This window comes from Rhynchophorus ferrugineus, unplaced genomic scaffold (genome assembly GCF_030347505.1).
Source record: "Rhynchophorus ferrugineus isolate W39M unplaced genomic scaffold, kcgeb_rfMv2 rfM30, whole genome shotgun sequence".
Taxonomy (NCBI): Eukaryota; Metazoa; Arthropoda; class Insecta; order Coleoptera; family Curculionidae; genus Rhynchophorus; species Rhynchophorus ferrugineus.
Window position 1 is genome coordinate 782,383 of NW_027472609.1, and position 129,077 is coordinate 911,459.

General features: G+C 37.2%; 3 long non-coding RNA genes across 3 annotated transcripts; 1 reads left to right on the forward strand and 2 right to left on the reverse strand.

The window, feature by feature from the left end:
• The first annotated feature begins 17,152 nt into the window (after window positions 1-17,152).
• On the forward strand, window positions 17,153-45,598 carry LOC143205886 (uncharacterized). The gene is made up of 2 exons (XR_013007960.1): window positions 17,153-17,234; window positions 45,220-45,598. It is a non-coding gene; the product is annotated as an uncharacterized LOC143205886 (long non-coding RNA).
• Window positions 36,898-46,591, reverse strand: LOC143205896 (uncharacterized). The gene is made up of 3 exons (XR_013007971.1): window positions 46,545-46,591; window positions 46,401-46,449; window positions 36,898-37,014 (listed from the first exon to the last, which is right to left on the reverse strand). It is a non-coding gene; the product is annotated as an uncharacterized LOC143205896 (long non-coding RNA).
• A 905-nt stretch (window positions 46,592-47,496) lies between these two features.
• On the reverse strand, window positions 47,497-57,184 carry LOC143205897 (uncharacterized). The gene is made up of 3 exons (XR_013007972.1): window positions 57,138-57,184; window positions 56,994-57,042; window positions 47,497-47,613 (listed from the first exon to the last, which is right to left on the reverse strand). It is a non-coding gene; the product is annotated as an uncharacterized LOC143205897 (long non-coding RNA).
• Between the last annotated feature and the right edge of the window lie 71,893 nt (window positions 57,185-129,077).

Genomic DNA, 129,077 nt, shown 5'->3' on the forward strand with positions numbered 1-129,077 from the left:
TTTCGTCTTTCTTTTATCATTTCTCTAATTTCGAGGGGGTAAAGTACTTCATATTCTGATTTCTCTCTTGCAATTGGGGTAGCATCTTTTGCAGCTGACCGAATTTGTTTCGGTTATATGTTTGGTTTGTTGCTCAAGATCATCTATAGTTTTAAGTCTTACTTTTGAACTGATTTGTTCCTGCAGTATTAATCTGAATTTGTCCCAGTCAGTATATTTGTTGGTAAGATTAGGCTTTTTTGCTTTTCTTAGGATTGTCGCGCCCAGTGTTAACAATACTGGAGTGTGATCAGACGTTAGATCGCACAAGCTTTCTGTACTAATATGATTTAATGAGATGCCTTTTGTAATGTAGAAATCCAGCAGGTCTGGGACTTTATTACTGTCTGTGGGCCAGTAAGTGGGTTCGCGCCCTGAATGATAATTACAATTTGTAAGGTTAATGGCTTCGAGTAATTCGTTTCCTTTTCCAGGTGTTATTATTCGTGAACCCCAAGCTGTATGTTTAACATTAAAGTCTCCACCAATAATAAACCGTGGGCCTAATTTTGAAAAGATATCTTTAAATTGTTGTTGTGTCATTTTATGTCTCGGTGGACGATATATAGCGCCAATATTTATTTCAGCCCCGTTTTTTTCGATACTAATTATCGTAGCTTGTATTTCTTCATTTTTTATCTCTTCTTGTTCGAAATGTTGTATATTTTGTTTAATTATTAAAGCTGTTCCGCCTCGAGCTCGTTCACTGGGGTGTAGTGTCCAGTAAGCATCATAACCCCGTATTTTAATGTAGTTTTTTTTAGAAAAATGTGTTTCCGATATGAGAGCTATATCTATGTTATTTGTTTTTAAGAATAATTCTAGTTCCTGGACTCTTTGATTTAGTCCGTTTGCGTTCCAAGTTATAATTCTTAAAAAAGAATTACTCATTTTGATTTCTCTTTAGCTTGTTTTGGGTAGATTTCCCCAATCCGGATTTCTCCAATTTTTCCACCCTGTCTGCTAACTGACTGAATTTCTGTCTCATTTCGGTCTGGAATTCTTTGAGCAATTTCATCATGTCGACGATAGTTGGCTCGTTGGCCGCAGCTTTCTGCGGTTTCGTATCAATTTGTTTATCATTTGATATTTTGACGTTTATATTTTTGACCGATGGTCTTACGGTTTCATGAGTTTTTTTATTTTCAACGGTAGATGTTGTTTGAGTTTTTGAGTTTGTCAATTTGTCTTAAGCGTTGTTCTGCTGTAATTTTCTTTGGCTGGAGTTCTTTTTTTTTTTGATATACTGCACATCCTTTATAATTGGCAGGGTGACCTTTTTCATTGCACAACACGCATGTCGCTACACTATTGCGTTGTTTTCTGCACTGAGTTGTGTGATGTTTACCGGCACATTTCACATATCTTGGTTCCCTACTGCAAACATTTTTAGTGTGTCCAAGATTTTGACAGTTTGTGCATTGTGGTATATTATTATTTTTCTTCGGAGGTTCCACTTTTATCCTACAGTCTAGTAAATAATTTATGTCGTATATATTTTTATTATTTTCCTTTTGTGTCATGTCTACATAGAACAACGGAAAAGTTTTAATTTGTTTTTCGCCATTTACATTTGTTGTCTTTTTCGCTATAGGCGTGACGGTCACTACTTCGTGCCCGCAAGCCCGTAATTCCGATTTAATATCGTCCTGATCTGTTGTGGACGGTAATCCTCTAATGACTACTCTATACCACTTATCACTTTTTAACTGATAAGTGTGATATTCGAGTTTATTGAATGAATTGTTTTTCTTCATCTCAATGAGATGCTTTTTTACATTCCTATAGTCTGTTTCATTGTTAAGGGTTACGTTAATATCATTGTTAGACAAAGCTTTAAACTGCACTCGGTCAGAGGCTACTCCCTGTATTTCTGATCTAAATAAATTAAAATTGCCAACATTGCTTACCTTGATCGGAGGGGACAGAGGGATTTTGTTTTCTTGCTTCTTTTTTTTAATATTTATACCACTTTTTGCGATTGGCGATGGCGTCATCTGAGACTTCTTCCTCTTTTTATCCTTCTTGTTTGTTACTTCGGTCCAGTCAGACTGTTACCCTACCTCTAATGCTAGTTCGTCTTCATCCGTGTAGTAGTCTTCTGCATAATTAGTATGCCTTTTTGGTGTATCTTGCGTGTGACCTTGCAGTTGCAAACGGATAGCAGCCATATCCTTAGATAATTGCAACAGTTGTTGGTTCAGACGCTCATTATTCATTCTTAATTCCTTGTTTTCTTTCAATAATATATTCAAATCCATGTTGTTGTCCATGATGTTATAATTAAATGTTTTTTTCACTAACTTTCACTTTTTCCCTTTTCTGGAAAACGTAGAAGGTCTTTTGTTTGAGTCTTTTATTTCCTTCACTTTGGGTTGGCCGTTTCACCGTATCCCGTACCTGGGAGTTCTTTGAAAACGTTAACAGAAATTGACTGTAAAAAATATATAGATATATTTTTATTTGATATTTACGGAGACTCGTTTTCGGGAAAGAAAAAACACGTCTTGACTCTATGAAGGTCGGGACCGAACTGAATTTTAATATAAATTAAATGATAGACTTTGAACAAGACATCTGACTGAGCAAGTTAGGCTCGTAACCAACAGATATTGTCTAAAATATAAGACATATCGATTCATCTCCACAGACAGAAACCGCGTCGCGAATATTTTAATGAAAATGGACATAGTAACAGAAAAGGTGCTGAAAGCCAAATCCGCAGTCGTGATGCCAAATACTATATAAGTCCAGAGCATCACGAATGCGGAAGCAATGGTGGAGGAGATGATAAACAGAAAATTGGGACAAATACAGCACGAAACAGATAAGAGAATACAAAAAATAGAATCCCTATTGCAAGAGAGTATTCTCCAGCAGTCCTCGCCAGGCCAGTGATGATGGATGTAAGCACGCAGACCGACATCAGCAGAAGAATCGAGATGACTACCGTGGAGTTACAGACCGAAAGTACATCCAATACGATATGTACGTACAATGAGGTCGCGGCGACAAAAAAGAATAATGAAAATAAAACACTGTCGAAGCCACAAAAAGCCCAGTCAAAGGCATCGAAATCCACCACACCTAATCTAGAATGCCAAAATCGGAAACAGATTAATAATATATACGAAATTAAAATCAGAAAGGGAAAAGCAAGTGGCGCGGAGACATTAGCCGCCATCAGAGGCAAGCTAACCCGTAAAGAGTTAGCAGGAGATGGCCTGAAACACGTAAGAGTACACAGACATGGACTGGTATCACTGATCTGTAAAGACCAGAAACAAAAGAAAGACCTGATAGAAAAAATAAGCTCTGTACATGGTATCAAAATCGATAATAGTGAAAAACGTCCCAAATTCAGAATCACAGGGGTATCCAGGGAGATCACAGACGAACAAATAATAGAAGATCTGGCTGATCAAAATGAAGAGAATATGAACATCATTCAAGAAGAAAGAAAAAAGACTGACAACAACGAAGAACCAGAAGAAATCATCAAGGTAGTAAAGAAATATATATGCAAAAACCCAGAAAGAAACAACGTTATAATCGAAACAATTCCCAGCATATACAGAGCAGTGTTAAAAAGGGCAAAGTCTTTGTAGGGTACTTGAGACAATTCGTTGATGATTTCAACGCAATTCTACTATGCTATAAATGCAGCAGATTCGGGCACAAGCAGATACATTGTAGAAGCGCACAGTGTTGTTATATATGTGCAGAACCGCACGGGGGAAGGGACTGCAAGAGTAGCACCACGAATTGTGCGAACTGCAAAAGAGCAGGAGCACCGGAGGTAAACTCCAACAATAGAGTAAATGATAGAACCTGTCCAATATACAAGAAAAGAAAAGAAGAAGCCATCGAAGAAATGAAACAGAAATGGCTCTAAAAATCCTACAGATAAACATCGAAAAATGCATCCAGGCCAGCACGCTCATGAGAGCGAAAGCCGACAAAGAAAAATACGACATAATCTTGGTGCGAGAACCAGCAACAAGAACTAAGAAATGTCGGGACCGGACAAAGTCATAGACAAACTATTAGACTGCGATTTAGTAATCACCAACGCATACGCGCATCAGACAGGAGACAACATAAATTGCTTAGAAGAAAAAGAAGAACAATGGCAGAAATACCAGAAGAAATGGATAGTAGCTGGTGATTTTAATGCCAAGCACGCTTTATGTTTATTGTATAACAACAAAGGTTCAAATCTGATAATCTAGACCATATCATACCGACTGGAATTAGTGCAGAATGAACAAACAGCTCCCACCTTTATCAGTAGTAGGGGAAACAGCAACATTGATGAGTGACGAGAAGTGAACGTGATCAACTGGACGGTACAAAAACCTGAAGAGACACTAAGCGACCACAAATACATCCTCTTCGAAATAGAGGGTAAACCCCAGAGAAATAAGACATCGAAGAAAAAGTTTGATTATCACGGGACCAGCTGGCAAAGAGTCACTGACGGGTTGCTAGTCGCGAGCATAGAAATAAGGGCGACGATGCAAATAGACGAAATTGAAAAACAAGCGGAGCAAATGCAAGCAGCTTTCAAGAAATCTACTAAACTGTTAAAGACAACCACCATCATAATAAAACAAGACAACGAATGATGGGATGGAGAACGCCAACAGAAGAAATTGGAACTTAGAAGAAAAGCCGATTCGATCAGACGAGAAGACGGGGATAAGACCGACCTCGTGATTCCCTCACTCCCTATGGAGTAATGAAGCGAGCATTCAAGAAGCTTGTCAAAGAAAAGAAGAAGAAGCATGTAGAAGAAATAATTATAAATAGAAAACACATTCGACATTGAACCATGGCATAGAGTCTGGAAAATAATAAAGACTCTAGGAGTCAGCATGGGGAAAATAGTTGAAATAATGGAAGATGCCCAACCGGGCAATATGTATAACCTGGAGAAAGGAAAGGTAGAAAAATATCATCCAAAACAAGAGGAGGAAGAAAAAGAACAACTTGTAAGGATCATGACAAGGGTCACCAATGGAGAATGGAGCAAACAAGAAGAAGACGAAGAAGAAATACAAGAAGCTGAACTAGACTGGGTCATAATGAACTTAAAAAACAACAGGTAATCAGCAACAAAATCGAGTTCGGAATAGAGAAGGGGTGCCCACAAGGGTCGAGCATAGACCCGACTCTATGGTTGATTAATATCAACTCCTGGTTCGATAAGATAGCTGATATTGACACACAACAGACACATGTGAGAGCACAAACGTTCGCCGACGACTAAATCATCGCAATCAGCCATCGAACACCTACTGAAATTAAAGAAGAATGGAACAAATGCTGGCGCAAATGCTTAGAATGGAAAGAATATTCAAGAGCACATTGCAATATAGAAAAATCGGAAGCTATGATATATCCAAAGGAGATCCCCTTTACGATGGAAGAATTGAAGAAAAGAAGAAATGACCGCAAGAGATAAATCCCAATAGTACCCAGAAGGACCAGATTTCCGAAGGTAATTGGGAGTAATATTGGATAAAACAAAAATATACATTAACCATCTGAATGCGATTAAAGAAAAGGTCGAAACCGTCGTCGCCAAAACGGCGGGACCCATAAGCAGGAAGTACGGAATTAAGGTAAGGGACATAATTAAAAATGTATACGAGAGAGTCGTAAAGCCAGCCATATTATAAGGGTCCGAGAAATGGGGACGGTACGTAAATAAAGTACACACTCAGAGGAAGCTAAAGTCTGGAGAAAGAAAAGGTAGAAAAATATCATCCAAAACAAGAGGAGGAAGAAAAAGAACAACTTGTAAGGATCATGACAAGGGTCACCAATGGAGAATGGAGCAAACAAGAAGAAGACGAAGAAGAAATACAAGAAGCTGAACTAGACTGGGTCATAATGAACTTAAAAAACAACAGGTAATCAGCAACAAAATCGAGTTCGGAATAGAGAAGGGGTGCCCACAAGGGTCGAGCATAGGCCCGACTCTATGGTTGATTAATATCAACTCCTGGTCCGATAAGATAGCTGATATTGACACACAACAGACACATGTGAGAGCACAAACGTTCGCCGACGACTAAATCATCGCAATCAGCCATCGAACACCTACTGAAATTAAAGAAGAATGGAACAAATGCTAGCGCAAATGCTTAGAATGGAAAGAATATTCAAGAGCACATTGCAATATAGAAAAATCGGAAGCTATGATATATCCAAAGGAGATCCCCTTTACGATGGAAGAATTGAAGAAAAGAAGAAATGACCGCAAGAGATAAATCCCAATAGTACCCAGAAGGACCAGATTTCCGAAGGTAATTGGGAGTAATATTGGATAAAACAAAAATATACATTAACCATCTGAATGCGATTAAAGAAAAGGTCGAAACCGTCGCCGCCAAAACGGCGGGACCCATAAGCAGGAAGTACGGAATTAAGGTAAGGGACATAATTAAAAATGTATACGAGAGAGTCGTAAAGCCAGCCATATTATAAGGGTCCGAGAAATGGGGACGGTACGTAAATAAAGTACACACTCAGAGGAAGCTAAACGCGATTCAAAGATACGCCCCAATACTAATCACCGGCGCGTTTAAAACAGCACCGACGAGCGCGCTACAAGTAATCGCAGGAGTAGTTCCTCTACCAATAGAAGCCGAAGCAAGAGCATGAGCGGCAGAAAAATGCGGTTATACACCAGGCCCGCCAAGGCCGGAGTAAAAATACATGTGCTGGCCATGAGAAAAACTGTGGATTCGTTGGGGACCGAGCAGTACGAGATAGGAAGACACATAGCGAAGGTATGGATGGATGCTAATGTGAAGCAGGAAAAAGCAGGAGCGACGGGACGGAGGAAGAGGCATGCATCGGGCTAGAAGAAAATGGAATTAACAGAGAGTAGCTGAATTTCTAGCCGTACAAGAAGCCATAAGAATACTAGAAGAAAAACATGGCGATATGCATGCCGTCAACACTTACAAGCACTGCAAAACAGTAGGGTTTGAAAGTTTAGAGCTAAACCGAAAAGTATTGCAATTGATAACAAACCATGGAAACATGGAAGCATACATCAAGAGATTCAGACTGGAAATCACGGAGGAAGTATGCGGATGCAGCCAAGATCAAAAAGATAGTCATCATAAATGAATGCACAAACGCCGAAAGGTTGAGCGCCAGAGATCTTTATAAAATTCCGAATGATCAGATGGAAATGAGAAATGCACTCAACAAAACAAACAAGAAGAAAATTGAAATATTGAATGATTGGGCAAACAAAGTTATTAATGAAGAAGAAAATATCGCTGAAGTCCAGCAATCCCAGAACTGACAACTGATAATAACAAAAACAACAAGAAGAAATCAGTAATATAAACCCTCATTATTAATTAAACCAATAAAGCACAATACGAATAATAGCTATGTCAAGATAACTCTCTATACATATAAGAGATGCCCCTTGAGAAACATAGAGATAGGCACAGACAATTCCACAATCCCACAAATAGACATTCAAAATGATTAATATTAGGCATACTATTATTAGATGTTAGCGCTACTGCATGCAACTATTACATAGTTTTTTAAGTCAAAATAATGGTTACTATAATAAAAGCATCATTAAGTAATTAATATAATAATAATAAGCAAGAAAAAAAAGCCAAATTATAGGAACCATTAAACAATTAAAATAAGCTGACCATCCGGAACGACGAGCATGGGAGAATATGCTTCAATCATGTAAAATGGCATGGAGAAGATCGAGAGGTGCTGATGGTTTGCTTTAGTTTGAGCAATAGCACTACAGATCCGCACCTTCATCACATACACAATCATAGGAGTGTCGTTTTGTCGCCCAACCTACCTAAAAATAAAGAGAATAAGTAAATGGGGTTAAGGACTGCTCAAATTGACAAATAATATCAAAATCCATGAAGAAATACAAATTTTCTAATTTACCAAATGAGATGGCATAAATTCATATCATCTCATATCGTCAAGGTCGTATCTATCTTCGCAAAATAACCTCCTAAAAACCTTTGTATAAAACACAATCATCTAAAACAATCATTCAAAGGACAGAGACACACCTCATAAAACAAGACAAATAATACTCATCTTATGGTGTAGAAAACTAGCAAATTCATAGTATCAATAGTCCCAAAATGCTTTCCACCACTAGGACACAATCAATTCCATCAACTCTACCAAAGAATCCCTAACCTAAAACATAAAAAATCATAAATAAACTGTTGATATCCCTATGGGAGGATGATTGGCAATAAAAGTAGTTGAACAATATGAAACACATTCACGAAGTTACTGCACCGACCCACGGGGTTGTAATCTCAATAGACCTCATACCTTGCAAATCAAAACATGCAAATCAAAGTCATCTAATTAATAAATTTTCGAACAGATAAGTCTAATAAAAACAAATATAATATTCAACATACCCGAAAGTACCCAAGCAAAAGTAAAATCCTAATCTGATAGCGTTTAATCATCGAGTACAGAAGGGCTGCATGGTGCCACGGATAGCTTCGGATATATCATCTCCAAATAAATCACGGTCAGTTCTGGCAAAGAATCTGGACGCAGATAATCTAAAAAATAGAAAAAACATAAATACACTGCTGATATCCTGGTGGGAAAATAACTAGCAAGAAAATAAAATAAAACAAAGGTAGTTAAACAACATCAAAACATATTTACGGCGTCACTTCACCGTCCCACGGAGTGGTAATCTCAGTGGACTTCATGCCTTACAAAATCAAAACACAAGGGTCATCTAATTAATCAATTCCGAATAAGAAAAGGCGGATAAAGATGATATCTAAACTCACCCTGAAATAATACCAAATATTCATAAAAAAAGTACAATCCTAGTCTGGTGGTATTCAATCGTCAAGCACAAGCAAATTTCCTAGTGACACAGATGGTGTCCGACAAAATCTCCAAGTGGTGTGAGGAGGTAAAACAAACAAGTCGTAGGTCGCCAAATCACACAAGATCGGCCTAATCCATAAGAAAACCTAAAAACACAACAATAATAAAATAAAATAAACAAAACGTATAAACAGAACGAAGACATAACCTCCCATGCGAATATGTCAATCCTCCTGAATGGGAGACGAAAACAATATCCAACAACATAAATTACGGGTAATTCTAATTTAATTAATAAAAGGAAAAGATAGTAATCAAAACGGGAATATAAGAAATAATCTACAAAATCTACAAATTAATTGCGAAAATATTAACTAGAGAAAGAGAACAAGTGGCGCGCGACATCTAGCATGAACTTAAGCAATCAAAGGATAGGAATTTCAAAAGTGGAAAACCGTAAAATTGTCAACAATATCTTTAAAAAAATATTTTAAAAATTATATTATATTCTACTCTAAATTAATGAAATAAATTTAATTTTTTTTATAACATCTTTATTAGCTACGCTTAGTACAATCTTAATTGTTATTATTATTACAATTAATTTATTACTACTTTTCCTATGTGCTTGGATTAATTAGCAAGCAAGACGAGTGCGAGAAAATATATCAGTATGTATTCCTCAATTATAAAATTACAATTATTTATTAATTATTAACTTATAGCTATAGTTTACACTAATAATACACACTAAATATTCACACAAGTTCGTATGGTTTTGTTCGTTTCAATCTCTTGACATCCTGTGCGCTGTCCAGCACTTGTATTGCTTCCACGTTAGAATGATTTAGTAATCTTCTTTCGTGTTTCAAGGCGAAATCCTGCACAACTTCGCAAATCCATTTGATTTCCAGGTCATCGTGCAGTTCTTCATTGGTTACATAGCGATAGGCATTGGTAATCAATCGAAGAATCTTGTTTTGACAGCGCTGTATGACTAACTGATTTGAATTTTTAGTGCAACCCCATATTTGCACCCCATAGGTCCAAATTGGCTTTATAATTGTATTATAGATCAACCTCTTTGATTTTAGATCAAGTTGAGAGTATCTTCCGACTAACCAGTACAGTTGTTTTATTTTGGTTCTAATGTGTTTTGCTTTTTGTCTAACGTAATGCTTCCAATTTAATCTACCGTCAAGATGGATTCCAAGGTATTTTGCTGATTCTGCTTGAGGAATCGGGCATCCATTGAGTGATATAATTAAGTTTTTATTATTTCGCCTTCATGCAATTTTAACGTGGACAGATTTGGAGCTATTAAGTTGAATTTTCCAATCTTTTGTCCATTTGTAGATTTTGTTGACTGCCACTTGCACTTTTTCTATTGCCCTAGGCAGAGATATATCTTTTGCCATAATAACTGTGTCATCAGCAAAGGTTCCAAGAAGTGTTTCTTTTGTTGTTGGAATGTCAGCAGTGTAAAGCAGATACAGGAGAGGTCCTAAGACGCTACCTTGTGGAACTCCAGCCGAGATATTTTTAAATGTCGAGAACGCCATTTCGTGCGATACTCTAAATTTTCTTCCGAATAAATATGACTCCAGCAATTGACAATAGTTACGCGGTAACAATTTGCTCATCTTACAGATTAACCAAAATGCCAAACCCGATCAAAAGCTTGTGAGGCATCCAGGAATATTGCAGGGCAGTATTTCTTTTCTTCAAACGCTCTTTCAATAGCCGCAGTTACTCTGTGCACTTGATCGATAGTTGAATGGTGATGTCGAAAACCAAACTGGAAATCTGGTATTGTTACCAAGTGTTTAACACGTTTATATATCAGCTTCTCAAATAGCTTTGATATTGCAGGTAGTAGCGAAACAGGCCTGTAAGATTCGACTTGTCGACTTGCAGGTTTGTCAGGTTTTTTGAGCATAATTATTTGTGCAACTTTAAAGCATTCCGGGACATGCTTCAGCCTTAAACAGGCATTAAATATATATGTCAACATGATGATTGCTTTTCGTGGCAGTTCTTTCAATAATCCAGGTGAAATGTCATCAATACCAGGTGCCTTTTTAGGATTGAGGTTATCAATTTCAGTGGCAACTTCCAGTGGAGAAATTAGATTTAGATCTATATCGGGTTGATAAATAGGAGATGTATCCATGGTATATTATATATCATTTGGCCGAAAAATGTTAGCTAAATATTCTGCGAACAATTCAGCTTTTTCATTGTCGCGTCGAACCCATTCATTTCGATTATTTTTAATAGGCGGTACTCGAATAATTGGTCTTTTAAATCTTCGAGTTGCTTTCCATAGCGAATAATCTTTGTCTGCTTGTGGGCTTAATTCACTTAAATACTTTTGAAAGCAATTCTGTTTATATTCTTTGATCTTTTGATTTGTCTGATTACTAATTCTATTAAACGTGGTTTTGTCAGCAGCATTTCTGGTCCTGTGCCATACTCTTCTAGCTTTTCGTCTTTCTTTTATCATTTCTCTAATTTCGAGGGGGTAAAGTACTTCATATTCTGATTTCTCTCTTGCAATTGGGGTAGCATCTTTTGCAGCTGACCGAATTTGTTTCGGTTATATGTTTGGTTTGTTGCTCAAGATCATCTATAGTTTTAAGTCTTACTTTTGAACTGATTTGTTCCTGCATTATTAATCTGAATTTGTCCCAGTCAGTATATTTGTTGGTAAGATTAGGCTTTTTTGCTTTTCTTAGGATTGTCGCGCCCAGTGTTAACAATACTGGAGTGTGATCAGATGTTAGATCGCACAAGCTTTCTGTACTAATATGATTTAATGAGATGCCTTTTGTAATGTAGAAATCCAGCAGGTCTGGGACTTTATTACTGTCTGTGGGCCAGTAAGTGGGTTCGCGCCCTGAATGATAATTACAATTTGTAAGGTTAATGGCTTCGAGTAATTCGTTTCCTTTTCCAGGTGTTATTATTCGTGAACCCCAAGCTGTATGTTTAACATTAAAGTCTCCACCAATAATAAACCGTGGGCCTAATTTTGAAAAGATATCTTTATATTGTTGTTGTGTCATTTTATGTCTCGGTGGACGATATATAGCGCCAATATTTATTTCAGCCCCGTTTTTTTCGATACTAATTATCGTAGCTTGTATTTCTTCATTTTTTATCTCTTCTTGTTCGAAATGTTGTATATTTTGTTTAATTATTAAAGCTGTTCCGCCTCGAGCTCGTTCACTGGGGTGTAGTGTCCAGTAAGCATCATAACCCCGTATTTTAATTTAGTTTTTTTTAGAAAAATGTGTTTCCGATATGAGAGCTATATCTATGTTATATGTTTTTAAGAATAATTCTAGTTCCCGGACTCTTTGATTTAGTCCGTTTGCGTTCCAAGTTATAATTCTTAAAAAAGAATTACTCATTTTGATTTCTCTTCAGCTTGTTTTGGGTAGATTTCCCCAATTCGGATTTCTCCAATTTTTCCACCCTGTCTGCTAACTGACTGAATTTCTGTCTCATTTCGGTCTGGAATTCTTTGAGCAATTTCATCATGTCGACGATAGTTGGCTCGTTGGCCGCAGCGTTCTGCGGTTTCGTATCAATTTGTTTATCATTTGATATTTTGACGTTTATATTTTTGACCGATGGTCTTACGGTTTCATAGGTTTTTTTATTTTCAACGGTAGATGTTGTTTCAGAGTTTTTGACTTTGTCAATTTGTCTTAAGCGTTGTTCTGCTGTAATTTTCTTTGGCTGGAGTCCTTTTTTTTTGATATACTGCACATCCTTTATATTTGGCAGGGTGACCTTTTTCATTGCACAACACGCATGTCGCTACACTATTGCGTTGTTTTCTGTACTGAGTTGTGTGATGTTTACCGGCACATTTCACACATCTTGGTTCCCTACTGCAAAAATTTTAGTGTGTCCAAGATTTTGACAGTTTGTGCATTGTGGTATATTTTTATCCTACAGTCTAGTAAATAATTTATGTCGTATATATTTTTATTATTTTCCTTTTGTGTCATGTCTACATAGAACAACGGAAAAGTTTTAATTTGTTTTTCTACTTCGTGCCCGCAAGCCCGTAATTCCGATTTAATATCGTCCTGATCTGTTGTGGACGGTAATCCTCTAATGACTACTCTATACCACTTATCACTTTTTAACTGATAAGTGTGATATTCGAGTTTATTGAATGAATTGTTTTTCTTCATCTCAATGAGATGCTTTTTTACATTCCTATAGTCTGTTTCATTGTTAAGGGTTACGTTAATATCATTGTTAGACAAAGCTTTAAACTGCACTCGGTCAGAGACTACTCCCTTTATTTCTGATCTAAATAAATTAAAATTGCCAACATTGCTTACCTTGATCGGAGGGGTCAGAGGGATTTTGTTTTCTTGCTTCTTTTTTTTAATATTTATACCAGTTTTTGCGATTGGCGATGGCGTCATCTGAGACTTCTTCCTCTCTTTATCCTTCTTGTTTGTTACTTCGGTCCAGTCAGACTGTTCCCCTACCTCTAATGCTAGTTCGTCTTCATCCGTGTAGTAGTCTTCTGCATAATTAGTATGCCTTTTTGGTGTATCTTGCGTGTGACCTTGCAGTTGCAAACGGATAGCAGCCATATCCTTAGATAATTGCAACAGTTGATGGTTCAGACGCTCATTATTCATTCTTAATTCCTTGTTTTCTTTCAATAATATATTCAAATACATGTTGTTGTCCATGATGTTATAATTAAATGTTTTTTTCAGTAACTTTCACTTTTTCCCTTTTCTGAAAAACGTAGAACGTCTTTTGTTTGAGAGTTTGAGTCTTTTATTTCCTTCACTTTGGGTTGGCCGTTTCACCGTATCCCGTACCTGGGAGTTCTTTCAAACCGTTAACAGAAATTGAACGTAAAAAATATATAGATATATTTTTATTTGATATTTACGGAGACTCGTTTTCGGGAAAGAAAAAACACGTCTTGACTCTATGAAGGTCGGGACCGAACTGAATTTTAATATAAATTAAATGATAGACTTTGAACAAGACATCTGACTGAGCAAGTTAGGCTCGTAACCAACAGATATTGTCTAAAATATAAGACATATCGATTCATCTCCACAGACAGAAACCGGGTCGCGAATATTTTAATGAAAATGGACATAGTAACAGAAAAGCTGCTGAAAGCCAAATCCGCAGTCGTGATGCCAAATACTATATAAGTCCAGAGCATCACGAATGCGGAAGCAATGGTGGAGGAGATGATAAACAGAAAATTGGGACAAATACAGCATGAAACAGATAAGAGAATACAAAAAATAGAATCCCTATTGCAAGAGAGTATTCTCCAGCAGTCCTCGCCAGGCCAGTGATGATGGATGTAAGCACGCAGACCGACATCAGCAGAAGAATCGAGATGTCTACCGTGGAGTTACAGACCGAAAGTACATCCAATACGATCTGTACGTACAATCAGGTTGCGGCGACAAAAAAGAATAATGAAAATAAAACACTGTCGAAGCCACAAAAAGCCCAGTCAAAGGCATCGAAATCCACCAGACCTAATCTAGAATGGCAAAATCCGAAACAGATTAATAATATATACGAAATTAAAATCAGAAAGGAAAAAGCAAGTGGCGCGGAGACATTAGCCGCCATCAGAGGCAAGCTAACCCGTAAAGAGTTAGCAGGAGATGGCCTTAAACACGTAAGAGTACACAGACATGGACTGGTATCACTGATCTGTAAAGACCAGAAACAAAAGAAAGACCTGATACAAAAAATAAGCTCTGTACATGGTATCAAAATCGATAATAGTGAAAAACGTCCCAAATTCAGAATCACAGGGGTATCCAGGGAGATCACAGACGAACAAATAATAGAAGATCTGGCTGATCAAAACGAAGAGAATATGAACATCATCCAAGAAGAAAGAAAAAAGACTGACAACAACGAAAAACCAGAAGAAATCATCAAGCTAGTAAAGAAATATATACGCAAAAACCCAGAAAGAAACAATGTTATAATAGAAACAATTCCCAGCATATACAGAGCAGTGTTAAAAAGGGCAAAGTCTTTGTAGGGTGCTTGAGACAATTCGTTGATGATTTCAACGCAATTCTACTATGCTATAAATGCAGCAGATTCGGGCACAAGCAGATACATTGTAGAAGCGCACAGTGTTGTTATATATGTGCAGAACCGCACGGGGGAAGGGACTGCAAGAGTAGCACCACGAAATGTGCGAACTGCAAATGAGCTGGAGCACCGGAGGTAAACTCCAACAATAGAGTAAATCATAGAACCTGTCCAATATACAAGAAAAGAAAAGAAGAAGCCATCGAAGAAATGAAACAGAAATGGCTCTAAAAATCCTACAGATAAACATCGAAAAAGGCATCCACGCCAGCACGCTCATGAGAGCGAAAGCCGACAAAGAAAAATACGACATAATCTTGGTGCGAGAACCAGCAACAAGAACTAAGAAATGTCGGGACCGGACAAAGTCATAGTCAAACTATTAGACTACGATTTATTAATCACCAACGTATACGCGCATCAGACAGGAGACAACATAAATTGCTTAGAAGAAAAAGAAGAACAATGGCAGAAATACCAGAAGAAATGGATAGTAGCTGGTGATTTTAATGCCAAGCACACTTTATGTTTATTGTATAACAACAAAGGTTCAAATCTGATAATCTAGACCATATCATACCGACTGGAATTAGTGCAGAATGAACAAACAGCTCCCACCTTTATCAGTAGTAGGGGAAACAGCAACATTGATGAGTGACGAGAAGTGAACGTGATCAATTCGACGGTACAAGAAAGTGAAGAGACACTAAGCGACCACAAACACATCCTCTTCGAAATAGAGGGTAAACACCAGAGAAATAAGACATCGAAGAAAAAGTTTGATTATCACGGGACCAGCTGGCAAAGAGTCACTGACGGGTTGCTAGTCGCGAGCACAGAAATGAGGGCGACGATGCAAATAGACGAAATTGAAAAACAAGCGGAGCAAATGCAAACAGCTTTCAAGAAATCTACTAAACTGTTAAAAACAACCACCTTCATAATCAAACAAGACAACAAATGATGGGATGGAGAACGCCAACAGAAGAAATTGGAACTTAGAACAAAAGCCGATTCGATCAGACGAGAAGACGGGGATAAGACCGACCTCGTGATTCCCTCACTCCCTATGGAGTATGAAGCGAGCATTCAAGAAGCTTGTCAAAGAAAAGAAGAAGCATGTAGAAGAAATAATTATAAATAGAAAACACATTCGACATTGAACCATGGCATAGAGTCTGGAAAATAATAAAGACTCTAGGAGTTAGCAGGGGGAAAATAGTTGAAATAATGGAAGATGCCGAACCGGGCAATATGTATAACCTGGAGAAAGAAAAGGTAGAACAATATCATCCAAAACAAGAGGAGGAAGAAAAAGAACAACTTGTAAGGATCATGACAAGGGTCACCAATGGAGAATGGAGCAAACAAGAAGAAGACGAAGAAGAAATACAAGAAGGTGAACTAGACTGGGTCATAATGAACTTAAAAAACAACAGGTAATCAGCAACAAAATCGAGTTCGGAATGGAGAAGGGGTGCCCACAAGGGTCGAGCATAGGCCCGACTCTATGGTTGATTAATATCAACTCCTGGTTCGATAAGATAGCTGATATTGTCACACAACAGACACATGTGAGAGCACAAACGTTCGCCGACGACCAAATCATCGCAATCAGCCATCGAATACCTACTGAAATTAAAGAAGAATGGAACAAATTCTGGCGCAAATGCTTAGAATGGAAAGAATATTCAAGAGCACATTACAATATAGAAAAATCGGAAGCTATGATATATCCAAAGGAGATCCCCTTTACGATGGAAGAATTGAAGAAAAGAAGAAATGACCGCAAGAGATAAATCCCAGTAGTACCCAGGAGGACCAGATTTCCGAAGATAGGAATAACTCCTAAAGACCAAATGAGGTAATTGGGAGTAATATTGGATATGACAAAAATATACATTAACCATCTGAATGCGATTAAAGAAAAGGTCGAAACCGTCGTCGCCAAAACGGCGGTACCCATAAGCAGGAAGTACGGAAATAAGTTAAGGGACATAATGAAGAATGTATACGAGAGAGTCGTAAAGCCAGCCATATTATAAGGGTCCGAGAAATGGGGACAGTAAGTAAATAAAGTACACACTCAGAGGAAGCTAAACGCGATTCAAAGATACGCCCTAATATTAATCACCGGCGCGTTTAAAACAGCACCGACGAGCGCGCTACAAGTAATCGCAGGAGTAGTTCCTCTACCAATAGAAGCCGAAGCAAGAGCATGAGCAGCAGAAAAATGCGGTGATCCACCAGGCCCGCCAAGGCTGGAGTAAAAATACATGTGCTGGCCATGAGAAAAACCGTGGATTCGTTGGGGACCGAGCAGTACGAGATAGGAAGACACATAGCGAAGGTATGGATGGATGCTAATGTGAAGCAGGAAAAAGCAGGAGCGACGGGACGGAGGAAGAAGCATGCATCAGGCTAGAAGAAAATGGAATTAACAGAGAGTAGCTGAATTTCTAGCCGTACAAGAAGCCATAAGAATACTAGAAGAAAAACATGGCGATATGCATGCCGTCATCAAAACAGATAGCAGAGCGACTATCTGGCAGCTGGAGAACGACGAGACAAAGATCAGACCGGTAGCCGAAGTACAGAAGGTACTGCGAGAGCGAGCAGCCAGGGGTATCAAAAGGAAATATCATGGGAAAAAAGGCTTACCTCAACGGAATCAACAAAAGTCGACCAAACAGCCAAGGCTGCCACTGAGAAGAATCAAACAGACAAGAAACGAAAACAAGAAATGGACTCTACGAAAATGGCAAAGATACTGAGACCAATGCTCCAACGGCCGCAACACTTACAAGCACTGCAAAACAGTAGGGTTTGAAAGTTTAGAGCTAAACCGAAAAGCAGTGCAACTGATAACAAACCATGGAAACATGGAAGCATACATCAAGAGATTCAGACTGGAAATCACGGAAGGAGTATGCGGATGCAGCCAAGATCAAGAAGATAGTCATCATAAATGAATGCACAAACGCCGAAAGGTTGATCGCCAGAGATCTTTATAAAATTCCGAATGATCAGATGGAAATGAGAAATGCACTCAACAAAACAAACAAGAAGAAAATTGAAATATTGAATGATTGGGCAAACAAAGTTATTAATGAAGAAGAAAATATCGCTGAAGTCCAGCAATCCCAGAACTAACAACTGATAATAACAAAAACAACAAGAAGAAATCAGTAATATAAACCCTCATTATTAATTAAACCAATAAAGCACTATATGAATAATAGCTATGTCAAGATAACTCTCTATACATATAAGAGACGCCCCTTGAGAAACATAGATATAGGCACAGACAATTCCACAATCCCACAAATAGACATTCAAAATGATTAATATTAGGCATACTATTATTAGATGTTAGCGCTACTGCATGCAACTATTACATAGTTTTTTAAGTCAAAATAATGGTTGCTATAATAAAAGCATCATTAAGTAATTAATATAATAATAATAAGCAAGAAAAAAAAGCCAAATTATAGGAACCATTAAACAATTAAAATAAGCTGACCATCCGGAACGACGAGCATGGGAGAATATGCTTCAATCATGTAAAATGGCATGGAGAAGATCGAGAGGTGCTGATGGTTTGCTTTAGTGTGAGCAATAGCACTACAGGTCCGCACCTTCATCACATACACAATAATAGGAGTCTCGTTTTGTCGCCCAACCTACCTAAAAATAAAGAGAATAAGTAAATGGGGTTAAGGACTGCTCAAATAGACAAATAATATCAAAATCCATGAAGAAATACAAATTTTCTAATTTACCAAATGAGATGGCATAAATTCATATCATCTCATATCGTCAAGGTCGTATCTATCTTCGCAAAATAACCTCCTAACAACCTTTGCATAAAACACAATCATTTAAAACAATCATTCAAAGAACAGAGACACACCTCATAAAACAAGACAAATAATACTCATCTTATGGTGTAGAAAACTAGCAAATTCATAGTATTAATAGTCCCAAAATGCTTTCCACCACTATTTCAATCTCTTGACATCCTGTGCGCTGTCCAGCACTTGTATTACTTCCACGTTAGAATGATTTAGTAATCTTCTTTCGTGTTTCAAGGCGAAATCCTGCACAACTTCGCAAATCCATTTGATTTCCAGGTCATCGTGCAGTTCTTCATTGGTTACATAGCAATAGGCATTGGTAATCAATCGAAGAATCTTGTTTTGACAGCGCTGTATGACTAACTGATTTGAATTTTTAGTGCAACCCCATATTTGCACCCCATAGGTCCAAATTGGCTTTATAATTGTATTATAGATCAACCTATTTGATTTTAGATCAAGTTGAGAGTATCTTCCGACTAACCAGTATAGTTGTTTTATTTTGGTTCTAATGTGTTTTGCTTTTTGTCTAACGTGATGCTTCCAATTTAATCTACCGTCAAGATGGATTCCAAGGTATTTTGCTGATTCTGCTTGAGGAATCGGGCATCCATTAAACAATTAAAATAAGCTGACCATCCGGAACGACGAGCATGGGAGAATATGCTTCAATGTAAAATGGCATGGAGAAGATCGAGAGGTGCTGATGGTTTGCTTTAGTTTGAGCAATAGCACTACAGATCCGCACCTTCATCACATATACAATCATAGGAGTCTCGTTTTGTCGCCCAACCTACCTAAAAATAAAGAGAATAAGTAAATGGGGTTAAGGACTGCTCAAATAGACAAATAATATCAAAATCCATGAAGAAATACAAATTTTATAATTTGCATAAATAATAATAAACCTTTGCATAAAACACAATCATCTAAAACAATCATTCAAAGGACAGAGACACACCTCATAAAACAAGACAAATAATACTCATCTTATGGTGTAGAAAACTAGCAAATTCATAGTATCAATAGTCCCAAAATGCTTTCCACCACTAGGACACAATAAATTCCATCAACTCTGCCAAAGAATTCCTAACCTAAAACATAAAAAATCATAAATAAACTGTTGATATCCCTATGGGAGGATGATTGGCAATAAAAGTAGTTGAACAATATGAAACACATTCACGAAGTTACTGCACCGACCCACGGGGTTGTAACCTCATACCTTGCAAATCAAAACACATAAGTCATCTAATTAATGAATTTTCAAACAGATAAGTCTAATAAAAACAAATATAATATTCAACATACCCGAAAGTACTCAAGCAAAAGTAAAATCCTAATCTGATAGCGTTTAATCATCGAGTACAGAAGGGCTGCATGGTGCCACGGATAGCTTCGGATATATCATCTCCAAATAATTCACGGTCAATATCCTGGTGGGAAAATAACTAGCAAGAAAATAAAATAAAACAAAGGTAGTTAAACAACATCAAAACCTATTTACGGCGTCACTTCACCGTCCCACGGAGTGGTAATCTCAGTGGACTTCATGCCTTACAAAATCAAAACACAAGGGTCATCTAATTAATCAATTCCGAATAAGAAAAGGCGGATAAAGATGATATCTAAACTCACCCTGAAATAATACCAAATATTCATACAAAAGTACAATCCTAGTCTGGTGGTATTCAATCGTCAAGCACAAGCAAATTTCCTAGTGACACAGATGGTGTCCGACAAAATCTCCAAGTGGTGTGAGGGGGTAAAACAAACAAGTCGTAGGTCGCCAAATCACACAAGATCGGCCTAATCCATAAGAAAACCTAAAAACACAACAATAATAAAATAAAATAAACAAAACGTATAAACAGAACGAAGACATAACCTCCCATGCGGGTACGTCAATTCTCCTGAATGAGAGACGAAAACAATATCCAACAACATAAATTACGGGTAATTCTAATTTAATTAATAAAAGGAAAAGATAGTAATCAAAACGGGAATATAAGAAATAATCTACAAAATCTACATATTAATTGCGAAAATATTAACTAGAGAAAGAGAACAACAAGCGGCTCGCGACATCTAGCATGAACTTAAGCAATCAAAGGATAGGAATTTCAAAAGTGAAAAACCGTAAAATTGTCATCAATATCTTTAAAAAAATATTTAAAAAATTATATTTTATTCTACTATATTCTACTCTAAATTAATGAAATAAATTAAATGATAGACTTTGAACAAGACATCTGACTGAGCAAGTTAGGCTCGTAACCAACAGATATTGTCTAAAATATAAGACATATCGATTCATCTCCACAGACAGAACCCGCGTCGCGAATATTCTAATGAAATTGGACATAGTAACAGAAAAGGTGCTGAAAGCCAAATCCGCAGTCGTGATGCCAAATACTATACAAGCAATGGTGGAGGAGATGATAAACAGAAAATTGGGACAAATACAGCACGAAACAGACAAGAGAATACAAAAAATAGAATCCTTATTGCAAGAGAGTATTCTCCAGCAGTCCTCGCCAGGCCAGTGATGATGGATGTGAGCACGCAGACCGACATCAGCAGAAGAATCGAGATGACTACCGTGGAGTTACAGACCGAAAATACATCGAATACGATCTGTACGTACAATGAGGTCGCGGCGACAAAAAGAATAATGAAAATAAAACACTGCCAAACCCACAAAAAGCCCAGTCAAAGGCATCGAAATCCACCAGACCTAATCTAGAATGGCAAAATCCGAAACAGATTAATAATATATACGAAATTAAAATCAGAAAGGAAAAAGCAAGTGGCGCGGAGACATTAGCCGCCACCAGAGGCAAGCTAACCCGTAAAGAGTTAGCAGGAGATGGCCTCAAACACGTAAGAGTACACAGACATGGACTGTGGACTGGAAATAAGCTATGTACATGGTATCAAAATCGATAATAGTGAAAAACGTCCCAAATTCAGAATCACAGGGGTATCCAGGGAGATCACAGACGAACAAATAATAAAAGATCTGGCTGATCAAAACGAAGAAAATATGAACATCATCCAAGAAGAAAGAAAAAAGACTGACAACAACGAAGAACCAGAAGAAATCATCAAGGTAGTAAAGAAATATATATGCAAAAACCCAGAAAGAAACAACGTTATAATCGAAACAATTCCCAGTATATACAGAGCAGTGTTAAAAAAGGGCAAAGTCTCTGTAGGGTACTTGAGACAATTCGTTGATGATTTCAACGCAATTCTACTATGCTATAAATGCAGCAGTTTCGGGCACAAGCAGATAAATTGTAGAAGCGCACAGTGTTGTTAAATATATGCAGGACCGCACGGGGGAAGGGACTGCAAGAGTAGCACCACGAATTGTGCGAACTGCAAAAGAGCAGGAGCACCGGAGGTAAACTCAAACAATAGAGTAAATGATAGGACCTGTCCAATATACAAGAAAAGAAAAGAAGAAGCCATCGAAGAAATGAAACAGAAATGCCTCTAAAAATCCTACAGATAAACATCGAAAAAGGCATCCAGGCCAGCAAGCTCATGAGAGCGAAAGCCGACAAAGAAAAATATGACATAATCTTGGTGCGAGAACCAGCAACAAGAACTAAGAAATGTCGGGACCGGTCAAAGTCATAGTCAAACTATTAGACTACGATTTACTAATAACCAACGTATACGCGCATCCGACAGGAGACAACATAAATTGCTTAGAAGAAAAAGAAGAACAATGGCAGAAATACAAGAAGAAATGGATAGTCGCTGGTGATTTTAATGCCAAGCACACTTTATGTTTATTGTATAACAACAAAGGTTCAAATCTGATAATCTGGACCATATCATACCGACTGGAATTAGTGCAGAATGAACAAACAGCTCCCACCTTTATCAGTAGTAGGGGAAACAGCAACATTGATGAGTGACCAGAAGTGAACGTGATTAACTGGACGGTACGAAGAAACTGAAGAGACACTAAGCGACCACAAACCTTAGAAATAGAGGGTAAACCCCAGAGAAATAAGACATCGAAGAAAAAATTTGATTATCACGGCACCAGCTGGCAAAGAGTCACTGACGGGTTGCTAGTCGCGAGCACAGAAATAAGGGCGACGATGCAAATAGACGAAATTGAAAAACAAGCGGAGCAAATGCAAGCAGCTTTCAAGAAATCTACTAAACTGTTAAAAACAACCACCATCATAATAAAACAAGACAACGAATGATGGGATGGAGAACGCCAACAGAAGAAATTGGAACTTAGAAGAAAAGCCGATTCGATCAGACGAGAAGACGGGGATAAGACCGACCTCGTGAGGGAATATGGAGTAATGAAGCGAGCATTCAAGAAGCTTGTCAAAGAAAAGAAGAAGAAGCATGTAGAAGAAATAATTATAAATAGAAAACACATTCGACATTGAACCATGGCATAGAGTCTGCAAAATAATAAAGACTCTAGGAGTCAGCAGGGGGAAAATAGTTGAAATAATGGAAGATGTAGAACCGGGCAATATGTATAACCTGGAGAAAGAAAAGGTAGAAAAATATCATCCAAAACAAGAGGAGGAAGAAAAAGAACAACTTGTAAGGATCATGACAAGGGTCACCAATGGAGAATGGAGCAAACAAGAAGAAGACGAAGAAGAAATACAAGAAGCTGAACTAGACTGAGTCATAATGAACTTAAAAAACAACAAGTAATCAGCAACAAAATCGAGTTCGGAATAGAGAAGGGGTGCCCACAAGGGTCGAGCATAGGCCCGACTCTATGGTTGATTAATATCAACTCCTGGTTCGATAAGATAGCTGATATTGACACACAGCAGACACATGTGAGAGCACAAACGTTCGCCGACGACCAAATCATCGCAATCAGCCATCGAACACCTACTGAAATTAAAGAAGAATGGAACAAATGCTGGCGCAAATGCTTAGAATGGAAAGAATATTCAAGAGCACATTACAATATAGAAAAATCGGAAGCTATGATATATCCAAAGGAGATCCCCTTTACGATGGAAGAATTGAAGAAAAGAAGAAATGACCGCAAGAGATAAATCCCAGTAGTACCCAGGAGGACCAGATTTCTGAAGATAGGAATTAAATTAAACGAAGAAATCATAACTCCTAAAGACCAGATGAGGTAATTGGGAGTAATATTGGATAAGACAAAAATATACATTAACCATCTGAATGCGATTAAAGAAAAGGTCGAAACCGTCGTCGCCAAAACGGCGGGATCCATAAGCAGGAAGTACGGAAATAAGGTAAGGGACATAATTAAAAATGTATACGAGAGAGTCGTAAAGCCAGCCATATTATAAGGGTCCGAGAAATGGGGACGGTACGTAAATAAAGTACACACTCAGAGAAAGCTAAACGCGATTCAAAGATACGCCCCAATACTAATCACCGGCGCGTTTAAAACAGCACCGACGAGCGCGCTACAAGTAATCGCAGGAGTAGTTCCTCTACCAATAGAAGCCGAACCAAGAGCATGAGCGGCAGAAAAATGCGGTTATAGACAAGGCCCGCCAAGGGCGGAGTAAAAATACATGTGCTGGCCATGAAAAAAACCGTGGATTCGTTGGGGACCGAGCAGTACGAGATAGGAAGACACATAGCGAAGGTATGGATGGATGCTAATGTGAAGCAGGAAAAGGCAGGAGCGACGGGACGGAGGAAGAGGCATGCATCAGGCTAGAAGAAAATGGAATTAACAGAGAGTAGCTGAATTTCTAGCCGTACAAGAAGCCATAAGAATACTAGAAGAAAAACATGGCGATATGCATGCCGTCAACACTTACAAGCACTGCAAAACAGTAGGGTTTGAAAGTTTAGAGCTAAACCGAAAAGCAGTGCAACTGATAACAAACCATGGAAACATGGAAGCATACATCAAGAGATTCAGACTGGAAATCACGGAAGGAGTATGCGGATGCAGCCAAGATCAAGAAGATAGTCATCATAAATTAATGCACAAACGCCGAAAGGTTGAGCGCCAGAGATCTTTATAAAATTCCGAATGATCAGATGGAAATGAGAAATGCACTCAACAAAACAAACAAGAAGAAAATTGAAATATTGAATGATTGGGCAAACAAAGTTATTAATGAAGAAAATATCGCTGAAGTCCAGCAATCCCAGAACTGACAACTGATAATAACAAAAACAACAAGAAGAAATCAGTAATATAAACCCTCATTATTAATTAAACCAATAAAGCACAATACGAATAATAGCTATGTCAAGATAACTCTCTATACATATAAGAGATGCCCCTTGAGAAACATAGAGATAGGCACAGACAATTCCACAATCCCACAAATAGACATTCAAAATGATTAATATTAGGCATACTATTATTAGATGTTAGTGCTACTGCATGCAACTATTACATAGTTTTTTAAGTCAAAATAATGGTTGCTATAATAAAAGCATCATTAAGTAATTAATATAATAATAATAAGCAAGAAAAAAAAGCCAAATTATAGGAACCATTAAACAATTAAAATAAGCTGACCATCCGGAACGACGAGCATGGGAGAATATGCTTCAATCATGTAAAATGGCATGGAGAAGATCGAGAGGTGCTGATGGTTTGCTTTAGTGTGAGCAATAGCACTACAGATCCGCACCTTCATCACATACACAATCATAGTAGTCTCGTTTTGTCGCCCAACCTACCTAAAAAGTAAAGAGAATAAGTAAATGGGGTTAAGGACTGCTCAAATAGACAAATAATATCAAAATCCATGAAGAAATACAAATTTTCTAATTTACCAAATGAGATGGCATAAATTCATATCATCTCATATCGTCAAGGTCGTATCTATCTTCGCAAAATAACCTCCTAACAACCTTTGCATAAAACACAATCATCTAAAACAATCATTCAAAGGACAGAGACACACCTCATAAAACAAGACAAATAATACTCATCTTATGGTGTAGAAAACTAGCAAATTCATAGTATCAATAGTCCCAAAATGCTTTCCACCACTAGGACACAATCAATTCCATCAACTCTGCCAAAGAATTCCTAACCTAAAACATAAAAAATCATAAATAAATTGTTGATATCCCTATGGGAGGATGATTGGCAATAAAAGTAGTTGAACAATATGAAACACATTCACGAAGTTACTGCACCGACCCACGGGGTTGTAATCTCAATAGACCTCATACCTTGCAAATCAAAACACATAAGTCATCTAATTAATACATTTTCGAACAGATAAGTCTAATAAAAACAAATATAATATTCAACATACCCGAAAGTACCCAAGCAAAAGTAAAATCCTAATCTGATAGCGTTTAATCATCGAGTACAGAAGGGCTGCATGGTGCCACGGATAGCTTCGGATATATCATCTCCAAATAAATCACGGTCAATTCTGCCAAAGAATCTGGACGCAGATAACCTAAAAAATAGAAAAAACATAAATACACTGCTGATATCCTGGTGGGAAAATAACTAGCAAGAAAATAAAATAAAACAAAGGTAGTTAAACAACATCAAAACATATTGACGGCGTCACTTCACCGTCCCACGGAGTGGTAATCTCAGTGGACTTCATGCCTTACAAAATCAAAACACAAGGGTCATCTAATTAATCAATTCCGAATAAGAAAAGGCGGATAAAGATGATATCTAAACTCACCCTGAAATAATACCAAATATTCATACAAAAGTACAATCCTAGTCTGGTGGTATTCAATCGTCAAGCACAAGCAAATTTCCTAGTGACACAGATGGTGTCCGACAAAATCTCCAAGTGGTGTGAGGGGGTAAAACAAACAAGTCGTAGGTCGCCAAATCACACAAGATCGGTCTAATCCATAAGAAAACCTAAAAACACAACAATAATAAAATAAAATAAACAAAACGTATAAACAGAACGAAGACATAACCTCCCATGCGGGTACGTCAATTCTCCTGAATGAGAGACGAAAACAATATCCAACAACATAAATTACGGGTAATTCTAATTTAATTAATAAAAGGAAAAGATAGTAATCAAAACGGGAATATAAGAAATAATCTACAAAATCTACAAATTAATTGCGAAAATATTAACTAGAGAAAGAGAACAAGCGGCGCGCGACATCTAGCATGAACTTAAGCAATCAAAGGATAGGAATTTCAAAAGTGGAAAACCGTAAAATTGTAATCAATATCTTTAAAAAAATATTTTAAAAATTATATTATATTCTACTATATTCTACTCTAAATTAATGAAATAAATTAATGTTCTTTTTTATAACATCTTTATTAGATACGCTTAGTACAATCTTAATTATTATTATTATTACAATTAATTTATTACTACTTTTCCTATGTGCTTGGATTAATTAGCAAGCAAGACGAGTGCGAGAAAATACATCAGTATGTATTCATCAATTATAAAATTACAATTATTTATTAATTATTAACTTATAGCTATAGTTTACACTAATAATACACACTAAATGTTCACACAAGTTCGTATGGTTTTGTTCGTTTCAATCTCTTGACATCCTGTGCGCTGTCCAGCAGTTGTATTGCTTCCACGTTAGAATGATTTAGTAATCTTCCTTCGTGTTTCAAGGCGAAATCCTGCACAACTTCGCAAATCCATTTGATTTCCAGGTCATCGTGCAGTTCTTCATTGGTTACATAGCGATAGGCATTGGTAATCAATCGAAGAATCTTGTTTTGACAGCGCTGTATGACTAACTGATTTGAATTTTTAGTGCAACCCCATATTTGCACCCCATAGGTCCAAATTGGCTTTATAATTGTATTATAGATCAACCTCTTTGATTTTAGATCAAGTTGAGAGTATCTTCCGACTAACCAGTATAGTTGTTTTATTTTGGTTCTAATGTGTTTTGCTTTTTGTCTAACGTGATGCTTCCAATTTAATCTACCGTCAAGATGATTTCGCCTTAATGCAAAATTAACGTGGATAGATTTGGAGCTATTAAGTTGAATTTTCCAATCTTTTGTCCATTTGTAGATTTTGTTGACTGCCACTTGCACTTTTTCTATTGCCCTAGGCAGAGATATATCTTTTGCCATAATAACTGTGTCATCAGCAAAGGTTCCAAGAAGTGTTTCTTTTGTTGTTGGAATGTCAGCAGTGTAGAGCAGATACAGGAGAGGGCCTAAGACGCTACCTTGTGGAACTCCAGCCGAGATATTTTTAAATGTCGAGAACGCCATTTCGTGCGATACTCTAAATTTTCTTCCGAATAAATATGACTCCAGCAATTGACAATAGTTACGCGGTAACAATTTGCTCATCTTACAGATTAATCCCAAATGCCAAACCCGATCAAAAGCTTGTGAGACATCCAGGAATATTGCAGGGCAGTATTTCTTTTCTTCAAACGCTCTTTCAATAGACGCAGTTACTCTGTGCACTTGATCGATAGTTGAATGGTGATTTCGAAAACCAAACTGGAAATCTGGTATTGTTACCAAGTGTTTAACACGTTTATATATCAGCTTCTCAAATAGCTTTGATATAGCATGTAGTAGCGAAATAGGCCTGTAAGATTCGACTTGTTCTGCAGGTTTGTCAGGTTTTTTGAGCATAATTATTTGTGCAACTTTAAAGCATTCCGGGACATGCTTCAGCTTTAAACAGGCATTAAATATATATATCAACATGATGATTGCTTTTCGTGGCAGTTCTTTCAATAATCCAGGTGAAATGTCATCTATACCAGGTGCTTTTTAGGATTGAGGTTATCAATTTCAGTGGCAACTTCCAGTGGAGAAATTAGATTTAGATCTACATCGGGTTGATAAATAGGAGATGTATCCATGGTAGATTATATATCATTAGGCCGAAAAATGTTAGCTAAATATTCTGCGAACAATTCTGCTTTTTCATTGTCGCGTCGAACCCATTCATTTCGATCATTTTTAATAGGCGGTACTCGAATAATTGGTCTTTTAAATCTTCGAGTTGCTTTCCATAGCGAATAATCTTTGTCTGCTTGTGGGCTTAATTCACTTAAATAGTTTTGAAAGCAATTCTGTTTATATTCTTTGATCTTTTGATTTGTCTGATTACTAATTCTATTAAACGTGGTTTTGTCAGCAGCATTTCTGGTCCTGTGCCATACTCTTCTAGCTTTTCGTATTTCTTTTATCATTTCTCTAATTTCGAGGGGGTAAAGTACTTCATATTCTGATTTCTCTCTTGCAATTGGGGTAGCATCTTTTGCAGCTAACCGAATTTGTTCAGTTATATGTTTGGTTTGTTGCTCAAGATCATCTATAGTTTTAAGTCTTACTTTTAAACTGATTTGTTCCTGCAGTATTAATCTGAATTTGTCCCAGTCAGTATATTTGTTGGTAAGATTAGGCTTTTTTGCTTTTCTTAGTATTGTCGCGCCCAGTGTTAACAATACTGGAGTGTGATCAGATGTTAGATCGCACAAGCTTTCTGTACTAATTTGATTTAATGAGATGCCTTTTGTAATGTAGAAATCCAGCAGGTCTGGGACTTTATTACTGTCTGTGGGCCAGTAAGTGGGTTCGCGCCCTGAATGATAATTACAATTTGTAAGGTTAATGACTTCGAGTAATTCGTTTCCTTTTCCAGGTATTATTATTCGTGAACCCCAAGCTGTATGTTTAACATTAAAGTCTCCACCAATAATAAACCGTGGGCCTAATTTTGAAAAGATATCTTTATATTGTTGTTGTGTCATTTTATGTCTCGGTGGACAATATATAGCGCCAATATTTATTTCAGCCCCGTTTTTTTCGATACTAATTATCGTAGCTTGTATTTCTTCATTTTTTATCTCTTCTTGTTAGAAATGTTGTATATTTTGTTTAATTATTAAAGCTGTTCCGCCTCGAGCTCGTTCACTGGGGTGTAGTGTCCAGTAAGCATCATAACCCCGTATTTTAATGTAGTTTTTTTTAGAAAAATGTGTTTCCGATATGAGAGCTATATCTATTTTCCACCCTGTCTGCTAACTGACTGAATTTCTGTCTCATTTCGGTCTGGAATTCTTTGAGCAATTTCATCATGTCGACGATAGTTGGCTCGTTGGCCGCAGCAGAGTTTTTGACTTTGTCAATTTATCTTAAGCGTTGTTCTGCTGTAATTTTCTTTGGCTGGAGTTCTTTTTTTTTTGATATACTGCACATCCTTTATAATTGGCAGGGTGACCTTTTTCATTGCACAACACGCATGTCGCTACACCATTGCGTTGTTTTCTGCACTGAGTTGTGTGATGTTTACCGGCACATTTCACACATCTTGGTTCCCTACTGCAAACATTTTTAGTGTGTCCAAGATTTTGACAGTTTGTGCATTGTGGTATATTATTACTTTTCTTCGGAGGTTCCACTTTTATCCTACAGTCTAGTAAATAATTTATGTCGTATATATTTTTATTATTTTCCTTTTGTGTCATGTCTACATAGAACAACGGAAAAGTTTTAATTTGTTTTTCGCCATTTACATTTGTTGTCTTTTTCGCTATAGGCGTGACGGTCACTACTTCGTGCCCGCAAGCCCGCAATTCCGATTTAATATCGTCCTGATCTGTTGTGGACGGTAATCCTCTAATGACTACTCTATACCACTTATCACTTTTTAACTGATAAGTGTGATATTCGAGTTTATTGAATGAATTGTTTTTCTTCATCTCAATGAGATGCTTTTTTACATTCCTATAGTCTGTTTCATTGTTAAGGGTTACGTTAATATCATTGTTAGACAAAGCTTTAAACTGTACTCGGTCAGAGGCTACTCCTTTTATTTCTGATCTAAATAAATTAAAATTGCCAACATTGCTTACCTTGTTCGGAGGGGGCAGAGGGATTTTGTTTTCTTGCTTCTTTTTTTTAATATTTATACCACTTTTTGCGATTGGCGATGGCGTCATCTGAGACTTCTTCCTCTTTTTATCCTTCTTGTTTGTTACTTCGGTCCAGTCAGACTGTTCCCCTACCTCTAATACTAGTTCGTCTTCATCCGTGTAGTAGTCTTCTGCATAATTAGTATACCTTTTTGGTGTATCTTGCGTGTGACCTTGCAGTTGCAAACGGATATCAGCCATATCCTTAGATAATTGCAACAGTTGTTGGTTCAGACGCTCATTATTCATTCTTAATTCCTTGTTTTCTTTCAATAATATATTCAAATCCATGTTGTTGTCCATGATGTTATAATTAAATGTTTTTTTCACTAACTTCCACTTTTTCCCTTTTCTGGAAAACGTAGAACGTCTTTTGTTTGAGAGTTTGAGTCTTTTATTTCCTTCACGTTGGGTTGGCCGTTTCACCCTATACTGTACCTGGGAGTTCTTTGAAACCGTTAACAGAAATTGACCGTAAAGAATATATAGATATATTTTTATTTGATATTTAAGGAGACTCGTTTTCGGGAAAGAAAAAACACGTCTTGACTCTATGAAGGTCGGGACCGAACTGAATTTTAATATAAATTAAATGATAGACTTTGAACAAGACATCTGACTGAGCAAGTTAGGCTCGTAACCAACAGATATTGTCTAAAATATAAGACATATCGATTCATCTCCACAGACAGAAACCGCGTCGCGAATATTTTAATGAAAATGGACATAGTAACAGAAAAGGTGCTGAAAGCCAAATCCGCAGTCGTGATACCAAATACTATATAAGTCCAGAGCATCACGAATGCGGAAGCAATGGTGGAGGAGATGATAAACAGAAAATTGGGACAAATACAGCACGAAACAGATAAGAGAATACAAAAAATTGAATCCCTATTGCAAGAGAGTATTCTCCAGCAGTCCTTGCCAGGCCAGTGATGATGGATGTAAGCACGCAGACCGACATCAGCAGAAGAATCGAGATGACTACCGTGGAGTTACAGACCGAAAGTACATCCAATACGATATGTACGTACAATGAGGTCGCGGCGACAAAAAAGAATAATGAAAATAAAACACTGTCGAAGCCACAAAAAGCCCAGTCAAAGGCATCGAAATCCACCACACCTAATCTAGAATGGCAAAATCGGAAACAGATTAATAATATATACGAAATTAAAATCAGAAAGGGAAAAGCAAGTGGCGCGGAGACATTAGCCGCCATCAGAGGCAAGCTAACCCGTAAAGAGTTAGCAGGAGATGGCCTGAAACACGTAAGAGTACACAGACATGGACTGGTATCACTGATCTGTAAAGACCAGAAACAAAAGAAAGACCTGATAGAAAAAATAAGCTCTGTACATGGTATCAAAATCGATAATAGTGAAAAACGTCCCAAATTCAGAATCACAGGGGTATCCAGGGAGATCACAGACGAACAAATAATAGAAGATCTGGCTGATCAAAACGAAGAGAATATGAACATCATCCAAGAAGAAAGAAAAAAGACTGACAACAACGAAGAACCAGAAGAAATCATCAAGGTAGTAAAGAAATATATATGCAAAAATTCAGAAAGAAACAACGTTATAATCGAAACAATTCCCAGCATATACAGAGCAGTGTTAAAAAAGGGCAAAGTCTTTGTAGGGTACTTGAGACAATTCGTTGATGATTTCAACGCAATTCTACTATGCTATAAATGCAGCAGATTCGGGCACAAGCAGATACATTGTAGAAGCGCACAGTGTTGTTATATATGTGCAGGACCGCACGGGGGAAGGGACTGCAAGAGTAGCACCACGAATTGTGCGAACTGCAAATGAGCAGGAGCACCGGAGGTCAACTCCAACAATAGAGTAAATGATAGAACCTGTCCAATATACAAGAAAGAAAAGAAGAAGCCATCGAAGAAATGAAACAGAAATGGCTCTAAAAATCCTACAGATAAACATCGAAAAAGGCATCCAGGCCAGCACGCTCATGAGAGCGAAAGCCGACAATGAAAAATACAACATAATCTTGGTGCGAGAACCAGCAACAAGAACTAAGAAATGTCGGGACCGGACAAAGTCATAGTCAAACTATTAGACTGCGATTTACTAATCACCAACGTATACGCGCATCAGACAGGAGACAACATAAATTGCTTAGAAGAAAAAGAAGAACGATGGCAGAAATACTAGAAGAAATGGATAGTAGCTGGTGATTTTAATGCCAACGACACTATGTTTATTGTATAACAACAAAGGTTCAGATCTGATAATCTAGACCATATCATACCGACTGGAATTAGTGCAGAATGAACAAACAGCTCCCACCTTTATCAGTAGTAGGGGAAACAGCAACATTGATGAGTGACGAGAAGTGAACGTGATCAACTGGACGGTACAAAAAACTGAAGAGACACTAAGCGACCACAAACACATCCTCTTCGAAATAGAGGGTAAACCCCAGAGAAATAAGACATCGAAGAAAAAGTTTGATTATCACGGAAGCAGCTGGCAAAGAGTCACTGACGGGTTGCTAGTCGCGAGCATAGAAATAAGGGCGACGATGCAAATAGACGAAATTGAAAAACAAGCGGAGCAAATGCAAGCAGCTTTCAAGAAATCTACTAAACTGTTAAAGACAACCACCATCATAATAAAACAAGACAACGAATGATGGGATGGAGAACGCCAACAGAAGAAATTGGAACTTAGAAGAAAAGCCGATTCGATCAGACGAGAAGACGGGGATAAGACCGACCTCGTGATTCCCTCACTCCCTATGGAGTAATGAAGCGAGCATTCAAGAAGCTTGTCAAAGAAAAGAAGAAGAAGCATGTAGAAGAAATAATTATAAATAGAAAACACATTCGACATTGAACCATGGCATAGAGTCTGGAAAATAATAAAGACTCTAGGAGTCAGCAGGGGGAAAATAGTTGAAATAATGGAAGATACCGAACCGGGCAATATGTATAACCTGGAGAAAGAAAAGGTAGAAAAATATTATCCAAAACAAGAGGAGGAAGAAAAAGAACAACTTGTAAGGATCACGACAAGGGTCACCAATGGAGAATGGAGCAAACAAGAAGAAGACGAAGAAGAAATACAAGAAGCTGAACTAGACTGGGTCATAATGAACTTAAAAAACAACAGGTAATCAGCAACAAAATCGAGTTCGGAATAGAGAAGGGGTGCCCACAAGGGTCGAGCATAGGCCCGACTCTATGGTTGATTAATATCAACTCCTGGTCCGATAAGATAGCTGATATTGACACACAACAGACACATGTGAGAGCACAAACGTTCGCCGACGACCAAATCATCGCAATCAGCCATCGAACACCTACTGAAATTAAAGAAGAATGGAACAAATGCTGGCGCAAATGCTTAGAATGGAAAGAATATTCAAGAGCACATTGCAATATAGAAAAATCGGAAGCTATGATATATCCAAAGGAGATCCCCTTTACGATGGAAGAATTGAAGAAAAGAAGAAATGACCGCAAGAGATAAATCCCAATAGTACTCAGAAGGACCAGATTTCCGAAGATAGGAATTAAATTAAACGAAGAAATCATAACTCCTAAAGACCAGATGAGGTAATTGGGAGTAGTATTGGATAAAACAAAAATATACATTAACCATCTGAATGCGATTAAAGAAAAGGTCGAAACCGTCGTCGCCAAAACGGCGGGACCCATAAGCAGGAAGTACGGAATTAAGGTAAGGGACATAATTAAAAATGTATACGAGAGAGTCGTAAAGCCAGCCATATTATAAGAGTCCGAGAAATGGGGACGGTACGTAAATAAAGTACACACTCAGAGGAAGCTAAACGCGATTCAAAGATACGCCCCAATACTAATCACCGGCGCGTTTAAAACAGCACCGACGAGCGCGCTACAAGTAATCGCAGGAGTAGTTCCTCTACCAATATAAGCCGAAGCAAGAGAAAAACTGTGGATTCGTTGGGGACCGAGCAGTACGAGATAGGAAGACACATAGCGAAGGTATGGATGGATGCTAATGTGAAGCAGGAAAAAGCAGGAGCGACGGGACGGAGGAAGAGGCATGCATCGGGCTAGAAGAAAATGGAATTAACAGAGAGTAGCTGAATTTCTAGCCGTACAAGAAGCCATAAGAATACTAGAAGAAAAACATGGCGATATGCATGCCGTCAACACTTACAAGCACTGCAAAACAGTAGGGTTTGAAAGTTTAGAGCTAAACCGAAAAGTAGTGCAATTGATAACGAAAAATGGAAACATGGAAGCATACATCAAGAGATTCAGACTGGAAATCACGGAAGAAGTATGCGGATGCAGCCAAGATCAAAAAGATAGTCATCATAAATGAATACACAAACGCCGAAAGGTTGAGCGCCAGAGATCTTTATAAAATTCCGAATGATCAGATGGAAATGAGAAATGCACTCAACAAAACAAACAAGAAGAAAATTGAAATATTGAATGATTGGGCAAACAAAGTTATTAATGAAGAAGAAAATATCGCTGAAGTCCAGCAATCCCAGAACTAACAACTGATAATAACAAAAACAACAAGAAGAAATCAGTAATATAAACCCTCATTATTAATTAAACCAATAAAGCACAATACGAATAATAGCTATGTCAAGATAACTCTCTATACATATAAGAGATGCCCCTTGAGAAACATAGAGATAGGCACAGACAATTCCACAATCCAACAAATAGACATTCAAAATGATTAATATTAGGCATACTATTATTAGATGTTAGCGCTACTGCATGCAACTATTACATAGTTTTTTAAGTCAAAATAATGGTTGCTATAATAAAAGCATCATTAAGTAATTAATATAATAATAATAAGCAAGAAAAAAAAGCCAAATTATAGGAACCATTAAACAATTAAAATAAGCTGACCATCCGGAACGACGAGCATGGGAGAATATGCTTCAATCATGTAAAATGGCATGGAGAAGATCGAGAGGTGCTGATGGTTTGCTTTAGTGTGAGCAATAGCACTACAGATCCGCACCTTCATCACATACACAATCATAGTAGTCTCGTTTTGTCGCCCAACCTACCTAAAAATAAAGAGAATAAGTAAATGGGGTTAAGGACTGCTCAAATAGACAAATAATATCAAAATCCATGAAGAAATACAAATTTTCTAATTTACCAAATGAGATGGCATAAATTCATATCATCTCATATCGTCAAGGTCGTATCTATCTTCGCAAAATAACCTCCTAACAACCTTTGCATAAAACACAATCATCTAAAACAATCATTCAAAGGACAGAGACACACCTCATAAAACAAGACAAATAATACTCATCTTATGGTGTAGAAAACTAGCAAATTCATAGTATCAATAGTCCCAAAATGCTTTCCACCACTAGGACACAATCAATTCCATCAACTCTGCCAAAGAATTCCTAACCTAAAACATAAAAAATCATAAATAAATTGTTGATATCCCTATGGGAGGATGATTGGCAATAAAAGTAGTTGAACAATATGAAACACATTCACGAAGTTACTGCACCGACCCACGGGGTTGTAATCTCAATAGACCTCATACCTTGCAAATCAAAACACATAAGTCATCTAATTAATACATTTTCGAACAGATAAGTCTAATAAAAACAAATATAATATTCAACATACCCGAAAGTACCCAAGCAAAAGTAAAATCCTAATCTGATAGCGTTTAATCATCGAGTACAGAAAGGCTGCATGGTGCCACGGATAGCTTCGGATATATCATCTCCAAATAAATCACGGTCAGTTCTGGCAAAGAATCTGGACGCAGATAATCTAAAAAATAGAAAAAACATAAATACACTGCTGATATCCTGGTGGGAAAATAACTAGCAAGAAAATAAAATAAAACAAAGGTAGTTAAACAACATCAAAACATATTTACGGCGTCACTTCACCGTCCCACGGAGTGGTAATCTCAGTGGACTTCATGCCTTACAAAATCAAAACACAAGGGTCATCTAATTAATCAATTCCGAATAAGAAAAGGCGGATAAAGATGATATCTAAACTCACCCTGAAATAATACCAAATATTCATAAAAAAAGTACAATCCTAGTCTGGTGGTATTCAATCGTCAAGCACAAGCAAATTTCCTAGTGACACAGATGGTGTCCGACAAAATCTCCAAGTGGTGTGAGGAGGTAAAACAAACAAGTCGTAGGTCGCCAAATCACACAAGATCGGCCTAATCCATAAGAAAACCTAAAAACACAACAATAATAAAATAAAATAAACAAAACGTATAAACAGAACGAAGACATAACCTCCCATGCGGGTATGTCAATCCTCCTGAATGGGAGACGAAAACAATATCCAACAACATAAATTACGGGTAATTCTAATTTAATTAATAAAAGGAAAAGATAGTAATCAAAACGGGAATATAAGAAATAATCTACAAAATCTACAAATTAATTGCGAAAATATTAACTAGAGAAAGAGAACAACAAGTGGCGCGCGACATCTAGCATGAACTTAAGCAATCAAAGGATAGGAATTTCAAAAGTGGAAAACCGTAAAATTGTCAACAATATCTTTAAAAAAATATTTTAAAAATTATATTATATTCTACTCTAAATTAATGAAATAAATTTAATTTTTTTTATAACATCTTTATTAGATACGCTTAGTACAATCTTAATTGTTATTATTATTACAATTAATTTATTACTACTTTTCCTATGTGCTTGGATTAATTAGCAAGCAAGACGAGTGCGAGAAAATACATCAGTATGTATTCATCAATTATAAAATTACAATTATTTATTAATTATTAACTTATAGCTATAGTTTACACTAATAATACACACTAAATGTTCACACAAGTTCGTATGGTTTTGTTCGTTTCAATCTCTTGACATCCTGTGCGCTGTCCAGCACTTGTATTGCTTCCACGTTAGAATGATTTAGTAATCTTCTTTCGTGTTTCAAGGCGAAATCCTGCACAACTTCGCAAATCCATTTGATTTCCAGGTCATCGTGCAGTTCTTCATTGGTTACATAGCGTTAGGCATTGGTAATCAATCGAAGAATCTTGTTTTGACAGTGCTGTATGACTAACTGATTTGAATTTTTAGTGCAACCCCATAGGTCCAAATTGGCTTTATAATTGTATTATAGATCAACCTCTTTGATTTTAGATCAAGTTGAGAGTATCTTCCGACTAACCAGTACAGTTGTTTTATTTTGGTTCTAATGTGTTTTGCTTTTTGTCTAACGTAATGCTTCCAATTTAATCTACCGTCAAGATGGATTCCAAGGTATTTTGCTGATTCTGCTTGAGGAATCGGGCATCCATTGAGTGATATAATTAAGTTTTTATTATTTCGCCTTCATGCAATTTTAACGTGGACAGATTTGGAGCTATTAAGTTGAATTTTCCAATCTTTTGTCCATTTGTAGATTTTGTTGACTGCCACTTGCACTTTTTCTATTGCCCTAGGCAGAGATATATCTTTTGCCATAATAACTGTGTCATCAGCAAAGGTTCCAAGAAGTGTTTCTTTTGTTGTTGGAATGTCAGCAGTGTAAAGCAGATACAGGAGAGGTCCTAAGACGCTACCTTGTGGAACTCCAGCCGAGATATTTTTAAATGTCGAGAACGCCATTTCGTGCGATACTCTAAATTTTCTTCCGAATAAATATGACTCCAGCAATTGACAATAGTTACGCGGTAACAATTTGCTCATCTTACAGATTAACCAAAATGCCAAACCCGATCAAAAGCTTGTGAGACATCCAGGAATATTGCAGGGCAGTATTTCTTTTCTTCAAACGCTCTTTCAATAGCCGCAGTTACTCTGTGCACTTGATCGATAGTTGAATGGTGATGTCGAAAACCAAACTGGAAATCTGGTATTGTTACCAAGTGTTTAACACGTTTATATATCAGCTTCTCAAATAGCTTTGATATTGCAGGTAGTAGCGAAACAGGCCTGTAAGATTCGACTTGTCGACTTGCAGGTTTGTCAGGTTTTTTGAGCATAATTATTTGTGCAACTTTAAAGCATTCCGGGACATGCTTCAGCCTTAAACAGGCATTAAATATATATGTCAACATGATGATTGCTTTTCGTGGCAGTTCTTTCAATAATCCAGGTGAAATGTCATCAATACCAGGTGCCTTTTTAGGATTGAGGTTATCAATTTCAGTGGCAACTTCCAGTGGAGAAATTAGATTTAGATCTATATCGGGTTGATAAATAGGAGATGTATCCATGGTATATTATATATCATTTGGCCGAAAAATGTTAGCTAAATATTCTGCGAACAATTCAGCTTTTTCATTGTCGCGTCGAACCCATTCATTTCGATTATTTTTAATAGGCGGTACTCGAATAATTGGTCTTTTAAATCTTCGAGTTGCTTTCCATAGCGAATAATCTTTGTCTGCTTGTGGGCTTAATTCACTTAAATACTTTTGAAAGCAATTCTGTTTATATTCTTTGATCTTTTGATTTGTCTGATTACTAATTCTATTAAACGTGGTTTTGTCAGCAGCATTTCTGGTCCTGTGCCATACTCTTCTAGCTTTTCGTCTTTCTTTTATCATTTCTCTAATTTCGAGGGGGTAAAGTACTTCATATTCTGATTTCTCTCTTGCAATTGGGGTAGCATCTTTTGCAGCTGACCGAATTTGTTTCGGTTATATGTTTGGTTTGTTGCTCAAGATCATCTATAGTTTTAAGTCTTACTTTTGAACTGATTTGTTCCTGCAGTATTAATCTGAATTTGTCCCAGTCAGTATATTTGTTGGTAAGATTAGGCTTTTTTGCTTTTCTTAGGATTGTCGCGCCCAGTGTTAACAATACTGGAGTGTGATCAGATGTTAGATCGCACAAGCTTTCTGTACTAATTTGATTTAATGAGATGCCTTTTGTAATGTAGAAATCCAGCAGGTCTGGGACTTTATTACTGTCTGTGGGCCGGTAAGTGGGTTCGCGCCCTGAATGATAATTACAATTTGTAAGGTTAATGGCTTCGAGTAATTCGTTTCCTTTTCCAGGTGTTATTATTCGTGAACCCCAAGCTGTATGTTTAACATTAAAGTCTCCACCAATAATAAACCGTGGGCCTAATTTTGAAAAGATATCTTTATATTGTTGTTGTGTCATTTTATGTCTCGGTGGACAATATATAGCGCCAATATTTATTTCAGCCCCGTTTTTTTCGATACTAATTATCGTAGCTTGTATTTCTTCATTTTTTATCTCTTCTTGTTCGAAATGTTGTATATTTTGTTTAATTATTAAAGCTGTTCCGCCTCGAGCTCGTTCACTGGGGTGTAGTGTCCAGTAAGCATCATAACCCCGTATTTTAATGTAGTTTTTTTTAGAAAAATGTGTTTCCGATATGAGAGCTATATCTATGTTATATGTTTTTAAGAATAATTCTGGTTCCCGGACTCTTTGATTTAGTCCGTTTGCGTTCCAAGTTATAATTCTTAAAAAAGAATTACTCATTTTGATTTCTCTTTAGCTTGTTTTGGGTAGATTTCCCCAATTCGGATTTCTCCAATTTTTCCACCCTGTCTGCTAACTGACTGAATTTCTGTCTCATTTCGGTCTGGAATTCTTTGAGCAATTTCATCATGTCGACGATAGTTGGCTCGTTGGCCGCAGCGTTCTGCGGTTTCGTATCAATTTGTTTATAATTTGATATTTTGACGTTTATATTTTTGACCGATGGTCTTACGGTTACATAGGTTTTTTTATTTTCAACGGTAGATGTTGTTTCAGAGTTTTTGACTTTGTCAATTTGTCTTAAGCGTTGTTCTGCTGTAATTTTCTTTGGCTGGAGTCCTTTTTTTTTGATATACTGCACATCCTTTATAATTGGCAGGGTGACCTTTTTCATTGCACAACACGCATGTCGCTACACTATTGCGTTGTTTTCTGCACTGAGTTGTGTGATGTTTACCGGCACATTTCACACATCTTGGTTCCCTACTGCAAAAATTTTAGTGTGTCCAAGATTTTGACAGTTTGTGCATTGTGGTATATTTTTATCCTACAGTCTAGTAAATAATTTATGTCGTATATATTTTTATTATTTTCCTTTTGTGTCATGTCTACATAGAACAACGGAAAAGTTTTAATTTGTTTTTCGCCATTTACATTTGTTGTCTTTTTCTTTATAGTCTTTTTCGCTATAGGCGTGACGTGCCCGCAAACCCGTAATTCCGATTTAATATCGTCCTGATCTGTTGTGGACGGTAATCCTCTAATGACTACTTTATACCACTTATCACTTTTTAACTGATAAGTGTGATATTCGAGTTTATTGAATGAATTGTTTTTCTTCATCTCAATGAGATGCTTTTTTATATTCCTATAGTCTGTTTCATTGTTAAGGGTTACGTTAATATCATTGTTAGACAAAGCTTTAAACTGCACTCGGTCAGAGGCTACTCCCTTTATTTCTGATCTAAATAAATTAAAATTGCCAACATTGCTTACCTTGATCGGAGGGGTCAGAGGGATTTTGTTTTCTTGCTTCTTTTTTTTAATATTTATACCAGTTTTTGCGATTGGCGATGGCATCATCTGAGACTTCTTCCTCTTTTTATCCTTCTTGTTTGTTACTTCGGTCCAGTCAGACTGTTCCCCTACCTCTAATGCTAGTTCGTCTTCATCCGTGTAGTAGTCTTCTGCATAATTAGTATGCCTTTTTGGTGTATCTTGCGTGTGACCTTGCAGTTGCAAACGGATAGCAGCCATATCCTTAGATAATTGCAACAGTTGTTGGTTCAGACGCTCATTATTCATTCTTAATTCCTTGTTTTCTTTCAATAATATATTCAAATCCATGTTGTTGTCCATGATGTTATAATTAAATGTTTTTTTCACTAACTTTCACTTTTTCCCTTTTCTGGAAAACGTAGAACGTCTTTTGTTTGAGAGTTTGAGTCTTTTATTTCCTTCACGTTGGGTTGGCCGTTTCACCGTATCCCGAACCTGGGAGTTCTTTGAAACCGTTAACAGAAATTGACCGTAGAAAATATATAGATATATTTTTATTTGATATTTACGGAGACTCGTTTTCGGGAAAGAAAAAACACGTCTTGACTCTATGAAGGTCGGGACCGAACTGAATTTTAATATAAATTAAATGATAGACTTTGAACAAGACATCTGACTGAGCAAGTTAGGCTCGTAACCAACAGATATTGTCTAAAATATAAGACATATCGATTCATCTCCACAGACAGAAACCGCGTCGCGAATATTTTAATGAAAATGGACATAGTAACAGAAAAGGTGCTGAAAGCCAAATCCGCAGTCGTGATGCCAAATACTATATAAGTCCAGAGCATCACGAATGCGGAAGCAATGGTGGAGGAGATGATAAACAGAAAATTGGGACAAATACAGCACGAAACAGACAAGAGAATACAAAAAATAGAATCCCTATTGCAAGAGAGTATTCTCCAGCAGTCCTCGCCAGGCCAGTGATGATGGATGTAAGCACGCAGACCGACATCAGCAGAAGAATCGAGATGACTACCGTGGAGTTACAGACCGAAAGTACATACGATCTGTACGTACAATGAGGTCGCGGCGACAAAAAAGAATAATGAAAATAAAACACTGTCGAAGCCACAAAAAGCCCAGTCAAAGGCATCGAAATCCACCAGACCTAATCTAGAATGGCAAAATCCGAAACAGATTAATAATATATACGAAATTAAAATCAGAAAGGAAAAAGCAAGTGGCGCGGAGACATTAGCCGCCATCAGAGGCAAGCTAACCCGTAAAGAGTTAGCAGGAGATGGCCTCAAACACGTAAGAGTACACAGACATGGACTGGTATCACTGATCTGTAAAGACCAGAAACAAAAGAAAGACCTGATAGAAAAAATAAGCTCTGTACATGGTATCAAAATCGATAATAGTGAAAAACGTCCCAAATTCAGAATCCCAGGGGTATCCAGGGATATCACAGACGAACAAATAATAGAAGATCTGGCTGATCAAAACGAAGAGAATATGAACATCATCCAAGAAGAAAGAAAAAAGACTGACAACAACGAAGAACCAGAAGAAATCATCAAGGTAGTAAAGAAATATATATGCAAAAACCCAGAAAGAAACAACGTTATAATCGAAACAATTCCCAGCATATACAGAGCAGTGTTAAAAAAGGGCAAAGTCTTTGTAGGGTACTTGAGACAATTCGTTGATGATTTCAACGCAATTCTACTATGCTATAAATGCAGCAGATTCGGGCACAAGCAGATACATTGTAGAAGCGCACAGTGTTGTTTTATATGTGCAGGACCGCACGGGGGAAGGGACTGCAAGAGTAGCACCACGAATTGTGCGAACTGCAAATGAGCAGGAGCACCGGAGGTAAACTCCGACAATAGAGTAAATGATAGAACCTGTCCAATATACAAGAAAAGAAAAGAAGAAGCCATCGAAGAAATGAAACAGAAATGGCTCTAAAAATCCTACAGATAAACATCGAAAAAGGCATCCAGGCCAGCACGCTCATGAGAGCGAAAGCCGACAAAGAAAAATACGACATAATCTTGGTGCGAGAACCAGCAACAAGAACTAAGAAATGTCGGGACCGGACAAAGTCATAGTCAAACTATTAGACTGCGATTTACTAATCACCAACGTATACGCGCATCAGACAGGAGACAACATAAATTGCTTAGAAGAAAAAGAAGAACAATGGCAGAAATACCAGAAGAAATGGATATTAGCTGGTGATTTTAATGCCAAGCACACTTTATGTTTATTGTATAACAACAAAGGTTCAAATCTGATAATCTAGACCATATCATACCGACTGGAATTAGTGCAGAATGAACAAACAGCTCCCACCTTTATCAGTAGTAGTGGAAACAGCAACATTGATGAGTGACGAGAAGTGAACGTGATCAACTGGACGGTACAAGAAACTGAAGAGACACTAAGCGACCACAAACACATCCTCTTCGAAATAGAGGGTAAACCCCAGAGAAATAAGACATCGAAGAAAGAGTTTGATTATCACGGGACCAGCTGGCAAAGAGTCACTGACGGGTTGCTAGTCGCGAGCACAGAAATATGGGCGACGATGCAAATAGACGAAATTGAAAAACAAGCGGAGCAAATGCAAGCAGCTTTCAAGAAATCTACTAAACTGTTAAAAACAACCAAGACAACGAATGATGGGATGGAGAACGCCAACAGAAGAAATTGGAACTTAGAAGAAAAGCTGATTCGATCAGACGAGAAGACGGGGATAAGACCGACCTCGTGATTCCCTCACTCCCTATGGAGTAATGAAGCGAGCATTCAAGAAGCTTGTCAAAGAAAAGAAGAAGAAGCATGTAGAAGAAATAATTATAAATAGAAAACACATTCGACATTGAACCATGGCATAGAGTCTGGAAAATAAATAAAGACTCTAGGAGTCAGCAGGGGGAAAATAGTTGAAATAATGGAAGATGCCGAACCGGGCAATATGTATAACCTGGAGAAAGAAAAGGTAGAAAAATATCATCCAAAACAAGAGGAGGAAGAAAAAGAACAACTTGTAAGGATCACGACAAGGGTCACCAATGGAGAATGGAGCAAACAAGAAGAAGACGAAGAAGAAATACAAGAAGCTGAACTAGACTGGGTCATAATGAACTTAAAAAACAACAGGTAATCAGCAACAAAATCGAGTTCGGAATAGAGAAGGGGTGCCCACAAGGGTCGAGCATAGGCCCGACCCTATGGTTGATTAATATCAACTCCTGGTCCGATAAGATAGCTGATATTGACACACAACAGACACATGTGAGAGCACAAACGTTCGCCGACGACCAAATCATCGCAATCAGCCATCGAACACCTACTGAAATTAAAGAAGAATGGAACAAATGCTGGCGCAAATGCTTAGAATGGAAAGAATATTCAAGAGCACATTGCAATATAGAAAAATCGGAAGCTATGATATATCCAAAGGAGATCCCCTTTACGATGGAAGAATTGAAGAAAAGAAGAAATGACCGCAAGAGATAAATCCCAATAGTACTCAGAAGGACCAGATTTCCGAAGATAGGAATTAAATTAAACGAAGAAATCATAACTCCTAAAGACCAGATGAGGTAATTGGGAGTAATATTGGATAAAACAAAAATATACATTAACCATCTGAATGCGATTAAAGAAAAGGTCGAAACCGTCGTCGCCAAAACGGCGGGACCCATAAGCAGGAAGTACGGAATTAAGGTAAGGGACATAATTAAAAATGTATACGAGAGAGTCGTAAAGCCAGCCATATTATAAGAGTCCGAGAAATGGGGACGGTACGTAAATAAAGTACACACTCAGAGGAAGCTAAACGCGATTCAAAGATACGCCCCAATACTAATCACCGGCGCGTTTAAAACAGCACCGACGAGCGCGCTACAAGTAATCGCAGGAGTAGTTCCTCTACCAATAGAAGCCGAAGCAAGAGCATGAGCGGCAGAAAAATGCGGTTATACACCAGGCCCGCCAAGGCCGGAGTAAAAATACATGTGCTGGCCATGAGAAAAACTGTGGATTCGTTGGGGACCGAGCAGTACGAGATAGGAAGACACATAGCGAAGGTATGGATGGATGCTAATGTGAAGCAGGAAAAAGCAGGAGCGACGGGACGGAGGAAGAGGCATGCATCGGGCTAGAAGAAAATGGAATTAACAGAGAGTAGCTGAATTTCTAGCCGTACAAGAAGCCATAAGAATACTAGAAGAAAAACATGGCGATATGCATGCCGTCAACACTTACAAGCACTGCAAAACAGTAGGGTTTGAAAGTTTAGAGCTAAACCGAAAAGTAGTGCAATTGATAACAAACCATGGAAACATGGAAGCATACATCAAGAGATTCAGACTGGAAATCACGGAAGAAGTATGCGGATGCAGCCAAGATCAAAAAGATAGTCATCATAAATGAATACACAAACGCCGAAAGGTTGAGCGCCAGAGATCTTTATAAAATTCCGAATGATCAGATGGAAATGAGAAATGCACTCAACAAAACAAACAAGAAGAAAATTGAAATATTGAATGATTGGGCAAACAAAGTTATTAATGAAGAAGAAAATATCGCTGAAGTTCAGCAATCCCAGAACTGACAACTGATAATAACAAAAACAACAAGAAGAAATCAGTAATATAAACCCTCATTATTAATTAAACCAATAAAGCACAATACGAATAATAGCTATGTCAAGATAACTCTCTATACATATAAGAGATGCCCCTTGAGAAACATAGAGATAGGCACAGACAATTCCACAATCCAACAAATAGACATTCAAAATGATTAATATTAGGCATACTATTATTAGATGTTAGCGCTACTGCATGCAACTATTACATAGTTTTTTAAGTCAAAATAATGGTTGCTATAATAAAAGCATCATTAAGTAATTAATATAATAATAATAAGCAAGAAAAAAAAGCCAAATTATAGGAACCATTAAACAATTAAAATAAGCTGACCATCCGGAACGACGAGCATGGGAGAATATGCTTCAATCATGTAAAATGGCATGGAGAAGATCGAGAGGTGCTGATGGTTTGCTTTAGTGTGAGCAATAGCACTACAGATCCGCACCTTCATCACATACACAATCATAGGAGTCTCGTTTTGTCGCCCAACCTACCTAAAAATAAAGAGAATAAGTAAATGGGGTTAAGGATTGCTCAAATAGACAAATAATATCAAAATCCATGAAGAAATACAAATTTTCTAATTTACCAAATGAGATGGCATAAATTCATATCATCTCATATCGTCAAGGTCGTATCTATCTTCGCAAAATAACCTCCTAACAACCTTTGCATAAAACACAATCATTTAAAACAATCATTCAAAGGACAGAGACACACCTCATAAAACAAGACAAATAACACTCATCTTATGGTGTAGAAAACTCGCAAATTCATAGTATCAATAGTCCCAAAATGCTTTCCACCACTAGGACACAATCAATTCCATCAACTCTGCCAAAGAATTCCTAACCTAAAACATAAAAAATCATAAATAAACTGTTGATATCCCTATGGGAGGATGATTGGCAATAAAAGTAGTTGAACAATATGAAACACATTCACGAAGTTACTGCACCGACCCACGGGGTTGTAATCTCAATAGACCTCATACCTTGCAAATCAAAACACATAAGTCATCTAATTAATACATTTTCGAACAGATAAGTCTAATAAAAACAAATATAATATTCAACATACCCGAAAGTACCCAAGCAAAAGTAAAATCCTAATCTGATAGCGTTTAATCATCGAGTACAGAAGGGCTGCATGGTGCCACGGATAGCTTCGGATATATCATCTCCAAATAAATCACGGTCAGTTCTGGCAAAGAATCTGGACGCAGATAATCTAAAAAATAGAAAAAACATAAATACACTGCTGATATCCTGGTGGGAAAATAACTAGCAAGAAAATAAAATAAAACAAATGTAGTTAAACAACATCAAAACATATTTACGGCGTCACTTCACCGTCCCACGGAGTGGTAATCTCAGTGGACTTCATGCCTTACAAAATCAAAACACAAGGGTCATCTAATTAATCAATTCCGAATAAGAAAAGGCGGATAAAGATGATATCTAAACTCACCCTGAAATAATACCAAATATTCATAAAAAAGTACAATCCTAGTCTGGTGGTATTCAATCGTCAAGCACAAGCAAATTTCCTAGTGACACAGATGGTGTCCGACAAAATCTCCAAGTGGTGTGAGGAGGTAAAACAAACAAGTCGTAGGTCGCCAAATCACACAAGATCGGCCTAATCCATAAGAAAACCTAAAAACACAACAATAATAAAATAAAATAAACAAAACGTATAAACAGAACGAAGACATAACCTCCCATAAGGGTATGTGGGGTATGTCAATCCTCCTGAATGGGAGACGAAAACAATATCCAACAACATAAATTACGGGTAATTCTAATTTAATTAATAAAAGGAAAAGATAGTAATCAAAACGGGAATATAAGAAATAATCTACAAAATCTACAAATTAATTGCGAAAATATTAACTAGAGAAAGAGAACAACAAGTGGCGCGCGACATCTAGCATGAACTTAAGCAATCAAAGGATAGGAATTTCAAAAGTGGAAAACCGTAAAATTGTCAACAATATCTTTAAAAAAATATTTTAAAAATTATATTATATTCTACTCTAAATTAATGAAATAAATTTAATTTTTTTTATAACATCTTTATTAGATACGCTTAGTACAATCTTAATTGTTATTATTATTACAATTAATTTATTACTACTTTTCCTATGTGCTTGGATTAATTAGCAAGCAAGACGAGTGCGAGAAAATATATCAGTATGTATTCCTCAATTATAAAATTACAATTATTTATTAATTATTAACTTATAGCTATAGTTTACACTAATAATACACACTAAATATTCACACAAGTTCGTATGGTTTTGTTCGTTTCAATCTCTTGACATCCTGTGCGCTGTCCAGCACTTGTATTGCTTCCACGTTAGAATGATTTAGTAATCTTCTTTCGTGTTTCAAGGCGAAATCCTGCACAACTTCGCAAATCCATTTGATTTCCAGGTCATCGTGCAGTTCTTCATTGGTTACATAGCGATAGGCATTGGTAATCAATCGAAGAATCTTGTTTTGACAGCGCTGTATGACTAACTGATTTGAATTTTTAGTGCAACCCCATAGGTCCAAATTGGCTTTATAATTGTATTATAGATCAACCTCTTTGATTTTAGATCAAGTTGAGAGTATCTTCCGACTAACCAGTACAGTTGTTTTATTTTGGTTCTAATGTGTTTTGCTTTTTGTCTAACGTAATGCTTCCAATTTAATCTACCGTCAAGATGGATTCCAAGGTATTTTGCTGATTCTGCTTGAGGAATCGGGCATCCATTGAGTGATATAATTAAGTTTTTATTATTTCGCCTTCATGCAATTTTAACGTGGACAGATTTGGAGCTATTAAGTTGAATTTTCCAATCTTTTGTCCATTTGTAGATTTTGTTGACTGCCACTTGCACTTTTTCTATTGCCCTAGGCAGAGATATATCTTTTGCCATAATAACTGTGTCATCAGCAAAGGTTCCAAGAAGTGTTTCTTTTGTTGTTGGAATGTCAGCAGTGTAAAGCAGATACAGGAGAGGTCCTAAGACGCTACCTTGTGGAACTCCAGCCGAGATATTTTTAAATGTCGAGAACGCCATTTCGCGCGATACTCTAAATTTTCTTCCGAATAAATATGACTCCAGCAATTGACAATAGTTACGCGGTAACAATTTGCTCATCTTACAGATTAACCAAAATGCCAAACCCGATCAAAAGCTTGTGAGACATCCAGGAATATTGCAGGGCAGTATTTCTTTTCTTCAAACGCTCTTTCAATAGCCGCAGTTACTCTGTGCACTTGATCGATAGTTGAATGGTGATGTCGAAAACCAAACTGGAAATCTGGTATTGTTACCAAGTGTTTAACACGTTTATATATCAGCTTCTCAAATAGCTTTGATATTGCAGGTAGTAGCGAAACAGGCCTGTAAGATTCGACTTGTCGACTTGCAGGTTTGTCAGGTTTTTTGAGCATAATTATTTGTGCAACTTTAAAGCATTCCGGGACATGCTTCAGCCTTAAACAGGCATTAAATATATATGTCAACATGATGATTGCTTTTCGTGGCAGTTCTTTCAATAATCCAGGTGAAATGTCATCAATACCAGGTGCCTTTTTAGGATTGAGGTTATCAATTTCAGTGGCAACTTCCAGTGGAGAAATTAGATTTAGATCTATATCGGGTTGATAAATAGGAGATGTATCCATGGTATATTATATATCATTTGGCCGAAAAATGTTAGCTAAATATTCTGCGAACAATTCAGCTTTTTCATTGTCGCGTCGAACCCATTCATTTCGATTATTTTTAATAGGCGGTACTCGAATAATTGGTCTTTTAAATCTTCGAGTTGCTTTCCATAGCGAATAATCTTTGTCTGCTTGTGGGCTTAATTCACTTAAATACTTTTGAAAGCAATTCTGTTTATATTCTTTGATCTTTTGATTTGTCTGATTACTAATTCTATTAAACGTGGTTTTGTCAGCAGCATTTCTGGTCCTGTGCCATACTCTTCTAGCTTTTCGTCTTTCTTTTATCATTTCTCTAATTTCGAGGGGGTAAAGTACTTCATATTCTGATTTCTCTCTTGCAATTGGGGTAGCATCTTTTGCAGCTGACCGAATTTGTTTCGGTTATATGTTTGGTTTGTTGCTCAAGATCATCTATAGTTTTAAGTCTTACTTTTGAACTGATTTGTTCCTGCAGTATTAATCTGAATTTGTCCCAGTCAGTATATTTGTTGGTAAGATTAGGCTTTTTTGCTTTTCTTAGGATTGTCGCGCCCAGTGTTAACAATACTGGAGTGTGATCAGATGTTAGATCGCACAAGCTTTCTGTACTAATATGATTTAATGAGATGCCTTTTGTAATGTAGAAATCCAGCAGGTCTGGGACTTTATTACTGTCTGTGGGCCAGTAAGTGGGTTCGCGCCCTGAATGATAATTACAATTTGTAAGGTTAATGGCTTCGAGTAATTCGTTTCCTTTTCCAGGTGTTATTATTCGTGAACCCCAAGCTGTATGTTTAACATTAAAGTCTCCACCAATAATAAACCGTGGGCCTAATTTTGAAAAGATATCTTTAAATTGTTGTTGTGTCATTTTATGTCTCGGTGGACGATATATAGCGCCAATATTTATTTCAGCCCCGTTTTTTTCGATACAAATTATCGTAGCTTGTATTTCTTCATTTTTTATCTCTTCTTGTTCGAAATGTTGTATATTTTGTTTAATTATTAAAGCTGTTCCGAATCGAGCTCGTTCACTGGGGTGTAGTGTCCAGTAAGCATCATAACCCCGTATTTTAATGTAGTTTTTTTTAGAAAAATGTGTTTCCGATATGAGAGCTATATCTATGTTATATGTTTTTAAGAATAATTCTAGTTCCCGGACTCTTTGATTTAGTCCGTTTGCGTTCCAAGTTATAATTCTTAAAAAAGAATTACTCATTTTGATTTCTCTTTAGCTTGTTTTGGGTAGATTTCCCCAATTCGGATTTCTCCAATTTTTCCACCCTGTCTGCTAACTGACTGAATTTCTGTCTCATTTCGGTCTGGAATTCTTTGAGCAATTTCATCATGTCGACGATAGTTGGCTCGTTGGCCGCAGCGTTCTGCGGTTTCGTATCAATTTGTTTATCATTTGATATTTTGACGTTTATATTTTTGACCGATGGTCTTACGGTTTCATAGGTTTTTTTATTTTCAACGGTAGATGTTGTTTCAGAGTTTTTGACTTTGTCAATTTGTCTTAAGCGTTGTTCTGCTGTAATTTTCTTTGGCTGGAGTCCTTTTTTTTTGATATACTGCACATCCTTTATAATTGGCAGGGTGACCTTTTTCATTGCACAACACGCATGTCGCTACACTATTGCGTTGTTTTCTGTACTGAGTTGTGTGATGTTTACCGGCACATTTCACACATCTTGGTTCCCTACTGCAAAAATTTTAGTGTGTCCAAGATTTTGACAGTTTGTGCATTGTGGTATATTTTTATCCTACAGTCTAGTAAATAATTTATGTCGTATATATTTTTATTATTTTCCTTTTGTGTCATGTCTACATAGAACAACGGAAAAGTTTTAATTTGTTTTTCGCCATTTACATTTGTTGTCTTTTTCTTTATAGTCTTTTTCGCTATAGGCGTGACGTGCCCGCAAACCCGTAATTCCGATTTAATATCGTCCTGATCTGTTGTGGACGGTAATCCTCTAATGACTACTTTATACCACTTATCACTTTTTAACTGATAAGTGTGATATTCGAGTTTATTGAATGAATTGTTTTTCTTCATCTCAATGAGATGCTTTTTTATATTCCTATAGTCTGTTTCATTGTTAAGGGTTACGTTAATATCATTGTTAGACAAAGCTTTAAACTGCACTCGGTCAGAGGCTACTCCCTTTATTTCTGATCTAAATAAATTAAAATTGCCAACATTGCTTACCTTGATCGGAGGGGTCAGAGGGATTTTGTTTTCTTGCTTCTTTTTTTTAATATTTATACCAGTTTTTGCGATTGGCGATGGCATCATCTGAGACTTCTTCCTCTTTTTATCCTTCTTGTTTGTTACTTCGGTCCTGTCAGACTGTTCCCCTACCTCTAATGCTAGTTCGTCTTCATCCGTGTAGTAGTCTTCTGCATAATTAGTATGCCTTTTTGGTGTATCTTGCGTGTGACCTTGCAGTTGCAAACGGATAGCAGCAATATCCTTAGATAATTGCAACAGTTGTTGGTTCAGACGCTCATTATTCATTCTTAATTCCTTGTTTTCTTTCAATAATATATTCAAATCCATGTTGTTGTCCATGATGTTATAATTAAATGTTTTTTTCACTAACTTTCACTTTTTCCCTTTTCTGGAAAACGTAGAACGTCTTTTGTTTGAGAGTTTGAGTCTTTTATTTCCTTCACGTTGGGTTGGCCGTTTCACCGTATCCCGAACCTGGGAGTTCTTTGAAACCGTTAACAGAAATTGACCGTAGAAAATATATAGATATATTTTTATTTGATATTTACGGAGACTCGTTTTCGGGAAAGAAAAAACACGTCTTGACTCTATGAAGGTCGGGACCGAACTGAATTTTAATATAAATTAAATGATAGACTTTGAACAAGACATCTGACTGAGCAAGTTAGGCTCGTAACCAACAGATATTGTCTAAAATATAAGACATATCGATTCATCTCCACAGACAGAAACCGCGTCGCGAATATTTTAATGAAAATGGACATAGTAACAGAAAAGGTGCTGAAAGCCAAATCCGCAGTCGTGATGCCAAATACTATATAAGTCCAGAGCATCACGAATGCGGAAGCAATGGTGGAGGAGATGATAAACAGAAAATTGGGACAAATACAGCACGAAACAGACAAGAGAATACAAAAAATAGAATCCCTATTGCAAGAGAGTATTCTCCAGCAGTCCTCGCCAGGCCAGTGATGATGGATGTAAGCACGCAGACCGACATCAGCAGAAGAATCGAGATGACTACCGTGGAGTTACAGACCGAAAGTACATCCAATACGATCTGTACGTACAATGAGGTCGCGGCGACAAAAAAGAATAATGAAAATAAAACACTGTCGAAGCCACAAAAAGCCCAGTCAAAGGCATCGAAATCCACCAGACCTAATCTAGAATGGCAAAATCCGAAACAGATTAATAATATATACGAAATTAAAATCAGAAAGGAAAAAGCAAGTGGCGCGGAGACATTAGTCGCCATCAGAGGCAAGCTAACCCGTAAAGAGTTAGCAGGAGATGGCCTCAAACACGTAAGAGTACACAGACATGGACTGGTATCACTGATCTGTAAAGACCAGAAACAAAAGAAAGACCTGATAGAAAAAATAAGCTCTGTACATGGTATCAAAATCGATAATAGTGAAAAACGTCCCAAATTCAGAATCCCAGGGGTATCCAGGGATATCACAGACGAACAAATAATAGAAGATCTGGCTGATCAAAACGAAGAGAATATGAACATCATCCAAGAAGAAAGAAAAAAGACTGACAACAACGAAGAACCAGAAGAAATCATCAAGGTAGTAAAGAAATATATATGCAAAAACCCAGAAAGAAACAACGTTATAATCGAAACAATTCCCAGCATATACAGAGCAGTGTTAAAAAAGGGCAAAGTCTTTGTAGGGTACTTGAGACAATTCGTTGATGATTTCAACGCAATTCTACTATGCTATAAATGCAGCAGATTCGGGCACAAGCAGATACATTGTAGAAACGCACAGTGTTGTTTTATATGTGCAGGACCGCACGGGGGAAGGGACTGCAAGAGTAGCACCACGAATTGTGCGAACTGCAAATGAGCAGGAGCACCGGAGGTAAACTCCGACAATAGAGTAAATGATAGAACCTGTCCAATATACAAGAAAAGAAAAGAAGAAGCCATCGAAGAAATGAAACAGAAATGGCTCTAAAAATCCTACAGATAAACATCGAAAAAGGCATCCAGGCCAGCACGCTCATGAGAGCGAAAGCCGACAAAGAAAAATACGACATAATCTTGGTGCGAGAACCAGCAACAAGAACTAAGAAATGTCGGGACCGGACAAAGTCATAGTCAAACTATTAGACTGCGATTTACTAATCACCAACGTATACGCGCATCAGACAGGAGACAACATAAATTGCTTAGAAGAAAAAGAAGAACAATGGCAGAAATACCAGAAGAAATGGATATTAGCTGGTGATTTTAATGCCAAGCACACTTTATGTTTATTGTATAACAACAAAGGTTCAAATCTGATAATCTAGACCATATCATACCGACTGGAATTAGTGCAGAATGAACAAACAGCTCCCACCTTTATCAGTAGTAGTGGAAACAGCAACATTGATGAGTGACGAGAAGTGAACGTGATCAACTGGACGGTACAAGAAACTGAAGAGACACTAAGCGACCACAAACACATCCTCTTCGAAATAGAGGGTAAACCCCAGAGAAATAAGACATCGAAGAAAGAGTTTGATTATCACGGGACCAGCTGGCAAAGAGTCACTGACGGGTTGCTAGTCGCGAGCACAGAAATATGGGCGCGATGCAAATAGACGAAATTGAAAAACAAGCGGAGCAAATGCAAGCAGCTTTCAAGAAATCTACTAAACTGTTAAAAACAACCAAGACAACGAATGATGGGATGGAGAACGCCAACAGAAGAAATTGGAACTTAGAAGAAAAGCCGATTCGATCAGACGAGAAGACGGGGATAAGACCGACCTCGTGATTCCCTCACTCCCTATGGAGTAATGAAGCGAGCATTCAAGAAGCTTGTCAAAGAAAAGAAGAAGAAGCATGTAAAAGAAATAATTATAAATAGAAAACACATTCGACATTGAACCATGGCATAGAGTCTGGAAAATAATAAAGACTCTAGGAGTCAGCAGGGGGAAAATAGTTGAAATAATGGACGATGTAGAACCGGGCAATATGTATAACCTGGAGAAAGAAAAGGTAGAAAAGAGGAGGAAGAAAAAGAACAACTTGTAAGGATCATGACAAGGGTCACCAATGGAGAATGGAACAAACAAGAAGAAGACGAAGAAGAAATACAAGAAGCTGAACTAGACTGGGCCATAATGAACTTAAAAAACAACAGGTAATCAGCAACAAAATCGAGTTCGGAATAGAGAAGGGGTGCCCACAAGGGTCGAGCATAGGCCCGACTCTATGGTTGATTAATATCAACTCCTGGTTCGATAAGATAGCTGATATTGACACACAACAGACACATGTGAGAGCACAAACGTTCGCCGACGACCAAATCATCGCAATCAGCCATCGAACACCTACTGAAAATTAAAGAAGAATGGAACAAATGCTGGCGCAAATGCTTAGAATGGAAAGAATATTCAAGAGCACATTACAATATAGAAAAATCGGAAGCTATGATATATCCAAAGGAGATCCCCTTTACGATGGAAGAATTGAAGAAAAGAAGAAATGACCGCAAGAGATAAATCCCAGTAGTACCCAGGAGGACCAGATTTCCGAAGATAGGAATTAAATTAAACGAAGAAATCATAACTCCTAAAGACCATATGGGGTAATTGGGAGTAATATTGGATAAGACAAAAATATACATTAACCACCTGAATGCGATTAAAGAAAAGGTCGAAACTGTCGTTGCCAAAACGGTGGGACCTATAAGCAGGAAGTACGGAAATAAGGTAAGGGACATAATGAAAAATGTATACGAGAGAGTCGTAAAGCCAGCCATATTATAAGGGTCCGAGAAATGGGGACGGTACGTAAATAAAGTAAACACTCAGAGGAAGCTAAACGCGATTCAAAGATACGCCCCAATACTAATCACCGGCGCGTTTAAAACAGCACCGACGAGCGCGCTACAAGTAATCGCAGGAGTAGTTCCTCTACCAATAGAAGCCGAACCAAGAGCATGAGCGGCAGAAAAATGCGGTTATAGACAAGGCCCGCCAAGGGCGGAGTAAAAATACATGTGCTGGCCATGAGAAAAACCGTGGATTCGTTGGGGACCGAGCAGTACGAGATAGGAAGACACATAGCGAAGGTATGGATGGATGCTAATGTGAAGCAGGAAAAAGCAGGAGCGACGGGACGGAGGAAGAGGCATGCATCAGGCTAGAAGAAAATGGAATTAACAGAGAGTAGCTGAATTTCTAGCCATACAAGAAGCCATAAGAATACTAGAAGAAAAACATGGCGATATGCATGCCGTCAACACTTACAAGCACTGCAAAACAGTAGGGTTTGAAAGTTTAGAGGTAAACCGAAAAGCAGTGCAACTGATAACAAACCATGGAAACATGGAAGCATACATCAAGAGATTCATACTGGAAATCACGTAAGGAGTATGCGGATGCAGCCAAGATCAAGAAGATAGTCATCATAAATTAATGCACAAACGCCGAAAGGTTGAGCGCCAGAGATCTTTATAAAATTCCGAATGATCAGATGGAAATGAGAAATGAACTCAACAAAACAAACAAGAAGAAAATTGAAATATTGAATGATTGGGCAAACAAAGTTATTAATGAAGAAAATATCGCTGAAGTCCAGCAATCCCAGAACTGACAACTGATAATAACAAAAACAACAAGAAGAAATCAGTAATATAAACCCTCATTATTAATTAAACCAATAAAGCACAATACGAATAATAGCTATGTCAAGATAACTCTCTATACATATAAGAGATGCCCCTTGAGAAACATAGAGATAGGCACAGACAATTCCACAATCCCACAAATAGACATTCAAAATGATTAATATTAGGCATACTATTATTAGATGTTAGCACTACTGCATGCAACTATTACATAGTTTTTTAAGTCAAAATAATGGTTGCTATAATAAAAGCATCATTAAGTAATTAATATAATAATAATAAGCAAGAAAAAAAAGCCAAATTATAGGAACCACTAAACAATTAAAATAAGCTGACCATCCGGAACGACGAGCATGGGAGAATATGCTTCAATCATGTAAAATGGCATGGAGAAGATCGAGAGGTGCTGATGGTTTGCTTTAGTGTGAGCAATAGCACTACAGATCCGCACCTTCATCACATACACAATCATAGGAGTCTCGTTTTGTCGCCCAACCTACCTAAAAATAAAGAGAATAAGTAAATGGGGTTAAGGACTGCTCAAATAGACAAATAATATCAAAATCCATGAAGAAATACAAATTTTCTAATTTACCAAATGAGATGGCATAAATTCATATCATCTCATATCGTCAAGGTCGTATCTATCTTCGCAAAATAACCTCCTAACAACCTTTGCATAAAACACAATCATTCAAAGGACAGAGACACACCTCATAAAACAAGACAAATAATACTCATCTTATGGTGTAGAAAACTAGCAAATTCATAGTATCAATAGTCCCAAAATGCTTTCCACCACTAGGACACAATCAATTCCATCAACTCTGCCAAAGAATCCCTAACCTAAAACATAAAAAATCATAAATAAACTGTTGATATCCCTATGGGAGGATGATTGGCAATAAAAGTAGTTGAACAATATGAAACACATTCACGAAGTTACTGCACCGACCCACGGGGTTGTAATCTCAATAGACCTCATACCTTGCAAATCAAAACACATAAGTCATCTAATTAATACATTTTCGAACAGATAAGTCTAATAAAAACAAATATAATATTCAACATACCCGAAAGTACCCAAGCAAAAGTAAAATCCTAATCTGATAGCGTTTAATCATCGAGTACAGAAGGGCTGCATGGTGCCACGGATAGCTTCGGATATATCATCTCCAAATAAATCACGGTCAGTTCTGGCAAAGAATCTGGACGCAGATAATCTAAAAAATAGAAAAAACATAAATACACTGCTGATATCCTGGTGGGAAAATAACTAGCAAGAAAATAAAATAAAACAAAGGTAGTTAAACAACATCAAAACATATTTACGGCGTCACTTCACCGTCCCACGGAGTGGTAATCTCAGTGGACTTCATGCCTTACAAAATCAAAACACAAGGGTCATCTAGTTAATCAATTCCGAATAAGAAAAGGCGGATAAAGATGATATCTAAACTCACCCTGAAATAATACCAAATATTCATAAAAAAGTACAATCCTAGTCTGGTGCTATTCAATCGTCAAGCACAAGCAAATTTCCTAGTGACACAAATGGTGTCCGATAAAATCTCCAAGTGGTGTGAGGGGGTAAAACAAACAAGTCGTAGGTCGCCAAATCACACAAGATCGACCTAATCCATAAGAAAACCTAAAAACACAACAATAATAAAATAAAATAAACAAAACCTATAAACAGAACGAAGACATAACCTCCCATGCGGGTACGTCAATTCTCCTGAATGGGAGACGAAAACAATATCCAACAACATAAATTACGGGTAATTCTAATTTAATTAATAAAAGGAAAAGATAGTAATCAAAACGGGAATATAAGAAATAATCTACAAAATCTACAAATTAATTGCGAAAATATTAACTAGAGAAAGAGAACAAGCGGCGCGCGACATCTAGCATGAACTTAAGCAATCAAAGGATAGGAATTTCAAAAGTGTAAAACCGTAAAATTGTCATCAATATCTTTAAAAAAATATTTTAAAAATTATATTATATTCTACTCTAAATTAATGAAATAAATTTAATTTTTTTTATAACATCTTTATTAGATACGCTTAGTACAATCTTAATTGTTGTTATTATTATTACAATTAATTTATTACTACTTTTCCTATGTGCGTTAATTAGCAAGCAAGACGAGTGCGAGAAAATATATCAGTATGTATTACTCAATTATAAAATTACAATTATTTATTAATTATTAACTTATAGCTATAGTTTACACTAATAATACACACTAAATATTCATACAAGTTCGTATGGTTTTGTTCGTTTCAATCTCTTGACATCCTGTGCGCTGTCCAGCACTTGTATTGCTTCCACGTTAGAATGATTTAGTAATCTTCTTTCGTGTTTCAAGGCGAAATCCTGCACAACTTCGCAAATCCATTTGATTTCCAGGTCATCGTGCAGTTCTTCATTGGTTACATAGCGATAGGCATTGGTAATCAATCGAAGAATCTTGTTTTGACAGCGCTGTATGACTAACTGATTTGAATTTTTAGTGCAACCCCATATTTGCACCCCATAGGTCCAAATTGGCTTTAGAATTGTATTATAGATCAACCTCTTTGATTTTAGATCAAGTTGAGAGTATCTTCCGACTAACCAGTATGGTTGTTTTATTTTGGTTCTAATGTGTTTTGCTTTTTGTCTAACGTGATGCTTCCAATTTAATCTACCGTCAAGATGGATTCCAAGGTATTTTGCTGATTCTGCTTGAGGAATCGGGCATCCATTGAGTGATATAATTAAGTTTTTATTATTTCGCCTTCATGCAAAATTAACGTGGACAGATTTGGAGCTATTAAGTTGAAAAGATTGGAATCTTTTGTCCATTTGTAGATTTTGTTGACTGCCACTTGCACTTTTTCTATTGCCCTAGGCAGAGATATATCTTTTGCCATAATAACTGTGTCATCAGCAAAGGTTCCAAGAAGTGTTTCTTTTGTTGTTGGAATGTCAGCAGTGTAGAGCAGATACAGCCGAGATATTTTTAAATGTCGAGAACGCCATTTCGTGCGATACTCTAAATTTTCTTTCGAATAAATATGACTCCAGCAATTGACAATAGTTACGCGGTAACAATTTGCTCATCTTAGAGATTAATCCAAAATGCCAAACCCGATCAAAAGCTTGTGAGACATCCAGGAATATTGCCGGGCAGTATTTCTTTTCTTCAAACGCTCTTTCAATAGCCGCAGTTACTCTGTGCACTTGATCGATAGTTGAATGGTGATTTCGAAAACCAAATTGGAAATCTGGTATTGTTACCAAGTGTTTAACACGTTTATATATCAGCTTCTCAAATAGCTTTGATATAGCAGGTAGTAGCGAAATAGGCCTGTAAGATTCGACTTGTTCTGCAGGTTTGTCAGGTTTTTTGAGCATAATTATTTGTGCAACTTTAAAGCATTCCGGGACATGCTTCAGCTTTAAACAGGAATTAAATATATATGTCAACATGATGATTGCTTTTCGTGGCAGTTCTTTCAATAATCCAGGTGAAATGTCATCTATACCAGGTGCTTTTTAGGATTGAGGTTATCAATTTCAGTGGCAACTTCCAGTGGAGAAATTAGATTTAGATCTACATCGGGTTGATAAATAGGAGATGTATCCATGGTAGATTATATATCATTAGGCCGAAAAATGTTAGCTAAATATTCTGCGAACAATTCAGCTTTTTCATTGTCGCGTCGAACCCATTCATTTCGATCATTTTTAATAGGCGGTACTCGAATAATTGGTCTTTTAAATCTTCGAGTTGCTTTCCATAGCGAATAATCTTTGTCTGCTTGTGGGCTTAATTCACTTAAATACTTTTGAAAGCAATTCTGTTTATATTACTAATTCTATTAAACGTGGTTTTGTCAGCAGCATTTCTGGTCCTGTGCCATACTCTTCTAGATTTTCGTCTTTCTTTTATCATTTCTCTAATTTCGAGGGGGTTAAGTACTTCATATTCTGATTTCTCTCTTGCAATTGGGGTAGCATCTTTTGCAGCTGACCAAATTTGTTTCGGTTATATGTTTGGTTTGTTGCTCAAGATCATCTATAGTTTTAAGTCTTACTTTTAAGCTGATTTGTTCCTGCAGTATTAATCTGAATTTGTCCCAGTCAGTATATTTGTTGGTAAGATTAGGCTTTTTTGCTTTTCTTAGGATTGTCGCGCCCAGTGTTAACAATACTGGAGTGTGATCAGATGTTAGATCGCACAAGATTTCTGTACTAATTTGATTTAATGAGATGCCTTTTGTAATGTAGAAATCCAGCAGGTCTGGGACTTTATTACTGTCTGTGGGCCAGTAAGTGGGTTCGCGCCCTGAATGATAATTACAATTTGTAAGGTTAATGGCTTCGAGTAATTCGTTTCCTTTTCCAGGTGTTATTATTCGTGAACCCCAAGCTGTATGTTTAACATTAAAGTCTCCACCAATAATAAACCGTGGGCCTAATTTTGAAAAGATATCTTTATATTGTTGTTGTGTCATTTTATGTCTCGGTGGACAATATATAGCGCCAATATTTATTTTAGCCCCGTTTTTTCCGATACTAATTATCGTAGCTTGTATTTCTTCATTTTTTATCTCTTCTTGTTCGAAATGTTGTATATTTTGTTTAATTATTAAAGCTGTTCCGCCTCGAGCTCGTTCACTGGGGTGTAGTGTCCAGTAAGCATCATAACCCCGTATTTTAATGTAGTTTTTTTTAGAAAAATGTGTTTCCGATATGAGAGCTATATCTATATTATTTGTTTTTAAGAATAATTCTAGTTCCCGGACTCTTTGATTTAGTCCGTTTGCGTTCCAAGTTATAATTCTTAAAAAAGAATTACTCATTTTGATTTCTCTTTAGCTTGTTTTGGGTAGATTTCCCCAATCCGGATTTCTCCAATTTTTCCACCCTGTCTGCTAACTGACTGAATTTCTGTCTCATTTCGGTCTGGAATTCTTTGAGCAATTTCATCATGTCGACGATAGTTGGCTCGTTGGCCGCAGCTTTCTGCGGTTTCGTATCAATTTGTTTATCATTTGATATTTTGACGTTTATATTTTTGACCGATGGTCTTACGGTTTCATGGGTTTTTTTATTTTCAACGGTAACTACTATCAGAGTTTTTGACTTTGTCAATTTGTCTTAAGCGTTGTTCTGCTGTAATTTTCTTTGACTGGAGTTTTTTTTTGATATACTGCACATCCTTTATAATTGGCAGGGTGACCTTTTTCATTGCACAACACGCATGTCGCTACACTATTGCGTTGTTTTCTGAACTGAGTTGTGTGATGTTTACCGGCACAATTCACACATCTTGGTTCCCTACTGCAAAAATTTTTAGTGAGTCCAAGATTTTGACAGTTTGTGCATTGTGGTATATTATTATTTTTCTTCGGAGGTTCCACTTTTATCCTACAGTCTAGTAAATAATTTATGTCGTATATATTTTTATTATTTTCCTTTTGTGTCATATCTACATAGAACAACGGAAAAGTTTTAATTTGTTTTTCGCCATTTACATTTGTCGTCTTTTTCGCTATAGGCGTGACGGTCACTACTTCGTGCCCGCAAGCCCGTAATTCCGATTTAATATCGTCCTGATCTGTTGTGGACGGTAATCCTCTAATGACTACTCTATACCACTTATCACTTTTTAACTGATAAATGTGATATTCGAGTTTATTGAATGAATTGTTTTTCTTCATCTCAATGAGATGCTTTTTTACATTCCTATAGTCTGTTTCATTGTTAAGGGTTACGTTAATATCATTGTTAGACAAAGCTTTAAACTGCACTCGGTCAGAGGCTACTCCCTTTATTTCTGATCTAAATAAATTAAAATTGCCAACACTGCTTACCTTGATCGGAGGGGGCAGAGGGATTTTGTTTTCTTGCTTCTTTTTTTTAATATTTATACCACTTTTTGCGATTGGCGATGGCGTCATCTGAGACTTCTTCCTCTTTTTATCCTTCTTGTTTGTTACTTCGGTCCAGTCAGACTGTTCCCCTACCTCTAATGCTAGTTCGTCTTCATCCGTATAGTAGTCTTCTGCATAATTAGTATACCTTTTTGGTGTATCTTGCGTGTGACCTTGCAGTTGCAAACGAATACAGAAACAGAAAATTGGGATAAATACAGCACGAAACAGATAAGAGAATACAAAAAATAGAATCCCTATTGCAAGAGAGTATTCTCCAGCAGTCCTCGCCAGGCCAGTGATGATGGATGTAAGCACGCAGACCGACATCAGCAGAAGAATCGAGATGACTACCGTGGAGTTACAGACCGAAAGTACATCCAATACGATCTGTACGTACAATGAGGTCGCGGCGACAAAAAAGAATAATGAAAATAAAACACTGTCGAAGCCACAAAAAGCCCAGTCAAAGGCATCGAAATCCACCAGACCTAATCTAGAATGGCAAAATCCGAAACAGATTAATAATATATACGAAATTAAAATCAGAAAGGAAAAAGCAAGTGAACAGCAACATTGATGAGTGACGAGAAGTGAACGTGATCAACTGGACGGTACAAGAAACTGAAGAGACACTAAGCGACCACAAACACATCCTCTTCGAAATAGAGGGTAAACCCCAGAGAAATAAGACATCGAAGAAAAAGTTTGATTACCACGGGACCAGCTGGCAAAGAGTCACTGACGGGTTGCTAGTCGCGAGTACAGAAATAAGGGCGACGATGCAAATAGACGAAATTGAAAAACAAGCGGAGCAAATGCAAGCAGCTTTCAAGAAATCTACTAAACTGTTAAAAACAACCACCATAATAATAAAACAAGACAACGAATGATGGGATGGAGAACGCCAACAGAAGAAATTGGAACATAGAAGAAAATCCGATTCGATCAGACGAGAAGACGGGGATAAGACCGACCTCGTGATTCCCTCACTCCCTATGGAGTAATGAAGCGAGCATTCAAGAAGCTTGTCAAAGAAAAGAAGAAGAAGCATGTAGAAGAAATAATTATAAATAGAAAACACATTCGACATTGAACCATGGCATAGAGTCTGGAAAATAATAAAGACTCTAGGAGTCAGCAGGGGGAAAATAGTTGAAATAATGGAAGATGCCGAACCGGGCAATATGTATAACCTGGAGAAAGAAAAGGTAGAAAAATATCATCCAAAACAAGAGGAGGAAGAAAAAGAACAACTTGTAAGGATCATGACAAGGGTCACCAATGGAGAATGGAGCAAACAAGAAGAAGACGAAGAAGAAATACAAGAAGCTGAACTAGACTGGGTCATAATGAACTTAAAAAACAACAGGTAATCAGCAACAAAATCGAGTTCGGAATAGAGAAGGGGTGCCCACAAGGGTCGAGCATAGGCCCGACACTATGGTTGATTAATATCAACTCCTGGTTCGATAAGATAGCTGATATTGACACACAACAGACACATGTGAGAGCACAAACGTTCGCCGACGACCAAATCATCGCAATCAGCCATCGAACACCTACTGAAATTAAAGAAGAATGGACCAAATGCTGGCGCAAATGCTTAGAATGGAAAGAATATTCAAGAGCACATTACAATATAGAAAAATCGGAAGCTATGATATATCCAAAGGAGATCCCCTTTACGATGGAAGAATTGAAGAAAAGAAGAAATGACCGCAAGAGATAAATCCCAGTAGTACCCAGGAGGACCAGATTTCTGAAGATAGGAATTAAATTAAACGAAGAAATCATAACTCCTAAAGACCAGATGAGGTAATTGGGAGTAATATTGGATAAGACAAAAATATACATTAACCATCTGAATGCGATTAAAGAAAAGGTCGAAACCGTCGTCGCCAAAACGGCGGGATCCATAAGCAGGAAGTACGGAAATAAGGTAAGGGACATAATTAAAAATGTATACGAGAGAGTCGTAAAGCCAGCCATATTATAAGGGTCCGAGAAATGGGGACGGTACGTAAATAAAGTACACACTCAGAGGAAGCTAAACGCGATTCAAAGATACGCCCCAATACTAATCACCGGCGCGTTTAAAACAGCACCGACGAGCGCGCTACAAGTAATCGCAGGAGTAGTTCCTCTACCAATAGAAGCCGAAGCAAGAGCATGAGCGGCAGAAAAATGCGGTTATACACCAGGCCCGCCAAGGCCGGAGTAAAAATACATGTGCTGGCCATGAGAAAAACCGTGGATTCGTTGGGGACCGAGCAGTACGAGATAGGAAGACACATAGCGAAGGTATGGATGGATGCTAATGTGAAGCAGGAAAAAGCAGGAGCGACGGGACGGAGGAAGAGGCATGCATCGGGCTAGAAGAAAATGGAATTAACAGAGAGTAGCTGAATTTCTAGCCGTACAAGAAGCCATAAGAATCCTAGAAGAAAAACATGGCGATATGCATGCCGTCAACACTTACAAGCACTGCAAAACAGTAGGGTTTTAAAGTTTAGAGCTAAACCGAAAAGCAGTGCAACTGATAACAAACCATGGAAACATGGAAGCATACATCAAGAGATTCAGACTGGAAATCACGGAAGGAGTATGCGGATGCAGCCAAGATCAAAAAGATAGTCATCATAAATGAATGCACAAACGCCGAAAGGTTGAGCGCCAGAGATCTTTATAAAATTCCGAATGATCAGATGGAAATGAGAAATGCACTCAACAAAACAAACAAGAAGAAAATTGAAATATTGATTGGGCAAACAAAGTTATTAATGAAGAAGAAAATATCGCTGAAGTCCAGCAATCCCAGAACTGACAACTGATAATAACAAAAACAACAAGAAGAAATCAGTAATATAAACCCTCGTTATTAATTAAACCAATAAAGCACAATACGAATAATAGCTATGTCAAGATAACTCTCTATACATATAAGAGATGCCCCTTGAGAAACATAGAGATAGGCACAGACAATTCCACAATCCCACAAATAGACATTCAAAATGATTAATATTAGGCATACTATTATTAGATGTTAGCGCCACTGCATGCAACTATTACATAGTTTTTTAAGTCAAAATAATGGTTGCTATAATAAAAGCATCATTAAGTAATTAATATAATAATAATAAGCAAGAAAAAAAAGCCAAATTATAGGAACCATTAAACAATTAAAATAAGCTGATCATTCGGAACGACGAGCATGGGAGAATATGCTTCAATCATGTAAAATGGCATGGAGAAGATCGAGAGGTGCTGATGGATTGCTTTAGTTTGAGCAATAGCACTACAGATCCGCATCTTGATCACATACACAATCATAGGAGTCTCGTTTTGTCGCCCAACCTACCTAAAAATAAAGAGAATAAGTAAATGGGGTTAAGGATTGCTCAAATAGACAAATAATATCAAAATCCATGAAGAATTACAAATTTTCTAATTTACCAAATGAGATGGCATAAATTCATATCATCTCATATCGTCAAGGTCGTATCTATCTTCGCAAAATAACCTCCTAACAACCTTTGCATAAAACACAATCATCCAAAACAATCATTCAAAGGACAGAGACACACCTCATAAAACAAGACAAATAATACTCATCTTATGGTGTAGAAAACTAGCAAATTCATAGTATCAATAGTCCCAAAATGCTTTCCACCACTAGGACACAATCAATTCCATCAACTCTGCCAAAGAATTCCTAACCTAAAACATAATAAATCATAAATAAACTGTTGATATCCCTATGGGAGGATGATTGGCAATAAAAGTAGTTGAACAATATGAAACACATTCACGAAGTTACTGCACCGACCCACGGGGTTGTAATCTGAATAGACCTCATACCTTGCAAATCAAAACACATATGTCATCTAATTAATACGTTTTCCCATGCGGGTACGTCAATTCTCTTGAATGAGAGACGAAAACAATATCCAACAACATAAATTATGGGTAATTCTAATTTAATTAATAAAAGGAAAAGATAGTAATCAAAACGGGAATATAAGAAATAATCTACAAAATCTACAAATTAATTGTGAAAATTTTAACTAGAGAAAGAGAACAAGCGGCGCGCGACATCTAGCATGAACTTAAGCAATCAAAGGATAGGTATTTCAAAAGTGGAAAACCGTAAAATTGTCAATAATATCTTTAAAAAAATATTTTAAAAATTATATTATATTCTATTATATTCTACTCTAAATTAATGAAATAAATTAAATTTCTTTTTTATAACATCTTTATTAGATACGCTTAGTACAATCTTAATTATTATTATTACAATTAATTTATTACTACTTTTCCTATGTGCTTGGATTAATTAGCAAGCAAGACGAGTGCGAGAAAATACATCAGTATGTATTCCTCAATTATAAAATTACAATTATTTATTAATTATTAACTTATAGCTATAGTTTACACTAATAATACACACTAAATGTTCACACAAGTTCGTATGGTTTTGTTCGTTTCAATCTCTTGACATCCTGTGCGCTGTCCAGCAGTTGTATTGCTTCCACGTTAGAATGATTTAGTAATCTTCTTTCGTGTTTCAAGGCGAAATCCTGCACAACTTCGCAAATCCATTTGATTTCCAGGTCATCGTGCAGTTCTTCATTGGTTACATAGCGATAGGCATTGGTAATCAATCGAAGAATCTTGTTTTGACAGCGCTGTATGACTAACTGATTTGAATTTTTAGTGCAACCCCATATCTGCACCCCATAGGTCCAAATTGGCTTTATAATTGTATTATAGATCAACCTCTTTGATTTTAGATCAAGTTGAGAGTATCTTCCGACTAACCAGTACAGTTGTTTTATTTTGGTTCTAATGTGTTTTGCTTTTTGTCTAACGTGATGCTTCCAATTTAATCTACTGTCAAGATGGATTCCAAGGTATTTTGCTGATTCTGCTTGAGGAATCGGGCATCCATTGAGTGATATAATTAAGTTTTTATTATTTCGCCTTCATGCAAAATTAATGCGGACAGATTTGGAGCTATTAAGTTGAATTTTCCAATCTTTTGTCCATTTGTAGATTTTGTTGACTGCCACTTGCACTTTTTCTATTGCCCTAGGCAGAGATATATCTTTTGCCATAATAACTGTGTCATCAGCAAAGGTTCCAAGAAGTGTTTCTTTTGTTGTTGGAATGTCAGCAGTGCAAAGCAGATACAGGAGAGGTCCTAAGACGCTACCTTGTGGAACTCCAGCCGAGATATTTTTAAATGTCGAGAACGCCATTTCGTGCGATATTCTAAATTTTCTTCCGAATAAATATGACTCCAGCAATTGACAATAGTTACGCGGTAACAATTTGCTCATCTTACAGATTAATCCAAAATGCCAAACCCGATCAAAAGCTTGTGAGACATCCAGGAATATTGCAGGGCAGTATTTCTTTTCTTCAAACGCTCTTTCAATAGCCGCAGTTACTCTGTGCACTTGATCGATAGTTGAATGGTGATTTCGAAAACCAAACTGGAAATCTGGTATTGTTACCAAGTGTTTAACACGTTTATATATCAGCTTCTCAAATAGCTTTGATATTGCAGGTAGTAGCGAAACAGGCCTGTAAGATTCGACTTGTCGACTTGCAGGTTTGTCAGGTTTTTTGAGCATAATTATTTGTGCAACTTTAAAGCATTCCGGGACATGCTTCAGCCTTAAACAGGCATTAAATATATATGTCAACATGATGATTGCTTTTCGTGGCAGTTCTTTCAATAATCCAGGTGAAATGTCATCAATACCAGGTGCCTTTTTAGGATTGAGGTTATCAATTTCAGAAGCAACTTCCAGTGGAGAAATTAGATTTAGATCTATATCGGGTTGATAAATAGGAGATGTATCCATGGTAGATTATATATCATTAGGCCGAAAAATGTTAGCTAAATATTCTGCGAACAATTCAGCTTTTTCATTGTCGCGTCGAACCCATTCATTTCGATTATTTTTAATAGGCGGTACTCGAATAATTGGTCTTTTAAATCTTCGAGTTGCTTTCCATAGCGAATAATCTTTGTCTGCTTGTGGGCTTAATTCACTTAAATACTTTTGAAAGCAATTCTGTTTATATTACTAATTCTATTAAACGTGGTTTTGTCAGCAGCATTTCTGGTCCTGTGCCATACTCTTCTAGATTTTCGTCTTTCTTTTATCATTTCTCTAATTTCGAGGGGGTTAAGTACTTCATATTCTGATTTCTCTCTTGCAATTGGGGTAGCATCTTTTGCAGCTGACCAAATTTGTTTCGGTTATATGTTTGGTTTGTTGCTCAAGATCATCTATAGTTTTAAGTCTTACTTTTAAACTGATTTGTTCCTGCAGTATTAATCTGAATTTGTCCCAGTCAGTATATTTGTTGGTAAGATTAGGCTTTTTTGCTTTTCTTAGGATTGTCGCGCCCAGTGTTAACAATACTGGAGTGTGATCAGATGTTAGATCGCACAAGCTTTCTGTACTAATTTGATTTAATGAGATGCCTTTTGTAATGTAGAAGTCCAGCAGGTCTGGGACTTTATTACTGTCTGTGGGCCAGTAAGTGGGTTCGCGCCCTGAATGATAATTACAATTTGTAAGGTTAATGACTTCGAGTAATTCGTTTCCTTTTCCAGGTATTATTATTCGTGAACCCCAAGCTGTATGTTTAACATTAAAGTCTCCACCAATAATAAACCGTGGGCCTAATTTTGAAAAGATATCTTTATATTGTTGTTGTGTCATTTTATGTCTCGGTGGACAATATATAGCGCCAATATTTATTTCAGCCCCGTTTATTTCGATACTAATTATCGTAGCTTGTATTTCTTCATTTTTTATCTCTTCTTGTTCGAAATGTTGTATATTTTGTTTAATTATTAAAGCTGTTCCGCCTCGAGCTCGTTCACTGGGGTGTAGTGTCCAGTAAGCATCATAACCCCGTATTTTAATGTAGTTTTTTTTAGAAAAATGTGTTTCCGATATGAGAGCTATATCTATGTTATTTGTTTTTAAGAATAATTCTAGTTCCCGGACTCTTTGATTTAGTCCGTTTGCGTTCCAAGTTTTAATTCTTAAAAAAGAATTACTCATTTTGATTTCTCTTTAGCTTGTTTTGGGTAGATTTCCCCAATTCGGATTTCTCCAATTTTTCCACCCTGTCTGCTAACTGACTGAATTTCTGTCTCATTTCGGTCTGGAATTCTTTGAGCAATTTCATCATGTCGACGATAGTTGGCTCGTTGGCCGCAGCGTTCTGCGGTTTCGTATCAATTTGTTTATCATTTGATATTTTGACGTTTATATTTTTGACCGTTGGTCTTACGGTTTCATAGGTTTTTTTATTTTCAACGGTAGATGTTGTTTCAGAGTTTTTGACTTTGTCAATTTGTCTTAAGCGTTGTTCTGCTGTAATTTTCTTTGGCTGGAGTCCTTTTTTTTTTGATATACTGCACATCCTTTATAATTGGTAGGGTGACCTTTTTCATTGCACAACACGCATGTCGTTACACTATTGCGTTGTTTTCTGCACTGAGTTGTGTGATGTTTACCGGCACATTTCACACATCTTGGTTCCCTACTGCAAAAATTTTAGTGTGTCCAAGATTTTGACAGTTTGTGCATTGTGGTATATTATTATTTTTCTTCGGAGGTTCCACTTTTATCCTACAGTCTAGTAAATAATTTATGTCGTATATATTTTTATTATTTTCCTTTTGTGTCATGTCTACATAGAACAACGGAAAAGTTTTAATTTGTTTTTCGCCATTTACATTTGTTGTCTTTTTCTTTATAGTCTTTTTCGCTATAGGCGTGACGGTCACTACTTCGTGCCCGCAAACCCGTAATTCCGATTTAATATCGTCCTGATCTGTTGTGGACGGTAATCCTCTAATGACTACTTTATACCACTTATCACTTTTTAACTGATAAGTGTGATATTCGAGTTTATTGAATGAATTGTTTTTCTTCATCTCAATGAGATGCTTTTTTACATTCCTATAGTCTGTTTCATTGTTAAAGGTTACGTTAATATCATTGTTAGACAAAGCTTTAAACTGCACTCGGTCAGAGGCTACTCCCTTTATTTCTGATCTAAATAAATTAAAATTGCCAACATTGCTTACCTTGATCGGAGGGGTCAGAGGGATTTTGTTTTCTTGCTTCTTTTTTTAAATATTTATACCACTTTTTGCGATTGGCGATGGCGTCATCTGAGACTTCTTCCTCTTTTTATCCTTCTTGTTTGTTACTTCGGTCCAGTCAGACTGTTCCCCTACCTCTAATGCTAGTTCGTCTTCATCCGTGTAGTAGTCTTCTGCATAATTAGTATGCCTTTTTGGTGTATCTTGCGTGTGACCTTGCAGTTGCAAACGGATAGCAGCCATATCCTTAGATAATTGCAACAGTTGTTGGTTCAGACGCTCATTATTCATTCTTAATTCCTTGTTTTCTTTCAATAATATATTCAAATCCATGTTGTTGTCCATGATGTTATAATTAAATGTTTTTTTCACTAACTTTCACTTTTTCCCTTTTCTGGAAAACGTAGAACGTCTTTTGTTTGAGAGTTTGAGTATTTTATTTCCTTCACGTTGGGTTGGCCGTTTCACCGTATCCCGAACCTGGGAGTTCTTTGAAACCGTTAACAGAAATTGACCGTAGAAAATATATAGATATATTTTTATTTGATATTTACGGAGACTCGTTTTCGGGAAAGAAAAAACACGTCTTGACTCTATGAAGGTCGGGACCGAACTGAATTTTAATATAAATTAAATGATAGACTTTGAACAAGACATCTGACTGAGCAAGTTAGGCTCGTAACCAACAGATATTGTCTAAAATATAAGACATATCGATTCATCTCCACAGACAGAAACCGCGTCGCGAATATTTTAATGAAAATGGACATAGTAACAGAAAAGGTGCTGAAAGCCAAATCCGCAGTCGTGATGCCAAATACTATATAAGTCCAGAGCATCACGAATGAGGAAGCAATTGTGGAGGAGATGATAAACAGAAAATTGGGACAAATACAGCACGAAACAGACAAGAGAATACAAAAAATAGAATCCCTATTGCAAGAGAGTATTCTCCAGCAGTCCTCGCCAGGCCAGTGATGATGGATGTAAGCACGCAGACCGACATTAGCAGAAGAATCGAGATGACTACCGTGGAGTTACAGACCGAAAGTACATCCAATACGATCTGTACGTACAATGAGGTCGCGGCGACAAAAAAGAATAATGAAAATAAAACACTGTCGAAGCCACAAAAAGCCCAGTCAAAGGCATCGAAATCCACCACACCTAATCTAGAATGGCAAAATCCGAAACAGATTAATAATATATACGAAATTAAAATCAGAAAGGAAAAAGCAAGTGGCGCGGAGACATTAGCCGCCATCAGAGGCAAGCTAACAAGTAAAGAGTTAGCAGGAGATGGCCTCAAACACGTAAGAGTACACAGACATGGACTGGTATCACTGATCTGTAAAGACCAGAAACAAAAGAAAGACCTGATAGAAAAAATAAGCTCTGTACATGCTATCAAAATCGATAATAGTGAAAAACGTCCCAAATTCAGAATCCCAGGGGTATCCAGGGATATCACAGACGAACAAATAATAGAAGATCTGGCTGATCAAAACGAAGAGAATGTGAACATCATCCAAGAAGAAAGAAAAAAGACTGACAACAACGAAGAACCAGAAGAAATCATCAAGGTAGTAAAGAAATATATATGCAAAAACCCAGAAAGAAACAACGTTATAATCGAAACAATTCCCAGCATATACAGAGCAGTGTTAAAAAAGGGCAAAGTCTTTGTAGGGTACTTGAGACAATTCGTTGATGATTTCAACGCAATTCTACTATGCTATAAATGCAGCAGATTCGGGCACAAGCAGATACATTGTAGAAGCGCACAGTGTTGTTATATATGTGCAGGACCGCACGGGGGAAGGGACTGCAAGAGTAGCACCACGAATTGTGCGAACTGCAAATGAGCAGGAGCACCGGAGGTAAACTCCAAAAATAGAGTAAATGATAGAACCTGTCCAATATACAAGAAAAGAAAAGAAGAAGCCATCGAAGAAATGAAACAGAAATGGCTCTAATAATTATACAGATAAACATCGAAAAAGGCATCCAGGCTAGCACGCTCATGAGAGCGAAAGCCGACAAAGAAAAATACGACATAATCTTGGTGCGAGAACCAGCAACAAGAACTAAGAAATGTCGGGACCGGACAAAGTCATAGTCAAACTATTAGACTGAGATTTACTAATCATCAACGTATACGCGCATCAGACAGGAGACAACATAAATTGCTTAGAAGAAAAAGAAGAACAATGGCAGAAATACCAGAAGAAATTGATATTAGCTGGTGATTTTAATGCCAAGCACACTTTATGTTTATTGTATAACAACAAAGGTTCAAATCTGATAATCTAGACCATATCATACCGACTGGAATTAGTGCAGAATGAACAAACAGCTCCCACCTTTATCAGTAGTAGGGGAAACAGCAACATTGATGAGTGACGAGAAGTGAACGTGATCAACTGGACGGTACAAGAAACTGAAGAGACACTAAGCGACCACAAACACATCCTCTTCGAAATAGAGGGTAAACCCCAGAGAAATAAGACATCGAAGAAAGAGTTTGATTATCACGGGACCAGCTGGCAAAGAGTCACTGACGGGTTGCTAGTCGCGAGCACAGAAATAAGGGCGACGATGCAAATAGACGAAATTGAAAAACAAGCGGAGCAAATGCAAGCAGCTTTCAAGAAATCTACTAAACTGTTAAAAACAACCACCATAATAATAAAACAAGACAACGAATGATGGGATGGAGAACGCCAACAGAAGAAATTGGAACTTAGAGAAAAGCCGATTCGATCAGACGAGAAGACGGGGATAAGACCGACCTCGTGATTCCCTCACTCCCTATGGAGTAATGAAGCGAGCATTCAAGAAGCTTGTTAAAGAAAAGAAGAAGAAGCATGTAGAAGAAATAATTATAAATAGAAAACACATTCGACATTGAACCATGGCATAGAGTCTGGAAAATAATAAAGACTCTAGGAGTCAGCAGGGGGAAAATAGTTGAAATAATGGAAGATGCCGAACCGGGCAATATGTATAACCTGGAGAAAGAAAAGGTAGAAAAATATCATCCAAAACAAGAGGAGGAAGAAAAAGAACAACTTGTAAGGATCATGACAAGGGTCACCAATGGAGAATGGAGCAAACAAGAAGAAGACGAAGAAGAAATACAAGAAGCTGAACTAGACTGGGCCATAATGAACTTAAAAAACAACAGGTAATCAGCAACAAAATCGAGTTCGGAATAGAGAAGGGGTGCCCACAAGGGTCGAGCATAGGCCCGACTCTATGGTTGATTAATATCAACTCCTGGTTCGATAAGATAGCTGATATTGACACACAACAGACACATGTGAGAGCACAAACGTTCGCCGACGACCAAATCATCGCAATCAGCCATCGAACACCTACTGAAAATTAAAGAAGAATGGAACAAATGCTGGCGCAAATGCTTAGAATGGAAAGAATATTCAAGAGCACATTACAATATAGAAAAATCGGAAGCTATGATATACCCAAAGGAGATCCCCTTTACGATGGAAGAATTGAAGAAAAGAAGAAATGACCGCAAGAGATAAATCCCAGTAGTACCCAGGAGGACCAGATTTCCGAAGATAGGAATTAAATTAAACGAAGAAATCATAACTCCTAAAGACCATATGGGGTAATTGGGAGTAATATTGGATAAGACAAAAATATACATTAACCATCTGAATGCGATTAAAGAAAAGGTCGAAACCGTCGTCGCCAAAACGGCGGGACCCATAAGCAGGAAGTACGGAAATAAGGTAAGGGACATAATTAAAAATGTATACGAGAGAGTCGTAAAGCCAGCCATATTATAAGGGTCCGAGAAATGGGGACGGTACGTAAATAAAGTACACACTCAGAGGAAGCTAAACGCGATTCAAAGATACGCCCCAATACTAATCACCGGCGCGTTTAAAACAGCACCGACGAGCGCGCTACAAGTAATCGCAGGAGTAGTTCCTCTACCAATAGAAGCCGAACCAAGAGCATGAGCGGCAGAAAAATGCGGTTATAGACAAGGCCCGCCAAGGGCGGAGTAAAAATACATGTGCTGGCCATGAGAAAAACCGTGGATTCGTTGGGGACAACAACGAAGAACCAGAAGAAATCATCAAGGTAGTAAAGAAATATATATGCAAAAACCCAGAAAGAAACAACGTTATAATCGAAACAATTCCCAGCATATACAGAGCAGTGTTAAAAAAGGGCAAAGACTTTGTAGGGTACTTGAGACAATTCGTTGATGATTTCAACGCAATTCTACTATGCTATAAATGCAGCAGATTCGGGCACAAGCAGATACATTGTAGAAGCGCACAGTGTTGTTATATATGTGCAGGACCGCACGGGGGAAGGGAGTGCAAGAGTAGCACCACGAATTGTGCGAACTGCAAATGAGCAGGAGCACCGGAGGTAAACTCCAACAATAGAGTAAATGATAGAACCTGTCCAATATACAAGAAAAGAAAAGAAGAAGCCATCGAAGAAATGAAACAGAAATGGCTCTAAAAATCCTACAGATAAACATCGAAAAAGGCATCCAGGCTAGCACGCTCATGAGAGCGAAAGCCGACAAAGAAAAATACGACATAATCTTGGTGAGAGAACCAGCAACAAGAACTAAGAAATGTCGGGACCGGACAAAGTCATAGTCAAACTATTAGACTGCGATTTACTAATCACCAACGTATACGCGCATCAGACAGGAGACAACATAAATTGCTTAGAAGAAAAAGAAGAACAATGGCAGAAATACCAGAAGAAATGGATAGTAGCTGGTGATTTTAATGCCAACGACACTATGTTTATTGTATAACAACAAAGGTTCAAATCTGATAATCTAGACCATATCATACCGACTGGAATTAGTGCAGAATGAACAAACAGCTCCCACCTTTATCAGTAGTAGGGGAAACAGCAACATTGATGAGTGACGAGAAGTGAACGTGATCAACTGGACGGTACAAGAAACTGAAGAGACACTAAGCGACCACAAACACATCCTCTTCGAAATAGAGGGTAAACCCCAGAGAAATAAGACATCGAAGAAAAAGTTTGATTATCACGGGACCAGCTGGCAAAGAGTCACTGACGGGTTGCTAGTCGCGAGCACAGAAATAAGGGCGACGATGCAAATAGACGAAATTGAAAAACAAGCGGAGCAAATGCAAGCAGCTTTCAAGAAATCTACTAAACTGTTAAAGACAACCACCATCATAATAAAACAAGACAACGAATGATGGGATGGAGAACGCCAACAGAAGAAATTGGAACTTAGAAGAAAAGCCGATTCGATCAGACGAGAAGACGGGGATAAGACCGACCTCGTGATTCCCTCACTCCCTATGGAGTAATGAAGCGAGCATTCAAGAAGCTTGTCAAAGAAAAGAAGAAGAAGCATGTAGAAGAAATAATTATAAATAGAAAACACATTCGACATTGAACCATAGCATAGAGTCTGGAAAATAATAAAGACTCTAGGAGTCAGCAGGGGGAAAATAGTTGAAATAATGGAAGATGCCGAACCGGGCAATATGTATAACCTGGAGAAAGAAAAGGTAGAAAAATATCATCCAAAACAAGAGGAGGAAGAAAAAGAACAACTTGTAAGGATCATGACAAGGGTCACCAATGGAGAATGGAGAAAACAAGAAGAAGACGAAGAAGAAATACAAGAAGCTGAACTAGACTGGGTCATAATGAACTTAAAAAACAACAGGTAATCAGCAACAAAATCGAGTTCGGAATAGAGAAGGGGTGCCCACAAGGGTCGAGCATAGGCCCGACTCTATGGTTGATTAATATCAACTCCTGGTTCGATAAGATAGCTGATCTTGACACACAACAGACACATGTGAGAGCACAAACGTTCGCCGACGACCAAATCATCGCAATCAGCCATCGAACACCTACTGAAATTAAAGAAGAATGGAACAAATGCTGGCGCAAATGCTTAGAATGGAAAGAATATTCAAGAGCACATTGCAATATAGAAAAATCGGAAGCTATGATATATCCAAAGGAGATCCCCTTTACGATGGAAGAATTGAAGAAAAGAAGAAATGACCGCAATAGATAAATCCCAGTAGTACCCAGAAGGACCAGATTTCCGAAGATAGGAATTAAATTAAACGAAGAAATCATAACTCCTAAAGACCAGATGAGGTAATTGGGAGTAATATTGGATAACACAAAAATATACATTAACCATCTGAATGCGATTAAAGAAAAGGTCGAAACCGTCGTCGCCAAAACGGCGGGACCCATAAGCAGGAAGTACGGAATTAAGGTAAGGGACATAATTAAAAATGTATACGAGAGAGTCGTAAAGCCAGCCATATTATAAGGGTCCGAGAAATGGGGACGGTACGTAAATAAAGTACACACTCAGAGGAAGCTAAACGCGATTCAAAGATACGCCCCAATACTAATCACCGGCGCGTTTAAAACAGCACCGACGAGCGCGCTACAAGTAATCGCAGGAGTAGTTCCTCTACCAATAGAAGCCGAAGCAAGAGCATGAGCGGCAGAAAAATGCGGTTATACACCAGGCCCGCCAAGGCCGGAGTAAAAATACATGTGCTGGCCATGAGAAAAACTGTGGATTCGTTGGAGACCGAGCAGTACGAGATAGGAAGACACATAGCGAAGGTATGGATGGATGCTAATGTGAAGCAGGAAAAAGCAGGAGCGACGGGACGGAGGAAGAGGCATGCATCGGGCTAGAAGAAAATGGAATTAACAGAGAGTAGCTGAATTTCTAGCCGTACAAGAAGCCATAAGAATACTAGAAGAAAAACATGGCGATATGCATGCCGTCAACACTTACAAGCACTGCAAAACAGTAGGGTTTGAAAGTTTAGAGCTAAACCGAAAAGTAGTGCAATTGATAACAAACCATGGAAACATGGAAGCATACATCAAGAGATTCAGACTGGAAATCACGGAAGAAGTATGCGGATGCAGCCAAGATCAAAAAGATAGTCATCATAAATGAATGCACAAACGCCGAAAGGTTGAGCGCCAGAGATCTTTATAAAATTCCGAATGATCAGATGGAAATGAGAAATGCACTCAACAAAACAAACAAGAAGAAAATTGAAATATTGAATGATTGGACAAACAAAGTTATTAATGAAGAAGAAAATATCGCTGAAGTCCAGCAATCCCAGAACTGACAACTGATAATAACAAAAACAACAAGAAGAAATCAGTAATATAAACCCTCATTATTAATTAAACCAATAAAGCACAATACGAATAATAGCTATGTCAAGATAACTCTCTATACATATAAGAGATGCCCCTTGAGGAACATAGAGATAGGCACAGACAATTCCACAATCCCACAAATAGACATTCAAAATGATTAATATTAGGCATACTATTATTAGATGTTAGCGCTACTGCATGCAACTATTACATAGTTTTTTAAGTCAAAATAATGGCTGCTATAATAAAAGCATCATTAAGTAATTAATATAATAATAATAAGCAAGAAAAAAAAGCCAAATTATAGGAACCATTAAACAATTAAAATAAGCTGACCATCCGGAACGACGAGCATGGGAGAATATGCTTCAATCATGTAAAATGGCATGGAGAAGTTCGAGAGGTGCTGATGGTTTGCTTTAGTTTGAGCAATAGCACTACAGATCCGCACCTTCATCACATACACAATCATAGGAGTCTCGTTTTGTCGCCCAACCTACCTAAAAATAAAGAGAATAAGTAAATGGGGTTAAGGACTGCTCAAATAGACAAATAATATCAAAATCCATGAAGAAATACAAATTTTCTAATTTACCAAATGAGATGGCATAAATTCATATCATCTCATATCGTCAAGGTCGTATCTATCTTCGCAAAATAACCTCCTAACAACCTTTGCATAAAACACAATCATTTAAAACAATCATTCAAAGGACAGAGACACACCTCATAAAACAAGACAAATAATACTCATCTTATGGTGTAGAAAACTAGCAAATTCATAGTATCAATAGTCCCAAAATGCTTTCCACCACTAGGACACAATCAATTCCATCAACTCTGCCAAAGAATCCCTAACCTAAAACATAAAAAATCATAAATAAACTGTTGATATCCCTATGGGAGGATGATTGGCAATAAAAGTAGTTGAACAATATGAAACACATTCACGAAGTTACTGCACCGACCCACGGGGTTGTAATCTCAATTGACCTCATACCTTGCAAATCAAAACATGCAAATCAAAGTCATCTAATTAATAAATTTTCGAACAGATAAGTCTAATAAAAACAAATATAATATTCAACATACCCGAAAGTACCCAAGCAAAAGTAAAATCCTAATCTGATAGCGTTTAATCATCGAGTACAGAAGGGCTGCATGGTGCCACGGATAGCTTCGGATATATCATCTCCAAATAAATCACGGTCAGTTCTGCCAAAGAATCTGGACGCAGATAATCTAAAAAATAGAAAAAACATAAATACACTGCTCATATACTGGTGGGAAAATAACTAGCAAGAAAATAAAATAAAACAAAGGTAGTTAAACAACATCAAAACATATTTACGGCGTCACTTCACCGTCCCACGGAGTGGTAATCTCAGTGGACTTCATGCCTTACAAAATCAAAACACAAGGGTCATCTAATTAATCAATTCCGAATAAGAAAAGGCGGATAAAGATGATATCTAAACTCACCCTGAAATAATACCAAATATTCATAAAAAAGTACAATCCTAGTCTGGTGGTATTCAATCGTCAAGCACAAGCAAATTTCCTAGTGACACAGATAGTGTCCGACAAAATCTCCAAGTGGTGTGAGGAGGTAAAACAAACAAGTCGTAGGTCGCCAAATCACACAAGATCGGCCTAATCCATAAGAAAACCTAAAAACACAACAATAATAAAATAAAATAAACAAAACGTATAAACAGAACGAAGACATAACCTCCCATGCGGGTACGTCAATTCTCCTGAATGGGAGACGAAAACAATATCCAACAACATAAATTACGGGTAATTCTAATTTAATTAATAAAAGGAAAAGATAGTAATCAAAACGGGAATATAAGAAATAATCTACAAAATCTACAAATTAATTGCGAAAATATTAACTAGAGAAAGAGAACAACAAGTGGCGCGCGACATCTAGCATGAACTTAAGCAATCAAAGGATAGGAATTTCAAAAGTGGAAAACCGTAAAATTGTCAACAATATCTTTAAAAAAATATTTTAAAAATTATATTATATTCTACTCTAAATTAATGAAATAAATTTAATTTTTTTTATAACATCTTTATTAGATACGCTTAGTACAATCTTAATTGTTATTATTATTACAATTAATTTATTACTACTTTTCCTATGTGCGTTAATTAGCAAGCAAGACGAGTGCGAGAAAATATATCAGTATGTATTCCTCAATTATAAAATTACAATTATTTATTAATTATTAACTTATAGCTATAGTTTACACTAATAATACACACTAAATATTCACACAAGTTCGTATGGTTTTGTTCGTTTCAATCTCTTGACATCCTGTGCGCTGTCCAGCAGTTGTATTGCTTCCACGTTAGAATGATTTAGTAATCTTCCTTCGTGTTTCAAGGCGAAATCCTGCACAACTTCGCAAATCCATTTGATTTCCAGGTCATCGTGCAGTTCTTCATTGGTTACATAGCGATAGGCATTGGTAATCAATCGAAGAATCTTGTTTTGACAGCGCTGTATGACTAACTGATTTGAATTTTTAGTGCAACCCCATATTTGCACCCCATAGGTCCAAATTGGCTTTATAATTGTATTATAGATCAACCTCTTTGATTTTAGATCAAGTTGAGAGTATCTTCCGACTAACCAGTATAGTTGTTTTGTTTTGGTTCTAATGTGTTTTGCTTTTTGTCTAACGTAATGCTTCCAATTTAATCTACCGTCAAGATGGATTCCAAGGTATTTTGCTGATTCTGCTTGAGGAATCGGGCATCCATTGAGTGATATAATTAAGTTTTTATTATTTCGCCTTCATGCAAAATTAACGTGGACAGATTTGGAGCTATTAAGTTGAATTTTCCAATCTTTTGTCCATTTGTAGATTTTGTTGACTGCCACTTGCACTTTTTCTATTGCCCTAGGCAGAGATATATCTTTTGCCATAATAACTGTGTCATCAGCAAAGGTTCCAAGAAGTGTTTCTTTTGTTGTTGGAATGTCAGCAGTGTAAAGCAGATACAGGAGAGGTCCTAAGACGCTACCTTGTGGAACTCCAGCCGAGATATTTTTAAATGTCGAGAACGCCATTTCGTGCGATACTCTAAATTTTCTTCCGAATAAATATGACTCCATCAATTGACAATAGTTACGCGGTAACAATTTGCTCATCTTACAGATTAACCAAAATGCCAAACCCGATCAAAAGCTTGTGAGACATCCAGGAATATTGCAGGGCAGTATTTCTTTTCTTCAAACGCTCTTTCAATAGCCGCAGTTACTCTGTGCACTTGATCGATAGTTGAATGGTGATTTCGAAAACCAAACTGGAAATCTGGTATTGTTACCAAGTGTTTAACACGTTTATATATCAGCTTCTCAAATAGCTTTGATATAGCAGGTAGTAGCGAAACAGGCCTGTAAGATTCGACTTGTCGACTTGCAGGTTTGTCAGGTTTTTTGAGCATAATTATTTGTGCAACTTTAAAGCATTCCGGGACATGCTTCAGCTTTAAACAGGCATTAAATATATATGTCAACATGATGATTGCTTTTCGTGGCAGTTCTTTCAATAATCCAGGTGAAATGTCATCAATACCAGGTGCCTTTTTAGGATTGAGGTTATCAATTTCAGTGGCAACTTCCAGTGGAGAAATTAGATTTAGATCTATATCGGGTTGATAAATAGGAGATGTATCCATGGTATATTATATATCATTTGGCCGAAAAATGTTAGCTAAATATTCTGCGAACAATTCAGCTTTTTCATTGTCGCGTCGAACCCATTCATTTCGATTATTTTTAATAGGCGGTACTCGAATAATTGGTCTTTTAAATCTTCGAGTTGCTTTCCATAGCGAATAATCTTTGTCTGCTTGTGGGCTTAATTCACTTAAATACTTTTGAAAGCAATTCTGTTTATATTACTAATTCCATTAAACGTGGTTTTGTCAGCAGCATTTCTGGTCCTGTGCCATACTCTTCTAGCTTTTCGTCTTTCTTTTATCATTTCTCTAATTTCGAGGGGGTAAAGTACTTCATATTCTGATTTCTCTCTTGCAATTGGGGTAGCATCTTTTGCAGCTGACCGAATTTGTTCAGTTATATGTTTGGTTTGTTGCTCAAGATCATCTATAGTTTTAGGTCTTACTTTTGAACTGATTTGTTCCTGCAGTATTAATCTGAATTTGTCCCAGTCAGTATATTTGTTGGTAAGATTAGGCTTTTTTGCTTTTCTTAGGATTGTCGCGCCCAGTGTTAACAATACTGGAGTGTGATCAGATGTTAGATCGCACAAGATTTCTGTACTAATTTGATTTAATGAGATGCCTTTTGTAATGTAGAAATCCAGCAGGTCTGGGACTTTATTACTATCTGTGGGCCAGTAAGTGGGTTCGAGCCCTGAATGATAATTACAATTTGTAAGGTTAATGGCTTCGAGTAATTCGTTTCCTTTTGCAGGTGTTATTATTCGTGAACCCCAAGCTGTATGTTTAACATTAAAGTCTCCACCAATAATAAACCGTGGGCCTAATTTTGAAAAGATATCTTTATATTGTTGTTGTGTCATTTTATGTCTCGGTGGACAATATATAGCGCCAATATTTATTTCAGCCCTGTTTTTTTCGATACTAATTATCGTAGCTTGTATTTCTTCATTTTTTATCTCTTCTTGTTAGAAATGTTGTATATTTTGTTTAATTATTAAAGTTGTTCTGCCTCGAGCTCGTTCACTGGGGTGTAGTGTCCAGTAAGCATCATAACTCCGTATTTTAATGTAGTTTTTTTTAGAAAAATGTGTTTCCGATATGAGAGCTATATCTATATTATTTGTTTTTAAGAATAATTCTAGTTCCCGGACTCTTTGATTTAGTCCGTTTGCGTTCCAAGTTATAATTCTTAAAAAAGAATTACTCATTTTGATTTCTCTTTAGCTTGTTTTGGGTAGATTTCCCCAATCCGGATTTCTCCAATTTTTCCACCCTGTCTGCTAACTGACTGAATTTCTGTCTCATTTCGGTCTGGAATTCTTTGAGCAATTTCATCATGTCGACGATAGTTGGCTCGTTGGCCGCAGCTTTCTGCGGTTTCGTATCAATTTGTTTATCATTTGATATTTTGACGTTTATATTTTTGACCGATGGTCTTACGGTTTCATGGGTTTTTTTATTTTCAACGGTAACTACTATCAGAGTTTTTGACTTTGTCAATTTGTCTTAAGCGTTGTTCTGCTGTAATTTTCTTTGACTGGAGTTTTTTTTTGATATACTGCACATCCTTTATAATTGGCAGGGTGACCTTTTTCATTGCACAACACGCATGTCGCTACACTATTGCGTTGTTTTCTGAACTGAGTTGTGTGATGTTTACCGGCACAATTCACACATCTTGGTTCCCTACTGCAAAAATTTTTAGTGAGTCCAAGATTTTGACAGTTTGTGCATTGTGGTATATTATTATTTTTCTTCGGAGGTTCCACTTTTATCCTACAGTCTAGTAAATAATTTATGTCGTATATATTTTTATTATTTTCCTTTTGTGTCATATCTACATAGAACAACGGAAAAGTTTTAATTTGTTTTTCGCCATTTACATTTGTCGTCTTTTTCGCTATAGGCGTGACGGTCACTACTTCGTGCCCGCAAGCCCGTAATTCCGATTTAATATCGTCCTGATCTGTTGTGGACGGTAATCCTCTAATGACTACTCTATACCACTTATCACTTTTTAACTGATAAATGTGATATTCGAGTTTATTGAATGAATTGTTTTTCTTCATCTCAATGAGATGCTTTTTTACATTCCTATAGTCTGTTTCATTGTTAAGGGTTACGTTAATATCATTGTTAGACAAAGCTTTAAACTGCACTCGGTCAGAGGCTACTCCCTTTATTTCTGATCTAAATAAATTAAAATTGCCAACACTGCTTACCTTGATCGGAGGGGGCAGAGGGATTTTGTTTTCTTGCTTCTTTTTTTTAATATTTATACCACTTTTTGCGATTGGCGATGGCGTCATCTGAGACTTCTTCCTCTTTTTATCCTTCTTGTTTGTTACTTCGGTCCAGTCAGACTGTTCCCCTACCTCTAATGCTAGTTCGTCTTCATCCGTATAGTAGTCTTCTGCATAATTAGTATACCTTTTTGGTGTATCTTGCGTGTGACCTTGCAGTTGCAAACGAATACAGAAACAGAAAATTGGGATAAATACAGCACGAAACAGATAAGAGAATACAAAAAATAGAATCCCTATTGCAAGAGAGTATTCTCCAGCAGTCCTCGCCAGGCCAGTGATGATGGATGTAAGCACGCAGACCGACATCAGCAGAAGAATCGAGATGACTACCGTGGAGTTACAGACCGAAAGTACATCCAATACGATCTGTACGTACAATGAGGTCGCGGCGACAAAAAAGAATAATGAAAATAAAACACTGTCGAAGCCACAAAAAGCCCAGTCAAAGGCATCGAAATCCACCAGACCTAATCTAGAATGGCAAAATCCGAAACAGATTAATAATATATACGAAATTAAAATCAGAAAGGAAAAAGCAAGTGGCGCGGAGACATTAGCCGCCATCAGAGGCAAGCTAACCCGTAAAGAGTTAGCAGGAGATGGCCTCAAACACGTAAGAGTACACAGACATGGACTGGTATCACTGATCTGTAAAGACCAGAAACAAAAGAAAGACCTGATAGAAAAAATAAGCTCTGTACATGGTATCAAAATCGATAATAGTGAAAAACGTCCCAAATTAAGAATCCCAGGGGTATCCAGGGAGATCACAGACCAACAAATAATAGAAGATCTGGCTGATCAAAACGAAGAGAATATGAACATCATCCAAGAAGAAAGAAAAAAGACTGACAACAACGAAGAACCAGAAGAAATTATCAAGGTAGTAAAGAAATATATATGCAAAAACCCAGAAAGAAACAACGTTATAATCGAAACAATTCCCAGCATACACAGAGCAGTGTTAAAAAAGGGCAAAGTCTTTGTAGGGTACTTGAGACAATTCGTTGATGATTTCAACGCAATTTTACTATGCTATAAATGCAGCAGATTCGGGCACAAGCAGATACATTGTAGAAGCGCACAGTGTTGTTATATATGTGCTGGACCGCACGGGGGAAGGGACTGCAAGAGTAGCACCACGAATTGTGCGAACTGCAAATGAGCAGGAGCACCGGAGGTAAACTCCAACAATAGAGTAAATGATAGAACCTGTCCAATATACAAGAAAAGAAAAGAAGAAGCCATCGAAGAAATGAAACAGAAATGGCTCTAAAAATCCTACAGATAAACATCGAAAAAGGCATCCAGGCCAGCACGCTCATGAGAGCGAAAGCCGACAAAGAAAAATACGACATAATCTTGGTGCGAGAACCAGCAACAAGAACTAAGAAATGTCGGGACCGGACAAAGTCATAGTCAAACTATTAGACTGCGATTTACTAATCACCAACGTATACGCGCATCAGACAGGAGACAACATAAATTGCTTAGAAGAAAAAGAAGAACAATGGCAGAAATACCAGAAGAAATGGATAGTAGCTGGTGATTTTAATGCCAAGCACACTTTATGTTTATTGTATAACAACAAAGGTTCAAATCTGATAATCTAGACCATATCATACCGACTGGAATTAGTGCAGAATGAACAAACAGCTCCCACCTTTATCAGTAGTAGGGGAAACAGCAACATTGATGAGTGACGAGAAGTGAACGTGATCAACTGGACGGTACAAGAAACTGAAGAGACACTAAGCGACCACAAACACATCCTCTTCGAAATAGAGGGTAAACCCCAGAGAAATAAGACATCGAAGAAAAAGTTTGATTACCACGGGACCAGCTGGCAAAGAGTCACTGACGGGTTGCTAGTCGCGAGTACAGAAATAAGGGCGACGATGCAAATAGACGAAATTGAAAAACAAGCGGAGCAAATGCAAGCAGCTTTCAAGAAATCTACTAAACTGTTAAAAACAACCACCATAATAATAAAACAAGACAACGAATGATGGGATGGAGAACGCCAACAGAAGAAATTGGAACATAGAAGAAAATCCGATTCGATCAGACGAGAAGACGGGGATAAGACCGACCTCGTGATTCCCTCACTCCCTATGAAGTAATGAAGCGAGCATTCAAGAAGCTTGTCAAAGAAAAGAAGAAGAAGCATGTAGAAGAAATAATTATAAATAGAAAACACATTCGACATTGAACCATGGCATAGAGTCTGGAAAATAATAAAGACTCTAGGAGTCAGCAGGGGGAAAATAGTTGAAATAATGGAAGATGCCGAACCGGGCAATATGTATAACCTGGAGAAAGAAAAGGTAGAAAAATATCATCCAAAACAAGAGGAGGAAGAAAAAGAACAACTTGTAAGGATCATGACAAGGGTCACCAATGGAGAATGGAGCAAACAAGAAGAAGACGAAGAAGAAATACAAGAAGCTGAACTAGACTGGGTCATAATGAACTTAAAAAACAACAGGTAATCAGCAACAAAATCGAGTTCGGAATAGAGAAGGGGTGCCCACAAGGGTCGAGCATAGGCCCGACACTATGGTTGATTAATATCAACTCCTGGTTCGATAAGATAGCTGATATTGACACACAACAGACACATGTGAGAGCACAAACGTTCGCCGACGACCAAATCATCGCAATCAGCCATCGAACACCTACTGAAATTAAAGAAGAATGGACCAAATGCTGGCGCAAATGCTTAGAATGGAAAGAATATTCAAGAGCACATTACAATATAGAAAAATCGGAAGCTATGATATATCCAAAGGAGATCCCCTTTACGATGGAAGAATTGAAGAAAAGAAGAAATGACCGCAAGAGATAAATCCCAGTAGTACCCAGGAGGACCAGATTTCTGAAGATAGGAATTAAATTAAACGAAGAAATCATAACTCCTAAAGACCAGATGAGGTAATTGGGAGTAATATTGGATAAGACAAAAATATACATTAACCATCTGAATGCGATTAAAGAAAAGGTCGAAACCGTCGTCGCCAAAACGGACCCATAAGCAGGAAGTACGGAAATAAGGTAAGGGACATAATTAAAAATGTATACGAGAGAGTCGTAAAGCCAGCCATATTATAAGGGTCCGAGAAATGGGGAAGGTACGTAAATAAAGTACACACTCAGAGGAAGCTAAACGCGATTCAAAGATACGCCCTAATACTAATCACCGGCGCGTTTAAAACAGCACCGACGAGCGCGCTAAAAGTAATCGCAGGAGTAGTTCCTCTACCAATAGAAGCCTAAGCAAGAGCATGAGCGGCAGAAAAATGCGGTTATACACCAGGCCCGCCAAGGCCGGAGTAAAAATACATGTGCTGGCCATGAGAAAAACCGTGGATTCGTTGGGGACCGAGCAGTACGAGATAGGAAGACACATAGCGAAGGTATGGATGGATGCTAATGTGAAGCAGGAAAAAGCAGGAGCGACGGGACGGAGGAAGAGGCATGCATCGGGCTAGAAGAAAATGGAATTAACAGAGAGTAGCTGAATTTCTAGCCGTACAAGAAGCCATAAGAATCCTAGAAGAAAAACATGGCGATATGCATGCCGTCAACACTTACAAGCACTGCAAAACAGTAGGGTTTTAAAGTTTAGAGCTAAACCGAAAAGCAGTGCAACTGATAACAAACCATGGAAACATGGAAGCATACATCAAGAGATTCAGACTGGAAATCACGGAAGGAGTATGCGGATGCAGCCAAGATCAAAAAGATAGTCATCATAAATGAATGCACAAACGCCGAAAGGTTGAGCGCCAGAGATCTTTATAAAATTCCGAATGATCAGATGGAAATGAGAAATGCACTCAACAAAACAAACAAGAAGAAAATTGAAATATTGAATGATTGGGCAAACAAAGTTATTAATGAAGAAGAAAATATCGCTGAAGTCCAGCAATCCCAGAACTGACAACTGATAATAACAAAAACAACAAGAAGAAATCAGTAATATAAACCCTCGTTATTAATTAAACCAATAAAGCACAATACGAATAATAGCTATGTCAAGATAACTCTCTATACATATAAGAGATGCCCCTTGAGAAACATAGAGATAGGCACAGACAATTCCACAATCCCACAAATAGACATTCAAAATGATTAATATTAGGCATACTATTATTAGATGTTAGCGCCACTGCATGCAACTATTACATAGTTTTTTAAGTCAAAATAATGGTTGCTATAATAAAAGCATCATTAAGTAATTAATATAATAATAATAAGCAAGAAAAAAAAGCCAAATTATAGGAACCATTAAACAATTAAAATAAGCTGATCATTCGGAACGACGAGCATGGGAGAATATGCTTCAATCATGTAAAATGGCATGGAGAAGATCGAGAGGTGCTGATGGATTGCTTTAGTTTGAGCAATAGCACTACAGATCCGCATCTTCATCACATACACAATCATAGGAGTCTCGTTTTGTCGCCCAACCTACCTAAAAATAAAGAGAATAAGTAAATGGGGTTAAGGATTGCTCAAATAGACAAATAATATCAAAATCCATGAAGAATTACAAATTTTCTAATTTACCAAATGAGATGGCATAAATTCATATCATCTCATATCGTCAAGGTCGTATCTATCTTCGCAAAATAACCTCCTAACAACCTTTGCATAAAACACAATCATCCAAAACAATCATTCAAAGGACAGAGACACACCTCATAAAACAAGACAAATAATACTCATCTTATGGTGTAGAAAACTAGCAAATTCATAGTATCAATAGTCCCAAAATGCTTTCCAGCACTAGGACACAATCAATTCCATCAACTCTGCCCAAAGAATCCCTAACCTAAAACATAATAAATCATAAATAAACTGTTGATATCCCTATGGGAGGATGATTGGCAATAAAAGTAGTTGAACAATATGAAACACATTCACGAAGTTACTGCACCGACCCACGGGGTTGTAATCTGAATAGACCTCATACCTTGCAAATCAAAACACATATGTCATCTAATTAATACGTTTTCCCATGCGGGTACGTCAATTCTCTTGAATGAGAGACGAAAACAATATCCAACAACATAAATTACGGGTAATTCTAATTTAATTAATAAAAGGAAAAGATAGTAATCAAAACGGGAATATAAGAAATAATCTACAAAATCTACAAATTAATTGTGAAAATTTTAACTAGAGAAAGAGAACAAGCGGCGCGCGACATCTAGCATGAACTTAAGCAATCAAAGGATAGGTATTTCAAAAGTGGAAAACCGTAAAATTGTCAATAATATCTTTAAAAAAATATTTTAAAAATTATATTATATTCTATTATATTCTACTCTAAATTAATGAAATAAATTAAATTTCTTTTTTATAACATCTTTATTAGATACGCTTAGTACAATCTTAATTATTATTATTATTACAATTAATTTATTACTACTTTTCCTATGTGCTTGGATTAATTAGCAAGCAAGACGAGTGCGAGAAAATACATCAGTATGTATTCCTCAATTATAAAATTACAATTATTTATTAATTATTAACTTATAGCTATAGTTTACACTAATAATACACACTAAATGTTCACACAAGTTCGTATGGTTTTGTTCGTTTCAACCTCTTGACATCCTGTGCGCTGTCCAGCAGTTGTATTGCTTCCACGTTAGAATGATTTAGTAATCTTCCTTCGTGTTTCAAGGCGAAATCCTGCACAACTTCGCAAATCCATTTGATTTCCAGGTCATCGTGCAGTTCTTCATTGGTTACATAGCGATAGGCATTGGTAATCAATCGAAGAATCTTGTTTTGACAGCGCTGTATGACTAACTGATTTGAATTTTTAGTGCAACCCCATATTTGCACCCCATAGGTCCAAATTGGCTTTATAATTGTATTATAGATCAACCTCTTTGATTTTAGATCAAGTTGAGAGTATCTTCCGACTAACCAGTACAGTTGTTTTATTTTGGTTCTAATGTGTTTTGCTTTTTGTCTAACGTGATGCTTCCAATTTAATCTACTGTCAAGATGGATTCCAAGGTATTTTGCTGATTCTGCTTGAGGAATCGGGCATCCATTGAGTGATATAATTAAGTTTTTATTATTTCGCCTTCATGCAAAATTAACGCGGACAGATTTGGAGCTATTAAGTTGAATTTTCCAATCTTTTGTCCATTTGTAGATTTTGTTGACTGCCACTTGCACTTTTTCTATTGCCCTAGGCAGAGATATATCTTTTGCCATAATAACTGTGTCATCAGCAAAGGTTCCAAGAAGTGTTTCTTTTGTTGTTGGAATGTCAGCAGTGCAAAGCAGATACAGGAGAGGTCCTAAGACGCTACCTTGTGGAACTCCAGCCGAGATATTTTTAAATGTCGAGAATGCCATTTCGTGCGATATTCTAAATTTTCTTCCGAATAAATATGACTCCAGCAATTGACAATAGTTACGCGGTAACAATTTGCTCATCTTACAGATTAATCCAAAATGCCAAACCCGATCAAAAGCTTGTGAGACATCCAGGAATATTGCAGGGCAGTATTTCTTTTCTTCAAACGCTCTTTCAATAGCCGCAGTTACTCTGTGCACTTGATCGATAGTTGAATGGTGATTTCGAAAACCAAACTGGAAATCTGGTATTGTTACCAAGTGTTTAACACGTTTATATATCAGCTTCTCAAATAGCTTTGATATTGCAGGTAGTAGCGAAACAGGCCTGTAAGATTCGACTTGTCGACTTGCAGGTTTGTCAGGTTTTTTGAGCATAATTATTTGTGCAACTTTAAAGCATTCCGGGACATGCTTCAGCCTTAAACAGGCATTAAATATATATGTCAACATGATGATTGCTTTTCGTGGCAGTTCTTTCAATAATCCAGGTGAAATGTCATCAATACCAGGTGCCTTTTTAGGATTGAGGTTATCAATTTCAGAAGCAACTTCCAGTGGAGAAATTAGATTTAGATCTATATCGGGTTGATAAATAGGAGATGTATCCATGGTAGATTATATATCATTAGGCCGAAAAATGTTAGCTAAATATTCTGCGAACAATTCAGCTTTTTCATTGTCGCGTCGAACCCATTCATTTCGATTATTTTTAATAGGCGGTACTCGAATAATTGGTCTTTTAAATCTTCGAGTTGCTTTCCATAGCGAATAATCTTTGTCTGCTTGTGGGCTTAATTCACTTAAATACTTTTGAAAGCAATTCTGTTTATATTCTTTGATCTTTTGATTTGTCTGATTACTAATTCTATTAAACGTGGTTTTGTCAGCAGCATTTCTGGTCCTGTGCCATACTCTTCTAGCTTTTCGTCTTTCTTTTATCATTTCTCTAATTTCGAGGGGGTAAAGTACTTCATATTCTGATTTCTCTCTTGCAATTGGGGTAGCATCTTTTGCAGCTGACCGAATTTGTTCGGTTATATGTTTGGTTTGTTGCTCAAGATCATCTATAGTTTTAAGTCTTACTTTTAAACTGATTTGTTCCTGCAGTATTAATCTGAATTTGTCCCAGTCAGTATATTTGTTGGTAAGATTAGGCTTTTTTGCTTTTCTTAGGATTGTCGCGCCCAGTGTTAACAATACTGGAGTGTGATCAGATGTTAGATCGCACAAGATTTCTGTACTAATTTGATTTAATGAGATGCCTTTTGTAATGTAGAAATCCAGCAGGTCTGGGACTTTATTACTATCTGTGGGCCAGTAAGTGGGTTCGAGCCCTGAATGATAATTACAATTTGTAAGGTTAATGGCTTCGAGTAATTCGTTTCCTTTTGCAGGTGTTATTATTCGTGAACCCCAAGCTGTATGTTTAACATTAAAGTCTCCACCAATAGTAAACCGTGGGCCTAATTTTGAAAAGATATCTTTATATTGTTGTTGTGTCATTTTATGTCTCGGTGGACAATATATAGCGCCAATATTTATTTCAGCCCCGTTTATTTCGATACTAATTATCGTAGCTTGTATTTCTTCATTTTTTATCTCTTCTTGTTAGAAATGTTGTATATTTTGTTTAATTATTAAAGCTGTTCCGCCTCGAGCTCGTTCACTGGGGTGTAGTGTCCAGTAAGCATCATAACTCCGTATTTTAATGTAGTTTTTTTTAGAAAAATGTGTTTCCGATATGAGAGCTATATCTATGTTATTTGTTTTTAAGAATAATTCTAGTTCCCGGACTCTTTGATTTAGTCCGTTTGCGTTCCAAGTTTTAATTCTTAAAAAAGAATTACTCATTTTGATTTCTCTTTAGCTTGTTTTGGGTAGATTTCCCCAATTCGGATTTCTCCAATTTTTCCACCCTGTCTGCTAACTGACTGAATTTCTGTCTCATTTCGGTCTGGAATTCTTTGAGCAATTTCATCATGTCGACGATAGTTGGCTCGTTGGCCGCAGCGTTCTGCGGTTTCGTATCAATTTGTTTATCATTTGATATTTTGACGTTTATATTTTTGACCGTTGGTCTTACGGTTTCATAGGTTTTTTTATTTTCAACGGTAGATGTTGTTTCAGAGTTTTTGACTTTGTCAATTTGTCTTAAGCGTTGTTCTGCTGTAATTTTCTTTGGCTGGAGTCCTTTTTTTTTTGATATACTGCACATCCTTTATAATTGGTAGGGTGACCTTTTTCATTGCACAACACGCATGTCGTTACACTATTGCGTTGTTTTCTGCACTGAGTTGTGTGATGTTTACCGGCACATTTCACACATCTTGGTTCCCTACTGCAAAAATTTTAGTGTGTCCAAGATTTTGACAGTTTGTGCATTGTGGTATATTATTATTTTTCTTCGGAGGTTCCACTTTTATCCTACAGTCTAGTAAATAATTTATGTCGTATATATTTTTATTATTTTCCTTTTGTGTCATGTCTACATAGAACAACGGAAAAGTTTTAATTTGTTTTTCGCCATTTACATTTGTTGTCTTTTTCTTTATAGTCTTTTTCGCTATAGGCGTGACGGTCACTACTTCGTGCCCGCAAACCCGTAATTCCGATTTAATATCGTCCTGATCTGTTGTGGACGGTAATCCTCTAATGACTACTTTATACCACTTATCACTTTTTAACTGATAAGTGTGATATTCGAGTTTATTGAATGAATTGTTTTTCTTCATCTCAATGAGATGCTTTTTTACATTCCTATAGTCTGTTTCATTGTTAAAGGTTACGTTAATATCATTGTTAGACAAAGCTTTAAACTGCACTCGGTCAGAGGCTACTCCCTTTATTTCTGATCTAAATAAATTAAAATTGCCAACATTGCTTACCTTGATCGGAGGGGTCAGAGGGATTTTGTTTTCTTGCTTCTTTTTTTTAATATTTATACCACTTTTTGCGATTGGCGATGGCGTCATCTGAGACTTCTTCCTCTTTTTATCCTTCTTGTTTGTTACTTCGGTCCAGTCAGACTGTTCCCCTACCTCTAATGCTAGTTCGTCTTCATCCGTGTAGTAGTCTTCTGCATAATTAGTATGCCTTTTTGGTGTATCTTGCGTGTGACCTTGCAGTTGCAAACGGATAGCAGCCATATCCTTAGATAATTGCAACAGTTGTTGGTTCAGACGCTCATTATTCATTCTTAATTCCTTGTTTTCTTTCAATAATATATTCAAATCCATGTTGTTGTCCATGATGTTATAATTAAATGTTTTTTTCACTAACTTTCACTTTTTCCCTTTTCTGGAAAACGTAGAACGTCTTTTGTTTGAGAGTTTGAGTATTTTATTTCCTTCACGTTGGGTTGGCCGTTTCACCGTATCCCGAACCTGGGAGTTCTTTGAAACCGTTAACAGAAATTGACCGTAGAAAATATATAGATATATTTTTATTTGATATTTACGGAGACTCGTTTTCGGGAAAGAAAAAACACGTCTTGACTCTATGAAGGTCGGGACCGAACTGAATTTTAATATAAATTAAATGATAGACTTTGAACAAGACATCTGACTGAGCAAGTTAGGCTCGTAACCAACAGATATTGTCTAAAATATAAGACATATCGATTCATCTCCACAGACAGAAACCGCGTCGCGAATATTTTAATGAAAATGGACATAGTAACAGAAAAGGTGCTGAAAGCCAAATCCGCAGTCGTGATGCCAAATACTATATAAGTCCAGAGCATCACGAATGAGGAAGCAATTGTGGAGGAGATGATAAACAGAAAATTGGGACAAATACAGCACGAAACAGACAAGAGAATACAAAAAATAGAATCCCTATTGCAAGAGAGTATTCTCCAGCAGTCCTCGCCAGGCCAGTGATGATGGATGTAAGCACGCAGACCGACATTAGCAGAAGAATCGAGATGACTACCGTGGAGTTACAGACCGAAAGTACATCCAATACGATCTGTACGTACAATGAGGTCGCGGCGACAAAAAAGAATAATGAAAATAAAACACTGTCGAAGCCACAAAAAGCCCAGTCAAAGGCATCGAAATCCACCACACCTAATCTAGAATGGCAAAATCCGAAACAGATTAATAATATATACGAAATTAAAATCAGAAAGGAAAAAGCAAGTGGCGCGGAGACATTAGCCGCCATCAGAGGCAAGCTAACAAGTAAAGAGTTAGCAGGAGATGGCCTCAAACACGTAAGAGTACACAGACATGGACTGGTATCACTGATCTGTAAAGACCAGAAACAAAAGAAAGACCTGATAGAAAAAATAAGCTCTGTACATGCTATCAAAATCGATAATAGTGAAAAACGTCCCAAATTCAGAATCCCAGGGGTATCCAGGGATATCACAGACGAACAAATAATAGAAGATCTGGCTGATCAAAACGAAGAGAATGTGAACATCATCCAAGAAGAAAGAAAAAAGACTGACAACAACGAAGAACCAGAAGAAATCATCAAGGTAGTAAAGAAATATATATGCAAAAACCCAGAAAGAAACAACGTTATAATCGAAACAATTCCCAGCATATACAGAGCAGTGTTAAAAAAGGGCAAAGTCTTTGTAGGGTACTTGAGACAATTCGTTGATGATTTCAACGCAATTCTACTATGCTATAAATGCAGCAGATTCGGGCACAAGCAGATACATTGTAGAAGCGCACAGTGTTGTTATATATGTGCAGGACCGCACGGGGGAAGGGACTGCAAGAGTAGCACCACGAATTGTGCGAACTGCAAATGAGCAGGAGCACCGGAGGTAAACTCCAAAAATAGAGTAAATGATAGAACCTGTCCAATATACAAGAAAAGAAAAGAAGAAGCCATCGAAGAAATGAAACAGAAATGGCTCTAATAATTATACAGATAAACATCGAAAAAGGCATCCAGGCTAGCACGCTCATGAGAGCGAAAGCCGACAAAGAAAAATACGACATAATCTTGGTGCGAGAACCAGCAACAAGAACTAAGAAATGTCGGGACCGGACAAAGTCATAGTCAAACTATTAGACTGAGATTTACTAATCATCAACGTATACGCGCATCAGACAGGAGACAACATAAATTGCTTAGAAGAAAAAGAAGAACAATGGCAGAAATACCAGAAGAAATTGATATTAGCTGGTGATTTTAATGCCAAGCACACTTTATGTTTATTGTATAACAACAAAGGTTCAAATCTGATAATCTAGACCATATCATACCGACTGGAATTAGTGCAGAATGAACAAACAGCTCCCACCTTTATCAGTAGTAGGGGAAACAGCAACATTGATGAGTGACGAGAAGTGAACGTGATCAACTGGACGGTACAAGAAACTGAAGAGACACTAAGCGACCACAAACACATCCTCTTCGAAATAGAGGGTAAACCCCAGAGAAATAAGACATCGAAGAAAGAGTTTGATTATCACGGGACCAGCTGGCAAAGAGTCACTGACGGGTTGCTAGTCGCGAGCACAGAAATAAGGGCGACGATGCAAATAGACGAAATTGAAAAACAAGCGGAGCAAATGCAAGCAGCTTTCAAGAAATCTACTAAACTGTTAAAAACAACCACCATAATAATAAAACAAGACAACGAATGATGGGATGGAGAACGCCAACAGAAGAAATTGGAACTTAGAGAAAAGCCGATTCGATCAGACGAGAAGACGGGGATAAGACCGACCTCGTGATTCCCTCACTCCCTATGGAGTAATGAAGCGAGCATTCAAGAAGCTTGTTAAAGAAAAGAAGAAGAAGCATGTAGAAGAAATAATTATAAATAGAAAACACATTCGACATTGAACCATGGCATAGAGTCTGGAAAATAAATAAAGACTCTAGGAGTCAGCAGGGGGAAAATAGTTGAAATAATGGAAGATGCCGAACCGGGCAATATGTATAACCTGGAGAAAGAAAAGGTAGAAAAATATCATCCAAAACAAGAGGAGGAAGAAAAAGAACAACTTGTAAGGATCACGACAAGGGTCACCAATGGAGAATGGAGCAAACAAGAAGAAGACGAAGAAGAAATACAAGAAGCTGAACTAGACTGGGCCATAATGAACTTAAAAAACAACAGGTAATCAGCAACAAAATCGAGTTCGGAATAGAGAAGGGGTGCCCACAAGGGTCGAGCATAGGCCCGACTCTATGGTTGATTAATATCAACTCCTGGTTCGATAAGATAGCTGATATTGACACACAACAGACACATGTGAGAGCACAAACGTTCGCCGACGACCAAATCATCGCAATCAGCCATCGAACACCTACTGAAATTAAAGAAGAATGGAACAAATGCTGGCGCAAATGCTTAGAATGGAAAGAATATTCAAGAGCACATTACAATATAGAAAAATCGGAAGCTATGATATATCCAAAGGAGATCCCCTTTACGATGGAAAAACTGAAGAAAAGAAGAAATGACCGCAAGAGATAAATCCCAGTAGTACCCAGAAGGACCAGATTTCCGAAGATAGGAATTAAATTAAACGAAGAAATCATAACTCCTAAAGACCATATGAGGTAATTGGGAGTAATATTGGATAAGACAAAAATATACATTAACCATCTGAATGCGATTAAAGAAAAGGTCGAAACTGTCGTCGCCAAAACGGCGGGACCCATAAGCAGGAAGTACGGAAATAAGGTAAGGGACATAATGAAAAATGTATACGAGAGAGTCGTAAAGCCAACCATATTATAAGGGTCCGAGAAATGGGGACGGTACGTAAATAAAGTACACACTCAGAGGAAGCTAAACGCGATTCAAAGATACGCCCCAATACTAATCACCGGCGCGTTTAAAACAGCACCGACGAGCGCGCTACAAGTAATCGCAGGAGTAGTTCCTCTACCAATAGAAGCCGAACCAAGAGTATGAGTGGCAAAAAAATGCGGTTATAGACAAGGCCCGCCAAGGGCGGAGTAAAAATACATGTGCTGGCCATGAGAAAAACCGTGGATTCGTTGGGGACCGAGCAGTACGAGATAGGAAGACACATAGCGAAGGTATGGATGGATGCTAATGTGAAGCAGGAAAAAGCAGGAGCGATGGGACGGAGGAAGAGGCATGCATCAGGCTAGAAGAAAATGGAATTAACAGAGAGTAGCTGAATTTCTAGCCGTACAAGAAGCCATAAGAATACTAGAAGAAAAACATGGCGATATGCATGCCGTCAACACTTACAAGCACTGCAAAACAGTAGGGTTTGAAAGTTTAGAGCTAAACCGAAAAGCAGTGCAACTGATAACAAACCATGGAAACATGGAAGCATACATCAAGAGATTCATACTGGAAATCGCGTAAGGAGTATGCGGATGCAGCCAAGATCAAGAAGATAGTCATCATAAATTAATGCACAAACGCCGAAAGGTTGAGCGCCAGAGATCTTTATAAAATTCCGAATGATCAGATGGAAATGAGAAATGCACTCAACAAAACAAACAAGAAGAAAATTGAAACATTGAATGGTTGGGCAAACAAAGTTATTAATGAAGAAAATATCGCTGAAGTCCAGCAATCCCAGAACTGACAACTGATAATAACAAAAACAACAAGAAGAAATCAGTAATATAAACCCTCATTATTAATTAAACCAATAAAGCACAATACGAATAATAGCTATGTCAAGATAACTCTCTATACATATAAGAGATGCCCCTTGAGAAACATAGAGATAGGCATAGACAATTCCACAATCCCACAAATAGACATTCAAAATGATTAATATTAGGCATACTATTATTAGATGTTAGCGCTACTGCATGCAACTATTATATAGTTTTTTAAGTCAAAATAATGGTTGCTATAATAAAAGCATCATTAAGTAATTAATATAATAATAATAAGCAAGAAAAAAAAGCCAAATTATAGGAACCATTAAACAATTAAAATAAGCTGACCATCCGGAACGACGAGCATGGGAGAATATGCTTCAATCATGTAAAATGGCATCGAGAAGATCGAGAGGTGCTGATGGTTTGCTTTAGTGTGAGCAATAGCACTACAGATCCGCATCTTCATCACATACACAATCATAGGAGTCTCGTTTTGTCGCCCAACCTACCTAAAAATAAAGAGAATAAGTAAATGGGGTTAAGGACTGCTCAAATAGACAAATAATATAAAAATCCATGAAGAAATACAAATTTTCTAATTTACCAAATGAGATGGCATAAATTCATATCATCTCATATCGTCAAGGTCGTATCTATCTTCGCAAAATAACCTCCTAACAACCTTTGCATAAAACACAATCATTTAAAACAATCATTCAAAGGACAGAGACACACCTCATAAAACAAGACAAATAATACTCATCTTATGGTGTAGAAAACTAGCAAATTCATAGTATCAATAGTCCCAAAATGCTTTCCACCACTAGGACACAATCAATTCCATCAACTCTGCCAAAGAATCCCTAACCTAAAACATAAAAAATCATAAATAAACTGTTGATATCCCTATGGGAGGATGATTGGCAATAAAAGTAGTTGAACAATATGAAACACATTTACGAAGTTACTGCACCGACCCACGGGGTTGTAATCTCAATAGACCTCATACCTTGCAAATCAAAACACATAAGTCATCTAATTAATACATTTTCGAACAGATAAGTCTAATAAAAACAAATATAATATTCAACATACCCGAAAGTACCCAAGCAAAAGTAAAATCCTAATCTGATAGCGTTTAATCATCGAGTACAGAAGGGCTGCATGGTGCCACGGATAGCTTCGGATATATCATCTCCAAATAAATCACGGTCAATTCTGCCAAAGAATCTGGACGCAGATAACCTAAAAAATAGAAAAAACATAAATACACTGCTGATATCCTGGTGGGAAAATAACTAACAAGAAAATAAAATAAAACAAAGGTAGTTAAACAACATCAAAACATATTGACGGCGTCACTTCACCGTCCCACGGAGTGGTAATCTCAGTGGACTTCATGCCTTACAAAATCAAAACACAAGGGTCATCTAATTAATCAATTCCGAATAAGAAAAGGCGGATAAAGATGATATCTAAACTCACCCTGAAATAATACCAAATATTCATACAAAAGTACAATCCTAGTCTGGTGGTATTCAATCGTCAAGCACAAGCAAATTTCCTAGTGACACAGATGGTGTCCGACAAAATCTCCAAGTGGTGTGAGGGGGTAAAACAAACAAGTCGTAGGTCGCCAAATCACACAAGATCGGTCTAATCCATAAGAAAACCTAAAAACACAACAATAATAAAATAAAATAAACAAAACGTATAAACAGAACGAAGACATAACCTCCCATGCGGGTACGTCAATTCTCCTGAATGAGAGACGAAAACAATATCCAACAACATAAATTACGGGTAATTCTAATTTAATTAATAAAAGGAAAAGATAGTAATCAAAACGGGAATATAAGAAATAATCTACAAAATCTACAAATTAATTGCGAAAATATTAACTAGAGAAAGAGAACAAGCGGCGCGCGACATCTAGCATGAACTTAAGCAATCAAAGGATAGGAATTTCAAAAGTGGAAAACCGTAAAATTGTCATCAATATCTTTAAAAAAATATTTTAAAAATTATATTCTACTATATTCTACTCTAAATTAATGAAATAAATTAATGTTCTTTTTCATAACATCTTTATTAGATACGCTTAGTACAATCTTAATTATTATTATTATTACAATTAATTTATTACTACTTTTCCTATGTGCTTGGATTAATTAGCAAGCAAGACGAGTGCGAGAAAATACATCAGTATGTATTCCTCAATTATAAAATTACAATTATTTATTAATTATTAACTTATAGCTATAGTTTACACTAATAATACACACTAAATGTTCACACAAGTTCGTATGGTTTTGTTCGTTTCAACCTCTTGACATCCTGTGCGCTGTCCAGCAGTTGTATTGCTTCCACGTTAGAATGATTTAGTAATCTTCTTTCGTATTTCAAGGCGAAATCCTTCACAACTTCGCAAATCCATTTGATTTCCAGGTCATCGTGCAGTTCTTCATTGGTTACATAGCGATAGGCATTGGTAATCAATCGAAGAATCTTGTTTTGACAGCGCTGTATGACTAACTGATTTGAATTTTTAGTGCAACCCCATATTTGCACCCCATAGGTCCAAATTGGCTTTATAATTGTATTATAGATCAACCTCTTTGATTTTAGATCAAGTTGAGAGTATCTTCCGACTAACCAGTATAGTTGTTTTATTTTGGTTCTAATGTGTTTTGCTTTTTGTCTAACGTGATGCTTCCAATTTAATCTACTGTCAAGATGGATTCCAAGGTATTTTGCTGATTCTGCTTGAGGAATCGGGCATCCATTGAGTGATATAATTAAGTTTTTATTATTTCGCCTTCATGCAAAATTAACGCGGACAGATTTGGAGCTATTAAGTTGAATTTTCCAATCTTTTGTCCATTTGTAGATTTTGTTGACTGCCACTTGCACTTTTTCTATTGCCCTAGGCAGAGATATATCTTTTGCCATAATAACTGTGTCATCAGCAAAGGTTCCAAGAAGTGTTTCTTTTGTTGTTGGAATGTCAGCAGTGCAAAGCAGATACAGGAGAGGTCCTAAGACGCTACCTTGTGGAACTCCAGCCGAGATATTTTTAAATGTCGAGAATGCCATTTCGTGCGATATTCTAAATTTTCTTCCGAATAAATATGACTCCAGCAATTGACAATAGTTACGCGGTAACAATTTGCTCATCTTACAGATTAATCCAAAATGCCAAACCCGATCAAAAGCTTGTGAGACATCCAGGAATATTGCAGGGCAGTATTTCTTTTCTTCAAACGCTCTTTCAATAGCCGCAGTTACTCTGTGCACTTGATCGATAGTTGAATGGTGATTTCGAAAACCAAACTGGAAATCTGGTATTGTTACCAAGTGTTTAACACGTTTATATATCAGCTTCTCAAATAGCTTTGATATTGCAGGTAGTAGCGAAACAGGCCTGTAAGATTCGACTTGTCGACTTGCAGGTTTGTCAGGTTTTTTGAGCATAATTATTTGTGCAACTTTAAAGCATTCCGGGACATGCTTCAGCCTTAAACAGGCATTAAATATATATGTCAACATGATGATTGCTTTTCGTGGCAGTTCTTTCAATAATCCAGGTGAAATGTCATCAATACCAGGTGCCTTTTTAGGATTGAGAATATCAATTTCAGTGGCAACTTCCAGTGGAGAAATTAGATTTAGATCTAAATCGGGTTGATAAATAGGAGATGTATCCATGGTAGATTATATATCATTAGGCCGAAAAATGTTAGCTAAATATTCTGCGAACAATTCAGCTTTTTCATTGTCGCGTCGAACCCATTCATATCGATCATTTTTAATAGGCGGTACTCGAATAATTGGTCTTTTAAATCTTCGAGTTGCTTTCCATAGCGAATAATCTTTGTCTGCTTGTGGGCTTAATTCACTTAAATACTTTTGAAAGCAATTCTGTTTATATTCTTTGATCTTTTGATTTGTCTGATTACTAATTCTATTAAACGTGGTTTTGTCAGCAGCATTTCTGGTCCTGTGCCATACTCTTCTAGCTTTTCGTCTTTCTTTTATCATTTCTCTAATTTCGAGGGGGTAAAGTACTTCATATTCTGATTTCTCTCTTGCAATTGGGGTAGCATCTTTTGCAGCTAACCGAATTTGTTCAGTTATATGTTTGGTTTGTTGCTCAAGATCATCTATAGTTTTAAGTCTTACTTTTAAACTGATTTGTTCCTGCAGTATTAATATGAATTTGTCCCAGTCAGTATATTTGTTGGTAAGATTAGGCTTTTTTGCTTTTCTTAGGATTGTCGCGCTCAGTGTTAACAATACTGGAGTGTGATCAGATGTTAGATCGCACAAGCTTTCTGTACTAATTTGATTTAATGAGATGCCTTTTGTAATGTAGACATCCAGCAGGTCTGGGACTTTATTACTGTCTGTGGGCCAGTAAGTGGGTTCGCGCCCTGAATGATAATTACAATTTGTAAGGTTAATGACTTCGAGTAATTCGTTTCCTTTTCCAGGTATTATTATTCGTGAACCCCAAGCTGTATGTTTAACATTAAAGTCTCCACCAATAATAAACCGTGGGCCTAATTTTGAAAAGATATCTTTATATTGTTGTTGTGTCATTTTATGTCTCGGTGGACAATATATAGCGCCAATATTTATTTCAGCCCCGTTTTTTTCGATACTAATTATCGTAGCTTGTATTTCTTCATTTTTTATCTCTTCTTGTTAGAAATGTTGTATATTTTGTTTAATTATTAAAGCTGTTCCGCCTCGAGCTCGTTCACTGGGGTGTAGTGTCCAGTAAGCATCATAACCCCGTATTTTAATGTAGTTTTTTTTAGAAAAATGTGTTTCCGATATGAGAGCTATATCTATGTTATTTGTTTTTAAGAATAATTCTAGTTCCCGGACTGTTTGATTTAGTCCGTTTGCGTTCCAAGTTATAATTCTTAAAAAAGAATTACTCATTTTGATTTCTCTTTAGCTTGTTTTGGGTAGATTTCCCCAATTCGGATTTCTCCAATTTTTCCACCCTGTCTGCTAACTGACTGAATTTCTGTCTCATTTCGGTCTGGAATTCTTTGAGCAATTTCATCATGTCGACGATAGTTGGCTCGTTGGCCGCAGCGTTCTGCGGTTTCGTATCAATTTGTTTATCATTTGATATTTTGACGTTTATATTTTTGACCGATGGTCTTACGGTTTCACGGGTTTTTTTATTTTCAACGGTAGATGTTGATTCAGAGTTTTTGACTTTGTCAATTTATCTTAAGCGTTGTTCTGCTGTAATTTTCTTTGGCTGGAGTTCTTTTTTTTTGATATACTGCACATCCTTTATAATTGGCAGGGTGACCTTTTTCATTGCACAACACGCATGTCGCTACACTATTGCGTTGTTTTCTGCACTGAGTTGTGTGATGTTTACCGGCACATTTCACACATCTTGGTTCCCTACTGCAAAAATTTTTAGTGTGTCCAAGATTTTGACAGTTTGTGCATTGTGGTATATTATTATTTTTCTTCGGAGGTTCCACTTTTATCCTACAGTCTAGTAAATAATTTATGTCGTATATATTTTTATTATTTTCCTTTTGTGTCATGTCTACATAGAACAACGGAAAAGTTTTAATTTGTTTTTCGCCATTTACATTTGTTGTCTTTTTCGCTATAGGCGTGACGGTCACTACTTCGTGCCCGCAAGCCCGTAATTCCGATTTAATATCGTCCTGATCTGTTGTGGACGGTAATCCTCTAATGACTACTCTATACCACTTATCACTTTTTAATTGATAAGTGTGATATTCGAGTTTATTGAATGAATTGTTTTTCTTCATCTCAATGAGATGCTTTTTTACATTCCTATAGTCTGTTTCATTGTTAAGGGTTACGTTAATATCATTGTTAGACAAAGCTTTAAACTGCACTCGGTCAGAGGCTACTCCCTTTATTTCTGATCTAAATAAATTAAAATTGCCAACATTGCTTACCTTGATCGGAGGGGGCAGAGGGATTTTGTTTTCTTGCTTCTTTTTTTTAATATTTATACCACTTTTTGCGATTGGCGATGGCGTCATCTGAGACTTCTTCCTCTTTTTATCCTTCTTGTTTGTTACTTCGGTCCAGTCAGACTGTTCCCCTACCTCTAATGCTAGTTCGTCTTCATCCGTGTAGTAGTCTTCTGCATAATTAGTATACCTTTTTGGTGTATCTTGCGTGTGACTTTGCAGTTGCAAACGGATATCAGCCATATCCTTAGATAATTGCAACAGTTGTTGGTTCAGACGCTCATTATTCATTCTTAATTCCTTGTTTTCTTTCAATAATATATTCAAATCCATGTTGTTGTCCATGATGTTATAATTAAATGTTTTTTTCACTAACTTTCACTTTTTCCCTTTTCTGGAAAACGTAGAACGTCTTTTGTTTGAGAGTTTGAGTCTTTTATTTCCTTCACGTTGGGTTGGCCGTTTCACCGTATCCTGTACCTGGGAGTTCTTTGAAACCGTTAACAGAAATTGACCGTAAAAAATATATAGATATATTTTTATTTGATATTTACGGAGACTCGTTTTCGGGAAAGAAAAAACACGTCTTGACTCTATGAAGGTCGGGACCGAACTGAATTTTAATATAAATTAAATGATAGACTTTGAACAAGACATCTGACTGAGCAAGTTAGGCTTGTAACCAACAGATATTGTCTAAAATATAAGACATATCGAGTCATCTCCACAGACAGAAACCGCGTCGCGAATATTTTAATGAAAATGGACATAGTAACAGAAAAGGTGCTGAAAGCCAAATCCGCAGTCGTGATGCCAAATACTATATAAGTCCAGAGCATCACGAATGCGGAAGCAATGGTGGAGGAGATGATAAACAGAAAATTGGGACAAATACAGCACGAAACAGATAAGAGAATACAAAAAATAGAATCCCTATTGCAAGAGAGTATTCTCCAGCAGTCCTCGCCAGGCCAATGATGATGGATGTAAGCACGCAGACCGACATCAGCAGAAGAATCGAGATGACTACCGTGGAGTTACAGACCGAAAGTACATCCAATACGATCTGTACGTACAATGAGGTCGCGGCGACAAAATAGAATAATGAAAATAAAACACTGTCGAAGCCACAAAAAGCCCAGTCAAAGGTATCGAAATCCACTAGACCTAATCTAGAATGGCAAAATCCGAAACAGATTAATAATATATACGAAATTAAAATCAGAAAGGAAAAAGCAAGTGGCGCGGAGACATTAGCCGCCATCAGAGGCAAGCTAACCCGTAAAGAGTTAGCAGGAGATGGCCTCAAACACGTAAGAGTACACAGACATGGACTGGTATCACTGATCTGTAAAGACCAGAAACAAAAGAAAGACCTGATAGAAAAAATAAGCTCTGTACATGGTATCAAAATCGATAATAGTGAAAAACGTCCCAAATTCAGAATCACAGGGGTATCCAGGGAGATCACAGACGAACAAATAATAGAAGATCTGGCTGATCAAAACGAAGAGAATATGAACATCATCCAAGAAGAAAGAAAAAAGACTGACAACAACGAAGAACCAGAAGAAATCATCAAGGTAGTAAAGAAATATATATGCAAAAACCCAGAAAGAAACAACGTTATAATCGAAACAATTCCCAGCATATACAGAGCAGTATTAAAAAAGGGCAAAGTCTTTGTAGGGTACTTGAGACAATTCGTTGATGATTTCAACGCAATTCTACTATGCTATAAATGCAGCAGATTCGGGCACAAGCAGATACATTGTAGAAGCGCACAGTGTTGTTATATATGTGCAGGACCGCACGGGGGAAGGGACTGCAAGAGTAGCACCACGAATTGTGCGAACTGCAAATGAGCAGGAGCACCGGAGGTAAACTCCAACAACAGAGTAAATGATAGAACCTGTCCAATATACAAGAAAAGAAAAGAAGAAGCCATCGAAGAAATGAAACAGAAATGGCTCTAAAAATCCTACAGATAAACATCGAAAAAGGCATCCAGGCCAGCACGCTCATGAGAGCGAAAGCCGACAAAGAAAAATACGACATAATCTTGGTGCGAGAACCAGCAACAAGAACTAAGAAATGTCGGGACCGGACAAAGTCATAGTCAAACTATTAGACTGCGATTTACTAATCACCAACGTATACGCGCATCAGACAGGAGACAACATAAATTGCTTAGAAGAAAAAGAAGAACAATGGCAGAAATACCAGAAGAAATGGATAGTCGCTGGTGATTTTAATGCCAAGCACACTTTATGTTTATTGTATAACAACAAAGGTTCAAATCTGATAATCTAGACCATATCATACCGACTGGAATTAGTGCAGAATGAACAAACAGCTCCCACCTTTATCAGTAGTAGGGGAAACAGCAACATTGATGAGTGACGAGAAGTGAACGTGATCAACTGGACGGTACAAGAAACTGAAGAGACACTAAGCGACCACAAACACATCCTCTTCGAAATAGAGGGTAAACTCCAGAGAAATAAGACATCGAAGAAAAAGTTTGATTACCACGGGACCAGCTGGCAAAGAGTCACTGACGGGTTGCTAGTCGCGAGTACAGAAATAAGGGCGACGATGCAAATAGACGAAATTGAAAAACAAGCGGAACAAATGCAAGCAGCTTTCAAGAAATCTACTAAACTGTTAAAAACAACCACCATAATAATAAAACAAGACAACGAATGATGGGATGGAGAACGCCAACAGAAGAAATTGGAACTTAGAAGAAAATCCGATTCGATCAGACGAGAAGACGGGGATAAGACCGACCTCGTGATTCCCTCACTCCCTATGGAGTAATGAAGCGAGCATTCAAGAAGCTTGTCAAAGAAAAGAAGAAGAAGCATGTAGAAGAAATAATTATAAATAGAAAACACATTCGACATTGAACCATGGCATAGAGTCTGGAAAATAATAAAGACTCTAGGAGTCAGCAGGGGGAAAATAGTTGAAATAATGGAAGATGCCGAACCGGGCAATATGTATAACCTGGAGAAAGAAAAGGTAGGAAAATATCATCCAAAACAAGAGGAGGAAGAAAAAGAACAACTTGTAAGGATCATGACAAGGGTCACCAATGGAGAATGGAGCAAACAAGAAGAAGACGAAGAAGAAATACAAGAAGCTGAACTAGACTGGGTCATAATGAACTTAAAAAACAACAGGTAATCAGCAACAAAATCGAGTTCGGAATAGAGAAGGGGTGCCCACAAGGGTCGAGCATAGGCCCGACTCTATGGTTGATTAATATCAACTCCTGGTCCGATAAGATAGCTGATATTGACACACAACAGACACATGTGAGAGCACAAACGTTCGCCGACGACCAAATCATCGCAATCAGCCATCGAACACCTACTGAAATTAAAGAAGAATGGAACAAATGCTGGCGCAAATGCTTAGAATGGAAAGAATATTCAAGAGCACATTACAATATAGAAAAATCGGAAGCTATGATATATCCAAAGGAGATCCCCTTTACGATGGAAGAATTGAAGAAAAGAAGAAATGACCGCAAGAGATAAATCCCAGTAGTACCCAGAAGGACCAGATTTCCGAAGATAGGAATTAAATTAAACGAAGAAATCATAACTCCTAAAGACCATATGAGGTAATTGGGAGTAATATTGGATAAGACAAAAATATACATTAACCATCTGAATGCGATTAAAGAAAAGGTCGAAACTGTCGTCGCCAAAACGGCGGGACCCATAAGCAGGAAGTACGGAAATAAGGTAAGGGACATAATGAAAAATGTATACGAGAGAGTCGTAAAGCCAACCATATTATAAGGGTCCGAGAAATGGGGACGGTACGTAAATAAAGTACACACTCAGAGGAAGCTAAACGCGATTCAAAGATACGCCCCAATACTAATCACCGGCGCGTTTAAAACAGCACCGACGAGCGCGCTACAAGTAATCGCAGGAGTAGTTCCTCTACCAATAGAAGCCGAACCAAGAGTATGAGCGGCAAAAAAATGCGGTTATAGACAAGGCCCGCCAAGGGCGGAGTAAAAATACATGTGCTGGCCATGAGAAAAACCGTGGATTCGTTGGGGACCGAGCAGTACGAGATAGGAAGACACATAGCGAAGGTATGGATGGATGCTAATGTGAAGCAGGAAAAAGCAGGAGCGATGGGACGGAGGAAGAGGCATGCATCAGGCTAGAAGAAAATGGAATTAACAGAGAGTAGCTGAATTTCTAGCCGTACAAGAAGCCATAAGAATACTAGAAGAAAAACACGGCGATATGCATGCCGTCAACACTTACAAGCACTGCAAAACAGTAGGGTTTGAAAGTTTAGAGCTAAACCGAAAAGCAGTGCAACTGATAACAAACCATGGAAACATGGAAGCATACATCAAGAGATTCATACTGGAAATCGCGTAAGGAGTATGCGGATGCAGCCAAGATCAAGAAGATAGTCATCATAAATTAATGCACAAACGCCGAAAGGTTGAGCGCCAGAGATCTTTATAAAATTCCGAATGATCAGATGGAAATGAGAAATGCACTCAACAAAACAAACAAGAAGAAAATTGAAACATTGAATGGTTGGGCAAACAAAGTTATTAATGAAGAAAATATCGCTGAAGTCCAGCAATCCCAGAACTGACAACTGATAATAACAAAAACAACAAGAAGAAATCAGTAATATAAACCCTCATTATTAATTAAACCAATAAAGCACAATACGAATAATAGCTATGTCAAGATAACTCTCTATACATATAAGAGATGCCCCTTGAGAAACATAGAGATAGGCATAGACAATTCCACAATCCCACAAATAGACATTCAAAATGATTAATATTAGGCATACTATTATTAGATGTTAGCGCTACTGCATGCAACTATTATATAGTTTTTTAAGTCAAAATAATGGTTGCTATAATAAAAGCATCATTAAGTAATTAATATAATAATAATAAGCAAGAAAAAAAAGCCAAATTATAGGAACCATTAAACAATTAAAATAAGCTGACCATCCGGAACGACGAGCATGGGAGAATATGCTTCAATCATGTAAAATGGCATCGAGAAGATCGAGAGGTGCTGATGGTTTGCTTTAGTGTGAGCAATAGCACTACAGATCCGCATCTTCATCACATACACAATCATAGGAGTCTCGTTTTGTCGCCCAACCTACCTAAAAATAAAGAGAATAAGTAAATGGGGTTAAGGACTGCTCAAATAGACAAATAATATAAAAATCCATGAAGAAATACAAATTTTCTAATTTACCAAATGAGATGGCATAAATTCATATCATCTCATATCGTCAAGGTCGTATCTATCTTCGCAAAATAACCTCCTAACAACCTTTGCATAAAACACAATCATTTAAAACAATCATTCAAAGGACAGAGACACACCTCATAAAACAAGACAAATAATACTCATCTTATGGTGTAGAAAACTAGCAAATTCATAGTATCAATAGTCCCAAAATGCTTTCCACCACTAGGACACAATCAATTCCATCAACTCTGCCAAAGAATCCCTAACCTAAAACATAAAAAATCATAAATAAACTGTTGATATCCCTATGGGAGGATGATTGGCAATAAAAGTAGTTGAACAATATGAAACACATTTACGAAGTTACTGCACCGACCCACGGGGTTGTAATCTCAATAGACCTCATACCTTGCAAATCAAAACACATAAGTCATCTAATTAATACATTTTCGAACAGATAAGTCTAATAAAAACAAATATAATATTCAACATACCCGAAAGTACCCAAGCAAAAGTAAAATCCTAATCTGATAGCGTTTAATCATCGAGTACAGAAGGGCTGCATGGTGCCACGGATAGCTTCGGATATATCATCTCCAAATAAATCACGGTCAATTCTGCCAAAGAATCTGGACGCAGATAACCTAAAAAATAGAAAAAACATAAATACACTGCTGATATCCTGGTGGGAAAATAACTAACAAGAAAATAAAATAAAACAAAGGTAGTTAAACAACATCAAAACATATTGACGGCGTCACTTCACCGTCCCACGGAGTGGTAATCTCAGTGGACTTCATGCCTTACAAAATCAAAACACAAGGGTCATCTAATTAATCAATTCCGAATAAGAAAAGGCGGATAAAGATGATATCTAAACTCACCCTGAAATAATACCAAATATTCATACAAAAGTACAATCCTAGTCTGGTGGTATTCAATCGTCAAGCACAAGCAAATTTCCTAGTGACACAGATGGTGTCCGACAAAATCTCCAAGTGGTGTGAGGGGGTAAAACAAACAAGTCGTAGGTCGCCAAATCACACAAGATCGGTCTAATCCATAAGAAAACCTAAAAACACAACAATAATAAAATAAAATAAACAAAACGTATAAACAGAACGAAGACATAACCTCCCATGCGGGTACGTCAATTCTCCTGAATGAGAGACGAAAACAATATCCAACAACATAAATTACGGGTAATTCTAATTTAATTAATAAAAGGAAAAGATAGTAATCAAAACGGGAATATAAGAAATAATCTACAAAATCTACAAATTAATTGCGAAAATATTAACTAGAGAAAGAGAACAAGCGGCGCGCGACATCTAGCATGAACTTAAGCAATCAAAGGATAGGAATTTCAAAAGTGGAAAACCGTAAAATTGTCATCAATATCTTTAAAAAAATATTTTAAAAATTATATTCTACTATATTCTACTCTAAATTAATGAAATAAATTAATGTTCTTTTTCATAACATCTTTATTAGATACGCTTAGTACAATCTTAATTATTATTATTATTACAATTAATTTATTACTACTTTTCCTATGTGCTTGGATTAATTAGCAAGCAAGACGAGTGCGAGAAAATACATCAGTATGTATTCCTCAATTATAAAATTACAATTATTTATTAATTATTAACTTATAGCTATAGTTTACACTAATAATACACACTAAATGTTCACACAAGTTCGTATGGTTTTGTTCGTTTCAACCTCTTGACATCCTGTGCGCTGTCCAGCAGTTGTATTGCTTCCACGTTAGAATGATTTAGTAATCTTCTTTCGTATTTCAAGGCGAAATCCTTCACAACTTCGCAAATCCATTTGATTTCCAGGTCATCGTGCAGTTCTTCATTGGTTACATAGCGATAGGCATTGGTAATCAATCGAAGAATCTTGTTTTGACAGCGCTGTATGACTAACTGATTTGAATTTTTAGTGCAACCCCATATTTGCACCCCATAGGTCCAAATTGGCTTTATAATTGTATTATAGATCAACCTCTTTGATTTTAGATCAAGTTGAGAGTATCTTCCGACTAACCAGTATAGTTGTTTTATTTTGGTTCTAATGTGTTTTGCTTTTTGTCTAACGTGATGCTTCCAATTTAATCTACCGTCAAGATGATTTCGCCTTAATGCAAAATTAACGTGGACAGATTTGGAGCTATTAAGTTGAATTTTCCAATCTTTTGTCCATTTGTAGATTTTGTTGACTGCCGCTTGCACTTTTTCTATTGCCCTAGGCAGAGATATATCTTTTGCCATAATAACTGTGTCATCAGCAAAGGTTCCAAGAGGTGTTTCTTTTGTTGTTGGAATGTCAGCAGTGTAGAGCAGATACAGGAGAGGGCCTAAGACGCTACCTTGTGGAACTCCAGCCGAGATATTTTTAAATGTCGAGAACGCCATTTCGTGCGATACTCTAAATTTTCTTCCGAATAAATATGACTCCAGCAATTGACAATAGTTACGCGGTAACAATTTGCTCATCTTACAGATTAATCCCAAATGCCAAACCCGATCAAAATGTTGTGAGACATCCAGGAATATTGCAGGGCAGTATTTCTTTTCTTCAAACGCTCTTTCAATAGACGCAGTTACTCTGTGCACTTGATCGATAGTTGAATGGTGATTTCGAAAACCAAACTGGAAATCTGGTATTGTTACCAAGTGTTTAACACGTTTATATATCAGCTTCTCAAATAGCTTTGATATTGCAGGTAGTAGCGAAACAGGCCTGTAAGATTCGACTTGTTCTGCAGGTTTGTCAGGTTTTTTGAGCATAATTATTTGTGCAACTTTAAAGCATTCCGGGACATGCTTCAGCCTTAAACAGGCATTAAATATATATGTCAACATGATGATTGCTTTTCGTGGCAGTTCTTTCAATAATCCAGGTGAAATGTCATCAATACCAGGTGCCTTTTTAGGATTGAGAATATCAATTTCAGTGGCAACTTCCAGTGGAGAAATTAGATTTAGATCTAAATCGGGTTGATAAATAGGAGATGTATCCATGGTAGATTATATATCATTAGGCCGAAAAATGTTAGCTAAATATTCTGCGAACAATTCAGCTTTTTCATTGTCGCGTCGAACCCATTCATATCGATCATTTTTAATAGGCGGTACTCGAATAATTGGTCTTTTAAATCTTCGAGTTGCTTTCCATAGCGAATAATCTTTGTCTGCTTGTGGGCTTAATTCACTTAAATACTTTTGAAAGCAATTCTGTTTATATTCTTTGATCTTTTGATTTGTCTGATTACTAATTCTATTAAACGTGGTTTTGTCAGCAGCATTTCTGGTCCTGTGCCATACTCTTCTAGCTTTTCGTCTTTCTTTTATCATTTCTCTAATTTCGAGGGGGTAAAGTACTTCATATTCTGATTTCTCTCTTGCAATTGGGGTAGCATCTTTTGCAGCTAACCGAATTTGTTCAGTTATATGTTTGGTTTGTTGCTCAAGATCATCTATAGTTTTAAGTCTTACTTTTAAACTGATTTGTTCCTGCAGTATTAATATGAATTTGTCCCAGTCAGTATATTTGTTGGTAAGATTAGGCTTTTTTGCTTTTCTTAGGATTGTCGCGCTCAGTGTTAACAATACTGGAGTGTGATCAGATGTTAGATCGCACAAGCTTTCTGTACTAATTTGATTTAATGAGATGCCTTTTGTAATGTAGACATCCAGCAGGTCTGGGACTTTATTACTGTCTGTGGGCCAGTAAGTGGGTTCGCGCCCTGAATGATAATTACAATTTGTAAGGTTAATGACTTCGAGTAATTCGTTTCCTTTTCCAGGTATTATTATTCGTGAACCCCAAGCTGTATGTTTAACATTAAAGTCTCCACCAATAATAAACCGTGGGCCTAATTTTGAAAAGATATCTTTATATTGTTGTTGTGTCATTTTATGTCTCGGTGGACAATATATAGCGCCAATATTTATTTCAGCCCCGTTTTTTTCGATACTAATTATCGTAGCTTGTATTTCTTCATTTTTTATCTCTTCTTGTTAGAAATGTTGTATATTTTGTTTAATTATTAAAGCTGTTCCGCCTCGAGCTCGTTCACTGGGGTGTAGTGTCCAGTAAGCATCATAACCCCGTATTTTAATGTAGTTTTTTTTAGAAAAATGTGTTTCCGATATGAGAGCTATATCTATGTTATTTGTTTTTAAGAATAATTCTAGTTCCCGGACTGTTTGATTTAGTCCGTTTGCGTTCCAAGTTATAATTCTTAAAAAAGAATTACTCATTTTGATTTCTCTTTAGCTTGTTTTGGGTAGATTTCCCCAATTCGGATTTCTCCAATTTTTCCACCCTGTCTGCTAACTGACTGAATTTCTGTCTCATTTCGGTCTGGAATTCTTTGAGCAATTTCATCATGTCGACGATAGTTGGCTCGTTGGCCGCAGCGTTCTGCGGTTTCGTATCAATTTGTTTATCATTTGATATTTTGACGTTTATATTTTTGACCGATGGTCTTACGGTTTCACGGGTTTTTTTATTTTCAACGGTAGATGTTGATTCAGAGTTTTTGACTTTGTCAATTTATCTTAAGCGTTGTTCTGCTGTAATTTTCTTTGGCTGGAGTTCTTTTTTTTTGATATACTGCACATCCTTTATAATTGGCAGGGTGACCTTTTTCATTGCACAACACGCATGTCGCTACACTATTGCGTTGTTTTCTGCACTGAGTTGTGTGATGTTTACCGGCACATTTCACACATCTTGGTTCCCTACTGCAAAAATTTTTAGTGTGTCCAAGATTTTGACAGTTTGTGCATTGTGGTATATTATTATTTTTCTTCGGAGGTTCCACTTTTATCCTACAGTCTAGTAAATAATTTATGTCGTATATATTTTTATTATTTTCCTTTTGTGTCATGTCTACATAGAACAACGGAAAAGTTTTAATTTGTTTTTCGCCATTTACATTTGTTGTCTTTTTCGCTATAGGCGTGACGGTCACTACTTCGTGCCCGCAAGCCCGTAATTCCGATTTAATATCGTCCTGATCTGTTGTGGACGGTAATCCTCTAATGACTACTCTATACCACTTATCACTTTTTAATTGATAAGTGTGATATTCGAGTTTATTGAATGAATTGTTTTTCTTCATCTCAATGAGATGCTTTTTTACATTCCTATAGTCTGTTTCATTGTTAAGGGTTACGTTAATATCATTGTTAGACAAAGCTTTAAACTGCACTCGGTCAGAGGCTACTCCCTTTATTTCTGATCTAAATAAATTAAAATTGCCAACATTGCTTACCTTGATCGGAGGGGGCAGAGGGATTTTGTTTTCTTGCTTCTTTTTTTTAATATTTATACCACTTTTTGCGATTGGCGATGGCGTCATCTGAGACTTCTTCCTCTTTTTATCCTTCTTGTTTGTTACTTCGGTCCAGTCAGACTGTTCCCCTACCTCTAATGCTAGTTCGTCTTCATCCGTGTAGTAGTCTTCTGCATAATTAGTATACCTTTTTGGTGTATCTTGCGTGTGACTTTGCAGTTGCAAACGGATATCAGCCATATCCTTAGATAATTGCAACAGTTGTTGGTTCAGACGCTCATTATTCATTCTTAATTCCTTGTTTTCTTTCAATAATATATTCAAATCCATGTTGTTGTCCATGATGTTATAATTAAATGTTTTTTTCACTAACTTTCACTTTTTCCCTTTTCTGGAAAACGTAGAACGTCTTTTGTTTGAGAGTTTGAGTCTTTTATTTCCTTCACGTTGGGTTGGCCGTTTCACCGTATCCTGTACCTGGGAGTTCTTTGAAACCGTTAACAGAAATTGACCGTAAAAAATATATAGATATATTTTTATTTGATATTTACGGAGACTCGTTTTCGGGAAAGAAAAAACACGTCTTGACTCTATGAAGGTCGGGACCGAACTGAATTTTAATATAAATTAAATGATAGACTTTGAACAAGACATCTGACTGAGCAAGTTAGGCTTGTAACCAACAGATATTGTCTAAAATATAAGACATATCGAGTCATCTCCACAGACAGAAACCGCGTCGCGAATATTTTAATGAAAATGGACATAGTAACAGAAAAGGTGCTGAAAGCCAAATCCGCAGTCGTGATGCCAAATACTATATAAGTCCAGAGCATCACGAATGCGGAAGCAATGGTGGAGGAGATGATAAACAGAAAATTGGGACAAATACAGCACGAAACAGATAAGAGAATACAAAAAATAGAATCCCTATTGCAAGAGAGTATTCTCCAGCAGTCCTCGCCAGGCCAATGATGATGGATGTAAGCACGCAGACCGACATCAGCAGAAGAATCGAGATGACTACCGTGGAGTTACAGACCGAAAGTACATCCAATACGATCTGTACGTACAATGAGGTCGCGGCGACAAAATAGAATAATGAAAATAAAACACTGTCGAAGCCACAAAAAGCCCAGTCAAAGGTATCGAAATCCACTAGACCTAATCTAGAATGGCAAAATCCGAAACAGATTAATAATATATACGAAATTAAAATCAGAAAGGAAAAAGCAAGTGGCGCGGAGACATTAGCCGCCATCAGAGGCAAGCTAACCCGTAAAGAGTTAGCAGGAGATGGCCTCAAACACGTAAGAGTACACAGACATGGACTGGTATCACTGATCTGTAAAGACCAGAAACAAAAGAAAGACCTGATAGAAAAAATAAGCTCTGTACATGGTATCAAAATCGATAATAGTGAAAAACGTCCCAAATTCAGAATCACAGGGGTATCCAGGGAGATCACAGACGAACAAATAATAGAAGATCTGGCTGATCAAAACGAAGAGAATATGAACATCATCCAAGAAGAAAGAAAAAAGACTGACAACAACGAAGAACCAGAAGAAATCATCAAGGTAGTAAAGAAATATATATGCAAAAACCCAGAAAGAAACAACGTTATAATCGAAACAATTCCCAGCATATACAGAGCAGTATTAAAAAAGGGCAAAGTCTTTGTAGGGTACTTGAGACAATTCGTTGATGATTTCAACGCAATTCTACTATGCTATAAATGCAGCAGATTCGGGCACAAGCAGATACATTGTAGAAGCGCACAGTGTTGTTATATATGTGCAGGACCGCACGGGGGAAGGGACTGCAAGAGTAGCACCACGAATTGTGCGAACTGCAAATGAGCAGGAGCACCGGAGGTAAACTCCAACAACAGAGTAAATGATAGAACCTGTCCAATATACAAGAAAAGAAAAGAAGAAGCCATCGAAGAAATGAAACAGAAATGGCTCTAAAAATCCTACAGATAAACATCGAAAAAGGCATCCAGGCCAGCACGCTCATGAGAGCGAAAGCCGACAAAGAAAAATACGACATAATCTTGGTGCGAGAACCAGCAACAAGAACTAAGAAATGTCGGGACCGGACAAAGTCATAGTCAAACTATTAGACTGCGATTTACTAATCACCAACGTATACGCGCATCAGACAGGAGACAACATAAATTGCTTAGAAGAAAAAGAAGAACAATGGCAGAAATACCAGAAGAAATGGATAGTCGCTGGTGATTTTAATGCCAAGCACACTTTATGTTTATTGTATAACAACAAAGGTTCAAATCTGATAATCTAGACCATATCATACCGACTGGAATTAGTGCAGAATGAACAAACAGCTCCCACCTTTATCAGTAGTAGGGGAAACAGCAACATTGATGAGTGACGAGAAGTGAACGTGATCAACTGGACGGTACAAGAAACTGAAGAGACACTAAGCGACCACAAACACATCCTCTTCGAAATAGAGGGTAAACTCCAGAGAAATAAGACATCGAAGAAAAAGTTTGATTACCACGGGACCAGCTGGCAAAGAGTCACTGACGGGTTGCTAGTCGCGAGTACAGAAATAAGGGCGACGATGCAAATAGACGAAATTGAAAAACAAGCGGAGCAAATGCAAGCAGCTTTCAAGAAATCTACTAAACTGTTAAAAACAACCACCATAATAATAAAACAAGACAACGAATGATGGGATGGAGAACGCCAACAGAAGAAATTGGAACTTAGAAGAAAATCCGATTCGATCAGACGAGAAGACGGGGATAAGACCGACCTCGTGATTCCCTCACTCCCTATGGAGTAATGAAGCGAGCATTCAAGAAGCTTGTCAAAGAAAAGAAGAAGAAGCATGTAGAAGAAATAATTATAAATAGAAAACACATTCGACATTGAACCATGGCATAGAGTCTGGAAAATAATAAAGACTCTAGGAGTCAGCAGGGGGAAAATAGTTGAAATAATGGAAGATGCCGAACCGGGCAATATGTATAACCTGGAGAAAGAAAAGGTAGGAAAATATCATCCAAAACAAGAGGAGGAAGAAAAAGAACAACTTGTAAGGATCATGACAAGGGTCACCAATGGAGAATGGAGCAAACAAGAAGAAGACGAAGAAGAAATACAAGAAGCTGAACTAGACTGGGTCATAATGAACTTAAAAAACAACAGGTAATCAGCAACAAAATCGAGTTCGGAATAGAGAAGGGGTGCCCACAAGGGTCGAGCATAGGCCCGACTCTATGGTTGATTAATATCAACTCCTGGTCCGATAAGATAGCTGATATTGACACACAACAGACACATGTGAGAGCACAAACGTTCGCCGACGACCAAATCATCGCAATCAGCCATCGAACACCTACTGAAATTAAAGAAGAATGGAACAAATGCTGGCGCAAATGCTTAGAATGGAAAGAATATTCAAGAGCACATTACAATATAGAAAAATCGGAAGCTATGATATATCCAAAGGAGATCCCCTTTACGATGGAAGAATTGAAGAAAAGAAGAAATGACCGCAAGAGATAAATCCCAGTAGTACCCAGAAGGACCAGATTTCCGAAGATAGGAATTAAATTAAACGAAGAAATCATAACTCCTAAAGACCATATGAGGTAATTGGGAGTAATATTGGATAAGACAAAAATATACATTAACCATCTGAATGCGATTAAAGAAAAGGTCGAAACTGTCGTCGCCAAAACGGCGGGACCCATAAGCAGGAAGTACGGAAATAAGGTAAGGGACATAATGAAAAATGTATACGAGAGAGTCGTAAAGCCAACCATATTATAAGGGTCCGAGAAATGGGGACGGTACGTAAATAAAGTACACACTCAGAGGAAGCTAAACGCGATTCAAAGATACGCCCCAATACTAATCACCGGCGCGTTTAAAACAGCACCGACGAGCGCGCTACAAGTAATCGCAGGAGTAGTTCCTCTACCAATAGAAGCCGAACCAAGAGTATGAGCGGCAAAAAAATGCGGTTATAGACAAGGCCCGCCAAGGGCGGAGTAAAAATACATGTGCTGGCCATGAGAAAAACCGTGGATTCGTTGGGGACCGAGCAGTACGAGATAGGAAGACACATAGCGAAGGTATGGATGGATGCTAATGTGAAGCAGGAAAAAGCAGGAGCGATGGGACGGAGGAAGAGGCATGCATCAGGCTAGAAGAAAATGGAATTAACAGAGAGTAGCTGAATTTCTAGCCGTACAAGAAGCCATAAGAATACTAGAAGAAAAACACGGCGATATGCATGCCGTCAACACTTACAAGCACTGCAAAACAGTAGGGTTTGAAAGTTTAGAGCTAAACCGAAAAGCAGTGCAACTGATAACAAACCATGGAAACATGGAAGCATACATCAAGAGATTCATACTGGAAATCGCGTAAGGAGTATGCGGATGCAGCCAAGATCAAGAAGATAGTCATCATAAATTAATGCACAAACGCCGAAAGGTTGAGCGCCAGAGATCTTTATAAAATTCCGAATGATCAGATGGAAATGAGAAATGCACTCAACAAAACAAACAAGAAGAAAATTGAAACATTGAATGGTTGGGCAAACAAAGTTATTAATGAAGAAAATATCGCTGAAGTCCAGCAATCCCAGAACTGACAACTGATAATAACAAAAACAACAAGAAGAAATCAGTAATATAAACCCTCATTATTAATTAAACCAATAAAGCACAATACGAATAATAGCTATGTCAAGATAACTCTCTATACATATAAGAGATGCCCCTTGAGAAACATAGAGATAGGCATAGACAATTCCACAATCCCACAAATAGACATTCAAAATGATTAATATTAGGCATACTATTATTAGATGTTAGCGCTACTGCATGCAACTATTATATAGTTTTTTAAGTCAAAATAATGGTTGCTATAATAAAAGCATCATTAAGTAATTAATATAATAATAATAAGCAAGAAAAAAAAGCCAAATTATAGGAACCATTAAACAATTAAAATAAGCTGACCATCCGGAACGACGAGCATGGGAGAATATGCTTCAATCATGTAAAATGGCATCGAGAAGATCGAGAGGTGCTGATGGTTTGCTTTAGTGTGAGCAATAGCACTACAGATCCGCATCTTCATCACATACACAATCATAGGAGTCTCGTTTTGTCGCCCAACCTACCTAAAAATAAAGAGAATAAGTAAATGGGGTTAAGGACTGCTCAAATAGACAAATAATATAAAAATCCATGAAGAAATACAAATTTTCTAATTTACCAAATGAGATGGCATAAATTCATATCATCTCATATCGTCAAGGTCGTATCTATCTTCGCAAAATAACCTCCTAACAACCTTTGCATAAAACACAATCATTTAAAACAATCATTCAAAGGACAGAGACACACCTCATAAAACAAGACAAATAATACTCATCTTATGGTGTAGAAAACTAGCAAATTCATAGTATCAATAGTCCCAAAATGCTTTCCACCACTAGGACACAATCAATTCCATCAACTCTGCCAAAGAATCCCTAACCTAAAACATAAAAAATCATAAATAAACTGTTGATATCCCTATGGGAGGATGATTGGCAATAAAAGTAGTTGAACAATATGAAACACATTTACGAAGTTACTGCACCGACCCACGGGGTTGTAATCTCAATAGACCTCATACCTTGCAAATCAAAACACATAAGTCATCTAATTAATACATTTTCGAACAGATAAGTCTAATAAAAACAAATATAATATTCAACATACCCGAAAGTACCCAAGCAAAAGTAAAATCCTAATCTGATAGCGTTTAATCATCGAGTACAGAAGGGCTGCATGGTGCCACGGATAGCTTCGGATATATCATCTCCAAATAAATCACGGTCAATTCTGCCAAAGAATCTGGACGCAGATAACCTAAAAAATAGAAAAAACATAAATACACTGCTGATATCCTGGTGGGAAAATAACTAACAAGAAAATAAAATAAAACAAAGGTAGTTAAACAACATCAAAACATATTGACGGCGTCACTTCACCGTCCCACGGAGTGGTAATCTCAGTGGACTTCATGCCTTACAAAATCAAAACACAAGGGTCATCTAATTAATCAATTCCGAATAAGAAAAGGCGGATAAAGATGATATCTAAACTCACCCTGAAATAATACCAAATATTCATACAAAAGTACAATCCTAGTCTGGTGGTATTCAATCGTCAAGCACAAGCAAATTTCCTAGTGACACAGATGGTGTCCGACAAAATCTCCAAGTGGTGTGAGGGGGTAAAACAAACAAGTCGTAGGTCGCCAAATCACACAAGATCGGTCTAATCCATAAGAAAACCTAAAAACACAACAATAATAAAATAAAATAAACAAAACGTATAAACAGAACGAAGACATAACCTCCCATGCGGGTACGTCAATTCTCCTGAATGAGAGACGAAAACAATATCCAACAACATAAATTACGGGTAATTCTAATTTAATTAATAAAAGGAAAAGATAGTAATCAAAACGGGAATATAAGAAATAATCTACAAAATCTACAAATTAATTGCGAAAATATTAACTAGAGAAAGAGAACAAGCGGCGCGCGACATCTAGCATGAACTTAAGCAATCAAAGGATAGGAATTTCAAAAGTGGAAAACCGTAAAATTGTCATCAATATCTTTAAAAAAATATTTTAAAAATTATATTCTACTATATTCTACTCTAAATTAATGAAATAAATTAATGTTCTTTTTCATAACATCTTTATTAGATACGCTTAGTACAATCTTAATTATTATTATTATTACAATTAATTTATTACTACTTTTCCTATGTGCTTGGATTAATTAGCAAGCAAGACGAGTGCGAGAAAATACATCAGTATGTATTCCTCAATTATAAAATTACAATTATTTATTAATTATTAACTTATAGCTATAGTTTACACTAATAATACACACTAAATGTTCACACAAGTTCGTATGGTTTTGTTCGTTTCAACCTCTTGACATCCTGTGCGCTGTCCAGCAGTTGTATTGCTTCCACGTTAGAATGATTTAGTAATCTTCTTTCGTATTTCAAGGCGAAATCCTTCACAACTTCGCAAATCCATTTGATTTCCAGGTCATCGTGCAGTTCTTCATTGGTTACATAGCGATAGGCATTGGTAATCAATCGAAGAATCTTGTTTTGACAGCGCTGTATGACTAACTGATTTGAATTTTTAGTGCAACCCCATATTTGCACCCCATAGGTCCAAATTGGCTTTATAATTGTATTATAGATCAACCTCTTTGATTTTAGATCAAGTTGAGAGTATCTTCCGACTAACCAGTATAGTTGTTTTATTTTGGTTCTAATGTGTTTTGCTTTTTGTCTAACGTGATGCTTCCAATTTAATCTACCGTCAAGATGATTTCGCCTTAATGCAAAATTAACGTGGACAGATTTGGAGCTATTAAGTTGAATTTTCCAATCTTTTGTCCATTTGTAGATTTTGTTGACTGCCGCTTGCACTTTTTCTATTGCCCTAGGCAGAGATATATCTTTTGCCATAATAACTGTGTCATCAGCAAAGGTTCCAAGAGGTGTTTCTTTTGTTGTTGGAATGTCAGCAGTGTAGAGCAGATACAGGAGAGGGCCTAAGACGCTACCTTGTGGAACTCCAGCCGAGATATTTTTAAATGTCGAGAACGCCATTTCGTGCGATACTCTAAATTTTCTTCCGAATAAATATGACTCCAGCAATTGACAATAGTTACGCGGTAACAATTTGCTCATCTTACAGATTAATCCCAAATGCCAAACCCGATCAAAATGTTGTGAGACATCCAGGAATATTGCAGGGCAGTATTTCTTTTCTTCAAACGCTCTTTCAATAGACGCAGTTACTCTGTGCACTTGATCGATAGTTGAATGGTGATTTCGAAAACCAAACTGGAAATCTGGTATTGTTACCAAGTGTTTAACACGTTTATATATCAGCTTCTCAAATAGCTTTGATATTGCAGGTAGTAGCGAAACAGGCCTGTAAGATTCGACTTGTTCTGCAGGTTTGTCAGGTTTTTTGAGCATAATTATTTGTGCAACTTTAAAGCATTCCGGGACATGCTTCAGCCTTAAACAGGCATTAAATATATATGTCAACATGATGATTGCTTTTCGTGGCAGTTCTTTCAATAATCCAGGTGAAATGTCATCAATACCAGGTGCCTTTTTAGGATTGAGAATATCAATTTCAGTGGCAACTTCCAGTGGAGAAATTAGATTTAGATCTAAATCGGGTTGATAAATAGGAGATGTATCCATGGTAGATTATATATCATTAGGCCGAAAAATGTTAGCTAAATATTCTGCGAACAATTCAGCTTTTTCATTGTCGCGTCGAACCCATTCATATCGATCATTTTTAATAGGCGGTACTCGAATAATTGGTCTTTTAAATCTTCGAGTTGCTTTCCATAGCGAATAATCTTTGTCTGCTTGTGGGCTTAATTCACTTAAATACTTTTGAAAGCAATTCTGTTTATATTCTTTGATCTTTTGATTTGTCTGATTACTAATTCTATTAAACGTGGTTTTGTCAGCAGCATTTCTGGTCCTGTGCCATACTCTTCTAGCTTTTCGTCTTTCTTTTATCATTTCTCTAATTTCGAGGGGGTAAAGTACTTCATATTCTGATTTCTCTCTTGCAATTGGGGTAGCATCTTTTGCAGCTAACCGAATTTGTTCAGTTATATGTTTGGTTTGTTGCTCAAGATCATCTATAGTTTTAAGTCTTACTTTTAAACTGATTTGTTCCTGCAGTATTAATATGAATTTGTCCCAGTCAGTATATTTGTTGGTAAGATTAGGCTTTTTTGCTTTTCTTAGGATTGTCGCGCTCAGTGTTAACAATACTGGAGTGTGATCAGATGTTAGATCGCACAAGCTTTCTGTACTAATTTGATTTAATGAGATGCCTTTTGTAATGTAGACATCCAGCAGGTCTGGGACTTTATTACTGTCTGTGGGCCAGTAAGTGGGTTCGCGCCCTGAATGATAATTACAATTTGTAAGGTTAATGACTTCGAGTAATTCGTTTCCTTTTCCAGGTATTATTATTCGTGAACCCCAAGCTGTATGTTTAACATTAAAGTCTCCACCAATAATAAACCGTGGGCCTAATTTTGAAAAGATATCTTTATATTGTTGTTGTGTCATTTTATGTCTCGGTGGACAATATATAGCGCCAATATTTATTTCAGCCCCGTTTTTTTCGATACTAATTATCGTAGCTTGTATTTCTTCATTTTTTATCTCTTCTTGTTAGAAATGTTGTATATTTTGTTTAATTATTAAAGCTGTTCCGCCTCGAGCTCGTTCACTGGGGTGTAGTGTCCAGTAAGCATCATAACCCCGTATTTTAATGTAGTTTTTTTTAGAAAAATGTGTTTCCGATATGAGAGCTATATCTATGTTATTTGTTTTTAAGAATAATTCTAGTTCCCGGACTGTTTGATTTAGTCCGTTTGCGTTCCAAGTTATAATTCTTAAAAAAGAATTACTCATTTTGATTTCTCTTTAGCTTGTTTTGGGTAGATTTCCCCAATTCGGATTTCTCCAATTTTTCCACCCTGTCTGCTAACTGACTGAATTTCTGTCTCATTTCGGTCTGGAATTCTTTGAGCAATTTCATCATGTCGACGATAGTTGGCTCGTTGGCCGCAGCGTTCTGCGGTTTCGTATCAATTTGTTTATCATTTGATATTTTGACGTTTATATTTTTGACCGATGGTCTTACGGTTTCACGGGTTTTTTTATTTTCAACGGTAGATGTTGATTCAGAGTTTTTGACTTTGTCAATTTATCTTAAGCGTTGTTCTGCTGTAATTTTCTTTGGCTGGAGTTCTTTTTTTTTGATATACTGCACATCCTTTATAATTGGCAGGGTGACCTTTTTCATTGCACAACACGCATGTCGCTACACTATTGCGTTGTTTTCTGCACTGAGTTGTGTGATGTTTACCGGCACATTTCACACATCTTGGTTCCCTACTGCAAAAATTTTTAGTGTGTCCAAGATTTTGACAGTTTGTGCATTGTGGTATATTATTATTTTTCTTCGGAGGTTCCACTTTTATCCTACAGTCTAGTAAATAATTTATGTCGTATATATTTTTATTATTTTCCTTTTGTGTCATGTCTACATAGAACAACGGAAAAGTTTTAATTTGTTTTTCGCCATTTACATTTGTTGTCTTTTTCGCTATAGGCGTGACGGTCACTACTTCGTGCCCGCAAGCCCGTAATTCCGATTTAATATCGTCCTGATCTGTTGTGGACGGTAATCCTCTAATGACTACTCTATACCACTTATCACTTTTTAATTGATAAGTGTGATATTCGAGTTTATTGAATGAATTGTTTTTCTTCATCTCAATGAGATGCTTTTTTACATTCCTATAGTCTGTTTCATTGTTAAGGGTTACGTTAATATCATTGTTAGACAAAGCTTTAAACTGCACTCGGTCAGAGGCTACTCCCTTTATTTCTGATCTAAATAAATTAAAATTGCCAACATTGCTTACCTTGATCGGAGGGGGCAGAGGGATTTTGTTTTCTTGCTTCTTTTTTTTAATATTTATACCACTTTTTGCGATTGGCGATGGCGTCATCTGAGACTTCTTCCTCTTTTTATCCTTCTTGTTTGTTACTTCGGTCCAGTCAGACTGTTCCCCTACCTCTAATGCTAGTTCGTCTTCATCCGTGTAGTAGTCTTCTGCATAATTAGTATACCTTTTTGGTGTATCTTGCGTGTGACTTTGCAGTTGCAAACGGATATCAGCCATATCCTTAGATAATTGCAACAGTTGTTGGTTCAGACGCTCATTATTCATTCTTAATTCCTTGTTTTCTTTCAATAATATATTCAAATCCATGTTGTTGTCCATGATGTTATAATTAAATGTTTTTTTCACTAACTTTCACTTTTTCCCTTTTCTGGAAAACGTAGAACGTCTTTTGTTTGAGAGTTTGAGTCTTTTATTTCCTTCACGTTGGGTTGGCCGTTTCACCGTATCCTGTACCTGGGAGTTCTTTGAAACCGTTAACAGAAATTGACCGTAAAAAATATATAGATATATTTTTATTTGATATTTACGGAGACTCGTTTTCGGGAAAGAAAAAACACGTCTTGACTCTATGAAGGTCGGGACCGAACTGAATTTTAATATAAATTAAATGATAGACTTTGAACAAGACATCTGACTGAGCAAGTTAGGCTTGTAACCAACAGATATTGTCTAAAATATAAGACATATCGAGTCATCTCCACAGACAGAAACCGCGTCGCGAATATTTTAATGAAAATGGACATAGTAACAGAAAAGGTGCTGAAAGCCAAATCCGCAGTCGTGATGCCAAATACTATATAAGTCCAGAGCATCACGAATGCGGAAGCAATGGTGGAGGAGATGATAAACAGAAAATTGGGACAAATACAGCACGAAACAGATAAGAGAATACAAAAAATAGAATCCCTATTGCAAGAGAGTATTCTCCAGCAGTCCTCGCCAGGCCAATGATGATGGATGTAAGCACGCAGACCGACATCAGCAGAAGAATCGAGATGACTACCGTGGAGTTACAGACCGAAAGTACATCCAATACGATCTGTACGTACAATGAGGTCGCGGCGACAAAATAGAATAATGAAAATAAAACACTGTCGAAGCCACAAAAAGCCCAGTCAAAGGTATCGAAATCCACTAGACCTAATCTAGAATGGCAAAATCCGAAACAGATTAATAATATATACGAAATTAAAATCAGAAAGGAAAAAGCAAGTGGCGCGGAGACATTAGCCGCCATCAGAGGCAAGCTAACCCGTAAAGAGTTAGCAGGAGATGGCCTCAAACACGTAAGAGTACACAGACATGGACTGGTATCACTGATCTGTAAAGACCAGAAACAAAAGAAAGACCTGATAGAAAAAATAAGCTCTGTACATGGTATCAAAATCGATAATAGTGAAAAACGTCCCAAATTCAGAATCACAGGGGTATCCAGGGAGATCACAGACGAACAAATAATAGAAGATCTGGCTGATCAAAACGAAGAGAATATGAACATCATCCAAGAAGAAAGAAAAAAGACTGACAACAACGAAGAACCAGAAGAAATCATCAAGGTAGTAAAGAAATATATATGCAAAAACCCAGAAAGAAACAACGTTATAATCGAAACAATTCCCAGCATATACAGAGCAGTATTAAAAAAGGGCAAAGTCTTTGTAGGGTACTTGAGACAATTCGTTGATGATTTCAACGCAATTCTACTATGCTATAAATGCAGCAGATTCGGGCACAAGCAGATACATTGTAGAAGCGCACAGTGTTGTTATATATGTGCAGGACCGCACGGGGGAAGGGACTGCAAGAGTAGCACCACGAATTGTGCGAACTGCAAATGAGCAGGAGCACCGGAGGTAAACTCCAACAACAGAGTAAATGATAGAACCTGTCCAATATACAAGAAAAGAAAAGAAGAAGCCATCGAAGAAATGAAACAGAAATGGCTCTAAAAATCCTACAGATAAACATCGAAAAAGGCATCCAGGCCAGCACGCTCATGAGAGCGAAAGCCGACAAAGAAAAATACGACATAATCTTGGTGCGAGAACCAGCAACAAGAACTAAGAAATGTCGGGACCGGACAAAGTCATAGTCAAACTATTAGACTGCGATTTACTAATCACCAACGTATACGCGCATCAGACAGGAGACAACATAAATTGCTTAGAAGAAAAAGAAGAACAATGGCAGAAATACCAGAAGAAATGGATAGTCGCTGGTGATTTTAATGCCAAGCACACTTTATGTTTATTGTATAACAACAAAGGTTCAAATCTGATAATCTAGACCATATCATACCGACTGGAATTAGTGCAGAATGAACAAACAGCTCCCACCTTTATCAGTAGTAGGGGAAACAGCAACATTGATGAGTGACGAGAAGTGAACGTGATCAACTGGACGGTACAAGAAACTGAAGAGACACTAAGCGACCACAAACACATCCTCTTCGAAATAGAGGGTAAACTCCAGAGAAATAAGACATCGAAGAAAAAGTTTGATTACCACGGGACCAGCTGGCAAAGAGTCACTGACGGGTTGCTAGTCGCGAGTACAGAAATAAGGGCGACGATGCAAATAGACGAAATTGAAAAACAAGCGGAGCAAATGCAAGCAGCTTTCAAGAAATCTACTAAACTGTTAAAAACAACCACCATAATAACAAAACAAGACAACGAATGATGGGATGGAGAACGCCAACAGAAGAAATTGGAACTTAGAAGAAAATCCGATTCGATCAGACGAGAAGACGGGGATAAGACCGACCTCGTGATTCCCTCACTCCCTATGGAGTAATGAAGCGAGCATTCAAGAAGCTTGTCAAAGAAAAGAAGAAGAAGCATGTAGAAGAAATAATTATAAATAGAAAACACATTCGACATTGAACCATGGCATAGAGTCTGGAAAATAATAAAGACTCTAGGAGTCAGCAGGGGGAAAATAGTTGAAATAATGGAAGATGCCGAACCGGGCAATATGTATAACCTGGAGAAAGAAAAGGTAGGAAAATATCATCCAAAACAAGAGGAGGAAGAAAAAGAACAACTTGTAAGGATCATGACAAGGGTCACCAATGGAGAATGGAGCAAACAAGAAGAAGACGAAGAAGAAATACAAGAAGCTGAACTAGACTGGGTCATAATGAACTTAAAAAACAACAGGTAATCAGCAACAAAATCGAGTTCGGAATAGAGAAGGGGTGCCCACAAGGGTCGAGCATAGGCCCGACTCTATGGTTGATTAATATCAACTCCTGGTCCGATAAGATAGCTGATATTGACACACAACAGACACATGTGAGAGCACAAACGTTCGCCGACGACCAAATCATCGCAATCAGCCATCGAACACCTACTGAAATTAAAGAAGAATGGAACAAATGCTGGCGCAAATGCTTAGAATGGAAAGAATATTCAAGAGCACATTACAATATAGAAAAATCGGAAGCTATGATATATCCAAAGGAGATCCCCTTTACGATGGAAGAATTGAAGAAAAGAAGAAATGACCGCAAGAGATAAATCCCAGTAGTACCCAGGAGGACCAGATTTCTGAAGATAGGAATTAAATTAAACGAAGAAATCATAACTCCTAAAGACCAGATGAGGTAATTGGGAGTAATATTGGATAAGACAAAAATATACATTAACCATCTGAATGCGATTAAAGAAAAGGTCGAAACCGTCGTCGCCAAAACGGCGGGATCCATAAGCAGGAAGTACGGAAATAAGGTAAGGGACATAATTAAAAATGTATACGAGAGAGTCGTAAAGCCAGCCATATTATAAGGGTCCGAGAAATGGGGACGGTACGTAAATAAAGTACACACTCAGAGGAAGCTAAACGCGATTCAAAGATACGCCCCAATACTAATCACCGGCGCGTTTAAAACAGCACCGACGAGCGCGCTACAAGTAATCGCAGGAGTAGTTCCTCTACCAATAGAAGCCGAAGCAAGAGCATGAGCGGCAGAAAAATGCGGTTATACACCAGGCCCGCCAAGGCCGGAGTAAAAATACATGTGCTGGCCATGAGAAAAACCGTGGATTCGTTGGGGACCGAGCAGTACGAGATAGGAAGACACATAGCGAAGGTATG